At 58.0% G+C, this 121,674-nt stretch overlaps 4 protein-coding genes across 8 annotated transcripts; 3 read left to right on the top strand and 1 right to left on the bottom strand.

Annotated features, from left to right (window-relative positions):
- Positions 1–1,364: 1,364 nt before the first annotated feature.
- On the top strand, positions 1,365–7,403 carry MROH6 (maestro heat like repeat family member 6; the record flags this gene model as incomplete). The annotated part of the gene is made up of 14 exons (XM_081116428.1): positions 1,365–1,613; positions 1,810–1,962; positions 2,141–2,295; positions 3,146–3,263; positions 3,468–3,652; positions 3,730–3,867; positions 3,977–4,091; positions 4,199–4,342; positions 4,407–4,580; positions 4,805–4,972; positions 5,215–5,334; positions 5,590–5,692; positions 5,804–5,869; positions 6,008–7,403. 14 exons carry the CDS (start codon positions 1,365–1,367, stop codon positions 6,238–6,240), a joined length of 2,121 nt encoding a protein of 706 aa, XP_080972554.1. The 3' UTR covers positions 6,241–7,403.
- Positions 7,404–9,689: 2,286 nt separating this feature from the next.
- Positions 9,690–18,205, bottom strand: GSDMD (gasdermin D). The gene is made up of 12 exons (XM_081116533.1): positions 17,940–18,205; positions 14,207–16,474; positions 12,986–13,206; positions 12,613–12,805; positions 11,844–12,012; positions 11,615–11,717; positions 11,298–11,351; positions 10,908–10,979; positions 10,610–10,785; positions 10,382–10,523; positions 10,215–10,288; positions 9,690–10,084 (listed from the first exon to the last, which is right to left on the bottom strand). The coding sequence occupies exons 3-12, from the start codon at positions 13,200–13,202 to the stop codon at positions 9,845–9,847; spliced, it is 1,440 nt and encodes a 479-aa protein (XP_080972659.1). The 5' UTR covers positions 13,203–13,206; positions 14,207–16,474; positions 17,940–18,205; the 3' UTR covers positions 9,690–9,844.
- A 134-nt stretch (positions 18,206–18,339) lies between these two features.
- Positions 18,340–85,821, top strand: ZC3H3 (zinc finger CCCH-type containing 3). Of its 5 annotated transcripts, XM_081116530.1 has the most exons (13): positions 18,340–18,442; positions 19,781–21,086; positions 22,033–22,223; positions 44,243–44,396; positions 62,436–62,620; positions 68,512–68,554; positions 68,632–68,793; positions 68,884–68,953; positions 71,029–71,160; positions 82,417–82,601; positions 83,271–83,366; positions 83,584–83,650; positions 85,332–85,821. In XM_081116530.1, the coding sequence occupies exons 1-13, from the start codon at positions 18,397–18,399 to the stop codon at positions 85,521–85,523; spliced, it is 2,829 nt and encodes a 942-aa protein (XP_080972656.1). In that variant the 5' UTR covers positions 18,340–18,396; the 3' UTR covers positions 85,524–85,821. The 5 variants fall into 5 exon arrangements, with proteins under 5 accessions (XP_080972656.1, XP_080972657.1, XP_080972655.1 ...); XM_081116531.1 differs by lacking the exon at positions 83,271–83,366; XM_081116529.1 differs by having other exon boundaries at positions 83,271–83,650.
- A 7,662-nt stretch (positions 85,822–93,483) lies between these two features.
- Positions 93,484–94,566, top strand: MAFA (MAF bZIP transcription factor A; the record flags this gene model as incomplete). The annotated part of the gene is made up of 1 exon (XM_081116759.1): positions 93,484–94,566. The coding sequence occupies one exon, from the start codon at positions 93,484–93,486 to the stop codon at positions 94,564–94,566; it is 1,083 nt and encodes a 360-aa protein (XP_080972885.1).
- Between the last annotated feature and the right edge of the window lie 27,108 nt (positions 94,567–121,674).

The following is a 121,674-nucleotide window of genomic DNA, read 5'->3' as shown; positions in this document are numbered from 1 at the left end:
GGTACCCACCCAGGAGTTGGAGTTACTGAGGAAGTCCTCACCCTGCTAGAGGCTCTTGGGAGCAGGAGCCATGGGGTGGGGATCAGGTGCCAGGCAGAGTCTCAGTTTTCCCTGTGTCCAAGCATGGCCCTGGGCTCCCACACCACTGCTGCTGCCAGCCCCGCCTGTCTCTGCTTGGGGTCGCTGTGTCCTTGGGTTCCACCTATTGACTCTGCAGACGCTGGTATCTGTCACAGGTTCATCCAGGCCTGGGCCTTGGAGACCTAGTAGCCCTGGGAAGGCAGAGGAGGAGGTCAAGGGCCTGCACTATAGCCTGTGAAGAGGTTGAGGGGCCAGGTGGTGGCTCCACCCTGGGCACCTGGCCAGTGGCTCTGGGCTGGCTGTGCCTATGCAGGCAGGCTTGTCAGGTCTCCACTGGCTTTGGCAACTTGGACTCCAGAGGAACTGCTCAGGAGGGAGGTTCTAGGCTCTGTGGGGCACAGAGGGTGAAGGCCCTGTCCTCTCGTGTCTAGGCAGGAGGTGGCACAGGTAGGTGGGTGCATGGGGAATGCTGGCTGGCTGGGATGCTTCCCAGAATACTTCCGCCTGCCCAGGTATTTGGCCCAACCAGCTTTTCTGGCTCCCTGGGGTCAGTCTGGGGAATGCCTGCTATGTCACTTGCTTAGGGTAACAATGGTGATTGGGGACAGAGGCCTGGTCAGGCCAAACTGTCCAGGACGCTGAGGGCCCACCCCAATGACAGTGGGCCACCGCGAGTGCTGAGGAAGCGGCAGGTGCATCTCCTCTTGCCTCCTTTGCGTTGCCCCAGGGCCGCCTCAAGCTCAGTGGTGGTGACAGCTCTCCCAGCCATCCCTATCCCCAGAATGTCCAGCTGGGTAGGAATGCAGTGGCTCAGCCTGGACCTGACTCAGCTCAGGGCTAGGCCCAGACCTATTCCCTGCTGGGGCCTCCTTAGGGCTGTCTGCACCTGCCAGGGTCCCCCTGCCTAGCAGGGTTTGAGGTCGGGGTCAAGGGCCCTTCTTCCCCTCCACTTGCAGATGGACTGCCTGGGAATCTTGCCCCTCCCCCTGGGCCCTGGGGGGGGAGCCAGACCCCAGAGGCTCAGGCTTCAGGCTGGCCACTCACCACCAGAAGCCCAGAGGGTCCTTCACAAGCCTCAAGAGGGCACCATGTCTGGGAACACCTTTGTGTGACTCCCCAACCCCCCACATACTAGAGCAACCGTTCACACACCACCACACCTGTCCCTGGCCCCGCCTGCCTACCCAGAGCCTGCTTCTAGGTCAGGCCCCAGCATGACTTCCTGGGAGGACCCTTGGCAGGTTCTGCTGGCTGGGCCCTGCTGAAGGCTGTGTACGGCAGCCATGGCTAGGGGTGTGTGGGGCAGGGCCCGGGGAGGCCCTGTCGGGGCCCTAACCCTGACAGCTCTGGCTGAAGGGATCCGGGCCAACCAGGGGCAGCCCGTAAGACCCCCTTCCAGGGGCCCTCAGCCTGAACCTGAGCTTGAACCTGAGGCAGAGCCTAGAAGTGTAGCCGAAGCCATCCCTACAGCTGCCCAGGAGCCTTGCTCCCCTCCCCATATGCACAAGTCAGCCCCTGAGGGACCCCACGAGGTGAGTGAGAGGGAAGGGAGGCTGAGGGAAGGGCCTGAGGGACAGGGAAACTGAAAAGGGGGGAATCTAGGGGCAGGCATGGGAGCTGATCTGTGTGGGTAACAATAAGGACACAGGACTTGTGGGAGGGGGAGCAGACCTGGGGAGAGCTAGGAGAGGCAAGGGGACTTCATACACGCCACCCACCCCTCCCTAGGTCCCCCAGAGTTCCTGGGAGGCAGGGGCCCTCTCTGACCTGGCATTGTACACAGCTGCCTGCCTGGAAGAGGCTGGCCTTTCAGGGACACAGGCGACAGTGCTCACCCTGTCCTCAGCCCTGGAAGCCCAGGGGCAGCGACTGGAGGACCAGGTCAGCCCCCACCCCCTTCCTACCCCCAGAGACTCCTGCCTAGTCCCCTCCAAGGTTGGGGGGTTAGAGCGAGCAGCTTGACACATGTCCCTTTCAGGCTGCACGGACTAGAGGGGATACAGAATAATGTTGGGGAGTCAAGGAGGCCTGATCACTGACATTTGCCTCTCCACGCCAGGTGCATGCCCTGGTGCTCGGGCTGCTGGCGCAGGTGCCCCGCCTGGCTGAGGGGAGGCCCCGACAGGCAGCCTTGCGGGTGCTGAGTTCACTGGCTCTGGAGCACTCGAGAGACGTGGTGTGTGCACTTCTGCCCTGCTCGCTGCCCCCGAACTGGTAACCTACCCTGTCCCACCCAGCCAGGGCCGCATCCTATGTCCCCACACGGCTTCCTTCCCCCTTCCCGCTTGGCCGTGGAATCTGGCCCCCAGTGGTGTGTGTCGTGGAAGCAGCAAAACTTTCTAATTCCCCACACCCACTCCTGCCCTCTTCTATTCCTCTCCCTTTCCTACCTCAGGAACCTATTGGGTTCCTGGACGACCCTGGAGCCCAGCCTGGAGGTGTGCTGCAAGGTGGGGTCAGTGAGCTAGTGGCTTCTGTGTCCCATGCCCCTGGCTCTTTAGTTTAATCCACTCCAGGAGAAGTTACCTGGTTACATTTTTCTACATGATTGTTGCTGGGGTGGGTTTTTTTTAACCCTCACCCGAGGATATGTTTATTGATTTGAGAAAGAGGGAGAGAGAGAGGGCGAAGAGATTAACATCAAGAGTTGGAGGGAGAGAGACTAACATCAGTGTGAGAGAAACATTGCCACAACCGGGGATAGAACCTGCAGCCTAGGTATGTGCTTTGACTGGGAATCAAACCCACAACTTTTTTGGTGTTCAGGATGATGCTCTAACCAACTGACCACCCGGCTGGGGCTACATGATTGTTTATAGTTCCAGGTTTGTTTCACTGTCACTGGCCTGACAGGGTTCTGAACAGCTGATCCTGCCAACCCTGCTCTGTGTGGTCTGCACAGATGCCACTTACTTTGTTTCTCTGTGACTGGGGATGCATACGAGGGCGAAGGGTGATGGTTTACCAGCCCCTCCCCCCTGTTGGAGTCTTAGTGGCCACCTCCACCTGACCTCCATCCTGATATGCCAACAGGAACCCAGTCTCACAAACCCCCTACCCTCAGGGCGGCGGCCGAGTTGTGGCACAGCCTGAGCAGGAACCAGCGTGTGAACGGGCAGGTGCTGGTGCAGTTGCTGTGGGTGTTAAAGGGTGCAGCTGGACCCAAGCAGCAGGCACTGGCAGTAGGTGACTCCAGCTGGCACTGCCAGGGGACCCACCCCCAACCCCTGCCTCGAGGGGTGGGAGAAGGCAGGCCACAGGGGGACCTGGGCAGGAGGGTGTCACTTGAGTCACAGGCATCTTTAATGCCCCTCAAATGTCTGAGGCTTTGTCCCCTCCTCCTGCCTCCTGTGTGGCCAAGCCTGAGTTGGCTGCTTATTCCACAGGCCACTCATGCCCTTGGGGAGATGCTGTCTGTGTCTGGCTCTGTGGGTGCCACGCGGGGCTTCTACTCGCACCTCCTCCTGGCACTGGTCACGCAGTTGCATGCGCTGGCCCGGGGCCCATGCTCCCCAGACACCCACAAGGTTTGGGCCCCATCCCACTGTGGACCACCACACAACCATGCCAGGTGAGGGCGAACACTGGGGAAAGTGAGGGCTGGACCAGGGTCCCCTCTGCCCTCACTCCTGCTGCCCCCACCTCCAGTTGTGCGGTGGAGGCCTTGAAGGCCCTGCTCACCGGGGACGGCAGCCGCATGGTGGTCACGTGCATGGAGCAGGCTGGAGGTTGGAGGCGGCTGGTGGGAGCCCACACCCACCTAGAGGGTGTCCTGCTGCTGGCCAGGTGAGAGGCAGGGGGATGGGGAAAGAGGTAGGAGCATGAGGGTGGTCGCTGGGGGCTTCTCCCGGGCTGAGGCCATAAGCAGGAGAGTTCCCATTTCACCCCATCCCAGCGCCATGGTGGCCCACGCGGACCACCACCTGCGGGGCCTGTTCGCTGACTTGCTGCCTCGGCTGCGCAGCGCCGATGACACTCAGCGCCTTACGGCTATGGCCTTCTTCACGGGGGTGAGCCCATGTCCAGGATGGGTGGTGAGGGGCGACCGTGGACTTGGCCCCTAAGCGTCGCCATCAACAAGGGGACCGCAAGCGTGCTGATTGCGGGTCCCCCCCAGCTGCTGCAGAGCTGGCCCACCGTGCGGCCCCTGCGGGAGGAGGTCATCCTGGAGCGGCTCCGCGTCTGGCGGAGCGACCCCGAGCCCACCGTGCGCTGGCTGGGCCTGCTTGGTCTCGGCCACCTCGCGCTGAGCCGCGGGAAGGTGAGGACCGGGCCGGGCGGGCCGGGCGGGCCGCGGCAGCCACCCACGACCCCTGACTCCGCAGGTGCGGCACGTGGGCGCGCTGCTACCCGCGCTCCTGGGCGCGCTGGGCGAGGGCGACGCGCGACTCGTGGGCTCTGCGCTGGGCACGCTGCGGAGGGTGCTGCTGCGGCCGCGGGCGCCGGTGAGGGGCCTGAGCACCGAGCTGGCCTCGCGCCTCCCGGCGCTGCTGGACGACGTGAGCGTCCCGGGCCGGGCTTCCTCCCCATCCCCCGCCGGCCCCGCCCCAGGGACGGCCCCTCTCCCCGGCCCCGCCCCAGGGACGGCCCCTCTCCCCGGCCCCGCCCCAGGCCCCGCCCCAGCAAGGCCCGCCCTTCCCGCTCCGGCCCCAGACCGCTCCCCCGAACGCGCGTCCGAGACGGCTCCCTCCTGACTCCGCCCTGACCGCGGCCTCGCACACAGGCCCGGGACCCGGTGCGCGCCTCTGCGGTGGGGCTCCTGGGGACGCTGGTGCGGCGGGGCCGGGGCGGGCTCCGGGTGGGGCTCCGAGGCCCCCTGCGGAAGCTTGTGCTGAAGAGTCTGGTGCCACTGCTGTTGCGCCTGCATGACCCTAGCCTGGATGCTGCTGAGGTCAGCCGCCCCCCAAGACTGTCCCACTGCTGCTGTCCCCATCCAACCCCACCCGTCCCCACCCCACTACCTCTCCGAAGATGGCAGGTCATGGATTTCCCCAAGGACCTCAGGTGCAAGCCTCATGGCTCCCAGTTTCCTGGGCTTACTGCCCTGGACCTCTCCAACCCTCATGCTGGCCACACCCAAGTCACCTCTGCGACTTTTTGGACCCCTAATCCTCCCCCCTTTCCCTGTCCCAGAGCTCAGAGTGGACCCTGGCCCGTTGTGACCATGCCCTGCGCTGGGGCCTGCTGGAGGAGGTGGTGACTGTGGCCCACTACGACAGCCCAGAGGCCTTAAGTCGCATCTGCCACTGCCTGGTCAGTAGGGGGAGGACAATGACAGTGATGGGGTATGGCCAACTTCCCATTTGGTCCAGTATACACTGGAGCCACTGTCCCCAAAACTGAATCTCCCCACCCTCCCAGTCAAGGTGGTGGGAGGTCTAAGACCTCAGGCCCTGACCCCTTGCCCTGGGCACTCCCCAGGGGACTCCAGCCCCTGGGGTCGCCTCTGCCACTTCTCTTCACACAGGATTGGCTCTCCTCTCCTACCATGAGTCCTTATGTCCCCAGGTTCAGTGGTACCCGAGCCATGTGCCCAGTTTCTTGAGCCAGACCCAGAGCTATCTGAGGAACCCACAGGACCCCGTGCGCCGGGCAGCCGTGGTGCTCATAGGTGAAGCAGTCCAGCTGTCAAATTGTCCCTTGCATGCAGAGTTCTGGGAGCTGGGCCATCCCCTGCCTGCTGGGGGGTGAAGCCTGCACTCACAGGTTTGCTTTCACCCAGGCTTCCTTGTCCATCACACCAACCCCAGCCGCTTCGACCAGGATCTGCTGGACTCCCTGTTCCAGGGTGAGGCCCAATTGTGCGATCCTGGAGAGGTGGTGGGTGCTTGGACAGAGTGGGTGGGAATGCATGCACCTGGAGTCCTGGGGCCCTTGGCGTTTCTGAGAGCCCTCCCGACCTGCCTGAGCCACCCTGTCCCTGCAGACCTAGGGCAGCTGCAGAGCGACCCTGAGCCTGCCGTCGTTGCCGCTGCGCAAGTATCCTCCCAGCAGGTGGCACTGCTGGCCCGCGCGCTGGGCTGTCAACAGGGCCTGAGCTTTCCCCGCCTCCGCCTGCGCCTCACCCTCCCCATCCGGCCTCCACCAGTCTACCCAGACAACCCCTTCCAGCGCCGAAGCCTCGCAGGCCGGTGGGGCTGCTGTGGCGCACAGGGCTGAGCCTGACCCTGTGCCTGTCCTGGGGGGCGGGGGGGGGGGGCTTGACCAAGTCTTGTTAGGGCTGGGCATCTGAATCCCTCGGCCCACCGCTCTGTGGACAGCCCTGACATGCTCCAGCCTGGGCCTGGTGCTAGCTGCCCGTGTTCCACCCCCACCCCACTCCCAGCCGCTGCAAGGCCTGCTGCACACAGACTCCTCTGTAGGAGCTCACCTCCGTAATGTCTAAGTTCCTTAGAGGAACATCAGCGCTTCTGTCTGAGCACCATTCACCCTCAGCCCCTTGTCTCTTGCACCTGCGGGCCTACCTGTCCCTCCAAGGGCCTGTTGCTCTCCCAGCCCCTGGAGTTGGCCGGCTGGGGCTTGAACACACCTGGCCTCCCAAGCTGGCTTCTGGTGGAGGACACTGGGAAGCTGGCACAGCCCTGTGAGCTGCTGCTGCGATGGTTTGCAGCTTCCTGGGTCTCACCCCACCTGGCCTCCATTCCCTGCCTGTTGGCCCTGCTAGCGACCCAGCAGCCCTGCATCCCCCATCTTGTGCTCCACTCCTTGCCAGTCCATGCCCTATCCCTTGTCCTAGCCTGAGGTTCTGAGCTTCCTGGTCTGTCGTCCTGTCCACATCTGCTGCCCCTCAGCCTGGCACCGTTTCCTGCACACTTTTCCACTGCTGGTCACCATATCAGACCCTACCTGAGCTTTCTCTAGAAGGCGTCGTTGGCCTCTCCACTGGATACCACAGGCCTGGGATTATACCTGTGGGTTCAGGTGTGGGGTGCTGGCATCTGTACCCCCACCAGACTGAGCCTGCATGCTGGCACCCCAGTGCCCTGCACGGAGTTGAATTGAGGAAGGCGTGACTGTATGTACAGGAAAGAAGCCCCTCTGGAGGCCTCCCAAGCTGTGACTGAGCCCCGCTGGGCTCTGGACTGGACAGGTTCCTCCATCCAGAATGCCCCCTTTGAAATGTCCTCCCACCCTTCAAGTCCCCTTCTCCTCCAAGCTGCTGCCTCAGAGAGGCCTCGACATGCACAGCCTTGTGGAAGGCTGGGGGCAGTCCCTCCAGCTAGGGACCCCTCAGGGGAAGGCCTGGGGTCTGGCCTGCTCCCAGTGGAAACATCTGAAGTAAACACACATGGATCAAAGGGATCCACATCTGTCTAAGGCCTGGATCTGGGCTGAGAATGTGATTTTGATGCTCTGGGCCTTGTCCAAGATCGGCTCAGGCTGGGAATATAGATAAGGCAGTGTGTGGCAGGAGTAAGGGTCGCCAGGGCAAGGTTAGAGTTTATGCTGAGACAAAATGGAGAAGCTGTGTCTCGGTCCAACACCCACCAAAGTGACCAGGTTGGAGCTCAGTCAGGAAGGGGTCAAGGTCTCTTGTAGGTAGCCCTAGAGCACTGTCTGTGTGGTGCCAGGATTATGGTTTGGTGTATTAGTTCAGATTCCACAAAGCAGATGCCAGATGAGATTAAACTACATGAACATCAGACCCCCATGAAGGGGAAGGGAAGGAGGTGGCGGGTACATTCTGGATGTCTGTCCTAGCTGCCAGTCACCTGTCAGGGAGCTACAGCTCCCAGGATGCTTCCCCCCCACCCCACCCCGGCCCAATGCAAGGCTGGGTTTTCATCCTGCAGTAGGTCTGCAAGGAGCCCCCAGATTCAGGCTTGGCTTGGGGCTGGGCTCAGCAGGAGCCTCGTGGACCCCCTCAGTGGAAGCCTGCCTCCTTGCCGCCCAGAAGCCAGACCCAGGGCGAGTGTTCTTGCCCACCAAATACATGCTTGTCCCCACTGCAGAGCACAGCTGGACAGGCCCGCAGCAAACCCCACAGCGATGCCCGTGGGAAAGGAGAGCCCGCCTCAGGTCAGGGCTCAGGCAAGCAGCACCCTGCCTCTTCTCACCCCGCCTCTGTGGGGCCTGGGCTTCCTATGCCAGGAGCCCACACCCCACTCTGTAGCAGGCTGTCCTTGCACAACACAGGTGCCTGCTCACCGTCATGTGTCTGCCCCTCCAATGCTCCAGTCCCCATCCAGTAACTGGCAGCCAGCTGGATGCCCTACCTTCCAGGTTGAGGTTTATGAAGGCCAGACTGTTGCTGGGCCCTGGGAGTGTGACCCCTCTTGGGGACTTCTCTGCTGGGGTTCCTGGGAGACCCCAGGTGAGCATTTCCTGTTTGCGAGTGTCCAGGCTGACCAGGTCCATCTGGTTGCCAGCCACAGCTGTGGCATCTGGTGGGATGCGGATCTGAGCATACTTTTCCACGGACTGCCTTCCTGCTTTGATCCTGATACTGAAATAATCTCAAGTCACTAGGGACCTCAGGCCATTGGTGGGCCTACAACCCAAGGGCCAACAGTTGGACCCTCCAGATGGGGCTTGGGTGGGGCTGACAAGGACCTGCCTTTTCCGCTGACCTTCAGGGCAGTATCTCAGGGCTCCAGAAATATCGCTTCTGTACCTGCTTATTTAATGCTTTCTGAGGCCTGGGCTATTCCTGTCCCACACACCTGGCTTTTGCCTTTCAAGCCACCCTAACAAGGGTTCCCAGAGGAGGACCAGGGGCTCTGGAGAGACAGATAGTCCCGAGGCCTGGAGGCTCTTCACTGTGTGGGGGTCGATTTCTAGCAGGTTTCTGTCACTGGGTCTGGCGTGTTTGGGGAGTGCTGTCTTTTGTTTTAATGTTAATGTCACTGTTGGGCTTGGATCCTGGGTTTCTGTGGGAGTTAATGTCCCAGCTGAAGCTACTGGTCCTCCTCTTTAGCAAGTCCTGAAGCTGTGTGTCTGTGGACTGCCATGACCTCTGAGTGGCTCCTCCTCCACCAAGGGGAGAAAGGTAGACTGTGCCCCCTGCCCTGCGGAACAGCAAACTGCTCCTGGCTGTTCGAGCTCCCAGAGATGAGTAAACTCCCTGCTGATCAGTTACCATTTGTCCCCACACATGGGCCACTTCCCCCCTGGCAGGGTCCCTGCAGGGCTCTGGGTCCAGTGACCTCTGAGCAGATGTACTTGGATGAGGTGCAGACCAAGGTCAGTTGCTTTGCTTTGGGTCACTGCTTCTCTGGGAACCTCTAGTCGGCTCCAGGAGTATAGGGTCTGTGTGCTGGTCAGCCACACATGCTCTAGCCCCCTTTGCTAGATGGATGGGCCCCCTACCTCAAGGTCCCTGAGGCAGATGGAGACCTGTCCTGGTGGAACTGTACCCCCACCCTCGGTCTTTCACAGACTAGCACACTGGGGAGGGTCCAGGGGTCCAGCCATGTGACTGGTCACTCTGGAGGGACCAGGTCCAAGCACAGGGCAGGCTCTCCTTAGCCCCATGGTGTGACAGGAATAAAACCATAGGGGAGACTCCTGCTCTTGGTCCCCATATCCTTCCCTATCCTGTGTGGGCAAGTCCCTACCCCTGCCCCCTATTCCAGATCTAGGGCCCCTCAAAAACTCAATGACCCATCTTCCCTTTGTGCATCATATTTATTGACTTTCCCCAACTCCCCATGGTGAACTGCCCGCTGGGCTATGTTGGGCTCTCCTCTTGCCAGGACTGGCAACTGGGCGGGCCACGAGCTCTCCCTGCCTGGAGAGCTGCCCAGGCATGCAGGCCGGCAGGCTAGCAGAGCTGGCTCAGCTTTAACAGCAGGGCCAGGCTGGCATAGAGTGCACATGTGCGGCCCTGGGCCTCTGGCTTCCAGCACACCTGGGGGGTGCCCACCTGTAGCTCTAGGCCGCATGCCTCTAGCAGGATCCAGGTGGGCACCTCTGAGCTCCAGCTGTTCCCCAGGAGCTCAGGTGGCAGGGACAGGGCCCTGTGCTCCTGCCATGGGGTGCTCTGCTCCAAAAGGCTCTCCACCTGCCAGGACAGGGTGGGAGATTATCATTGGAGGCCCCCAGGCATCCAGCCTTTGCCCCCTTACCACCCCTTCCCAGATGTACCCAGCCCACAGCCACAGCTCCTTCCCCCAGGATCTGGGCCCTCTCACCAACTTGAAGGGCTCTGACAGGGCCAAGGCCTCCAGTGCTTCGGCCAGCAGCATGTGCTGGGTTTCACTCAGTGCTGGGGAAAGACCTGGGATAAGAGGGGCTGGAAGGCCCAGCTGAGAAGCCCACATCCCTGCCCCTACTTGCCTCGCCCCCAGAGGCCCCTCACCAGCCAGTGCTCCCAGCAGGTAGGTGATGGGGCCTGCGAGCTCCTCCACTGGCGCTCTGCAGGGGAGCACCAGGCACTCAAGGACCTCTCCCGCCGGGCTGTGCAGAGGCTCCATCCTCCCGCAGCACAGGCCCTGCTCCAGCTGGGGGCACAGGTGGCCAGGTGAGCCTGGCTGGCCTGTGTAGGCCCCACCCACCCCCAAGCCTCCACCCTGAGGGGCTTGCTCACCGACTCCTCCAGGGTTTCCAGGGCCAGCTCATCCCGCAGCACCTGCCCCAGGCCCCTCAGCAGCTGCTCACGCAGCGACTTGGACAAGTTCTCCAGGACCCTGGCCCAGGCCTTCACCTCTGCTTGCAGGCCCTGGAAGTCTTCAGTGGGTGCCAACCTGTCCTCATCAGACCCATCTGTGGGGACAGGGCTGGCATTGTCTTAGTGTCCATAGAGCCCTGGAAGGTGAGACCCCCTCCCCCAGGAGGAAGAAGGGGAGCCCACCAGGTGTCCCAGGGGTGGTCAAGACGGTACTCACCTGACAGGAACTTGAGGCGTTCAATTGAGGACCTTATGGAGAAGCTGGGGCACTGCCACTGTGACTGGCCACCTGCACCACCGGGCCAGAGCAGAGTTTGTCAGCACAGGGTATGGGTCCCTGAGTCAGAGAGCTGAGTCCTGCCCTGGGCCCTCACAGCCCACAGCCCCTCACCACCACCCCAACACTGGTGGCCCAGGGCAGGGGGTGAGGCCTTGCCAGACCTATGTCACCCTTGTATGTGTGCACGCGCACACACTCTGGATATGCCCTGGATATGCCCAGCCCTCAGGAGTATCCTGGCTGCACCGTGCTGTGCAGGAGATGGCCTCAGTGGCCAGAAGCTTGTCCCGTTGCCCAGGGGGGGCTGGGGGTGTCCGCAGACCTCACCTGTCTGTGGCAGCTCAAAGGTCCTCTGCTTCTTGTTTGGGATGAAGAGGATGTCTGGCAGCCAGGTGGGAGGAGAGATGGGGGAGGCAGGTTGGCGGAGGCTCCCGGCCTTCCCTTCACCTATTGGGGCTCCCCTTACAGTTCCCCAAGTGCACTGCAACCTCCCACATGCCAGAACACAGGACCCTCTGCCTGACCCAGGTAGCTGTGCAGCTGGATGCCTGCAGCACCCCCAGCTAGCCTATGGCTCTTCCCAGGCCTCCCTGCATCTTTGCCACAGAGTCTGGGCCCCAGAAGTCACCCCAATCCCAGCTCACCCCAGTCAGAGCCAATAACCAGCTGGGCCACCTGGAATGCGAGGATGCTGCCTGCAGGGATGGTGACCGTCTTCTTCCGACTCAGGTGGCCCTGGCCTTTGCCCTGAGAGGTAGATCTGGGCTCAGAACTGGGCTCTGGGTTGTGGGGCCAGGAATGGGCTGGTGGAGGGATCTTCCTGGCAACAGGCCCTCCTGCCCCTCCCCACCCTGGCACAGCCCATGCCCGCACCTGAAAGGACACAGCTCCGGGCAGTACAAACTGGCCTGAGCCCTCATGCCTGTGGGTCCTGGTGACCTCCACCTCCTTCTGTGTCTGTAGCACCTCAGTCACCACGAACACATCGTCCCCACGACTGCGCAGCTGCTGCAGGATCTTGTGTTCAGGCTGCCGAAGGCGCCTGTGGCAGATGCGGGGGGGGGGGCACACATGAGGCTCAGGGTGTGCACCCACTTCCCTGCCCCCTACTTTCCTCCTCAAACCTCAGCCTTTGTGCCCATCAGCAGGGATAACAGGGGCTGAGGGGACCAGGAGCTCTGTGGATGCCCAGGTACGGGTGGCTGTCATTCCCTCCCTTGGAACTCCTGACAGTGTTTGTAGATGGGGGTGAGGGTGCAAGGAGGAGGGACGAGGTCTAGCAGGGACAAGTGGACACCTGCTGGCCCTGGAGGTACCCTCCTCCAGCTGCTCACTGGGCTGCCCTCTCCCTCCACTCCACTTTGAGGTGACTCCTCCTCACTGGTGTCCCTCGGGTCTGCTCCACCCCAGCAGCCCAGCCTCCTCTCAGTGGCCTGGGGCTCAGTCTGTCCCAGATTCCCTGGGCACTGCCTGGCTGCCCTGGTCCTCAGGATGCAGGCCCTCATGACCTCTGCAGCCTCTTTCCTCACTGCAGGTCCCAGCCCTGGGACTCCCCTCCCGCTGCACTGACTCTCCACCTAGCACAGACACCCTGTGACACAGGGCTATTTGGGGTCAGCAGAGCCTGCCCCTGGGGGCTCACCTTTCTTGGAGCATGGCCACCCAGGTGTTGGGGTCCACTCGCAGGGTGCACACGTTCATGGAGGCGCTGGAGCTGCCAGACACCGAAGCCCCACCTGAGAGCTTCCCTTGTCCTGGGCCCACCAGCTCCATGCTGCCCTGCAGCTGCCCATCCACAGCATCTTGGAAGTGGAAAGGACCGACACACTCTACCGCTGAAACAAGACCAGAGCTGAGGCCCCCCCCGCCTACCAGGCCTGTCCCACCCAGGCATAAGGACCTTTGAAAAGGCACTGCCCTCTGGGAGCAGAGCGCCCAGAAGCCCAGAGCAGGCAGAAGGCTGGCAGTCCCATTCCTTAACCAGCAGGGCTCCGATTCAGTGCCAGGTGGGATACCTGGCTCTGGGTCATTGGGCTCCAGGATGTCTCTGATGGACAGGTTGACACATGTGTAGCGGGGTCTCCAGAACCATGAGCTCGAGGGCTTTCTGCCCAAAAGGCAGTAGGGCTGGAAGTTGGTGGAACTCCGCAGGCTATCCACGGGGATAAGCTCTCCGCTGTGGTCTAGTTCCCGGACCACGCTCTTCACCACCCGCTCAAAGGCTGACGCCATGTTCCTAGGAAGGGCAGACGGGTAAGACACTGCACCCTCAGGGCTGGAAGGGCAGGAGTAGGGATGGGAAAACAGTTGGCACTTGGATGACTCCAATGATGGGGAACTCTTCTCCCGAAGCAACCCTGCATGGTCAGTCTTGGGATGCTCTGACGGACAGAAAGCACTTGCCCCTGACCATCACCCAACACAGAAAGAAATGCTGTTCTCCCTGACATCCACCAGGCCACCTCTTCAAGAGGCTATAAGCACCTCTGGGGTGGGACGTCACTCATAACCCTCAGTGGGACTCAGGCCATTCACACTATCTGTTCTGGGACCAGAGTGCCCAGACAAAGCCCAATAAAGTCCTAGACCATCAGTGATGGGGGACAGGGCAGCTTTGGGCCACCCATCAAGGCCTCTATCACTTTGTCAGCCCAACACGGCTTAGGGACACCACTGAGGGAGGGCAGGGCAAGGGAGGGGTTTTGAGGTGACCCCTAGGCCGTTGCTCTATTTGCTCTAGTCGCTGTTCCCTAGCTGAGGTGTCCAGAGTGTGGGGGAAGAAACAGAAGTCCCACCTCCCGGGTACCTGGCACATGTGCCAGAACATCGGACTTCTCTGTCCGGAGCTTCATGAGCCACTTTTCTAAGGCTGAGGCTTCAGGGGTTAGAGACCAAAGCTAACTTGACCCAGGATGCAGGAGACCTGGGCCCCAGAGAGAGGAGCTGCCAGCCAGTTCCCCTCCAGTAGGAGCTCTCTGAGCCTCAGGGCTGGCTTGAAATCAGAGAGTGGGCAAAGGGGTGCCTGGAGGGCCCACCCTGCAGTCAAGCCCAAACCCAGTCCAGCTGGTGAAGGGGCTGCCTTCCCGGGGCCCCTGGGCTTCCCCAAGTGGGTCTGGGATTGTGGGGAGTCCTGAGAGGGTGCTGAGACCAGGTTGGCCCAGAAGGACCAGCACCCCCCCACCCAGGGCGAGTGAGTAGGGTCACCGGGGTGCCGGGGGGTGTGGGGCGCAGCTCACCGTGACTGGCACCCAGGCTGCGGCCTGGGCTGGAGTTGTGTGCCTGTGCTCTGGAGCTGCCAAATGAGCGCTCAGCCCGCGGGCTTGCGGACCCAAAAGTGAAACCTGCAGACGCTACGTGGGACCGCCCGGCGCTCCCGGAAATGACCAGAGCCAGGCCTCGCCCCGCCAGCTGAGCCTTCTTCGTGGTTTCTTTCCAAATCTCCGGGGCAGGTGGAGGGGTGAGCAGACATTTCTCCAGAGAAAATGTACAAACGGCCAACAAGCATATGGAAAGGTGCAAATCAAACCACGGGGAGACGCATGTCACACCCACTAGGTGACTGGCCAAGTGCTGGGGAGGGAGCAGGAACGGGCCTCGCTCTGCTGTGCTAGAAACTCAGCAGCAGGACATCCGTCTGGCAGTTCCTCAGTGAGTGAGACAGTTACTGCCTGCCCCATCCAGTCCAATCCTCGCTGTGTGTACTCAAGAGAGATGAAAACACATCACTGCAAAGCCTGAACACAAGCAGGATGCAGCAACAGCCCAGTTCATACGCCAAAGCACTGATGATGAAAGTGGGGCAAACCCACTCTGTGGAGGACAGGACAGAATGGCAGTCAGCCCCCAAAAGGAGCCAGGTTCTGGTACTGGGACAACACCCATGAACCTCAAAACATCATTCTAATTGAAAGAAGCCAACTCAGAAGACCATGTGTCACCAGACTCATGCATATGGGATCTTCACAGCAGGAGAATCCATACAGACAAAGTACACTGCTGGTTGCCAGGGGCTTGAGGGGGGAGTGACAGCTATAGGGACATAGTTTCTTTTGGGGTCATGAAAATGTTCTGATTGTGCTGAAGGTTACACAACCCTGACTGTGCTAAAACCCAAGGAGTTTTACACTTTAAATACGTGAATTATATGGTACTTGAGTTATATCTTACTGAGGCTGTTATTTAGACAATCTGCAGCCAGGCCCATCACAAGCTCCTCTGCACCCTTACTGTCCTGGGTCACTAGCGAATCACACTTGGTGCAAGGCAGAGGGCCCCACACCCCTCCTTCTGCTCCACAGCTTGCCTCTCAGCCCTTAACCCAGGATACTCTGCAGCCTGCATGAGGGCTGCTGGCCTGACACTCACCCTGAAAGCTCTGCACACTTGTTCACTCAATCAACACGTGTGTATCAGCACCTAACTCAGGTGCTATACCCATGGGGGCTGTCACTGTGAATCAGAAGGTGACTTCCCATGCTGGCATGTAGCAACTGCAGTAACTGGAAAAGCCAATTCAAACAGAAAGGAAACATTGTCTTGTACAAGCAGAAGTCCCCAACTGCTGCATACCCTGGGCAAGACTCAGCCAGGTGCAGCTCTCCAGGGAAGTGGGGGGGGGGGGCAGGCAGGTGGCTGGCCTGCTTCAGTGCCTGCCTGTGGTCTCTCCTCATGCTGGGGGCTTAGGGTGGAGGCCTGTGACCTCTGCTGGCTGAGGGCCTGTGGGGCAGCTTGGTGAGGGGCTCCCAGCTCTGGTCCAGACCCTGGAGCCACTTGCTGGTGTGAGAGGACATCTTTGCTGGTGGTGGCAGGAGGTTCCAAGAGCCTGAGTAGGGCTGAGTGTGTATGTGTTTGTGTCCACATATGTGCATATGTGTGTATGCACATGTATGTGTATTCATAGGTATGTTTTATGTAGTGTGCTTGTGCATGCAGCTGTGTATGTGGGGGACTATTTGTACATGTTGTATGTGGATGTGTGTTGGGGCCACCGATGCTGCATGCTGGTCCCACCAGAACATCCCCCTCCTCCAGCTAGGCCTGCTTCTCCCTGTTCCCCAGGCAAAGCTCTGTGTGGCCTCCAGTCCTGCTGCTCCTTATCACTACTTCCCCAGTGGGCTGGCTCCAGGCCAAGGTCAGGAGGTGGCAGCCTCCTCAGTGGGGTGACCTTGCTGTGGGTTTCCAGCAGGGGTGTGACCAGCCTCGTTGATTTTTCTGGGAGGCCTTGGCTGCTGCATGGGAGAATTGGGTGGAAGTGGTGGCACAGCCCTGGGGCTTGGTCTGAGGCAGAGGTGCCAAGCAGGTGCCATCTGTGCCCACCTGCCTTGAGGCTGTGACCCAGGCTGGGTAGGGCAGGACCCGGTCTGGCTGGTGCTATTTCTTTTCACATCTTCAGTTCTTTAGCAATAACCAAAACAAGAAGCACTGTGTTGGCGAGTGGTGGTGTTGCCTCAGCTCCTGACTCACAAAGGAGAACAGAGGTCAGCCTGAGAGGGCAGGAAGTGTGCCTAGTGGGGAGAAAAGAAAGAAGGAAGTGGGTGGGGCTGGCCCTGCACCCCATCTCCATCCTTCCTTGGCACTCATGAAGGGGAGACAGCCAGAAACTCCAGGGTGACATCACCTCCTCCCCACGGCCACCCTATAAGGAGGTGGATGAGGTTGCCCTGGGCAAGGTCTAGGCAGGTCCTGGGGTGGAGGTAGAGCTGGGGAGGGACCATGTCCCCAGTGACCGGGGACTGGGAGGCTGGAAGTGGGCTTCCGTCGGGGGAGGGGCGGGTCAGCAGTGCCCGGTGGGCTCTGAGGAAGAGGAAGTGCAGTGCCTCTGGGTTTCTGTCTCCACCCACCCGAGTGGGGGGCTGGCTTGGTCATTAAGATCCCAGAGATAACCCGGAGAGTGCACTGGAGGGAGCGGCTGCGTAATACTGCGGAGATGGGACAGTGGGCTTAGGGAAGGGAGTCAGGCGGCTGAGCGGAGCCTGGAATGGACAGCGGGGCCAGGATGGCTTGAGACCTGGTGGCGGGCAGCCGGCTCCAGAAACCCACGTACGCGTCATAGGAGCGCTCGGCAGGCCGGGTCCTAGACCTGGACTCGGAGGCCAGCGAGGCCGGGCTGCTGGGGCCGCGGGGGCGGTGCGGGCTCAGCCGAGCGCGGCGCAGCCTGCGGAGCGCCAGCGGGAGCAGCTCGCGGCCTCCCCACCCCGCGCCGGCCTCCCGGCGTCACCCGGGGGTCCGCGGGCCCGAGAGTCCACGCCCGGGGCAGTCCCTCCCCCGTAACCCTTCCGGTGCCCCGCCTTCGCCCTTTCCCGCCCCTCCCGCGCCCACGTCTCCCCCGGGATCCCCGGCCACCTGAAACCCGTGCCCGGCCAACAGCTCCGCCGCGTCCCCGGGGCTGGAGCAGCTCCCGGGGGTCTCCGCCGGCTGGGGCGGGGCGCGGAGCCCAGCCCACCCGCGGGCCTCTGCGGGGGGAGCAGCCCCTGGGTCTCCGCCGGCTGGGGCGGGGCGCGGAGCCCAGCCCACCCGCGGGCCTCTGCGGGGGGGGGGGGGGAGCAGCCCCTGGGTCCGGCGCGGGCGCGGTGCGCCTCGCGGCTCGGCCCGACTGCCCGAAGCCCCGCTGCTGCAGTCCAGGCACGGGGGACACTGCCCAAGATTTGCCCAGAGGCAGGGCATGTGGAGGACTGTCGTGGTGAAATTCACACCACCCGTTGGTCCTGGTCCCTGGGAGCCTCGAGGAAATGCCGCGATGAAGGGAACAGCAGGTTAACAACATTCCTCCTGGAGGACCTGTTCTCTCAGGGTCTGGGGGTTACACTTGGCAGTGAGGGTCGATGCGGGGTGCGATGCTGGGGTGAAGGACCTAAGGGGGCCTCGAGGGCAGTTCTCTCCCAGTCACTTCCCGCTCCCCTCCGTGTGGGATGGATGCGAAGGGGGCAAGCATGAGGAGTGGTCCCAGCGTGCCAACCCGCGTGTTCCCACCTGAGAGCCTGGAGGGAGGAACTCCCGGGGGTGCAGGCTGGGTCACTGAAGGAGGAGGTACAGAGACGGGGGCAGGCGTAGGCGAGGGAAGGAACCGCGCCGCGGCTGGAGTGGGGTCCGGGTCTTGGTCTCTCGCCCAGTCCCGCTGGGAACGAGAGCCCGTGGCGGAGAAACCGGCCGGAGCCCCCGCGGCCGCCTCCTCCCGGCGCGCAGAGAGGCCTCCTCCGCCGCCGCCGGGTGGGGCCTTCTCCGGGCCCCCGCCCGGTGCGCGCGCGCGGCCCCGTGGGCGTCGCCAGGGCGACGGTGCGTCCCACGTGACCCCAGAGCGCTCGGCCGGGCCGCGGCGCGCAGTCTCCGAGCCCGCCGCGCTCCGTCCCGCCCCCCCGCTCGCGGGGAAACGGTCGCGCGCCGATGACGTCGCGGGGCGGGGCCGGCCGGGGCGTCGCGGACTCCGGAGATGGAGGAAAAGGAGCTGTTACGGCAGCAGATCCGCCTCCTGCAGGGTGAGTCGGGCCGGGCTGTGGTCGCGGCCCCTTTCTGTCCCCTCACCTCACGGGGGTCGCTCTCCGCCCGCGGTCTCCCCAGCCAGGTCGGGTGCCACAGTAGGTCGGGCCAGGCAGGAGGTGGGGACCCGGAGGGGCTTCCGGGCCTAACGCGGCCCTTCCGGCGCTGCGGCAGGTGGTGGCGGGCGGTCGCTTAGTAACCGGCCCGGCGGCCCCCGGCCCCGCCCTCCGGCGGCAGGCGGCGGGGCGGAGGGCTCGTGCGGGTGGCGAAGCTCGCTGCGGTTAGGGCGCTGTGTTTCTACCCCGACGCCCGGTTTGGACGCTCCATCCCTCCGTACAGCCACACTCCCCTTCATTTTCCAGACCCAGACTCCCCAGGCCTCAGTTTCCAAACTTTTCCATTTTTAGACCCGTCCCTATACTTAAAAAAAAAAAATCCCCTTTAAAGCTATTCCCACAAAGCGAAGACTTAAGGACTTGGGAAGTGTGTATGGGAGAGTGTCTCCGTATGCGGGCCCCTCCTTTGAGCCACTTCTTGGGCTTCCATCATACCTGCCCTGAGGTGTCACTAGGTCTGGACACGGCTGGGCTTGCTTTGGGTCTGGGGGCAGGACCTGTGTTGGGAGAGTGTCGTAAAGGGAGGGAGGGGCTGGCCTCTAATCGTTAGTTGAGCTGTCGTGTCCTGGAGCCCTGGGTTGTTTCAGCCAAGGCCTGTGCCCTTCCTGCACCAGGACAGCTATCCAGGGGCTTCCTTGGAAAGGCCCTGTGGTGGTTGTGTCAGTCCAGTGCCCTGGGGCTCAGGCTGATCAGGCCTCTCATCTGAGGGGAGGACTGTGAGATATTCTTGTCAAGTGTTGAGTGCCCAGGGCTGTCAGTCATCTTACACTCATTGTCCTGTGTAACAGGCAGGGAGGAAGATCTTGCCTCCTTTGCATTGGTGACCAAGCCAGAGGTGCCTCTGTGGCTGGCTGGCTGGCCCCCTCTTACCGAGACATTTGCAATGTGGGGCCTTGCTGGTTTCTTCATATCGAGTGACACTGCTCCTCAAAGGATTGTAGACCCAGAATAATATTCCTAGCAAATAGGGAATATTATGCCACAAGGGTACATTTTCAGGATAGGCAACCAGAAATAGGACTAAAGTAGAACTGATGGGAAAAAGCTCATGGAAAAGACAGGCCTAAGAGATCTAGGCGAAATTGTCAGTGATGCTCAGACGCAGAGGGGCTCAGGAGAGAGATGGAGTCTGGGAGGTGTCTTGTCAACTGATGCTTCTCCAGGGAACTATTGCCGATTTTACTCTGATCCTCTGGTTAAGCCTATGATTCTGTCTTCTAGGTTTGATTGATGACTACAAAAACCTCCATGGCAATGCCCCTGCCCCAGGCACCTCAGCCACTGCCCGGTGGCAGCCACCAGCCTACAACAGCAGCAGGGCTTTCGGTGCTCGCTACCCTCGTCCAAGCCGGAGGGGCTTCTCCTCTAGCCATGGGCCTGCATGGCGCAAGAAGTACTCCCTTGTGAATCGGCCCCTGGGATCCTTGGACCTGCCCGGTGACTGTGCTGCGCAGCTGACCCTTGGGGCTGGAGGCAGCCCTGATCCCAACCCCCAGCAGTATGTCCTGGAGAGGCAGGTCCAGCTCAGTTCAGATCAGAGCATGGTCATCAAGATCAAACCACCATCAAAACCCAGCTTGGCTAGTACTGCAGGGGGGTCTCGGGGCTCCTTGAAAGAATATGAAGACCTGCCTTGGAGCAACCACAGGCCTCAGGAAGGTGAGGGCGAGCCCCCTGGTGGGCAGTGGCAGCCCTCTAAGCCTGGAAGAGCCAAGGGGATATGCAGCACAGAGGACCCCCAACTGGTTTGCCAGAAGGAGGCTGGCAAGCCCCGGGTGGTGAAGTCTGTGAGCAGCTTGAGTGACAGTCCCTCAGAGTCCCGGCGGACGGTCAGTGAGAGTGCAATTTCTGTCAAGACACGCTTCCTGTCTTCCACCCTGCCCCAGCGCAGTTGCACGGCTCTGGCTGGGAAGGTGGGCTCTTACCCTGTGACCAGCTGTGCTGCACAGCCCCTCGGGGATGGAAGAGCAGATGCTGTCCGCCCAGATCAGCCAGCTCCCTCTGGCTCCGTGGCAGGCCCAGCTAGATCAGTTTCCAGACCTAGAATGGCCCAGGAGACCTCACTGCTTATGTCCTGTCGAACCAACAAGTTCCAGAAAAACAACTACAAATGGGTGGCTGCTTCGACGAAGAGTCCTCGGGCCTCTCGGAGGGCTCTCAGTCCCAGAGCAGCTGCCGAGAATGTGTGTACAGCAGAGCGAGTGGAGAAGCAGCAGCCCAGAGCCAACCCAGACGCCAAGCTCAAGAAGTCGGCCATGTCCTCCACACTTGGGGCCACCTCCAGCAAGTACAAATGGAAGGCCTCCAGCCCCTCGGCCTCCTCCTCTTCCTCCTTCCGTTGGCAATCAGAGGCTTGCAGCAAGGACCGTGTCTCCCAGCTTTCTCCAGTCCCATCTAGGTCCCCCCCTGGGGACAAACCAGCAGTAGGACCCAGTGGCTTGAAGCCCCTCTTCAGTGAGACCCCAGGGCTCTCGGCTTATAAAGTGAAAAGCCGCACCAAGATCATTAAGAGGCGGGGGAATGCTAAGTATGTGTCTCAGCTACCACCCCAGGGTCCTGTGTGGGCAGGCAGAGTGTGGCTGGGCCTGGCACCCTCCCTCCTTGGTATGCAGAGCCAGTGGGAGGGCCCTCTTGCAGGGGTGTGGGAGGAGGAAGTGAAGCACCACCTGGTTGAGGAACTTTGTTAGTAAGGATGAGACGTGCAGGAGGAGCTGCCTCTCCACCAGGGAGGAAGGCTGCTCCATGGTGGCTTTGTGACTACAAGTTCCCCCCCACCCCAGCTTCCACCCTTGTGGATTGTGAGGTGGCTCAAAGATGGCACCTTGGCCTGGTGCATGGTCTGGGGTCAGGGACTTATTTGAGGTAGCTACTGCTGGCAAGGTCAGAGGGCCTATCTCTGCCATCAGACATGGCAGCATGCCCCATCCTCACTGTGAGTGCTCCTCTGTAGGTCCTTCCTGCTGCCTGACCTTGGTCTTTGACCCTGCTGTCCATGTCTGGATGACCCCATCTTTTTCTGGATGGTGGCTTCCATTTCAGGATGGACAGACAGGGAGCTGTGTGAGTAGCCCCTTCTGCGGAGAAGGCTGGGGATGCTTATGGCAGCTTTTCCTCTGGACATCCCGTCTCCTTTTTTCCCACCCCAGCTCCACTGGGGGCTTATTGGGCCTGGGGAGATAGAGGAGACAGACCAGGTAGGGGTTAAGGGCTGGGCCACTCTCTCCTCTCCATCTGCCCTGGCTCAGGGATCCTTGGATTGTCCCCAACATGGCTAGGAGCCGGCAGACCTGCTGCTGCTGATTAGGTGGGAATGCCAAGCAATCAGGACCGGAACCCATGGGGCTCAGTCGGCAGCCTCCTGGGGCTGATTTCATGGTGATTCCATGGTGCTGGGATCTGAGTGGGCCAGGGAGGATGGGGGAGCCGTCCACGGGGGGAGGGCCTGTTGAGCTGCCAGCTCTTTGTCTCCACAGCCTTCCTGGGGACAAGAAGAGCAGCCCCCCACCAGCTGCCGCTAAGAGCCAGTTCAGCTTGCGAAGGAGGCAGGCCCTCCGGGGGAGGAGCGGCCCTGTTCAGAAGAAGACCCCCACCAGGGGCCTGCAGGTCACCAGACACCGGCTGTGCTGCCTGCCCCCTGGTCAGGCTCACCTCCCCACCAAGGAAGGTATGAGGATAGGAGGGGGCTTTCGGGTGGATGGACTCTGGGAAGCCCTGAGTTGGCTCAGCGTTGGTCCAGCTGCATTCCTGTTGGTGAAAGGAGTGAGAAAATAGATGAGAGGGTGGCCACCATGCAGTCCTGAAGGAGGAGGCCCAGGGCTCCCCTAGGCCTCCTATCTGTCTTCTGGCCTGAGGGTCAGCTTTGCCCTCTTTGTGAGTCATTGGTGTTTAGTAAACAGTGTGGGGGTGCGTCTGTGGGGTGATGGCAGCACATTGAGGGAACTGCTGCCAGGCTGGCATACGCTGGGGATAGTGGTGGGGGTCTGGGACTGTGGGGAGTGGGCAGGGGAGGCAGGCGATCACTGTGATGGTGTCCTGGAAAGCCAGGACACACCTGGGTGCACCTAGTCCTGTGGTATCCCCTTTTCCTCCCCTTTGAGCAGCTGTGGGATTGTGATGGTGGCTTCCCAGGCTAACGCCTGTGAAATATGGAGGTAACAGGGTTTGGGTCTGAGCAGACTTGGCCCAAGGCAGTTGATTTGCGACTTACATCCTCAAGACTGTGCTGTGCCCCGCGGCTCTTCTCCAGCTGAGGGCTTGGAGAAGGCTGGGGGAGGAACTGACTCTGGCAGAGTTGAGCACCTGTGTGGGAGCTGACCACTAGAGGGTGGGTGTGAGGCCACAGGAGGACGTGAGGAGGTTAGGCTGCAGGGCACTGGCTGCCCACCTGCCCTTCTTTGACTGCCACGCCTGTGTACCCTGGTAAGTGTGGACTTCATCCCAGGGTGACAGCAAAGGGAACCCCATGGTGGTCACTAGTGGTGGAAGTCCAGTCCTGTCTCCGCTTCAGCCCTGCCATGCGGCCTGATGGCCAATAGAGGGCGCACTTGCCTCTCTTATCCTTCAGCCCCCCTTTTTCTGGTAACTGATTGCCCAATTTCCTCCTTATGTGAAAGAGCAGATATCAAGTAATTTGCAGCAATAACCTGCTGATGCTGGGCCAGTATCAAAACTCCCCTGTTCGTTTCAAGTGGCAGATAAAACACTAATACATAATTATCCTTGCAAATTGGATTGTTTTAAATAACCAAAAGGCTGCAGCCAGGAGAAGGCGATCCCATCTCCCTTGAGTTACTATTGCAGTGTAATTGCCACGTTCAATCAATTTCCCTGGCATTAGAAATTCCATCACAATCAACATTAAGCTTTATTCATTGTGATGGCTAAGAGCTGGGCCATTTCTCCTCTTTTTCTTAACTGGCAAAATTAATCAGGAAAAAGATTTTAAACATTTACCCGTGCGAAAGAGGTCAGCTCTGCCACTATATTGCTCAGCAGATAAGGGGCTAATAAAAAGAAAATTGAATTACTAATGATCACCAGGAACAGAGTATATAAAACCTGGCAATCGCCAGTTCAGAGAAAGGGGGAATCAATTTTCCTGGGACAAGGTGCGCTCATTTTTTATTTTGGCTCATATTATCAGCAATTTAATTTGAGAGCGCATAAACAGGAGGAAACAGTTAGGGAATAATGAGCCCGGAGGTGTAGCATGCTGCGGGATGTGTGCTGTACACAATTTATTTGGCACAACAGATAATCGCTTTAATTGAATTCAAAACTGGCTTGTTCAGCAGGCATGCGGCCTCAGGCACCCTGGGGACTGAGTTGTGAAGGTTCTAGCCTGACTCCTTGGCTTTCCCTCTTCTGTCTGTCCCCTTGCTCCCCTCCCTGCTCCCCTGCCCCCTGCCCTCTGAAAGGCCTAGTTCTTTGGGCTCAGAGTCACTTTGTCAGGGAGGTGGAGTGGAGGCCCTGGGGTCAACATGTGCTACAGGAGCTGAGGGCCTCGGGCTCTCCACTCTGCAGTTAGAGTGCCTCTTGCCTTCCTCTTTTCCCTTTTCTCCTGGGGACAGTCCATTGGCAACTGGGGGATCAAGAGAGGATACCTGAGAAGGGGCCCAGGGGAGAGAATTTGCTGATGGCCAGGCTCCCACATTGTGGCTGCACAGAGACTCCATGTGATCTGTCTCAGGGTGGCCAGCTGATGGAGGAGGCAGGAGAGGAGAAAACCTTTTATAGATCTCAAAAGTGGTTTCCAATTTTACCACCCGTGTAATTGTGGCAATTAGTAATCACAGCGACGGGTGCTCACAGTACTCGTGGCCCAGGCAGACTTTCTCAGCACACGGCCCAGGGGTTCAGGACCAGCTCCATGGCATATCCTTCTCCAGCCACACTGGGCCCCAGTGCTGTGACTTGAGCCACCCTGATGTGACAGGCCACTGAGCCTGGCTCCCTAATGCAGACAGGGTGCTGCCCAGCCCACACACACCCAGGCCTGGAGGGAGAGCCAGTGTTCCTGCCTGCTTTGTGGGGGCTGGTGGCCCACTGACCCCCTGGGCCCCAGGCTAGGGTTGCTTCATGGTGGCAAAAGGCCACGGGATTCCTATAGCCCAGTGGGAAATGTTTGCTGACGTGTGCCAAGGAAAAGCCATGGGTGGATAGTGGTGTCATTGTGGTGAGAGGTCGCTGGAGTGGGAGGTCCCACTGTCTCACCTGCCCAGGACAGTGGAAGTATGGCTGTAGCTCACCCTCCTTTCCTTCCCCTGCCTGTCCTGAGCCAGGGACTCTGCCTGTGAAGTCCCAGACTGCACAGAAATGTAGCTTTCGTGGTGGGTGAGGGTGCGGGCTTGGCAAGTTGCTTGCCACTGTCTGGGCAGGGCTGTGGTTGACAGAAAGGGCTGTTTTGTTTTTTTTTAATCCTCACCAAGGATTTTTTTTTTCATTACTTTTTCAGAGAGAGTGGAATGGAAAGAGAAACATTGATGTGAGAGAGAGACATCGATTGGTTGCCTCTGCACGAGCCCTGACCAGGGCCGGGGATCTAGCCCGCAACCAAGGTATGTGCCCTTGGCTGGAATCAAACCCGGGGCCTTTCACTCCATAGGCCGACGCTCTAACCACTGATCCAAACTGGCCAGGGCAGGAAGGGCTGTTTTCATCCCTCTGACCAGGGCAGCCCCTCTCACCAGCCCCCACTTCCTCTCACCAGGCCCCACCTCCTCTCACCAGGCCCCACCTCCTTTCACCTGGCCCACCTCTCTGATCAGGTGTGCCCAGTGTGCCAGGCAGCAGTACTGCAGCATCATTCTGGGGAGACAGCCCAGGAACCTGCTGCTTGGCATTGGGCAGCTCTGTGTGTGGCCTGTACTGGCCTCAGGGCTTCGAGAAGGTCAGTGGGTAGAGGGAGCCTTGCCCTGGGTTTCCACAGAAAAGAGGCATTTTCTCACCACTAGTGCTTTCCCAGGGTGCATTGGGGTGGTTGGGATCAGAGGAGCCCAGTTTAGATGGCCAGGCTGCTGGGTGTACTGTGAGCTGGGAGGCTGACTATCATGGAGCGTGTGCCTAAACTCTAGGGCTCGGCACTGTGGGAGCAGAGGAGTCTGGCAGTGGGGGCATCATTGCCTGCCCAGGCCAGCCTCTGGAGCACAGCATGGCACTGGCCAGCCCTCCTTTCCTAGGTTACCCCAAGGTCACTGGTCCTAGCCTTGTGGGGAGCAGGAGACCTACAGTGAGCTGAGGGATGTTTCTCCTGCCCGTGTGGTGGGCAGGGACACTCAGCAGTTCTGCCATAGCCCAGGAGGGTCCTGGCTCCCACCCCAAAGCTGAGGAGGAGTAAGGCAGGCAGGAGGACAGGAGAGCATGCTAGGTCCTATTGGGAGGATGCAGGGCCAGGGCCAGGTGACTTTCCCAAGGCGGTATCCTCCTCTTCCATGGTTGCTGGGAAGCAGCCCTGCATCCTGCGCTCATCCTGAGATTTTCCCAAGGTGCTAGCAAGCCCTGGCAGGAGCCTCCAGGTTGGTGCTGGCATTGACTCGCCCCTGTTCCACACATGTGACCCAGCGTGGGCTGCTGTGGACTGAGGGAGCCACCATCAGGTGCTGGGGCTGCTGCCAGCTCTCCCGCCACTGAGGGGTCTGTGATCCTTCACGCTCCCTGCCGTGGGCAGTGGGTTGTTCAGTTTTCCTATGACAACATCGTAAAGGGTGTGAGAGCAGTTAAATCTGGAGTCCTGCTTTCATAAGGGAAAAAAAAAATGCTGAGTTAGGGGCTCCAGAGGCAGGCACCGAGATCCTGAGTCTTGCATAAATTACTGGGCACATTGGAGGCTCCAGTTTTATGTTTGTCGTGGCTGTGCTAATTAATTATTCCACAAGCTGAGTAGGAGTTGTACGGGTGGGAGTGTATGTGTACAGGGAGCTTGAGTGATGCCTGGGTAGGCTCAGCCTCTAGGGCAGCCGTGACCTCTACAGAGCTATGCCTGACCGACATGGAGAATCTGAAGCCTGGGGAAGCAGGGGTGATGTGTGGAGCTTGCACCCAGAGAGTCTGGGGAGCACCCTTGTGGTTGGGTCCCAGGTTGGGGATGGCTTGGGCTGTTCCTTGAGTCTGATGATGGAAACGGTGTCACACCTTATGTTCTGGCTGAGTCAAGCTCAGCCTCCTTGCCCACCCAGCCCTGCCCACCCCCCTCAGTCCACAGTGCTCTTCCTGCAGCCACCCTGTCCTGTGGCCTGTCCCACCAGCTCTCCTGGGCCTAGCCCCTCCCTTTCCCAGGGCAGGACTGAGTGTGGCCAGACCTCCACATGGATGTGGGTCTTGGCCCACTGGTGACTGGGGCAAGTTCCTGGTGAGCAGGAAGTGCCAGTTCTCCTTGGTGTCTCCTGTCCAGTGCAGGGCTGGCAGGCAGAGCTGGGGAAGGGAAGGCCTGTGGGGAGGAGGCAGCCTGGCTGGTGCCTCTTCCCTGAAAGGCACTTTGTCTTCCTGCTACTCACTCCTCTTTGTGCCATCTCTGCCCCGGTAAGCTGACGGTCATGGAGTGTCACCACGTGCCAGGTGCTATGCTGGGTATGTGACCAATGGGCCAGCCTTGTGAGGCCCCCCAGCAGCCTGGGATACAAAAGGATGACGCCAGCACAGATGTGACTCTTGGTGGCAGAGAAAAGACAGAGAGACTGGCCAGCTGGCTGGGAGGCCGGAGGAGGTGCCATGCGTGGCAGGGCCTCCTGAGGGCCAGAGGGTGGAGTAACTTGGGGCTGTGTCAGGGGCAGGGAGGGGACTTACGAGCAGAGTGCACAGTGGGTACCGAGAGGGTCAGACCAGGTGTCAGAGCGGGCGTGGCTTTCCTTCACCTGGGGTTGCCTGTGACATAGGGCTGTGGGGATGCCGAGAATGACTGCACCAGGCAGGAGGGCCCCAAAGTCATCTGATGCTGCTGCTTCTCCAGCCTCTGAGATGTCTTCCTGCTTCACCTCCCTACTGGGCTTCCAGAGCCTCTGAGTCACCCCTATCCCCCTCCTGGGGCTGTCTCTGTTTTGCCTCCCTGGGAAGTACCTGGCGCAGACCAGAGCACTCTCGCTGCCATTAGTGCTGCTTGCTGGGCACTGAGCTCACGGGAGGTGGCCGAGAGAGGACAAGGAGCATGTTATTTGTTGAGTGACTGTTGTTCCAGACCCTGTGCTCAGGAGACGCTCTTCCCAGAGGTGGAAAGTGAGGCTGGGTGGCCTTGGGCCTTCCCCTGTGTGGGCAGCAGTCTGCACCTGAGTGTGGGCCTGTGCACCTTTGTGTGGCCTGCTGAGCCACTCCTCCGGGGCTGTGTCAAGCCACCAGGCTTCCTGCCAGCACAGGGTGAACATAGGGCATCGGTAGTAAAGTGAGACAGGTGGGAATGGCAAGCTAGGGGCTGCTGTGTGTCCAGTGAAGTCCAGATGGTGAGGCAGAGCCCCAGGAGGGGGTGCAAGCCCCAGCCGTCCCTTGGCAGGAATCTGATGCAGGCTGATGGCCAGCCTTGCTGCCCTGTTGGGTCCTGGGTGATGGAATCCCAGCGGGGCGTCCAGGAACTAAGTGGGCGTGTTCCTAATAGATGCAGATGGGGCCAGAGCACAAGACCTGAGTGCCAGGTGGAGCATGCATGTTCTCAGGCTAGGCAGCACCCAATTGATGGGCACCCCTAAGCTGTGCTGAGGGGCTTGGGTGTCCAGCTAGTGGCTGGTGGCCTCAGGAGGTCATTGGCCCCTCAGCCTGTTTCCTTCTCTTGCACATTGGGGCCGATGGCAGGCCTCTGTCTCGGGTCCACACCTGGCTGTGGGAGGGCTTGGGAGTCTGGCCTGAGACTGAGACCAGCAGTATAGCCCTGAGCAGGGAGGGCCTCAGCTGCCCTTTCCTGTCCCTCTGCCTGGAGGGAGGTTTGGGGGGGCCGAGGCAGGCACCTCACAAAGGGACCCTGGAAGCATTTCTCCTTTGGAGTTCTCTAGCTTGGCTTTCCTCACTTCCTATCTTTAGAGGGGGAGATGCCAAGTGGGGGGTCGTTGTCTGGGTCTGGCTCAGGCCACTGTCCCTACACTCTACTGTCCCCTGGGATTGTGAAGGACTGGGGAGTAGGCAGAGGGGCTGCAGAGCCACACTGCCTCTCCTGCTGTCCTGGGCACCAGGGATGGCTGGTTCGTGTGTCTTTGACTGTGTGCCCTAAAGAGGCAGCAAGTGGGGAGAGGGCCCCTGGAGAGCAGAGGTTGAAGGGGGCTGCTGGTCAGGGTCTGAGCTGCCCACACGGGCTAGTGGGCCTGAGCTGGATGAAATGCTAGAACCAAATGGTGGGATAATTGGTCTTCATTCTTTTTAAAAAATATGTAATTGTAAAGTTATGAATTTTCCTCTAAGCAGAGTTATATTCTGCAAGTTAATTATTTTTGTTTTCCTCCCAGTTTTTGTTTCGTTTGACTTTTTCTTTGACCCATGGGTTATTTTGAAGGGTACTCTTTCCTTTCCAAACCTGTGGGATTTGAAGTTATTTGTATTTCTTGCTTTCTAGCTTAACCCGACTGTGTGCACAGCAGTGTGGTGTCAGTCCTGTGAGGTTTGCCAAGGCTGTGTCATGCCCCTGTGGGTGCTGAAGGGGTGGGATTCTAGCCATTAGGTATGGGGCTCTAGAAAGTGATTGTGTCAACCCTGGTCTTCAGATCTTCCCTGTACTTACTGATTGGGGGCAGGGAGAGTCTGTTTCTTCCAGTCCCCGAGAGCTGTGCTCAAATCTTCCACTCTGCTTGTGAATTTGTTCATTTTCCTAGGAGTCATTTTTGCATTAAGTATATTGAGGTCACTCTGCTGTGTGCAAAACAATTTAGAATTGTTATATCTCCCTGGTGGGTTGAATCTCTTTGTGTTACGAAATGTCCTTTTTTATTTCCAGGATGCTTCTTGCCTTAAAGCGTCCTTTCTCTCAGATGAGTGTGGCCGCATCATTTTCTGTCAGTGTTGCACAGTGTGCACATAGTCTATGTGGGTGTACGTAAGAGCATGTTTACTCCTAGCCTTTCTGTTTTTTTGTGTACAGCAAGTATTTTTTCCACATGTAAGTGCAGTCGGGAATTGTATAAGAAAGATTTTCTGTTCACACAGTGTAATTACCAAGGCATCGGGTGTAAAATCCCATCTCACTCTGTGCTGCTTCTTCGTTCCACCTGTTCTGTTTTTCCCCTCCTTTTTTCTTCTTTTGACTGTATACTTCTTATCTCATGTCTGCTCAGTTAGCTCACTGGACATACTTTTATTCTTGTTGTAGTGGTTTCCCAGAGATCAGAGTGCGCATTCCTGACTTACTGATGCTTAGAAATGACCGTCTGATCACTTCCCAGATGGTACAAGGAGCTCAGAGTCTGTGAACCTTCTCCCCGTCCATCTCCCGTGACTAATTCTCTGTATATTTGAGAGTTCACAAAGTGTTTTATACAGTTGGATTTACCTATGTGTTCATTCTTCCTTCTCCCAGCATTCCCCCTCTCTTTCTGCCAGAAGAACACCTCCTAATATTTCCTTTAACATTTCGGTTTTTCAGTAAAGGTTTACCTGAATAATCCTTGTTTTTGCCCTAATATCTGAAGAGTGGGAAGCCTTGGGCTGCAGGCATGAGCCCCAAGCTCAGCTGCACAGCGTGGACCTGCCACCCTTCCCCAGTGGGCAGCGTGCCCTCCGCTGTGGCTTTATCCTGCTAGCATTGGTGATATTTCTTGAAGCTGTGGCTTGATGGTTTTTGTCACTTTTGGAAAATTCTTAGCCATCCTATCTGCCAGTACTGCCTCTGCTCCTTCCCACCTCTGCTTCTGGGAGCTCAGCTGCACTTACAGGAAAAGTTCTCACCACACCTGGACAGTTTCTTCTAACCTGTTTTCTAGTTTACTTATTGACTGCTCAGTTTTGTATAATCTGGTAAGCCCATTCATCAAGGCCTTGGTTTCAGTTATTTTTAAGTTCTGCAATTTCCATTTGTTTTTTTATATTGATTGATTGATTGATTGATTTTAGAGAGAGAGGAAGGGAGAGAGAAACATCAATTTGTTTTTTTGCTTATTTGTGCACTCATTGGTTGATTCTTGTATGTGCCCTGACTGATCAAACCTGCAACCTTGGCATATTGGGAAGATGCTCTAACCAGCTGAGCTACCCCACCAGCGCCTCTGTTTATCTTTTTAAGTAGTTTCTAGGTCTCTGCCAAAATGTTCAGTCTTGTCTTTAAGCACCAATATATCAATCATTTTACAAAGTCCGTGTCTGACCACTCAGTTATTGGAATCCCTGTTTATTCTATTGTCTGGTTGTCTTTGTTCTGGGTCAGGTTTGATTTACTGATATATCTGGTTATTTTGTGTTGAGATGTATTCATTGTGGGTGGAGTCATGGCTGGATGATGTCACCTTCCCCCAGACAGGATGTGTAGGCCCTGGGGAGACAACATGGAGAATGTGTGAGGATGCTCTGGCAGGCCGCTGGGGGCCAGCCTAAGTGCAGCCTTGAAGGGGGTGAGCCGTGCCGGGGGGGGGGGGGGGGGGCGGATGCTCAGGGGCTCTGTGCTGGGCAGCTCTGTGCTGAGCAGGCTGTGGGCCCCAGGAGGGCTGTGGCTCCACTCTCCCTCCATGCACTGCCAGGCTACTCACTGCCAGTAGGCTGGTCCTGCAGAGCAGATCTGTGCAGAAGAGGTGAAGTCTGTGCAACGGGGGGTTGGAGCCCCACAGGAAGGACTGGAGTCCTGTGGGCTTGGCTATCCTAGTAGGGCAGGGCCATGTGTCACTCTGCAGAGGGGCCACTCCTCTTCTGCTGCTGGAGCTTCCAGGGAGATGCTGTGATGCTGGAAATGGTGCCTGTGTTCATGAGGCCCTGTGTTCTTCAAGGCCCTCCTGCTTTCTTGTCTCCTCTCTCTGTGACCATGGGAGGAGTGAGTGGCTTCCCCAAGATTGTTGACTGACTGTCAAGGGCCCTTGCTCCCAGCAGGAGGCTGGCACCTTTTCCTGGGGGAGCCTGGGCTGGGTGGGAGTGGGCTGGGAGAAGCCTGAGAAGGCACCACTGTCCGGCTGAGCCACGCTGGAGCCAGCGGGATGGCACCTGTGTGGCTTGGAGCTCTCATCACTCACACAGGTATCCTTCCTATTTGAAGATTGAGTGTAAATGCATAGAGTTGATGGAGTTTGCAGAGGAAAGCTATAGTCGCAATGCAGCACCCGTAAATCCAGCAGCTCCTAATCATTGAATGTCCAGTGACTGTTGGTTTGCCTAAGTGTCTGTCTCCCAGGCCTGGCATGAAGGAGTGCTGGCCTCAGAGATAAGCCCCAGGGTCCCCAGCCCTTTTGGTATCTCTGGCTCAGGGTTCCATGGGGGTCTGCAGAGGCCAAGGCCCTGCCAGGGCCCTCACCCCAACTCACACTGCTGGCTGGTCCATTCAGCACTTGGACCAGGTGTCCAGCTCAGGGAGGCTGGCGGGTCCCTATGCCGTGGACTTGTGTGTGTGGAAGCAAGGTGCTGCCCTCCCAACTCCCTTTTGTGCCTCCTGGGGGCTGAACCTCAGGGTCATGCAGCCACCAGCACAGGTAGCACAGCTCATCTGAAGGTGTATGCTTGGAGAGGCCCTTGTGGGATCTGGAGCCAATGCTCTCTGGGCAGGGTACAGGCCACTGTCTGCCTTTGTCCCTTGGCCTGTCCCCACCTGTTGCAGCTGTGCCGGGGGAGGGGCTGAGGGAACAGCCCTGGGCCTTCTCTGTGTTGGCTGGCATGTTCTGGGCCATCAGGGATACCCTGTGGGAGCCAGGATCCTGGAGGGCATCTGAAGGGCATGCCATGGGCGGGGGTCTTGTCCCAGCTGGTTAGAGTTTGTGGGTATGATAGGGCCTAGGAGCTGTGTTGTTCCTCATGCCTCTCCTGCCCATGTGGAGAGGAAGACCCTGGGCTGCCCAGCGCTCTCCATGGGTCAGCCTGGAATGGACTGCTCCTAGGATGGCCTTCTGCCTTGAGAGCTGCTAGTCTAGGAAGGTCCTCTGGGCCCCCCCAGCACTTGCCACCCCCGCTGTTGTTGTCCTGTAGTCTCTGTGCTTCCTAGGTTAATTCCTCGGCTGCGAGGCCCCTCTCTGAGTGTGCCCCAAGCTGCAGGACTGTGCTGGGCTCTTGCAGCTTTTCTCCTAATTACCCTTTATGAATCAGTGGCCTAGGGATTAAGTGGCGACTGGGGCTCTGGAAGAGTCCAGCTGGCCTGAGGAGGCTGTGGGTGCATGGTGCCCTCCAACAGCCCCTGTGAGAGCAGCCAGCAGACATAACCACCCTGGACAGAGTGCTGTGTGAGGTAGGAGCCTTTTGGCCCCAAGAGTCTTGTAGAGTGGAGAATGGCCAGTTTTTGGGGTGCCTCCGGAGGAGTGCGCTCCCTGCCCCACACACTGGCACAGCAGGGAAGCTGCCTACGTATGCTGCCTGGCCCTGAAACACCGTGGGCAGAGGAGGCGTGTGGGTAGGCCATGAGGCCAGGCCCAGACTGGGTCCACCACTGGCTCCTGCCAGAGCACTAGGCCCTGTGAGCAGATGTAGGAAGGCTGGAGTGACCATGGTAACTGATTTCTGGTGTCCTGGCCAGCAGTCCCCAGTATCTTCTGCAGTGCCCAGCACTGGAGAGCGGAGGCCCTGGGCCTGGGTGGCCTCTGGGCCAGCTGAGGGAGGGATATCCCTGTTTCCTGCCAGGCCCATGCCCACAGTTCCTGGACTATCAGGACCAGGGCCTGTGCCTTGCATGCCATCTCTTTTCACCTTCGTGGCTGTCACCCCTGGAGGAGACACATGAGTGTGATGAGCCTGAAGGGCTGGCCTGCGTGGCTGCTAAGTGATGTGAGAATAGCTCCTGTGGGAATCAAAGACAATTCGTTTTTAATGAGCCAGAGGAAACAGGACTATAGTCAAAGAGAGTCCCATGGGTCCCCCAGGTGCAGTATGCAGCCATGTTTAAAGGGAAGTGTGTGTTACAAGCATTGAGAACACTGCAGGAATTCCAGCTCTGCCGAGACCAAGGGTCATGGAGTTCATTTCAGGGTAAACTGCGGCCCCGCCCCTGAGGGAAGGCCACACAGCACTGTAGGGGGTGAGGACAGGCCACACAGCACTGTAGGGACCTCAGGGACACACACCTGGGCGGCACGTCCCCTCTAGCCTGAACCCCCCCTTCTGTAGAAGACCCTTCCCTCCCGGGATCCGTGGCCACAGCTCAGACCTGCAGTGCTTGTGGCTGCCACTTGTGAGTGGTGTGGCTGTACTCTGCCGCTCACCTGCCTGCCCACCTGCCACCCCCACCCCCTGGCCTGCCCATGGACACCACTGGACACTGCCAGGCCAGCTGTTTGCAGCTGAGGCTGAGAGGTCTGCTTGTGGGGCTGGTTTTTCTGTTGACTCATAGCCAGGTGTAGGCAACTCTGTGCACATGTAGGGACAGCATGGAGTAAACCTGGTAACTGGGCAGTGCAGGCCCTTGTGTTACAAGAGGGGACCAGGAGGGGACTGTGGGGCAGGGATGCGGCTCCCCGCCCAGTGCCTGAGTCTGAGGTGAAGGATGAGCTGCCCCTCTGTGGGCCCCCACCCCCATGGGACAAAAGACCCATCCCAGGGGGTGCAGTGCTGAGCACTCAAGCTATTGGTGCGAAGCCAGCAAGTGGTCCGGGGCCTGGTGCTTGTCTCCTGGGGGCTCCATGACTCTGGGTACAGGGGGCTGCAGATTAGAAGGAGAAGCCAGTTGGCTGCAGAAGGGCTGAGGGGTCTTGAAGGTCATTGAGATTAGAGCCGGCTTCTGAGTACACCTTGTGCTGTCCTGGACGTAGGCCCCTCATGGCCAATGGGGCTGCCAAGCCAGAAGAGGTTTTGGCCTTTGTCCTGTGTCAGAGGTGGATGTGAAGTGACTGAGGCCTGAGTGAAACAGGTTAAAGGACACCAGTTCCAGGATATCTTGTCTTAGCTGCTTTGGTGGAGGTCAGACAGGACACTGCAGGGAGCAGTGGGCCTCAGGGTCCTGGGCCAATAGTATGGCCCCAAGCTGCCTGGATCTGCTGGGGGAGGGGGGTGCACCGGCTGTGCATCTGGACAAACCTGCACCAATGCGAACCCTGCTCACTGGCATGGTCTGTGGCCTTGTCCCCTCTCTATGAAGGAGGCCCTGGGAGAGTGAGCTGTCTGTATGCATGGAGCCCCTGCCCTTTGGACCACATGGTTTGGGGGTGCTCCGTCTCTTGCTAATGTGTGCTCTGCCTGCGTCCCCCTAGTTCCCACCTGGCTGTCACCTCTGCCTTTGGGGTATGTCTCCTGAGCCTGGGGATGTGCTGGGGCTCCCTGCCCCCTGGGCCCAATAACTGGGGTAGGGTGGGTGGAGCGCTCGTTCTCCCCTCTTCTTCCCATGGAGTGATGGCGGAGCGAGTGGGAACCCGCCCATAATCTACAGCCACTGTCAGGAAGCAAACCACCCCTGTTTCATACAGATGGGTCAGGTGTCAGTGCGATCGATGGTTCCTGCACAATAATTATAGGAACTAGCAGCTCGTGTTGCTTGAGTGAGTTTAAGAAGAGCAGGGTCTCAATCTTTCCTCTAATAGGGCCCTGACAGTCCGCGGTGTTGGCGCTGTGTCTCAGGCTGACAGTGTTGTCATTAAATACCAGGTAGTGTGGGACAGCAGAGAACATGGCCACCACGGGACAGGCGGCTGACAATGGTTGTTTGTCATCACTGAGCTGCCCATGCTCCTCAGTCTGCTGTGCTGGCGGCTGCTCAGGTGACACATGGCCCAGTTGGGCTGCCACTATGATTTGATAATCGGAAAATGTTTGTCAGAGGCCTATGCCCGGATCAGACGACTTGGCTACAGGAAGGCTGGTGACGAGTGCCTTCAGGCTTCTGGGCTGCAGGTGGGAGAACCAACGCATGGAGCCCGTCCTATCCTCGTGACGTGCAGGTGTGAGGTCCAGGGGTTGGGCAGGCGCTGCCCTCATCTTCCCCAGGAGGCATTGAGTGGCCCCTGCAGGACCTGGGGATGGGCCTGGGAAGTCCTCTAGGGCCTGGTCCTCCCATGCCTCTGTAGCGGAGATGTGTGCCTGTGCCTCACCGCGGCCACCAGACACCAGGGCCGAGGCTCTGATTGCAGCAGGGCTTTTCTGTCGTTTGAAATGCTGGGACCATCAAGCAAGCCCAGGAAAAGTGGAATGATTTATTAGACTCATAAAAATTCATACTTTTCTCTTCTAGTCATCCCACATCTGAAGCTTGTTAGAGCACAGTCCCTGTCAGCTCCCGCTGTGTTAGCGTGGGGGTGGGGCACTCACAACCTCCTGCCTTGGCTGCCATCGAGGCTCATTTGGAGAAATGGACGGCTCCCTGCAAGCACATGAATAACTGTTCCCGGGGCAGGGGTTTGCTGTAATATTGTGCATGTGTTCTTGTAGGTGGGAGCAGGAGGGTCAAGTCCTGTCACCTGCATGCTCCACCCATCTGTGGGCCTCGGCTGGGACCAGGTAAACGGCACCGGTATGAGAGTCCAGGTAGAGCATAGCCAGAATCCCTCATTGCAAGGACCGGTGGAGGTCTGTAGTCTGTAGGTGGAGGTCTGCAGGTGTGTGTCTAGCAGTTTTTACAGACAGTGGCCTGGCCTTCTCTGCTGCTCTCCAGGCTGGTGTCAGTGGGAGTGGAGCCCTTCTCCATCCTTCCTGAGACCCCAAAGCAGAGGCGTCTTGGAGCAGCCCCTGCCTGGCCCAGCCTGGGTTCTGTCTTCCTGGGTATGATGGGCAATCATTTTCCTTCTCTGGGCCTCAGTCTCCCATCTGCATGGAGTTGCCTCTCTGTGGTTAGCTATGCTGTGCAGCAGGCACTTTGGTTCTCTGTGGTGGGGATGAGGGGACAGTGGCTGCCTACTTCTTCTAACAAGGATGTTTAGCAGAGTTGGTCAGAACCAACCCTCCCTGGGTCCTCCCCTCCAAATAGTGGAGGGGCTTGGAGGCCTGGGGGTGCGGCTGAGCCTCCTGTGGCACCTGCTTCCACTGTTTCCTCTTAGTCAGTGGCGGGGTCCTCGTGTCCCTCCAGGGTCCGCCTCACAGGGCAGGCAGTCTGCATGTCACATGATGGGGCAGCGAGCTTGGGCAGTACCCAGTGTGAGGGCGAGAGTGAGGCAGGAACTCTCCTTGGTGTCTGTTAGCCAAGGGTGGCTGGGAAGGGCCTGACGTGGGTCCCTGGGAGTAGCAGCAGGAGGTCCAGGCCTGACTCTCAGGCCTCCTAAGCCTCGAAGTCTGGGGCAGCAGCAAGGCCAGGAGGTTCCCTAAGGACCCCAGAATCTAGGCAAGGACTGCATCTGTGGGATGGCACAAACCTCACCTCATGGCCTAGACAGATGGGCAGGGGTTGTGGAGGTTGGGGATGCCATCCAGGGGAACACATGAGGGAAACCCACCTGTCCCTGCCTCACTTGAGGGTAGTTTGCAGACAGGGGCTGGGGGGAGGCCCAGACACCACCTGTTAGGCCTGGGCAGCCCTTGGAGCATGTCACGTGTGGTGAGATGTAGGTGTGGATCCAGATAGCCCATTTGCTGTACAAACTGTACATGAACTGCATACTGTAACTAAAAGGTGAAGGCTGTGAGGCTGGAAAGAAAATAAACCTGTCTGCTTCCAACTATCAGGACCCAGCGAGGTGGAGAGTAACGGGCTGGGAAAGCTCCCCATGCCTGCGCTGTCCACAGCCACATGAGCGACAGAAAACACAGGGATTAAGGCCAGAGGCCACTTGAGAGACAGAGGACACCCTCACAGCTGGGAGAGGTTCAGGCCTCTGGGACGATGTGGCGGAATGAATGCTGGGGCTCTGATGTTGGCCCTGTCCCCGTGTGAGCCTGTGTCCTGTGCACTGGGGGGGTGGTCATGCAGCTCCTCTCTAGGGTGGAGGGAGGACAGAACAAGGCATATTTTAGAGCCACCTACCTCCTGGGGACCCCTCGACAAGGCTCAGACCCCCAGGACCAGGACCCCCGTCTGAGTGCCTGTTGCCTGCCCCACCTAGTCTGGGGAGTGCTCCTCTGGGAGGTGCTCTGTCCATGTTGCTGGCCTCCTTAGCAAGTAGTTCACTCAAGAATTGGCCAGCCCTAGCTGGTTTTGCTCAGTGGTTAGAGCTTTGGCCCACTGACTGAAGGGTCCAGGGCTCGATTCCGGCAAGGGCACATACCTCGGTTGCAGGCTCGATCCCTGGCCCTGGTCAGGGTGTGTGTGGGAGGCAAGCAATAGATGTCCATGTGTCTCCCCTCTCCCCCTTGCCCACTCTCTGAAAAGCAATGGAAAAAAATATCCTTGGGTAAGGATTTAAAAAAAAAGAAAAAAAGAATTGGCTCTGGATTCAGGCAGAGAGCCGTGTGATGGGTACAGGCTGGTTATGTGTTCCTTTTGGAAGGCTGGCTGCCCACTGGGCTAAAGAAGAGGAAGTCCCCAGGTGCTGCCTCCTCTGAGCTGAACAGATGCCTCCCCTCCTCCCTGTTCCCACCAGCCAGAGCCTAGCCTGCCCCACGGGTGTCCACACCAGCCCCGCTTCCACAACAGTGGCTTCCTGCCTCGACAATGGCATTGGGGAGCAGGGCAAGCACCCTGGTCTGCAAGGACAGCCTGGCGGCTTCCTGGGGTTGAGCAGCCACCCCTGTGAACACCTGGGCCCTTTGCTGAAGCTTTCCCATATGATGGGACTGGGGAACAGGAAGGGAGAGGGACATTCCAGCCCCGGGAGGAGAGATAGCCAGATTGTCCCTCAGTCTCCTGGCAGGACCCTGCTGCCCACCCTAAGCTAAGAGGGGCAGGTATAGTGGCTGCATTGCCCCACCTCACCAGTGTCAGTAAAAACGGCCATTGGTGCCCTCCGCCAGGTCCCAGGCTGATCCCATTCCAGCTGCTAATTCCCAGCAGCGTGGATGGAGTGGAATCTGGGGTCTCTAGCCCTGCATCTATACGCCTTCAGCCCAGCTCAGCCCAGAACTGAAGGACCTGAGGTGGAGGTGGTGAGGTGCTGGTGTGAAAGTCCCACCATAGTGGGTCCTGGAGGGGCTGAGAGCCAGGCCGTGTGAGCAAGAAATGACCACACATAGTGTGTGCGCATGTATGCGTGTGTTTGCACATGTGTCTTGGTTGGGCAGCCTGGCACAGCTGCAGAGATGGATGCAGAGTCGTTGGGGCAGCCTGGGGGCCAGCAGTGAAGGCCCCTGGGGCAGTGAGGACTCCAGGCCAGCTTTCCCTCAGTGGTGGTTGCTGCTACAGAGACTGGGGAGGAGCAGGCCTGAGCCCGGGCGGGGAGGGGGGTGGGGACACGGAGAATGCTCCTGGGGACCCCCATCTGCAGCACCGAACACCAGAGCTCACCCCCCACTCCGCCTTCCTCCTGGCTGCTTCCTGCAAATGGCATTCATCCACGCAGCCTGTCCTGGTGCTGCCTGGGGTCTGCCACCCTTCCTTAGAGTCCCTTAGGGTCCTTTTTACCCCCAAATGCAGTCCTGGGTTCACCATCTCCAGGACCATAGGGGTCACCCAGGGGACAGCTCAGTTGGGGCCAACTTTCAGAAATGCCCTGATGGACGGACATTGTCCAGAGAGGGCAGGGTGGAGTTGAGCAGGGTTTGGGGGCCAAACCCCAGCCCTTCACCTGGGTTGGGCCTTCCAGGAGGCCCCGAGGCCCTGACCCTTGGGTGAGATGTTGGGTGCCTGGGCTCCTGGCAGTGTCTCCAGTCCCAGGAGCAGCGCTTTGCCTGGGTAGCCCTCCTCGGGAGACAGCATCCTGCTGATGTGGCTTTTGCTCTTGTGCCACCAGTGGTCACTGCGGGCCCCCCAGGCCCAGGCTCTGCGCACATCTCAGATGTATGTCAGTGTTTCAGGTGCAGGTGCTGCTCAGCTGTTGAAGACCTCTCACAAGTGCCTGCCTGCTGTCTGTTTCTGTTTCTGTGGCCTTTTTCCAAGAGTGCAGTTCAGCCGCCATTGGGGAGAGAATGCCTGACCCATGGACCCTGGTCAGGTGGGGCCCTGTGCCCGGGGCCTCTCCTGTGTGCTTGGGGCACTGACAACTGAGATGGGCCAGCGCTGGGACCTAAGTGACTGGGAAGGGAGAGTGATTTATGGGGCAGAAATCAATGTGGCTTCTGAAAAGGCTGACCCAGGACTCGGCCTTCAGAGCTGTCAGTGGCAGTGAAGGTGTGGGCAGTGGAGAGATACTGAACACAGGCCAGGGCAGCTGTTGTACAGTAATCAGAGCAAGTTGAGTTGTATTGGGAGAGGTGGGAACCTGGGCTGACCAACGCCCTCGGCTCCTCGGCCGTCCCGTTTCCTCCCCTTCAGTCGGGCCACACTGCAGTGTCCCTGAGAGGCCAGGCACCTTTGCTGACCCTGCTGCTCCTCTCGTGGACTGGCCTGGCACCCCTGCAGGAGCATGGCTTGCTCTCTAGGGCGTCTGGCAGGCTCTTTATGGTCCTGCTTCCATTGGCATGTGGGGAGCCCGGCAGACAGTGCTAGGGACACTCACCCCTCTCTCTCCTGGTCAGTGGCCTGAGGCGGTTCTTTGCACAGCATTTCTGGGTTCATTTTTTTACTCATTAAGGAACTGTGAAATTAGTAATTCATTTTCTTCCTAGTTATTTCCCTTTGAAGTTCCATAAAAATCTGAACTCCTTCTCAACTCCCGCTCTACAATAAAACAGAGTGAGAGGCCTGACCTCATCTGATGGGCTCTGCCTTCTGTTGTGGCTCCTTGAAGGGGGCAGGGCCAGGCGGAGCCTGGGGCCGGGCTTATACAGACTGAGGTGGCTTGGCTCAGGACAGTCACTGTCCCCTGCTTCTCTGCCATCTGCCCAGTGTGCTGGGGATCCTGCCACCCGGAGTTGCACAGACTGCAGTGGCTGGCAAGCTCCCTGCATCCGCAGCTGGGATGCGGAAGGCAGTACGTGCCAGGAGTCCAGCCAGGCCCCCTGGGTTCTGCCACCTTACTGCTGGTCCTCTGTGGCTTCACCCATGCTTGGTGCACAGAGGGGCCCCTGGGTGCCCTCCAGGTGCCCCAACGTACCCACAGCCTGAAGCATGGGAACGGGAGAGGCCAGGCGGCCGCTGTGGGCAGGAGCAAGGACCCTGCTGATGGATGGGCTCATATTCCATTCAGATATGATGCTAGCAGTTTTTTGTGGTTTGTCTTCCATTGCAGTAGTAAAGTTTTTAATTAGGAAAGCTAATGAGATCTATTAGTCATTAGAAGTGACCTCTGCACGCAGGGTGGGAGGGCTGTGTGTGCGGGCCTGATAACGCGCCGGCCTCGTCGGCAATAAAGGCGAGAAGGGTTTGATTTGAGTGAAACGTGCCATGGGGAATACATCATGCGGAGAAAAAAATTATAGCCCTGGGAGTCTGTAATGAAGAGAATTAAACCAACATCCTATCTAAATAACATGATTATCTACACAGGCCCTCAGCCAGCCAAGGAATGGGAGAGTGAGCTGCCTGGTGGGCTGCTGTGGGGTGGGAGGGGGAGGTGGTGGGGCCACAGGTCTGCCACACTGCCGTCATGCCTCGGGAGCAGGGCCCAGGGCAGGGACCTCTTTCCATCCTATCCCAGGGCTCTGGTCCCTGTGTGCCACCCATGGTCATAGGAGCCCTCACTCCTGCTGGACATTGGGGACACTCTGCTGAGCTCTCTGTGCCCTGGCATGAGTGCCCTGGATGGTACTCTCCAGGATCATTGTCATAGCGCTTCCGTCACTCGTGGCTGAGCTGCCCGTCGTCAGGGACAGGAGTGGTCTGTGGGGCGTGGGCTGGGTGCCTTTCTCTCTGCCTGTCAGGACTACCAGGGTGGTGGGGGACATAACAGCTGACAGCATCAGGGAAGTGAAAATTGTTTTTTTTTAAAATTATTTCAGAGAGAGGAAGGGAGAGGGAAAGAGATAGAAGCATTTATGATGAGAGAGTCGTCATTGATCAGCTGCCTCCTGCACGCCTCTAACTGGGGATCTAGCCCACAACCCGGGCATGTGCCCTGACTGGGAATCGAACCGCAATCTTCCGGATCCTAGGTTGATGCTCAGCCGCTGAGCCATACCTGGGCGGGTGAGGTTGGCATTTTAAGAGGGGGTCTGCTTTATTGTGATGTTTTATTTTTAATTATTTTTTTATATCCTCACCCGAGGATATTTTCCGTTGTTTTTTAGAGAGTGGAAAGAAGAGAGAGAGAAACATCGACATGAGAGACACATCAATTGGTTGCCTCTCGCACAAGCCCCGACCGGGACTGAGGCTCGAACCCGGGACCCTTCAGTGGTGCTTTAACCACTGAGCCAAACCGGCCAGGGCTATTTATAGAAGTGATGACTGGACACTAGTAAGTGCAGTGCAGTAAATCAGTGAAAAACTGACTTAATAGTAGCCTGCCTCACATAAGAATGTGCTGTAAACACTGATGCTGTTACTAGGGCCAGGCCCAGAGAAGCTTTCTAGAATGCACAGTCCAGTCCTGTGGGTACTGGGGGCTTGGACTTCCTGGAGGAGGTGATGTCTGTCTGACCACGTTGGGGGACGGGAAAAAGCAATGTTGTGCAGTAGAGCTGAGCCCGGTTGGTGGGGGGTTCCTAGTGCTCAGGATGAAGGTGATGAGGTTGCTGAGTAGGGGACTTGGCCCCAGCAAGGACCAGTCCTCCTTCCCACCCAGTGCAGAGGTGGCCCACGCGGGCTGCAGAACCAAGGCCATGTGGCCGTTGGGTGTTCGTCCTGTCCTAGAGGAGCAGGCACAGATGGGTCTGAAAGGGAGGGCCTGTGGGCAGGCAGGCAGGCCCAATGGGGGGCCATGGGCAGGTGGGCTGTCCAGAGGCAGGGCCACAGGAGCAGGGAGCCTAGAGGCCATGAGGTCAGCGTGGGCTTGGCAGTAACTTAAAAGAAACCTCATGCTCTTGAGCTCTTAGCTGGAACAAGCTATTATTTTTGTTGGTCTCTCCTTGTTTGCTTGTAAGACCTTGAAAATTCAACATTTTTTCATTGACACCCACTGTGAGCTAGGCTGTCTCCTATACCCTGATGTGTGTGAGGTGCCCAGAGTTGAAGAGTCACTCACTCTGGCCACTCAGCAAGAGCAGGCACCCCAGGTGATGCCACGGTGCCTTTGGTTTTGCTGAACTTCCGTCTTCTCCTCGACTTCCCCTGAGCTGATGTCCTTGGAGGGAGGGAGAGACAGAGAGAGGAAGAGACATAGAGAGATAGAGACAGAGAAGGAGGAAGAGACAGAGGGGGAGAGAGAGAGAGGGTCTCTGCCCTCAGTTCCCAGCACTCCCTGAGCCACGTGGCCTGTGTGGCCACAGTGGCTCCTATGGGGCAGACTCTTCCTGCCTGCTCCCTGGCACATGTCCCCCAGGGTACCATGGGGCCCATGGGCTGGGGGAGCCTGGGGAGGAGCTATCTGGGCCGAGGTGCTGACTTGGGAAGGCCCAGCTGTATGCTGGAGGTCTGTTTGGTTTCAGGCTCTGAGAAATGATGTTTAGTAAGTTACTGTCACTGTCCACAGACTAGTAGCAGCTCCTTGTGGGCTGGTAATAGAGAGGCTCTGGGTCAGGGTCAGGGGTTTGTGGGTGTTGGAAGGATGTCTCCTCTGTGCGCAGGGGAGCAGGTGCAGGTCATGGATCGTTTGTTTTTGTCTCAGGGGAGCACGGGCGCTGGTCACAACCAGGGCAGGCACCACGCAGCTGGAGTGTGGGGACCTGAGTCTGGTGCCACTGTTGCCTGTCCTGCTTCCTCTCTTGGGCCATCCTGGACACCAGGCAGCCTTCAGCTAAGGATTGGCCAGTCCTTGCCCGGGGTCAGGCTTGCCCTGGTGCTGATGCTCCAGCAGTGAGACCATGTGTGTGCTTTCCTTGAGGCCTTACCTGGCACACATGCCCACTGGTCTCTGCCCGTCCTCCTCACACTGACTGGGTAGAAACCCCGAGGAGCCCCTGGTGCTGGGGTCCTGTTGGTATCCCCTTTCCAAGCAAAGCCGTAAGTGCTATGTAGGTGGGTTAGGGGCCACATGGAAGAGCCCGAGGCAGCCTAGTCCATGAGGGGATCTGGTCCTCAGGATAGTCTGGGCATTGTGTCCTGTGCTGTGTTAGCTTTAATTATACGGGCAGTTAGAGCTGTAGAGTATGAAAGTCAAGCAGTAGACATGTTCCTTAAAGCTTTGGAGAAATTGCATGCTATCAAGGGAAGGGACCTTAGGCAAAGCAGATCCCTGTTAATTGCATGAAACATTCAGCAGGAAGAAAAGCCATAATGTACATCACCCTGCAAAATGTTATGAAAACAGAAGTGACTAAGTATATAAATCTTTGTGGGCACATGATGAAGGTGCCACTTGCACCCCCAGCCTCTTGGACCCGCTTGAGGGACCCTCCTCACTGCCCATGGGAGCTCTGGGGAGTTGGGGCCAGCCCCGAGTTTGGGGACATGGGTGATGTTGCTGAGGGGCACCAGCCTGCTTCCCCACCCGTGTCACTCAGCATCCCAGTGTCCTGTCTCTTGGAACTTGGGCCTGTGCCAAGCTCCTGGAGTCCTAGGTTGCTAGGCTTTCTGGGGACATGCATGGGCCATGTGGGGTGGGGCTGGAATAAAGGATGATGGGTGTCCCTGCCAACTTCCACTGATTGCCTATGTCTTGATTTTCTCTGTAGCATCCAACCTGAACTCCCTGCCAGCCCCTCCCACCAGCAAAGTGATCAAGACCCGATACCGCATCGTCAAGAAGACCCCGGTGTCTCCTTTCAACTCGGCCCCCTTCCCCCTGTCCCTGCCTGCCTGGCGGACTCGGCGGCTCTCTCTGTCCAGGTAGGAGGCCCTTGTCTGGGTTCCCATGGGCCTGGGGCCAGGCTGGTGGGGCTCCAAGGCCGCATGGTGGCCCTGAGGCCGGGAGGACTGATGTCGCCACTTGGAAGTGCTCGTTCTCCAGTTTGCTGGTTGGGGAATGAGCTAATCTTTCTGTTCAGCAATTTATGCTCCATATATTTGGCCAGCCTGTGTGCTGAATGCCCGTGCAGACACGTGCATGCAGACACATGCACATGCCCTTCCCTGTTCCTAGCAAGCTGTCAGCTGGCCTTGGAGGGCTCTCGTGTCCCTCAGGAAGAAACTAGTGAGAGGCTGGGGCCTGAGCAGACCCTTTTGGAACCTGTTGGCCTATCTTGCCATCCATATACTGACAAAGGGGGGAAGGGAGGCCACAGCCCTCCCCACACTGTCCGCACATGGCAGTCTTGCAGCCTCAGTGCATACTGCTTCTGGCTGAGAGTGTGCAGTGTGGGCCGCCACCTGAGACTGCCTGGCTCTGGGGCAGTGGTTAGAGGAGGTGTGGCCTGCCGGCCTCTGGAGATGTGTGGGCACTTACCCTGCCCCTGCGGTCCACGGCGCCCATTGCCCTCCTCCCTTACCACTAGGCCACAGTGAACTTGGCCCTGCCGCCTGCTTCTCTGGAGGCAGTAGCTGGAAGTATATTTTAAATTAATTTTATTGCACTTTTTGTAATATTTTTGTTTTAAATAGATTTATAAGCATCTGGGGGGCTATTCCTACAAATTTATGAAGATAATTTTCACTCTCTCGATAAGGTTAAATTTACACCTGCTATTTCCATGTTAATTCACAGTGCTAAGTGGGTCTAGTTTTCTTCTGTTCTTCTGTCTGGTGAGCACGGCCTTTCCTAATGCAATTTCCCCCTCACTAAATCACTGTGATCGGGAGTCAGGATCGAGCTAAATTAACTTAAATTAATTTACTTAATAAGAGCCCCAGATCATTGTGAATGAGTTTCCGATTTATCCGTTCTTGCTCCTGCCACCCCTCTTGCCATAGATATTCCAGCCCCACCTGCTGGCCAGGCCCTGCCTCTCCTAGGGGGTGGTCAGTGTTGGGGGAAACTTGTGAAGAGTGGCACCAGTGGGCCTTTCCTTCTAGCCTCTGAGCACCAGGAATGGTTAGGGATTAGGGCCTGATGGGGTCGCTGAGTGAAATGGGTGCCAGGCCTGGTGGGGCGAGGGTTCCTGGGGGAGGGTAGTGGCCACGTGCGCCCCCAGGCAGCACTGCCCTATACCTTTAGCAGAGCACTAAGTCCATTAGGTGGAGAGCAGCCTGGTCACATGGAGCAGGTGGGAGCTAAGAGGGTGCCTATGTGCTGTGTGGGCAAGTATGTGGGTTTACACCTCGGGTCAGGTGGATGGGGTGGGCCATTGTGTGAGGCCCAGCTGCCAGCCGGGCATCACCACTGCTTCCCCCAAGCTCCTGCCTCAGCTGCCTTGCTGTCTGGATGCCCTGGCTCCATGTAGCTCCCCAGGGCTGTGCTGGGTGCCAGAAGGCTTGGCTCCTGCAGCCCTGGTGTGGCATTCAAGCCTCAGTACTGTCCCTGTGGAGGAAGCATGGTGGAGCCCACCCCAGGATGGCCATATGTTAACTAAGGGTGTGTGTGGGGGGGTGTTCAGTGGGGCCTCCCTCTGGCCTGACTGCCTCACCCCAGGTCTGTCTGACCCGTCACCAGGTGCCCAGGACACGGCCTGAGCACAGAGCCCTGGACCCTTTTGAGGACCTGGCCCCTGGGCTTGGGCCTGCAGGGTAGGGTGGGTGGGGGGTGCCGAGGGCTGAGTGCCTGCCAATGGGCTGGGCTTACTTTGCCCAAGGTCACCTGTGTCCTGGCCAGGGCTGCCTTCTCAGCACAGTGGTTGCTTGCCAGCTGCCCAGCCCCGCTGTCAGGAGTGCACGCCTTGGCTCAGCTTGTTGAGGCAGCAGAAAGGGCCTGTCTCTGGGGCCAGTGGCCAGTCTGATGCCCACCCACCTGCGGCCTTCAGCTTCACCAGAGTGAGGCTCTGCGACCGACTGGCTTTGGCCGAGTCCTTGACCTCTGCCCTGTGCAGCTGCAGGTTCCTCAGCTCTCCCCAGGCATTAGGAACGGCTGGGCCAGTGGTGAGACTCAGGCCAATGTGAGCCAAGGGCTGCTGCCATGAGAAAGGGCTATCCTACCAGGCAGCCAGCCTGAACCTGGGGACTGAAGGCTCTTCTTGGACCTCCTGATCTGTACTCTCTTGGAGGGAGGACACCCCTGGAGGGGCCAGCAGGCAGACACAGGTGGAGGTGAGGCAGACAACACAGTCTCTGAGAGCAGCAGTGTTGGCATTGGTGGCCCTGGATCCCATTCTCCTGCAGATGCTCACTGAGTGTGCTCACTGCAGAGGAATGCTGTGTGTGCTTGGGGGTTGCCGTCTTGGGGGATCCCAGGATCCCTGGCATGTGTTGCACACTGTGTGACTCTGGGCAAGCGGGGAAGCCTTGGGGGTCGGGTCGGAGTTGCAGAGGCCCCCAGGCTGCTGCCTGGAGGACAGCTTGGAACAGCCAGGTATCCCTGGCAAGCCCTGCACCTAACAGCTGGTGGCTTTGACAAGCTCCTACCCTCCTGATGAGGGATCACGCACCCCCACATTGTGGTGGGGGGTCACCACACTTGATCCTGTACCTGAGGGACCTGGTGTTAGAAGGACTATGGAGGTGATAGAGCCACTGCCACACCCAGGGGCCTCACCCAGTGTCACCTTCCCCAGGGAGCTGGTGGCCTCCCTTTCAGGAAAGGCCTATTTCTTTTGAATGCTGTGAGCTGTCACTTCATCCCTCCCTCTGCTGGTCCCCACTTGGCTGTGGCATGCGGGGGCACCAGTGCATTTCTGCCTTATGAGGTGGCTTTGTTCTTTTTCTCCTGACCGAGACAGAACCCTGTTCTCAGCCCCGTGTCAGTTTTGGCCCAACACGTGGGAAGCTACGTGGCAGCCTACATACTGGCTCCGGGGCCCACAGGTGGCTTGGCTGGGCCCCGAGGACTCCAGACCACTGCTGCCCAGAACTGGTCCTGGTGCTCGGGGATCTGTCAGGCCCGGGCAGGGGCAGCAGAGGGCACCGCAAGGCTGAGGCTCATGATGAGTGAGGGTTTAATTTTTTTGTTTTAAGATTTGTGGATTTGCCTCTATCCTCGCTGGCTTCCAACTGGTTCATTAATCTTCACTGAAGCTGAAGTGTGACTTATATCCCTAAACTGCCTGTCGCTTTTTTTTTCTTTCCAAATTCGTTTGATGTGAAAGTGAGAAATAAACAAGCCCTGTGCTGAAGCAGCTGCATCTGGAGGCTGTTCCTTGGGCTACAAATGGTGCTGTCACGGGACTACCGCTCGCTGGGCTGCCTTACTTTATCTTATTTTATTTTTGTGTCTGTGCGGTAAATCTTAAGTAATCTCTGGGCGGTTTGTTGAGTTTGGGCTGTGATTTTGAAGGTGTTGAAATGCTTCTCCAAAGTGACATCTCATTAAAGAGGAGCTCAGCCCAAGGATGGCGAGTCCCCGCCGGGTGGCCAGGGTTCCCATGTGCTGCTTTCACCCCACTCCAGGCATGCCCATACAGCCTCCTCAGGCCCTGCTCTGACTCCTGTCCACCTCTGGTTCACACGCAGAGTGTGGGGCAACTCAGGCACCATAACAAACCGCAGGCTGGGTGGGTTCAAAAACGTGCTCATTTCTCATAGTTCTGGAGGCTGGAAGCCTGGGATCAGGGCACTCTGGTTGGTTCCTCTTCCAGCTGCATACTGCCCCCTTCTCACTGTATCCCTTCCTCTGAGGACCCTAATCCTTCATGGGCCCACCCTCACCACCTCATCTAACCCTAGTTACCTCCAAAGGCCCCACCTCTAGATACCATCACATGTAAACATAGGAATTTGGGGGACACACCCATCACTTCATAGCAGGGAGTATCCTGCTCATCCCCAGACCTGTCCTGACCAGGCCAGTGGAGTTGGGGCTCCTGCAGCCTGCTACCTGCTGTGGAGTTAGAGGAACTTGGGGTGAATCATTACATGGCCTGGTGGTGTGCACAGAGGCCCAGCAGGCTCTCCTCTGGTCCATGGGAGTAGCCAGGCACAGAGGGCTCCCCTAGCAGAGGAAGCATGCAGGCTCAGAGACCAAAAGCCTGGGCAGGAGGCAAAACAGAGTCAAGGAGAGGCTTGCCCAGGCTCTGGAACCCTCTAAGCAGCCCATGTTTGGCAGTGCTGGTTAACTAATGGTGATCCTGGCTCAGCTCCTGCTCTGGGGGCACCCAGCTGCCCAGGGCCCTGCAGGTAGTCACCGCTGGACAACAGCCTGTCTGAAGCAGACCTTTGTGGCTTGTGGCCTGAGTAGACCGTGGGCTGCCCCCCTCCCCTCTCTGTGTCAACACATTGTGGGGGCAATGCCCCATTGCCGCCGATCACCCCTCAGCTGCAGAAAAAGCTTCCCAGACAGTGAGGGGGCTGCCATGGGGGAGGGTGTGTGAAGGAGAGTCAGGGCAGGCCCCATGTCAGGGAGCAGGGGAGGAAGGAGAACAGTTACCTGGGGCTCCTGGGCACAGTGTCTGTCCCTCTCCTAATAGTTTCTGGCGTTTAACTTTTTTTTGGGTAACTTTGTTTTGATATACTTTTCACTTCCAGAAAAGTTGCAAAAGCAGCACACACCTGCTCTGTATTCTTCACCTGGGTCACCCACTGGATACACCTGGTCCCTGCTGCTTTTCACACCCCATCTCTGTTCATGCATAACCATTTCTGGGTAGATTGGAGACTTGGTGCCCCTTGGAGCCTGACCACCTGGCTGCCCTGGCCACGGGTTTCTCTGCCTTGGGTGTTTGTGGGAGATGCGTCCGGCCTGTGTGTGCTCCTGGTTCTCATGGGCCTCATCCTGTCCCCTCATCCCCTGCTGCTTTGTATGTGTTATTTATTTACAGTTTATTCTGCAGGCTTAATCTGTTATCATTGTGATTCATTTTGAACCCTCAGTTTGTCCCCACCCTGGCCCTGGGTCCTTTCCATGTGGCACTGGCATTCTCTGAGCCCCCCTCACCTGCACAAGGGGTTCCCTGCTTCACCTAGTACTTCCCTCCTGCAGCCCACAACCAGCCATGTCTCCGCAGAACATGGTCCCCACAGGCAGGGGTAGTCCCACAATTGTGTCAATCCTCTCCATGACAATGGAGCTATTTCTGCTTTGAGTTAATAATGATGGACAAAGGCTGCCAGCGATGTGTGCACGGCTGTGCAGGCCCATGTTTGGTTTCTCTGCAGTCATGCCTGGGAGCAGAGTGCAGGGACCTGGGGCAGCAAAGTTTGACTTCATGTGGAGCTGCTGCTTCCCCACAGCCTTGGTGCCCTTTCTGTTCCCACTACAACATTTGGTGTTACCATCTCTTTAATTTTCATGTTCTCCATGTGTGGTGGCAGCTCATGGTTTTAATTTGTGTCTCCTTGATGACCAGTGATGTTGAATGCTCATCATGGCTTATTTAAGGCCATTCTTTGTCTTCTTCTGGGAAAGACTCTCAAGTCCTCTGCCCATCTTTAAATTGACAGTCTGTTTTTGGCAGGAGTGAATTTAACTTGTTGAGGGTGGTGCCCACCACCTCCTGTTCTGAGTCGGTCTCACTTTCTTGGATGGGGCCTAGTTTCCTGCCCAGGAGCCTGCTGGTGGGTGCAGGGTCTCAGTTCTCTGGGGGGGCGTGTGCCCTGTGGCTACCAAGGTCAAGGACCTCTCCCCTGGGGCTCTCACTTGACTCTGGTCTCTGCCAGCTTCTCTGCGCTCCCAAAACGCTGGAGGCCACAGTGTCCCTGGGGGACTGGAGCCCAGAGGGAAGCCTGGCTATTCTGGGGTTCCGTGAGCCTGACCAGGGAGCGGGCTCCTGCTGCATGCTCCATCCCAGGGCACACTTGCTGGGCCCCACCCTCTGCCCTCGCTCACATTTGTCCCTTACTAACCCAGGGCTTGGCCTGGTCAGAGCACAGCCTTTCCTCTGCCCATGGTGAGCTGGCCAAGAGCATCTATCCAGGGTCGCTAGGATGGAATTGGAGGAATTAGGTAAAGAACTCAGAGCAGGACTTTGACCTGAGGGTGACAAGGTGTCTGCGTCAGAGCTCTTGGGCCTGAGGCTTTGGCCAGAGGTGAGGGAGCACACGGTGGGCCCTGGTGGGCAGGCCCTGAGATGACCCCGAGTGGTGCTGAGGCTGGTCTCCTGGCAGGTTTTTGAGAGCCCTGTTTTATGGGAACCGGCAGTTACGGCTCCCCAAGTGCTGTAAAAGTTAATGTGATGGCCTCATGCACCGTGCTCATTTTTATAATTTTTTATTTTATGAAACAGGACAGGGAACTTAGTGACTTATTACTATTCATTTCGTTTCAATGCAGTAAATATTGATTCAGTTGGGGGTTTTCAATTTAAACTACTCGGCGATTATATAAAATATTACTGCCTGTGAGATTATGCTTACCGATCCCTTCGGCTGCTCATTAAGGAAGGAGTGCCGTGGCAGCCCCTCTGCCTCCATCATTGTAATAGATGGACTGAGCCACCATTCTGCATGGGAGGTGCGTGGATTCTGCCCATGGGGGCCTGACAGCGAGGATGCAACTCTTAATTTGGAAGTTAGTTCAAAGCACGCCCAGGTTATTTATTTATTTCTGTGTCTATGTGAAGCAAGCAGGGCTTTCCCTGCTGGCAGCAGGAACATCTGCCCTGCTCCTTGACAGGGTTTGCGGAGGGGCGGGGCTTGGTGGAGACATGGGGCCTTGATCCTACACCCCCTCAATGGTCTTCGAGATGAGGAAGGGGAACGAGGCTTGCCAGGGCACTGAGGCTGTCACTGTAAGGGACCCAATCTCCCTCTGGAGCCTCGTCCAGAGGTTAGAGCTCAGGCCCTGGCTGGCAGAGAGCACCCTGCGTGTCGGGGTTCACCTGGTGCACAGACTGAGATGGGCCCTCTGCCTCCTTCCTCCTCTTGCAGTTCCTGAGGACCATCTGTGCTCACTGTGAGACCAAACACCCACGGCTGAGGAAAGCAAGCGGAAGCTGCACCCCTCCCCACCCCCACCTCTGGCATCTGGTCCTTGGGAACCAAGTACCCTGGATCTGTTCTCTCATTTGGCCCCTGTCCCCACTGTGTGTGCAGCTCTAGGGTGGCCCTGTGTGATGACAGAGTGTTACTGGAAAGGGGATCTGGACCTGCCTAGGGCCGGCCAGTAGTGTGTGGGTTCTTGACTTCATGCAGGGAATATTTCACAACACGAGTCCAGATGACTATGAGCTTTATTAAAGCTAAGACAGTAAGACAAGAAAGGGCTTAGCGTAGGAGAAGCAACAGGAGAGCCTAGGCTGGGCTGCCCGAGCTCTCTGGGAAGTCCCCAGAGGAAAGGAGGCCGGGGAACAGGTTCAGGGGACTAGCCTTCAGCGAGCTGCCTCTGCCCATTGCTGCCCTGGTAGCAAGTCTCGTGGGGTCCCTTAGAGTTTAGGAGATGTGGGGCCTGTGCAGGAAGAAGAGGGGAGAGGGAATGGGGAAGGTGCTTCCCAGAGGGAGAGCCACCGGGTCCTTTGTCTTGAGGCTTTTATTTCTCTTGCAGGTGGGAATTCTAGGGGACGTCTCAGGAGAGGGTCTCAATAGAATATTCATCAGCTTTCCAGGTGTGTCCTTTCTGGGTCCTGGTCTCCACGGATTGGTCGGTGCCAGGGCAGGGCCATTAGTCAATGTATCTTGTCCTGAGGCAGCCACGTTCACTTGTCTGGTTTTACTGCTTTTCTGGGCCTGGAGTTGAAATACAAGTGAGGCCTAGATGTTCTCTTTAGGGAGGAACACTCAGGGGGTCTAAACCACATGACCAGCAATAAGCTAGGGGAGGACAGGCTACTTTGGGGGCAAGGTTCTTGTTTTCCCAGTTTCTCCCCTTGCTAGGCATCCGGGGCTTCCTGCCCTGGTGAGTTTCTGTACCTGGGCCACCAAACACAAACCATTTACTCTCAAGTGCCCTTGGTTTAGGGAAGATAGGTTTTCCTAGGTGGCTGCAAACTGCTGTCTAACAATCTGTCTCAGTTTCCCTGTTCCACTTGTCCTGGCTCACTGGCCTGTCTCACTGGTAGGTAGGAGGTGCCTGGAAGAACTAGGCCTAAGGCCGCTCTGCCTGCCTGGCCTTGACTCTATCACAGGTCCCTGCTGGGACAGTCCCCGCTGTCTGGCCCACCCCCCAGCCCTGCTGGTCTCTGGAGTCTGTGAGTGTCTCTCAGGCCCTTGAGCCTTTGTCCCTCCTTCAGGCTCTGCCCTGCCTTTTCTGCCACTGCCTCCTGTCCCCTGGGCAGAGGCAGGTGGTGAGGGTCCTGCCGCTGTTCTCTTCAGCCTGCGCAGCCCTACTGCACAGGGACCCTGAGCCTGGGCCAGGCCTGTCTCACCTGTGGTGCATTGTATCTTTTTTTTAAAAAATGTGGCTTTTAAAATTTACTTAAATTATGGTGTTTCTATTGACGTCAGAGAGAGGATGGGAGAGAGAGAGCTAGAAACATCAGTGATGACAGAGAATCATCGATCAGTCGCCTCTTGCACACCCCCTACTGGGGATCGAGCCCACAACCTGGGCATGTACCCTGACCAGGAATCGAACCATGACCTCCAGGTTGATAGGTCAACACTCAACCACTGAGCAACACTGGCCGGGCCACACTGAGTCTTGATCTGCCTGACATGCAGATGGCTTCTTTGCCCTTAATGAGTTGGCTTGAGTGGCTGAGGTCTGCTCAGCAGCCTTCAGGCCAGCCCTTGGTAGGAGGGGGTCAGGCAGGCATGCACCTCACATAGGCCTGGCTCCTTTTGGGCAAAAGCTGAGGGGATAGGACCATGCAGGGCCCTATAAGACACAGCCACCACCACGGCAAAACCTTAGGGCACGGCGTGGCCTCCCTGTGGGCCAGCAGATAGGCCGGGTGGGATGTTTCCTAACAAGACTAGAACAGAGGTGAGGAACCTTTTTTCTGCCATGGGCCATTTGGATATTTATAATCTCCAAGGGCCATACAAAATTATCAACTTAAAAATTAGCCTGCTGTATTTGGTCAAACATTTAATTAACTCACCTCTAATGTGATGGCTGGAACTGCGGTTGCCTTGGCAGGGCCAGACCAAATGATTTCTCGGGCTGTATGTGGCCCATGGGCTGGACGTTCCCCACCCCTGGACTAGAAGTTCATCCCTTTGGTTTGCCCGGGAGAAGCTTTGACCTGAAAACAGCAAGACTGTTGAGAAGGGAGCCTCAAAAGGTTCCCTTCAGGTTTTCCTTTGGAACTTGTGGAAGATTGCCTTCAGGTTGACCCCGTGTCCCTGGCCACACTTTGCTAGCACCATGGGCTCTTGTGTGACCATGTTGGTACCCCTGGATGTCCCTGGAAATTATGGGCAGGTGAAGCTGAAAATACTGCCTCTGACAAGAAGAAATAAAATGTTCTTGTCACCCAGTGGTACCTGGGTGTCTTACACAGTCCAACACCATTTAAAATACACTTTTATCCTGGTTTTAGAGGTGGTAGCAAAGCAGCATTCAGATAATATCCTATTTAACTCTTTGCATATATCAGCCCACCAGCCTGATCTCACCCCAAAACTTTATTCCCCCTTAGGGTTGGGCCAGAGCTCTGCAGTTGGTGGGGGAGGCGTTGTCCCAGAAGCCTGGGGGCATAGGAAAATGGGCTCCCTCTGTCAGCTATGGGGTCTGGGAGGACTCAGCCACAGAGGACCAAAGCCCAAGGCTCCTGAAAGCAAGTCCTCTCTCAGGCCCTGGCCAGCCTCAGGTAGCCTGGCCACTGCCCCGTCCCAGGATGCATTTCCTGGTGCCATTCCTGGATTCTCTGGCCAGGAGGCCCCCGTGAGGTATGGAGGCACCCAAGGAGGCGCTAGGCCGTGGGGGTTGTCCATCCCCTGCCATGGCTATGGCTCTTTACCCTTACTCCTCTCTCCCGACTCTCCACCTTCCCTATGTACTTGCCTCACCTCACCTGGCCACCGTGTTATTGTGATCTCCTCCACCCCCACCCTTCAGGGGGTTCCTCCCTTTCCATTGTGGGCTCCAACCAGGGTCAGGGTTGCTGAAAGGCTGCCAGAGGGTCTCTCCAGCCACTTTATGTACAGCCCTGGGATATGGTTCAGGAATTGTAGGGATGTCTGAGGGGTGTTTTGTTTAAATGTTTGTCCCCAGGTGGGTGGCAACTGCAGTTGCAGATACCTCTATGTGGGGACAGGCCAACTGACCCCTGCCTGCCCTTCCTCCAGCTACCCTCAGCTGGCAGGGCAATTACCTCAGCCAGTTGGAACCCCGACCCCAGCTCCTGCTAAGCGCGGCTCTGGACCAAACAGAGAGCTAGCAGGCAGGTGCAGAGCGGTTTTATTTTCCTCTGACTTTCCTCGAAGTCAGCAAGGTTTCTGTGGCTGTCCCACCCACTCCCCAGAGTAAGGAGTACCGGTTTAATTTGCGGTTAGATGTCTGTTAAGATTGCGTCCACTTCCCAAGTCAGCACTTAATTGTCAAGGCGCTTGATTTAACAGCGTGGGAGCCTCCACCGGAAAAATGGCTTGAATAAATCACCGCCTGACGCCAGAAAATAGATATAATCTCAGCATTAACTACATTAATAGTAGCAGGAGCCGAATTAAAAAGGCCATAAAGCATAGGCAGGGGAGCATAAATTATGGCCGGGGCACTGTCCCCTCTGTGATCCAGGCTTGCTTGGGGGTGGGGCAAGGGCAGACCGCATCTCCCGATTCCTGTACCCCTTGCGTACCCCTTGCCGGCCAGAGCCCCGCCCACCTCGTCCCAACCCTGCCCCCACCTGAGGGTGTGCTGCGTGGGGCTGGGCAGGGTGTGCATGTGGGTGGCCCTGGCCTGCGCCTCCCTGCCCAGCCCTGCTTGGTCCAGGCCCAGGATGCTGGGGTTGCCTGTGCCCCTCTGCCTCCTGGGCTTCCTGAAGAATTCAACACCTTGCAGCGCTAGCTTCCACCCACCCCGCGCTAGTGTCTACTTGGGGCTGGGCTTTGGCAGAGTGCTTTCCACCCAGACCATCCTTTGCCCAGTAGGTGCCAGCTGCGTGTCATCCACGGCAGTATGTTTCTACCAGTTCTGCCTCCATCTCCTCCCTCCCACAAATGGCCTTTGCCCTCTGTTGTCTGCAGCCTGGAAGACTTCTTGGAGGAGGAGAAGACTTTTGGCCTGTCAGTTAGGTAGACATAACTTGATCACCATTTGGGTCCCACATCGGGCCTGCTGTTGAAATCGCTCCTCTTCATCTTTTTTTTTTTTTTTTTTGTCTACCCCAGTGAGATCCATTCATCCAGGACAGGCCTGTTCTGGTCTGGTGTTCAGGGAGCCCAAGGGCTTCAGAGCCAGGTGAGCGCCTCCTGCAGGGCTGGTTTCCATCTTCTCATATCCCCCTCAGTGTTAACCACCACTGCCAGGAACTTCTCAGCAACTTAGAGAGCAAAGCTCTCCAGTTTAATTTCTTTTTTTTTCTTTTGTGTTTTTTAAAAAAATATATCTTTATTGATTTCAGAGAGAGGAAGGGAGAGGGAGAGAGAGAGAGATAGAAACATCAGTGATTAGAGAGTCATTGGTGGAGGCGACAACCTGGGCATGTGCCCTGACCGGGAATCAAACCTCGATCTCCTGGATCCTAGGTCAGTGCTCATCCGCTGAGCCACGCCCGGTCGGGCCAGTTTAATTTCAGTGTTATTCATATTCTTTTCAAGTTCAACATTTTTTATGCTTACTGTTCACTTGCCTCTGGTATGTTTCTTACATGTTTGCAAGACTCTAGATATTCCGTGTGTCACCCTTTCGTCGTAGACTATTCTTTTTCTTCACCTTCAGTTTTGCCTTTCAGTTTTGTAAGAATTTTTAACAGAATTTTTATTTTTCTGTGTACTTAAATCTGTCACTCTTTTAATGCAGTGTATTGATTTGCTTAGAACAGAGCCCCCCCAGGATTATGTAAGTTCAATTATATTTCCTTTTAGTGCTCTGGCTTCAAGTTTTACATTTAAAATTTTAATCTACTGGGAATTTATTTGGGGACATAGTGTAAGATTAAAGTTCAAATTAAATTTTGTAAAATGGTTACCTGGTTGTCTTAGGACCATTTATTAAATATGGACCATTGTTTAAAAATGCTACTTTTATCATGTGCAAATGCTTGTTCTTGAATTCAGCTTCCTCTTTGATTTCCCTTTGCAAAACTCTCGTGGTTTGTATCTTCAGGGGTCAGTTCTGTGGATTTTTATCTTGTATACACACCACTCTGTCACATACCCCTGGCTTGGACTGCCCTCAGCTGGGCCGCATCCAGGGGCTGGAGCCCCTCATGACACACACATAGGCATGACTATCCTAGGGGGTCACCAGGGAGGTTGAGGTTGGAGAGGTCATACTGCTCCAGGTGGAGGGAGGCACGAGCAGAGCAGATGGTGGCCGTGGCTGTGGGGCTGGAACCTGGCCAGTGCAGCTGAGGGTGGCGGGCATGGGACAGAGCTGGAGAAATGGGGTACAGGCAGCCAAGCCCCTCCACCTGGAGCAGTGGGAAGACACCAGGGCCCAGCAAGGGAGGGGTTGGTCCAGGTGGAGTCAGGTTGGGTGGGCACCTTAGCTAACAGCACAGAGTGTGAGGGCAGAGGCCCAGAGATGGGTCACCAAGCAGATAAAAGGAGGACTCTCAAAGGAGCTCAAGGCACTTGCTGCCAGAGGTCACAGTCACAGGGTTTTTCCAGGAGCCTTGGGCCACCAGGGCTCAGCAGGGTGCTCTCTGGGTTGGGTCCCCGAATCCCTGGTGATAAGAGTCAGAACAGGACACAAGTCATCTGGATGGAGGGCACAGAAGGGGTTGCTATGTGGACAGGTATGCAGGCTGAAGGGGTGGCAGGAAGTCCAGCTTTGACGGTCCAGCCTGAGGGCGTATCCCTAGGTTTCAGGCTGGAATGTGGAGGGAGGGTGGAGGCTCAGCCTGTAGCTGAAGCTGGGTATTGGGGACGATGCCCTGTGGGATCCTCAGGCTGTGCTGTTTTTGGTAGGGCAGGTACAGGACAGGACCAACTTCTGGCACACATCTCCCACAGGGACTGTCACCCAGGATCCAGGTAGCCAGGTATAGCCTGGACCTCCTGAGGTCTTCCCAGAGAACTCTGGGCAGGAGCTGCCTGACTTGTCCATCCAATGGCTTGTCCCCAGTGCGGAGCACCTGCCAGAGAGGGTCCTGGGGGCCAGGGTTCAGATGGGTGGGCTGCCTCAGGAGCTTACATTTCAGGGTCAGGGGGATGGTCAGTTGCAGGGCTGGATGGGGGTGGGGGACAGAGAGACAGAGGATAGAGAGGGAGAGGAGGGGGTGATGGAGAGAGATGGGGCAAGGGAGCAGAGGAGGGGCCAGCCCTGCTCATCAGCTGTCACAGGCTGAGGGGGTCCTGGGCTGACAACCCAACCTGGAGGGTGACACCTGGACACAGTGGATTGAGGGTCCCACCCCAGTCCTGGGCCCCCAGCCCTCTGCCCCTCAAGCTGAACTCTGCACTCCCTAGCAGGGCCATTAAGGCCCAATAATACCTGTTTTTTGCAGCTAACATACAAAACACCAATAGCTTCAGCTGAAATGGATTTTTTTAAAGTGTCATTTTATGGAGAATTTTACTTTCCATCTTGTTGTTTATTAGGCTCTTAAAGGGAAAGCTTGTAATGCATCCATTGATCGAAATACCAATTGAATAGATGTGAGCACATAAAATAGTCCAACCCCTCATGACGGAGCCACAGTGTGTGTGATGGACGCAGCACAATTAGTGTCACCCACCAGCTTGTAGCTGGTCAGGGCATCCAGAGTCATTTTGTTCATTACCTAGGAGAGATGGGGTGTGGGGGAACTCCCTCGGGAAGGAGCGGCACCTGAGAGAGCCTTCAGGTGACCTGCGGGGCCAGCCCCTTCACCCTCCTATTTCACTCTCTGTGCTCAGCCTCCCAAGTCAGTCCCACATTCCCCCAGGCCTCAGCTCCCAGCAGTCAGCCTGCCTCTGCCCCAAGGTGGCAGGAAAGAGCAGGAGGCAGGAGGTGGGCACAGGGTGGGTGGCCCCACCCCCCAGAGCTGGCTATGAGCCACATTCAGGAGTGAGACCAGGTAGCCACAACCACCATGAGGCCTACACTGTCGCCTCGGTCCCCGATCACTGAGCCTCATTTCTCAGGCCCCTGTGGAGTCTGCTCTAGCCACCCCCATGTCACTTCCGCATTCTGGCGGCCCCTCTCACCTCCCATGCTGCTGGCCCTGCGCACCTGAGGAGCTTTGTCTCTCTCCCTCCAGAACCCAGAACCTTCTGTGAGCATCTGCCCTACAGACCACCCTCCATGCCTGGGGGCCCTCCTGAGGTGAAGGGTCCTGTACTGGGCTGGCCTTAAGCTGGAGTGTCTAAGAGGAGTGCAGGGCTGGCTCTGGGCTTGAGCACTTACTTCTCTGACAGGCAGAGTGGGCACAGACTGCACTGGCCCTGGGGCTGGGCTCAGGAGCAGGGGAGGGATGGGGGCAGGGGGCCGTCAGCGTTTCTGTGGAAAGCGCACTTAAGCTGTGTGCAGCCTGTCACGGTGGCGGCTGGGCCTGACCTACTTGGAATTTGCTGTGCAGAGCCGCCTCCCGGCTGCTTCTGCTGACAGTGCACTCCCTGCTCGCCTCAAAGCTTCGCAGAATCGTGCTCCATTTCCTGAAAAATGCTTCCCCGGTTGTTTTCTCTGCTCCCCAGCCAGCCTGCCTGCCTCCTGCCCCGTATCCACTGCCTGGGCATCCTGGTCTGGAGGCTGATGGGTCCTTAGTGACTCATTGACCCTGCCCCAGCCGAGGGGGGTCAGAGGTTGAATTCTATCCAGGAGCACCTGTAGCACTGGGTCTCCCCACATGCAGCCGAGGCCTCAGTCCACCCACCACCACACTTGTGCAAAGGGGTTCACTGCAGGAAAGCAGCACCTCTTGTGTGGGTACAAGGTCTCTGGCCCTGGACGCAGGTCTGTGCTCAGCCTTTGAGCAGCCCCTGGGCCTGATCTTGCCCCCAGGAGGAGGGTCCATGCCCTCTCTGGTCCACAAGAAGTGTACCAGGCTGCGGTTGGGGCTGGGCGCACTGTGCCATGAAATGCCTTGGGAACCTCAGGATTGAATAAGCAGAGCTTGAGTGTCCGGGGTTGGCCTTCAAAGCCCTTGGAGGGTGGGGCAGGCCTGGCACAGTGGGCACTCTTGGCATCTGCCAGAGGTGTGCCCTGCATACCCTACCCTGGTCCCTGGCTTGTCAGGGAAAGCCTTCCTCTGTCTTGCCCAGTTCCTGACCCCTTCCTCTGGGTCTCTTTTCCCTGGTATCTTCCAATTCCACTTCCTGGCATGGCCCCGCCTGGCCCCACCGATGTCCTCACACCTGGGCACGGCAGGTCAGAGGGGCTGCAGTGGGCAGAGCCCTTGGTCAGCAGGATGGCCTCGGGCCAGGAACTTTCCAGCTGCTCCCCATGGAGCAGACACATGGACAGCTTTTTCTTTTAAACCTACTTTTGTGGTATGTGTGTCTTTCTCCCCATTACTACCACTTTCCATTTAAAATGTTATCTCCCCCCACCCATCCTTTGTGCCTCCCCCCAGGGGAGGGGAGCCTAGCCCTCACCCTGGTGTAGTCAAGGTTATGGTGATAAATCCTGGGGCATTGTCACTTCTATTCGGAGTAAATTGGCTGGCCGCTTTTGGGCTGAAGGAAAGATAATTTGCTGTAGTATTTCAAATGGATTAGAAATGGATTTGAAGGGAAAGTTCATGCCTCCCATTACAAAGGCGAGAAAGAGGACCGTCTTAAGGCACGGCTCCCTCCCTGCCCTTCATTATCCACGCTTAATACCTTTCCTATTTTCCAGCGTTAATGAAATTTCCTGGCGGTGTGGGCCCACTGGACGGATGGGAGAAGCCTTTAGATCTGAGGCTCCTGTTGTAGAAAAGGAATTACCAGGCCCGTGGGCGAGGGCAGAAGTGTTCTCCAGGTCCTTGGCCCTGCTATTATCTCATTAATTTTATCCCCTCTTCTCAGTATAGTTCGTTTCCAAAGGCTGTCCTCTCCATTAGGGTAACAATTTACTGGAGTGCTGTGACACCCATGGCAATGTGACGCTACCAGGCGTTTGGGCCGGATGGCTCCAGCCTACCATTCCGGCTCCTGCCTGCTCAGCGCCTGCCCTACCACAGGTCTAAAGTCAGGGACCAGCCAGGGTGAGGGAAGAACACAGGTGGTTCTGTGCACCTGCAGACTAGTCTTGTTTTCCATGGGCAGGTGGGCTCTTCCCTGAGGCCCTGGCCAACCCTCCCCAAGTTCTGTGGGTACGTCCACCTCTCCTCCAAGCAGCCCCATGACACCATGCAGGAATGCAATCTCCCCCAAAGACCCTGGAGGATTGGGATCCTGAGGCTCTCGGGGGCTTGTCAGGCTCGAGTTGGGCCAGCTGTGGTGGCTGCTGGCCTGGGCTCAGCTCTGGGCTGTGGGTATTAGGACTCAGGCCAAGCTATGCCCTGAGAACAGTGGCCACAGCTCCTGCAGAGGGTCCAGAGCCACCTCTGTGCCCCTAGTGTTGATAGGGTTCTGCGGTGAGGGGCTGTGCAGGAGAAGACCCCTACCAGCCCTGCCCTTCTCTCCTCACACCTTGGCCTGGCCTAACGTCTGAGAACAGCCTGGAGGTCTGTCTGCCTCCCCCAGAGGGTGCCCACCCACCCTCGCCCTGCTGCTCAGATGTGCCCTGTGTGGAGCAGCTGGCGTGCATCGGGCAGGGACAGCCTGGGCCATCCCAGGCCCCTGGGTGGGACTTGTTTCCTCCAAGATTGGTGCTTGTGAACTTGAATTTTAATTAAGGGAAACTGGGTTAAGTGCTTTCAGGCGGGTGGCCTCCTGTGCTGCCTGCCTGGTGTTTGTACTTACACTGCAGCTTCGGGTCCCCTGGTGCCAGCTCCCTTGCACACGTTATTTTTCCAGTGGGCCTTTGGAGGCTGTAGGCTGGGGAGAATTACCCCCAGCTTGTAGAGGGAGAGACCGAGGCCCAGTGGGGCCACAGGGCTGCATGGTGGGGGTGGCGGCTGTGCCCAAGAGCAGGGCTACTGAACCCAGCACCTCATTTCTGGGTGAGTGCACCTGGGTGCCTGGGTGCTAGGACACCCTGAGGCCTGCCTGTCCCCACTGTACTTATCAGAGCTTTGTCTAGGGGTACCCCTTCCTGGCCTTGGATGGCCAGGAAAGGGCCTCCTACTGCCTAACGTAGAGTTGAGGGTCCATGTGCAGAAATGTGGGGGCCTCAGCATGAGCGCCCAGGACAGGCTCAGCAAGGCCTGGTCCCCATCCTCACCTCGCCACCTCAGCCTGTTTCCCTGCAGGGCCCGAATGGAGGCTGTCTAGAGGAGGATGTGCACAAAGAGACAGCTTTACTCCTTTGCCCAGACTTTCCAGTGGGGAGCAGGGGGCTCAGTGGTAATAGTATTATGAACAGAGTCTGAGCTGATAAGGAATTAAGCTCAATTTGCATAAACAAATTACTGCTGACATTTGTCCTGAGGGGTGTGCCCCACACCCTTCTGGAGTCATGAGGCTGACTGGTCTTTACACTGGACACCCCCATCCCCTCATCTGTCCATGTGACAGCTGGGGGAGCTGGTCAGGCAGGCAGGACAGTTCCAGGGCCAATGTCAGTGCCACTGAGGGGCCTGGGGCTGATCCCACTGAGGGGACCATGGTGTCTGCAGGGGCGTCTGTAAGTGAGGGTGTCAGGGGCCTCCTCCCAGGGCTCAGGCTGTCATGTCTCAGGAGTGTGCATGTTGGAGGAGGAGGCTTGTTCCCTCCCCGTGATCCTTCAGAAGCTCTTACGGTCCCAGACTGCTTGGTGGGGTTGGGGGCACCACCGCCTGTGCCATGGGGGCAGGGGAACAGAGGTCTCCTGCCTGGGGCTCTGGAGCCTGGCTGACTGGCATCTCCCTGTGTCTGTAGGTCCCCAGTGCTGAATCGCCTGCGCCCTGCCCGAGGGGGTGGAAGAGTCCAGCCCTGCTCTCCTCGGTGGCGGGACAGAGGCCTCCGCTGCATTGGAGGGGTGTTCTACAGGGTGTCGGCCAATAAGCTCTCCAAGACCTACTGCCGGCCCAGTGGCGATGGGGCCAGCAGGCCCCTCCGCGCAGGTGAGGCTCCCTGGTAGTGGGATCAGGAGGTCCCAGCCCTAACTCCCTAGATGCTCCCAGGAGCCCATCTGAATGAGCACTCCCCAAATAGGTCGTGTCCCAGCCAGTGCTCATTCACTCTTCAGTGCCTCAGTCGCTGCCCTGATTTTCAGCTAGGGTGGTAGAGCAGGTTGGGCACCGATAGGGAGGCCCTGTGGGCTCTGTGCCCCCAGGGAAGGCCCCCTCCGGCAGGTGACAGCTCTTACTTGGCTGAGTGGCCCCTGATTTTTACGTGTTTCACACTTGGACAAAGGAGATGAGCCAGGTATGGTAAACAGGGCCAGGTGAGTGAACACCTGGGGCCACGACACCCAGAATCGCATTGGCAACACCTCCCAACTGTGTCAGGAGGCGGCTGCCACCACCACACGGGCCCCTGTGGCCAGGGGAAACAGGCTGAGCAGGAGGAAATGCTTTGGACTTGCTTATTGTACAAATTATCTAGAAAAATATTTTGGTTTCAGTCCAATTTTGCCCTCTTTTTATCTGTCAAAAAAAGGGGCAAGATTGCAGGTGGTGTGGAATTGCAGAGGCCCAGCAACCCCCAGCCCCAGCTCCACCACCCAAAGGAACAAGATGGGGAAGATGCCTGAGTGCCCCCCAAACCCCTCCCCTGCCTTCCACGCTCCCAGGGCATCTGTGGGACTCAGGAGCCTGCTACCCTCTTCTAGGCAGGGAGCATTATGCTCCCCAGGAGAGGCAGTAGGTGCTTGGGAGCCCATGGCTCAGCTCTACCCATATGCCTCAGTTTCCCCATCCTTTTACTCAGGGGAAGAGCAGGTGCAGGGTGCTGGCCAGGCCTCCTCATAGGGCCCTCTCGAGGCTCAGCCCCGCAGATACTGTGCTGGGTCAGAACGGGCCCCTCTACCACTAGCAGGTACCACTCTGGTTGCCTCTGACCCCAGAGCTCAAAGTCCTGTGGCATCCATACTCATAGTACATGGGTCCCCACACACAGCCAGTGGCATCTCAGAAGGCAGGGGTCTCAGACCCTTCTCCGTCCACTGCCTCCTCCTGAATGAAGCAGAGCCCTCCCTGCCTGCTGCTCCCCCTGAGGTGGGCTCCTCCTAGGGTGATGGAGCCACAGAGGGCTGGCTCAGGGGCCGCTCTGCAGGGTGATGTCTGGTTAGCCCCTGTGGTGGCCTCTCTGTGGGTTGACCCGGCTGGCCCCAGTCTCCCCTGGGGCCTCCTTGGCAAAGAGCACACCTGGCACTGGCTGGCCTCACCCTCCTGTTTGTTGTCCTCCCCTGACCCCCACGTTGACCTGGCTGGCTGACAGGACCCAGGCTCTGCTCCCCACCATCCTCACTGGGGCCTGGATGGAGCTCACTGTCCAGCAGACAGGATGCCCTATCTGCTGACATTTCCTTCGCTGGGCACATCATGGGGTCACCATGCCCACCCACGCCAGCCTCAGTGATCTGGGTGCTGCTTACTCAAACCAGGTCTTAGGGACTCCTCCCTGGCCAGACATGACAATGACCACCCTGGGCTCAGGTGTGGTTGTGGTTTAGGGCCATCATGGCCCTGGGTGGGGACCTGCTGCCCACATACCTTGGCTGCATGGGGACCACTTCCACATGGACCCCAATCCCAGGTGGGCTGTGTGGGCCCATGGGGGTGGAGCTGCACCTGCCCCCCGGCTTCTCACATCCCCTCATGTCCCTTCTCATCTGCTGGCATCCATGGCAGAAGAGGTGCTTGGAGGTTGGAAAGGAAGAGGTGGGTTTGCACTCAGGCCTCCTTACAGACAGCTGTGTGGGGCTAGAGCTGCCTGCTGGGCCCTGAGTCCAACCCTAGGGAGAGCCCCAGTTGTTGCCTGGGGGGTGGCAGTAAGAGCAGACGGGAGAGGCCAGAATCAGGGGCCACTGTAGGGGTTCTCCCTTCCTCCCCAGCACAGCTGTCTGTGAGGAGGCGTGAGTGCCAACCCACCTCTTCTCCAGCCTCCAGGCACCTCTCCTGCCATGGAAACCAGAGGATGAGAAGGAACATGTGGGGACATGAGAAGCTGGGGGGCGAGTACAGCTCCACCACTATGGGGCAGATGCCATGCTGAGTTTGCTCTTCTGCAAGTGCTGAGCTCCAGAACCTCCCCTCCCTCCCCTCTTCTCCCACCCCTAGCCTTCGGGCAATAAAGTGAGGACAGGGGTCTGGGGCAGCTGGGTCCCAGGAGGCCTTCTTCCAACAGACCTGCCCCAGCAGGCTATAGCTGCCACCGTGCTGACCAGCCTTGGTAGCTTCTGAGGGGCAGTCCTGGGGGTCAGCTCTCCCAACCTCAGGGCTAGGGCAGAGGGGATGGGGACAGGACAGGACAGAGCCAGAGTCCACTGGGGCTCTACCTTCTACACCAGCACCGATGCCTGGACTCACCGTGAGGAGGGTGAATTGCTGCCCCTGTCGCTGGGTCTGCTGGCCAGTGGCCCACTTAGATGAATAGTGATTAAATAAGTTTTCTCCTCTGGTGTCAGAGGAACTTTGACTTCAGCAAGAAAGTGCAGCCCTCCTTGGACCTCTCTTCTCCTGGCCCCTCCTGGCCTCCAGGGCTTCTCGAGGACTCAGCTCCTGGTGAGGTGTTGGAGCTGTCCCAGGCTTTTGGGAGAAGAGAGTGCAGACCCTCAGGGCCATGGCTTCCTGGGGGCAGTCCTCAGCTTCCCTGAACCCTGGGACCAGGCCCTTCCCTCCCAGGTCCAAGGCCTACTCACCAAAGGGCACAACCCTGAGACCTCGCCCCACATGCTTTGCCCGGAGACCTGGGTGCGTTAGGTGTGGGCTCTGACAGGAGCTCCACTGGGCCTTGCGCATGTCACAGCCCAAGAATCTGTTGGTCGCTGTGATGTAGCAGAAGCCCCAGTCCACCTGCCAGAGCCACCTTGCTCGGCCTGGGCTGCAGGGCTGGCCCCAACACCCCAGAACAAGGCAGACGTGGCATCACTTCCCTGCTGCTATGGCCACCACGTGCCCCTGGGCAGATCTAGGGTCTGTGTGCCTCTTCTCACCTGTGACCTGTAACATGCTGATCCCACTATGGCTGCTGCAAGGTCGCCTCTCTGCAGCCTGCACCCCACTCACTGCCTCTCTCCCTTCCAGATGCCACTTCCTGGGACTCCCTCTGTCACTGGGGCCAGACCAGGGTGTCAGTCTTCTTCCCAAAGGGTTGCACAGTCAGGACAGCAGTCCTCAGACCCAGAGCCCTGTCAGAGCAGAGACACTGCCTGGGCAGGGGACTGACAGTGGGGGTGGAGCTGTGGCTGCCATGTCTATTTTGGGAAGATCCCTGGGAAGTGCAAGTTCTCTCGAAGGTTCAGCACCTCCTGCTCCCAGGTTGGGGGTTTCAGCTGAACTTTTCAGCACCTCTCAGCGCCTTCTCAGCCTCTGTTCAAGCCAGCTACTTTACATGAATTTTTTAACACTGCAAAACATTTGAAAAGGTGCCTCCTGTTCCTGGCAAAACTCCCAAGTGAGCCCCACACTGGCATTTTTTTAAGAGCAAAAAGTGGAAAGGGTAATAAATCTGCCCCTCCCCCCCCGAAGCCAGACCTGGGCACCACAGTCTGACATGTGAACACGTGATGATAGCAGTCCCTGGCAGGAGCAGATGGTGCCACAGCATCTTTGGCAGCATCTTTGACAGCCCAGGAACCACGATCACTGACAGCTATCAAATTGCACTCTGTCACCCACAGGCTGGCAGGTGCATGGTACCACGTGCCACCTGGACCGGCCCCACTGCTGCCCCCAGGACTGATGTCCCCACCCTGGGAACCGTGACTCCACTGTGGCCTGGGGCTGCCCTAAGACAACCCCCTCCCTGCTCGCCCCTCACACCAAGAGCCCCTCTGCCCACCCCCCAGCCTCTTGCACCATAACCAGCCTGGCTGCCATGCAGAGCACTTCCCTCCCATTGGGGGTCCTGCTCTTCAGCCTTGGAGACACACTTTTTTTTTTTTTAGTTATAATTTAATCTTTTTTTTTTTTTTTTTAAATTATTCTTATTGAAAGAATTACAGATGTCTCCCTTTTTCCCCCATTGACCCCCTCTACCCCACACCTACCCTGGCGACACCTTTTGATTTGATTTGATTTGATTGATTGATCGATTTTTAAATATCTTTATTGATTTCAGAGAGAGGGAAGGAGAGGGAGCGAAAGAGATAGAAACATCAATGATGAGACAGTCATTGATTGAGTCCACAACCCGGGCATGTGCCCTGACCGAGAATTGAACCCTGATCGCCTGGATCCTAGGTTGACGCTCAACCGCTGAGCCATGCCCAGCCAGGCTGATTTGATTTATTTTTAAATATTTTTTATTAATTTTCGAGAGAGTAGAAGGGAGAAGGAGGGAGAGAGGGAGAGAAACGTTGATGTGAGAGAAACATGGATTGACTGCCTCCTACATGCCCCCTACCAGGGATCAAGCCCACAGCCCTGAGCATGTGCCCTGACCAGGAAACCAACCAGCAACATTTTGGTGCACGGGACAATGCCGAACCAACTGAGCCACGCTAGCCGGGCTTGGGGACACCCTTTTTTTAAACTTGAAGAGACTGAGGCTCAGAGGGGGCAGACACTGACAGGTGTAGCTTCAGCGGGCAGTGAAGGCCAGGCCTGGAAAGGGCACACAGAGTGCCCAAGGTGAGGTCAGGGCTTAGTGGCCAATAGGATGTTTGAGATCCAGCCTGTGGGAGACAAGGGAGTTTGGGTTTGGACAGGCCTTGTGGCATGTCAAAGCTTGTGTGACCGGATCTGGAGCTCAGGAGCTGGGCAGAGGCAATGGGCCCTGGGAAAGGTCACCCTGGGGAGAGCAAAAGGCAGGAGCAGTCGCCATGTGGTTCTGATGGGGCAGCTCAGGGCCAGGAAGCTTGGGGACGGCCCTTTAAAGCTTGGATGCTTTGTTATTGCCTTAGGTCCCTAGAATTTCTGAGTGATGTCACTTCTGCCTCCTACCACAGGATCCATTTCAGCAGTTGCCTATGGGAAATTGGATCTGGTCTGGGAAGGGCTGTGTGTGTGTGTGTGTGTGTGTGTGTGTGTGTGAGAGAGAGAGAGAGAGAGAGCGCGCGCGCGAGCGAGCTGGGAACTTGGTGGCCATCTGGAGGCTTTTGCCCTGTCCTGCCTTCCTTAGCAAGTGTTCTTGTGTCTAAAAGGCAGGCAGGGGCTTTATATTAGTCTGGACCCGCCTCCTGCAAGGTGAGTTTACACCCACACAGGACAGTACTGCCTTCATCCCTGGTCCCATTCGAACCCCAGCTGCCCTGGCTGTGAGCTTCCCCTGCTGCTTCCTTCCTGTCACTATTGTCCTTTGAGAGCAGCTTCCCTTTGGGCCACCAGGTCCTGGGAGCCAGACATGCTTTCAGGGCCTCTCCAGCATGGTGGACACGGCTCCCTGCCGAGCCTGGGCTCGGGGATGTCAGGCTGTGGCCACATACTTCTCTCTTCCTTTTTATTTCACACCCTTTAAACACATAAGACCGGTCTTGGCTCCTGTGAAGCCAGGGGGCATCTCCAGGACCCACTCAGGTCACGTATCCCTGGGCTCTGCTCCAGGCAGAGTGGGTGGCAGGGAGGCCTGCCCTGAGGTGAGCCCTGGGGCCAGCAACCAGTGTGGCCTTGGGGGAGCGCTTGTCCCTGTGGGACACCTTGGCAGTTTACCTGTAGGGGGCGGGAGGTGGCCCAGCAACTCCCCTCCCTCAGCATCGTGTCCCTGAGGGGCCTGGAAGGGACCCAGCCTGGGGAGGGTGGGGGGGTCTCTTGGAGGGGCAGCAATGCCTGAGCTGCGGGTGGAGCCCCCAAGCTTGTGAGCGGGCAGACCCCAGGGCGATGGCCTGGCCCGACCTGGTCTCTCCCCACAGGCCGGCTGGACCCCGCTAGCAGTTGCAGCCGCTCCCTGGCCAGGTAGGTCCCGGGGCTGTGTGGGGGCGGGCGTGGGCCTGCGCCCCGGGTCTCACCCTCGCTCCCCCCGCTGTCTGCAGCCGGGCCGTGCAGCGCAGCCTGGCCATCGTGAGGCAGGCCCGGCAGAGGCGGCGCCGGACGGAGCAGGAGTACTGCATGTACTACAACCGCTTCGGCCGGTGCAACCGTGGCGAGCGCTGCCCCTACATCCACGACCCAGAGAAGGTGGCCGTGTGCACCAGGTGACCTGCCCGGGGGCCTCTAGGGGGGGCTGGCGTGGGATCTGCCCTGGTCTCACCAGCCCCTTCGAACTCTCTTCACCATTTGCACAGGTTTGTTCGGGGCACGTGCAAGAAGACAGATGGGACCTGCCCCTTCTCCCACCAAGTCTCCAAAGAGAAGGTGAGTGCCAGCTCAGTGGGTGCCTGGGCGTGTTCCTAGCGGATGGTACCCCTGAAGTTTTTCTTGGGCTCGGGACACACAGTCTCTGGTCCCCTGGCATCCGTGAGGAGCTGGGTGTATGACCTGAAGGCTCTGCTCCTCCATCCCCACCTGGCGCTGTTCAGTTCAGCTGTCTCTCACCCTAGCCGACCTGGAGGGTATCCACATGCCACACAGGAGGCCTCCACCCCTGCCTCTTACTGCCAGTAGCCCACAAGTGCCCTTGCTGTGTAGGGTGCAGGCCCAGGATTGGCAAGGGACAGCCATGTGACATGGGTGTGCTGAAAGGCCCATGGACAGGGAGGAGCCCAGCTGGGCCCTCTGGAACCAGGCCCCCACCCCGTGGGTCGAGGTGAATCGACCCCATCATACAGGTTCCCCTGTGGGGGCAGAGCCAGGGCAGGGCTTTTGATCCCAGCATGTGCTGGGAGCTCTGAGGTCGGGAGTTGGTGCTGGCCGGGGAGCCCCTGGGAATGAGGGGTGGGGGCTGTGGCGATGTCAGGGAGGTGGGATCGGGTGGAGGCGGTGCTGCTGCAGCAGCTTTTCTCCTCGAGAAGCTCGGGAAGATCAGCGCTTTTCTTCCTATAGAGCTTTCAAACCCTGTTGTGAGCAGTTTGCAAATTCACGTCGAGTTTCGGGTTCATTAGCTCCAAAGCCGGTGCGCCTTCCGGGCTGTCTAGTGTTGACGCCCGCACCAGCACCCTGAATTAATGTTATTGTTATTTGTGTGGACGTGGTGGGTGCAAACAAGGTTAATTGAAATGAGAACGTAGTTTCCTCGGGATGTGGCTGTGCTGACGGTGAGGAGGAGTCCGTGTGGTGTGGAGTTGGCTTTATTACCCTTTTTATTAGAGCTAATTTGGGCACTAGATCAAAAGCCACATTAAGGGGATTGTCTGCAGCCCCACCACTGCCAGGCCCGCATGCCAGCCCCTCTTCCCTCTGTGCTGCAGTTAAAAGACAATTAGAAATAAACTCACACACGTAAATTGCCTTTTGTTTCTCTGCTCTCTCCCTCCCTCCTCAGCCTCCCCTCCCCTGCCTCCCCCAAGAGAAGTGCCAGTGAGTAGTTATTGGGGACTGACTGGGGGTGCTTACCAACAGGAGGGAGGAGGAGGGCAAACTCCCCTCACCCCCACCCCTGCAGAGTACCCTGGGATGTGTGAGACCGCAGGGTGACCCTGTGTGGGCTTGTGGCCGTTACCATTCCCTGCAGGACAGCAGGGCTACTGAGGGTCCCTCAGAGGAGTGGCCTAGAAAAGTGGCAACTGCAAAGGTCAGGGTGGGTTAGGTCAGAGACCCTCCTGCTGGCTCTCAGGCCTCAGTTTGCCACAGTGGAAAGAAGGTGGACTGTACATCTCTGTGTCCCAGCCTGGGCCAGGGAATGCTAAGGCCACACAGCCCTGCCCAGGCTGCCTGCTCCACAGCCCCCACCAGGTCTCCCCTGGGCCACCTGCCCATGGGCCAGGGTACTGGGGCCAGGCACCCTGCCAGGCCTGCACAGACCTGGGCTGGTCCCAGGCAACTCCCCATCGGCTGAGTTCACTGCCCACACTTGCTAGGGCGGGGTCAGGTCTCCAGCCCAGGACACTGCTAGGTGTCATCACGTCACAGGAAAATCCGCCCATCCTCTGTGGCCCTACAGCCTGGAAACTGGGCAGGCTCAGAGCAGGGAATGGACTCAGGTGGCTGCACATCTGTCCTGAGCCACTCTGCAGGGCCAGCCCCTGCCCTGACTCCATGTCCTCATCTGACCGTGCAGACAGCCCTCACCTGCCCGGGCCCCAGGTGCCCTTGGCTCATGCTGGCCACCCTCCTGCGGGCCGGCACCATGTGTCTATTCCTCCTTCGGGGCAGGTCTTTGGTGAGGGTCTCCAACCACAATCTGTGTGACTCATTCCTGGCCATGGAACACAAAGCAGGATTTGGAGGCCTGGTGTTTTTACCTAAGAAGTGAGGTGCAGATGCCTGGCAGAGGGTCTGGGAGCTGCAGGACTCTGCTTGCCCTCACCACCCACCTCTTCCCTTCCCCACAGATGCCTGTGTGTTCCTACTTTCTGAAGGGGATTTGTAGCAACAGCAACTGTCCTTACAGCCACGTTTATGTGTCCCGGAAGGCAGAGGTCTGCACCGACTTCCTCAAAGGCTACTGCCCACTGGGTGCGAAGGTGAGGGGCGTGGGCAGGTGGCACCCAGCCATGGGCCAGCGGTCTCCTCCACGCCTTCCCTGGAGCCTGCAACCCCGAGGTGGTGCTGGGAGCGAGGGAACCGGGTGGTGAAGGCACTCAAGGTGCTGCAGTTGCCGCCTTTCGTCTCGCCTGTCAGTGTGAGGGCTGACGTGTAGGGTTCTTCACAGCTGAGCAGGCTGGCTCCTTCTCTGTGATGATGTCCTATTGCCTCTTCCTGTTCCCACATGGGCCTGTGGGTGGAGGGCTACGTGAACAAATGGCCCTGGTCTCGGGACCTCGACATGTCTCTTCAGTTCCTGGCACCCTGAGAGTCAGTCTACTCACCTGCCCAGGGGCCTGCTGGCACCCTGTCCTCAACACTTGTGACTGACCACCCTGCCTCAGGAACCTACTGTCTGAGTTGGGGGCTCCCAGGGAAGTGGAGGCCACAGGTACTCAACTGCAGGTGCTGGGCACAGGGCTGGGCACTGGCCAAGGGATCACATGTCAGTGCAGAGTTGGCCCCTTCCTGCCACTAGGCTGAGACCTAGGGACCTGACCAGAGTGGACAAGACACCTGGAAGGACTCCCGGGCCCAGGTCAGGGGGTTGGGCAGGACCCCCACGGAGGATGTGGATGATTATTGTAAAACATTACAATTTAAATGAAATATCAAAGCTATATTTAAGTTGTGCTTCTATTAGTGGAAGTGCTTACTGAGCCCCTTTTGGTGTGTGGGCACTGCGTGGCCGCCACATGATGGATAGCGGCTCATAACTATATATGGGAAAGCGCTGAGCAGGCCGCAGCGGCGGGCGGTGGTAGCCCGGGCCTGGGAGGGTTAACTTGATTCTCTAAATAATATAAAAAGTGCTGCGTGGGCACCTCGCGCCTGGAGTACAAGTCCTCGAATGGGCCCCAGAGAGTTTATAATATCCCCCTGAATCAAGTGGGATTGTTAACCTTGCTTCCTGAGGCAGCAGCTTGTTAAGAGGTGCATCTCCCTTTTCTTGTGAAAAATTTAGGCTGGGAGGAAATCTCCGCTCCTTCCCCAGCCCTCCAGCTCTCTGGACTGTTGGGACTCTGACCACTAGGGTCTGATAACTGGCGTCACAATGAGGGTGCTTTCTCCCTGCCGACGCCGTGGGCTCCCCTTGATCACTTGATGTGGTGTTAGCCGAGCTGCCCCATGTGTCTCCTTTCTGCTTAATGCGTGTGTCGTGTGTTAGGGGAGAGACTCCGAAAAGCCCACCTCTCCCACCGCTCTTGCAGCTGCTCACCTGTCCTCCGTGCATGCCCTGCCATCATCTCTCCTTTGCTTCCTGGTGGCACTAAGGGAAGAAGCTCAGCCTGCCTGCCCTCTGCCTCCTGGGTTATGGGTTTGCATCAGTGTGGACTCCATGGGTTACAGTCCATTACTGTCCCTGTCTACTCTAAGGCGCATGCGGCCCCGCCTTGCTTTTGGGGAACTGCAGGGCGCTGCAAGTTCACCTGGCTCTCCCGCTCCAGCCCTGCACCCTCCAGCCCTGCATTAGCCGCTCCCCCTTGGGCCTGGCTCCTTTCCTTGTGTTTAAAACCCTCAGTCTGGGGGTCCGGTGCTCACTGCCCTCCCAGTGCACAGAGCTGGCACATATCCAGCTCTATATGTGAATGAATCCCATGGCCACCTCAGCACAGAAACCCTGAGGTGACACTGGCACTCCCACTGCAACTGCAGCCCAGCCTTGTCCTCCCTCCGTCCTCCCTGGACTTCCTTATTTCCCCATGCTGCCTACAGGAGGCTCCCAGCAGTGAGCTAAGCTGCTAGGGATGTCCTCCTCTCTGCGGCTGGCCTGTCCCCTTGCAGAAGCTCTTGTGTCCTCTGGATGTCATTCTCTGCTTTTGGGATCACAGACAGCATTTCCCTTCTGTCACCACCTGGTAATTTTACCCTTAGGTCAAAATCCTTACTAATTTTGGGGGCAGAGTTCTTCCATTTTCACCCTGTGAGTCTTTGTTCCAGGATCTACCCCCACCCAAGGCCACAGGGACCCTCCTCATCTTTTCTCATGTGGCTTTGCAGGCCGAGTGGAGGCAGGCGTGATGTGGGCTCTGAGGTGGGCCCAGGCCCCAGTCCCACCTGCCCCTGCTATGTGGAGCCATGTGGAGCCATGAGTCCCTCTGGGCCTCAGTTTCCTTTTACTTAGACTGGGGCATGGCAGAACCTGCCATGTGGGGGTCGGCAGCCTTTGCGCAGGTGCTGGGGTGAGGAGAAGGCATGGCATCTGCTGCTGTTAGCTGTCATCCAGTCTAGGGCTGCATGTAGCTTTCTCACATAGTGAGCCCTTCGCCCAAACTGTATATGAACTGTTTATTCTTTTCTCTCTGATTCATGATGCCAATTTTTTAAAAGCTCCTTTTTTGAGGTGCACTTTACATACCGTCTGATTTATCCAGTGCATGACGCAGTGGTCTTGGTAGACTTAGAAAGTTGTGCAACTGTCACCATGATCGCTTTAGAACATTTCTACCACTCCATCTCTGCCCCAGCCTGGCCTGCAACACCGGTCTGCCTGCTGTGTCTGTGAATTGTCTTTTCAGGGCAGTTCGTGTGTTCGATTCTACGACACACAAACTTTTGTGTCTAGCTTCTCTGATTTAGCAGGTTTTTGGGGGGGTCACTGTGTTGTGGTCTCAGGACTGCATTCCTTTTTATGGCTGAACAGTGCTCCTTGGCAGAGAGACCACAGTCTGTCTGTCCTTTCATCAGTGGATGGGCATCAGGTTTCCAGTTTGTCGCTGTTTTGAATTGTCCTGCTGTGAACATTTGTGTACAAGTCTCTGTATGGACGTAGGTTTTGGCTCTCGGACAGATACCTCACCGTGGAATTGCTGGAGTGTGTGGTGATTCTACGCTTAGCTTTTTAGGACCTGCCACCTGCTCTCTGTAGTGATTGTACCATTGACATCTCCGCAGCAGCGTACAGGCCGCGGCTCTGCACATCCTCGCTGGGGCTTTGTTACCTTACCTTTTTTAAACAGCATCCTAGTGGAGGCTCTGTTGAGGCTTCGATTTGCATTTCCCTGAGGACTAGCCATGCTGAGCATCTTTGCATGTGCTTATTGGTCATTAGTGTGTCCTCTTTGGAGAAATGTCTATTCAAGTCCTTTGCCCATTTTTGAATTGGAAATTAGCATATTCTAGAAATTAACATCTTATCAGAGACATGATGTCAGAATATTTTCTCCTGTTCAGTGAGCTGTCTTGTCACTCTCTCGATGTCATCCTGAGATGCACAGTTTGTCTATTGTTGCTTTTGCCTCCTGTGCTTTTGGCGTCATATCCAATACATTTTTGTCAAATTCAATGTCATGAAACTTTCCCCTTGTTTTTCCTTGTGAGAGTTTTGTAGTTTTAGCCCTAAAGTTTACGTCTTTGATCCATTTTGAGTTAATTTGTGTCTGTGGTGTTAGCTGTGGGCCCAGCCTCATTCTCTTGCACATGGATGTCCAGTTGTCCAGCACTGTTTGCTGAAAAGGCTGTTCTTCCCCCACTGACTGGTCATGGCACCCTTGCCGAGAGTCTATTGACCATGTATGTGGGGGCTTATTTCTGGGTTCTCTGTTCTATTCCATTGGCCTTTGTGTCTGTCCTTATGCCAGTGTTTATTACTACAGCTTTATAATAAGTTCAGAAGTCACAAAATGTCAGTCCTTCAAACTTGGTTCTTTTTCTCAAGATTGTTTGGACTATTCAGGGATCCTTGAGATTCCCTATGAATTTTTTTGGATGGGTTTTTCATTTCTCTGAAAAAGGTAAAAATAAAAGAAGACGTTTGGGATTTTGCTGGGGTTGCACTGAATCTGTAGGTCACTACGGGTGGCATCTTACAGCAGCAGGTCTTCCGATCCACAAGCAAGGCGTGTCCCATTTATGTAGATCTTCTTTAATTTCTCTCAGCAATGTTTTGTAGTTTTCAGTGTACAAGTCTTTTGCCTCCTTGGTTAAGTTTATTCCTAAGTATTATAAGTGAAAGTTTTAAAATTTCCTTTTTAGGTTGTTCATTGCAAGTGTATAATAATGTAATTGTCTTTGTGTGTTGATTTTATATCCTGGAATTTTGCTGAGTTAATTTTTAAAAATTCAGATTGCACTTTATTTTTTTAAATTTAGAAGTCCATATTAAGCCCAGCCAGTATGGCTCAGCGGTTGAGTATCGATCTATGATCCAGAAGATCGAGGTTTGATTCCCGGGAGGTCAGGGCACATGCCTGGGTTTCTAGCTTGATCCCCAGTAGGGGGCATGCAGGAGGCAGCCTATCAATGACTCTTATCATTGATGTTTCTGTCACACTCTCTCCCTCTCCCTTCCTCTCTTCGAAATCAATAAAGACGTATTTTAAAAAATTAAAATAAAACAAAAGTCCAGATTAAGCAGTGGCAAAGGGGCCACCTTCATGAGGATCCCTTAGCTGAATGAGGGCAGGGGCATCAGTACCAGTTCCCCCATTCTGGGGTGCAGAAATTCGAGGGCCACAGGCAGAAGGCCCTCGCCTAAGCATGAGAGCATGTACTGCAGCATATCTGCTTGTTTGGGACACTTGTGGTCAGCACCTTCGAGGAGTCCCTCCCAATGTGTCAAGTGTTGGTTTTCACTGCCCTGTGTCCTGGGGCAGATCCTGGAAAGCCACTGTAGCCTTTGGCACCCTCCCTACCACCAGTATTGAGAGCTGCTCTTGGTCCCCTTGTGTCCTGGGTTATGCTGTCCATGGGTGGTGTTCCCACATCCCTGTAGTATGACATGCCCTGTGAGGCCATAGGGTTCTATGTGTGTTGTGCATGGCAGGTGACTTTTCTGGATTTGGGGTGCTGGGGAGGTTGAAAGCTAGGGCATGGTGTAGAATAATTTTAGGGGGCTGGAGCTCCCAAGGTGCAGATTCAGGCCTGGCCCCAAAGGGTGGACCCCCATCCCTCCTCCACGGGATAGGGGCCACGACCAGAGCTTGGTCTTCTCTGGATCCCCACAGGGCTAACACCTTCATAGGTGCTCACAGGTGACCTGGGCCAGGATCTCCTTGAGGATGAGCTTCTCATGTTGGGTGGGGTTGCACTCAATGGCTCTGTGCAGTCTGGAGTTGTTGCTGCAGCGCCAGTGTCTGCCACTCCTGCGGTGCCACCTCCTGCTCCGGGTGCTCATGCTCTCTTCACTGCTGGTGTGCCCACAGCTCCTTCATGTACTACTGCTGCATCTCCCGTATGGCCTTGTCCAGATACCATTGCTTCTCTGTGGGCTGCAGTTTGCTCCACTCCACACCCAACATCTTAGTGATTTCAGGAAAGGGCAGGTCCAGGTGACACATGCGAATGTGCTCACACCACTCATTCAGGAAGCACACGTAGCCAGTGACAGGTGCTTTGGAACCATTTGGTAGGCTCTCCTTTTGTGTCTTTCCCAGCTCCTCATGGGACCCTTCTCGCTGGCTCACAGGCCCTCACCCACTCTTGCTTGACAGCAACCACAAAGCCCCCATACTGTCCAGGAGCCTTGATACCCGCAGGCCTGGAGTCACTGGAACACCAGTCACCCCCCAACCCCCACCCCTACATCGGGGCTGGCAGAGATGGGGCCTGAGTCCTGGGAGCAGGGGTCTCTAGGGGGCAGGGTCTGGGGGTCAGATCAGGAGCACTAAAGGAGCCCGTAGGGACCTCTGGGAGAGACTGAAGCCACCGGATTCCAGGGTCACCCCCACCCATCATCCCCGGCTACAGATAAGGCAGCAGCAAAGGAATCCAATCCCTGTAAGGGAGGCCTAGTAGGGACCCCTGGGAGGAACTGGAGCCTGGGTGTGGGGAGAAGCCCATGAGGGCCCCAGGGGACTGCCTGCCCTGGTGGTGGGGAGTCAAGACCCTGGGGAATGGAGTCAAGGAGCTCCAACAAGGTGGGCAGAGGCTGAGCTGCAGCCCCGACAGGGTTGTGGGAGGGGACGCCAGGCTGCTAGGGACTGTGGGACTTGGCGGCTCCTGGCTACACCTAGAACGCAGACCCGTGGCTGAGTAAGGGGCTTCCAAGCCAACCACAGCAGGGCCATCTGGAGAGCCCCAGAATGCCGGGTGCAGAGCACTTGGGGGGCTAGATCCAGGGCCTTGGAGGGCTTCCAGGACAGGCACCCCAGGGATCCTTTGTTGGGCAATCAGCCCCCAGGAGGCCCCTGGTCCTCCCAACCTGGCCTGTCAGCAGCCAGTCCCAATCCCTATACCCACGCACTGCTGGCTCCTTGCAGGGAGGGCCCGGAGTTCTTCGGCTATTTTCTGAATTTATTTATTGGCACTAACATTTTTTATTTTAAATATATCTTTATTGATTTCGGAGAGAGGAAGGGAGAAAGAGAGATAGAAACATCAACGATAAGAGAGTCATTGATCGGCTACCTCCTGCACTGCCCCAACTGGGGATTGAACCTGCAACCAGGGCATGTGCCCTGACCGGGAATTAAACCGCAATCTCCTGGATCATAGGTCAATGCTGAACTGCTGGGCCATGCCCGGCTGGGTGGCACTAACAATTTTTTTGTGGATTCTTCATCTGCTAACAGGTAATTTTTTTCCCTTTTTATTTGGAAGCCTGTTACTTTATTTTTTTAACCTATTTTTGCCTAGTTGCTCTGCGAGAATGTCCAGTACTGTGTTAAATAAAAGTGGCAAAAGGGGGCACCATTGTCTGGTTCATCACCTTAGAGAAAAAGCTTCCAGTCTTCTACCACTGAGCATGAAGCTTATCCTAGATGGTCTTTATCATGTTGAAGATGTTCCCTTTCTACAGGTGTCTAGTTTATTTGGTGTTTTTATCAAAAAAGGTGTTGAATCTTGTCAAATCATTTTGCCTCAATTGAGATGATTATGTGTTCTTTCCCCCTTCACTTTATTAAGGTGGTCAATCTATCTTATTGACCACATTGAATCACAGTTATATTGATTGGTTTTTTGGATGTTGAACCATCCTTGCATTCTGAGAGTAATTCTGAATTGGTCATGATATATAATCCTTCTAAAATGCTGCTCAGTTCAGTTTTCTAGTATTTTGTTGAGGATTTTTGCATCTGTTGGCACAAGGAATGTTAATCTGTAATTTCCTTTTCTTATAGTATCTTTATCTGGTTTTGGTATCAAGGTAAGTCTAGCTTCACAGATTGCTTTGGCTGTTCAGAGTTAGGAAGAAGCACCTCCTCTTCAGAGTTTTGGAGAATTTGAGCAGAATGGGTGTTTAACTCTTTACATGTGCAGTGGAATTCACCATCTGGTGGCAGGCCTTTCTTTGTTCAGAGGTTTTTGATACTGATTCAGCCTCCTTACTGTACATAGGTCTAATCAGGTTCTCTGTTTCTTCTTGAGTCAGTTTTGGTGGACTGTGTATTAGAGGAGCTGGCCCATTTAATCTAAGTTGTTAAATGTATGTGAGTAGAGTTGTTGAAGTATGCCCTAATGTCTGCAAGTATGTCCCCGACGTCTGCAAAGTCTGTCATGACCCCTGTGTCACTTGCTATTGGAAATTTATGACTTTTCTCTTTTTTCTTTGTCTGTTTTGCCAGAGGTTTATTAATACATGGTGGGGCAAAAGTAGGTTTACAGTTGTTCATATGGAAAATACAATAATTAATAAATTGTAATATAAGAATAAACTCTGTGTTTTGCAGACTCACAACTGTAAATCTACTTTTGCCCCACCCTGTGTTAATCTTTTCAGAGAGCCAGCTCTTTGTTTCATTGATTTTTCTCCAATTGTTTTTCTCTTATTTTACTGATTTCTGCTCTTATCATTATTGTTCCCCGGAGGCACCATTCATTTTTTGTTTCTTTTAATGTATTTTTATTGATTGCAGAGAGAGGGAGAAACATCAATGATGAGAGAGAACCATTGATTGGTTGTCTCCTGCACGCCCCTGCCTGGGGATCTAGCCCACAACCTGGGGACGAACTCTGACCAGGAATTGAACCATGATCTCCTGGATCCTAGGTCGATCGATGCTCAACCACTGAGCCACGCCCAGCTGGGCCACCATTCATTTTTTAAAGTCTGTTTCCCTCTGTTGCTTAGATTGGTTAATTTTGCTAATCCTGACTTCCATTTCACCAATTCTTTCTTCTCTCCCCTCCATTCTGTTATTGCGCCCATAAACTGAGATTTTATTTCAGTTACTGTATTTTTCAGTTCTAAAATTTCCATTATATTCTCTTTGTTGAGACTCTGTGCTTTTGTTAGGTCAAGACTACTTGTAATCGCGCGTTGAAGAGTATTTATGATTCTGCTTTAACGTCTTTGTCAGGCTGTATTTGCACCTCCTGGGCACTGACCAATTGTCCGTCCAGTTTGAAGTCTTCCTTATTCTTGTTATGATGAGTCATTTTCTGTTGAAACCTGGAAGTTTTGGCTGTTATGTAATGAGAGTCTGGATCTTATTAAACCTTCTGTTTCAGCTGGTTTCCTCTGACACGACGCCAACAAGGGGGTGGGGAGAGTGGAGGCACAAAGCTGCCGCCCCACTAAGCCTCTGTTGACACCTGAGGAGGGGTGTCCCTGTTACTCCTGGGTGAGGTGGCCATATATACTTCCCACTGAGTCTCCCCTGGAGCCACTCTAGCCTGGGGGCTAGTGGTAGGGGGCATACCAGTGGCCAAGGCTCCCACTTGCCTTTGCTATCCTGGGTGGGTGGCACCACAGCGTCTGAGGTGTCTGGCTGGGCCAGGTCATTTCTTGTCTTGACTGACCCTTATCTGTACCTGTTCACGCTCCAGGTTGTAGCTTTTTCAGCTCCAGGTCAGGGTGACGAGGCAAAAGGAAGTCCTGAGACCCACCCCAGTGTCCCTCCTCAGACCCCAGGTTCCTTGCGGTCTGCCTTCTCTCCACCTTTCAGAATCCCCGTATAGGTGTTATATGTGCATTGCCCAGTGGAAGAACAGAGCAGAGCACATCTGCTCTGTCTTCCAGGAGACACAGTCCCTTCTCTTTCTCATTGTGTCAGTTTTGGCTTATTTTTCTTGGAATTGATCTCTCTCTCTCTCTCTCTCTTTTTTTTTTTTGATATGTCTTTATTGATTTCAGAGAGAGGAAGGGAGAGGGAGAGAGAAACATCAGTGATGAGCTGCCTCCTGCACGCCCCCTACTGGGGATCGGGCCCACAACCCGAGCATGTGCCCTGACTGGGAATCGAACCGCGATCTCCTGGATCCTAGGTCCATGCTCAACTGCTGCGCCACACCGACTGGGCAGAATTGATCTCTTTTTTGTAGGGTTTCAATGTGCTCGTGTACAGCTGTGGGTGTCACGTTCTCTGTTGCATTTTGACCTTTTCCGTCTGTATTTAACTTGCATCTCCTTGCCTTCTTTCTGGGCCATCTTGCCAGAGTCTTGCCCTCTGTCCTTTTCAGACTCTTGGGACCCCACTCTTGCAATCAGTTCCTGTCACTCCTTTGATGCCCTAAAGCATGAACCCAGCCCGGCACCTGGACTGGGGTCCTCAGCCTCTACCCTGCTGCCTCCTTTGTCAGCTTGTACACTACTGGGGGTGGGGCACAGAGTGCTTATCAGTTACTGTGTTCAATAGACTTACTACTTTGTAGTAATTGTAGATTTGCCGGAAAAATGCAAAGATAGTGCAGAGTCCCTGTGCACCCTTCCCCCAGCCTCCATGCTGTTAGTATCTCACATAAACGCGCCTACCGAACCTGAGACGCTAACATTGGTGCATTACTGCCAGCTTAAGTGCAGGCTTTGTTTGGGTTTTACCTGGTCTTTTCTAATCTACGAGCTGCTCTGGCGGCATCCACAGATTTCACAGTGTTGTTCTGTTCTCTTCAGTGGGTTCTAAATGTTGTAGAACTTTCATGAATTATTTACCAGTGACCTTAATTTCCAGATCTTTGGGGTTTTCTGTTAGGTTTCTGCTCTTTCATCAGTGTGCTTGGTCTAGAGGAAGCTCTCAGGCCTTAGAAATCTGGGACTTGTTTTGTGTCTGTGTGTTCTAAGATTTGCTGTCACTGTTTTACTTTACTGGTAGCGCCTAGATGATGTGAGAAAATTCTTTACATTCGATCCTACATTTTTGGTTGTTCTCGAGCAGAGGGTTAGTTCAGACCAGCACAGTCCAGTAGGAAGGGCAGCCAGATGTGAACCACACGTGGGATTTAAAATGTTCTACTAGCCACCTTTAAAAGGGGGGAAAAACAGCGACATGGATTTTATGGCATGCCACAGCGGGGCTGGCTGTTGGAGGGTGTGCTAGTAGTGGATCTGCCCTTATCTGGTGCTGGGCCCTTCCCACCCAGAGGTCTTTCCTGTCCCCTCCACCTGCCCAAACCACCCTCCTTCCCCAGAATGCCTCACCCCCTGTTGCAGGTACCACAGCCACCCCGCCCTGATGTTTGGGTTTTAGGATCCTGTGTTACAGGCCAGGCCCTGTGCAGGCAGGCTTCGGCTCCAAGGAGAAGGAGTGACAGAGACAGCCTTAGCCTGAGCCTGCCTTCTGCTTGGGGCAGTGATGGGTCTGGCCACACAGGGACGAACTCGTGTGGGGTACAGTGGTCCAGGGCCCTATTAGCTCTAGCCTGCTTCCAAGCACCAATGTGACAGGCTTCTAGTCCCTTGGTGGCAGCCAGGGGGCCAGGTATGGGGACAATAATGGGCCAGTGTGCAGATCTTGCTCAGAGCATGAGGACTGAGTCCAGGAGGGAGGTTCCGGGCTGGAGGACGGGCTCCCCTGGCCATGGCCACTTTTATCCTGTACTGTGTTGGCATGTACCTTGGAGCACTGCGGCTGCTCTGGCACCACTGGTTTTAAGTTTGATTCTGGATGGGCTCAGCAGGATCTCTGCAGTGGTTCTCATCCAGGTCTGTTTCTCCATTGGGCCCCTGGCCGCCTGTCGCCTAGTCTACCATGAGGGGCAGTCAGGGTGTCCAGGCTCACAACATTCTGGGCCTGCCCACTTAGCCAGCTGCAGGGAATGGGGGAGAACAGAACCCCAGCCCCACCCATCCCATCCCCCACCCCATCCCATCTTCCTACAGGACTGACAGCTGTGGTCAGGAGGATGGGTTAACACCCAGGGAACCCCCACCCAGCCTGGCAGGACCCCCAGGCCAGGCCAGCCTGCCCCTGCCCTCAGTCCCAGCAGGGTGGTACCCTCGCCCCTCGGGTTCCTCGGGGCACATGTTACAGAAGGTGGGGCTGGCAGGCAGCTGTCCCAGTGCGGAGGCCACACCCAGCTGCGCCCTCTTCCCCCAGTGCAAGAAGAAGCACACACTGCTGTGCCCCGACTTCTCCCGCAGGGGCTCCTGCCCCCGGGGAGCCCAGTGCCAGCTGCTCCACCGCAACCAGAAGCGCCTCGGCCGCCGGGCAGCTGCGCCCCCAGCCCCAGAGCCCAGCAACGCGCCCCCTAGGAGCAGGGCCTCCGCCAGCCATGGGCCCAGGTGAGGGGGGAGTGGGTGCTGTGTGTGAGCTCTGGGTGGTCAGGAAGCAGCCCTCCCCACTCTGGGGACATTCAGGACTCTCTGGAGAGCCCCTGCACCCCACCCAGTTCTTTCGGCTTCAGACCCAACAGGAAGCCTCAGTCCAAAGTTGAGGATCAAGTGGCCTACAGAGGTGCCCCATCCCAGGTTCCAGGCTAGACAGAGCCAAGGGCATCCCTGGCCCAGACCAGCCTGTATGGTGCTGCCCAGCCCCTGCCCCATTAAGGAAGGTGGGGGATTTTCAGCCACTCTCTCCTACTCCCCAGGGGTGGGCAGGACCCATCCTGGGCCATGCTTACGGTTAGGGGCCCATTTTGTGCTTACCTGCCCTGTGAGTGTGGGAACCTGTGTGGACAAGGAGGGCACGTTCCGGAAGGCAAGGACAGGGTCAGGGTGTTGCCAGGGCTCACCAGTCCACGATGTCACCAGCTTGTCCTTGGGCCCTGAGGGCTGACCCTGAACCTGGATAGTGATGCCTCGTGGCTGCTGGGGCAGGAAGGGGTGGATGGGAGATGCTGGGAGCCTTGCCACTGGGACAGGCACCTTGCAGGTGGTTGGCCAGTGCCTCCAGACCCCCACCCTGCGGAGCAGCTGCCTACTCACACTTCTGCTCTCCCTTCTTTCCCGCAGGAAGTCCTCGGCTGCCCAGCGCCCCACCAGGCAGATACCCAGCTCCCCCACCTCTGTGGCTGCTGGCCAGGCCTCCCCTATCTCCTCCTCACGGGTGTTAGCTGCAGCTTCAGCCTGTCCCTTGTCATCGAAGGCCCCGTCCCCCTCCCCCCCCTCCTCCTCTCCCTCCCCCCCCTCTTCCCCCTCCCCCTCCTCCCCCTCCTCCCCCTATCTCTCCTTAGATGGGGAGGAGCTGTCTCTTCAGGAGGAGGCTGCCTCTCCGGTGATGGGCTCCAGCAGCCTCTCCAAGCTGCCTTCCTTCATCTCCCTGCAGTCCTCGCCGAGCCCAGGAGGCCAGCCCAGGGCCCAGACCCCCAGGAGCCCCTCCACCAAGGACTCAGGTAGGCAGCCGGTCCCCAGAGCCCAGTTCAGCATGCCAGAGGGTCTTTCAGCGGTCACCTCAGACCCACCAAGTCAGAATCTCCAGGTGGCCGGATGGCTCCGGAGAGCCCAAGGTGTGCACCTGCCACCACAGGGGCGGGGCACTGAGGTGCGAGCGCAGCAGAGGCACCCCAGCCGAGGGCTGATTTAATTAGAAAGCACCCATTTCTGTTAATTTGTTCTGGAAGATCGGCACACACTCCTGGAGAGAACAGATGCTCCCTTTCCCCGATGAGCATTTGGGGCTTGGTAAATGGCTCCACTCAGCCTTGTTTAGGAGAGAAAAGAGGATTTTATGGCTGCAAACGACCCTTTCTGTAAACATTTTACAGCTCTCCGCGCGTTTGAGTGACGATAAACCCCACGCAGCTCGGCGGGCTGCAAATTTGTGACCATACGGCCATCATTTTATTGTCATATTTCACGGTCGTAACGTTAATGGAAGATGCTTGCCGCAGCCTCCTCTAACAGCTCCGCTGAGCACGCTTAAACGCTGGCCACGGAGGGGCTGGGCCCACACCGACTCATCACAGCCCCCACTTCAGAGGCGAGAAGCTGGGCCTGGCCCTCCATCGGCCCCCCTAGGAGCAGGGCACCAGCGCTCTCGGTGTGGCTCACTGGGGTGGGGGCTCTGAGGTAGTCACCTTTCTTAATTTGTAAAGTCAGGAACCTGGCAGCCAACCCCAGAATCAGAGGAGACAGGTAGGGGCAAGGCCCAGGGAGGCTGCAGAGACCTCCCCTGGCCTGGGGGCCCCTATCAGCCTTCCTTCCCTGCTCAGGCCTTGCACTGCCTGGACAGGGCTGGGAACTTGGGGGGGCAGCAGAGGTGGACCTAGGAGCGCCCCAGGGCAAGAGGCCGGACTGCATCTGCCCCAGCTGCCACGTAGTAGGGTTCAAGTCTAGTGAGGCCACAGGCCTGGGGCCCCAGCTAACTGGGCCTGACTTTTGGGCTTTAGCTTAGCTGAGTAGGTTGCTGGGTCCTCAGCCCTGAAGGGAGCACCCAGGAGGAGAGGAGGGCTTGCAGGAGGCATGTAGATAGTGCCCTGCCTATGGGCAGCTGCACGGAGGCGCCTGTGATCCATGGGAACATGGTCTGTGAGATGGCTTCATGGGAAGAGACGCGTTGGTGCCCCATGAGTGTGGACACACAGGATGAGAGCCCCCTTGGACGTGACTCTCGGTCCTCTGGCTCCTTGCTCCTGACCACCAGCTGCCTCCCTGTGTCCCTGCACAGGGACCTTAGTGTCTCCTGCCCCACCCAGCCAACTGCTTGCACACACCCTAGCTTTTCCCTCGAATGCACTGGGTGGCCACCAGGTGTGCATCTGGCAGCCTTGTTCTGGGCGTGTACCTGGTGTTCTAGCTCAGCCTACAGACTGCTATGGCTCCCACCTGGGCCCATCCACTGCCAAGGGCCTACCCAGCCCACTGCTCCCCATCTCTCCTTGACCCCACGGGCTAGGCATGTGCCCGGCTAGACATCTGGACCCAAGGTGGCCTGTCTTAAGCTGCCGTCCCCCATTCCTAGTGCCCCCACTGTGCAGGCCTGGGCCACCAACTTGCCATCAGGAAGCTGTGGGGTGGGGGCATTCCTTCTGCCAGGGGGCTCCTGGCGCCTGACCTCTGCCCTTCTCGGAACAGGGAAACTTCTGCATATCAAACCCCGTCTGTGAGGGCCCAGGATGCCAGGCCACACCTACCTCAGCCCCTCATCCCTGGACAGGAAGGAGACTGCACCTGCCACCGCCCCAGAGGAGGGGCCGTCTGCCACCAAGCCACCTCTGGGGGCCTCAAAGCCATCACTCTGCCCACCTGTCTCTCAGCCTTCCTTGACCAGTGGGAGCCTAGGGCCTCACCCTCTCCCTTGGGCTGGGCCCCTGCCCGGCTGGCCCTTCTGCACCCCTCATCTCCCACCCTTGGGTCTTCAATCTCCCACCCAGAACATGCCCCCAACTTCCTGCTCTTAGGGATACCAGGCAGAGCTCATCCCCAGGCCCATCCCCGCTGTGGATGGGGCAGTGGTGGTCAATGCACCCCCAGCCCTCACCTAGGACTCCTGCCCAGGGAAGGGGCTGCCAGCCAGGCCTCCCTGCCAGCCATTTAAGTTCAGCAATAAAGGTTCTGTCCTACATCTGCTTAGCTGTCTGATTGTCACCACGCCACCAGCTCACAGGCATACGATGCCCACAGGTCCTCTGGATGCCCCTGCTGGGACCTGAAGGCCTGAGATTGAGAGATGCCCTGGAGAAGGTGAGAGGCTGGCCACAGACCACAGGGAGCTACACAGTCCCCTCCCCAGTAGTGTTTGCTCTGTCCTGCCTGCCCACCAGGCTCTAGACCTGAACAGTGCCAGGCAGGGCAAAGGTGCACCCTCTCACCCCAACTGCCTCTAGGCAGGATTGTTGACTTGTTCCTGCCTCCCTGAGATGGCTTAGAGGGTTGGGGGCAGCCTGTCCCCCATGGCCAAGCCAATGTGATTTGTGGGGAGAGGCCCAGAGTGAGCCCTGGGGCCATGGATGCAACAGGTTGGGGCCAGGGTCCCCCAAGCTAAGATCTTCTGGAGTCCCCTAGGCATCTCGAGAGTGGCTGGGCCAAGGCAGGGACCAGGGCAGGTTGGGGCAGCCTGAGAGCAAGCGGAGGCAGAGTGTTCAGGCTCATGCACCTCCCATGCTGGAGGTGTCTGCATTTCTAGAGGGACCCAGTGAGGCTTGGCTAAGGGTTGTGGCCTTACCTTGGGGGCCAGGGGCAGAGTCTGGTGTGACAGGGACTCTGGGAGGCCAAGGCCAAGCCTCAGAGGGCACAGGGCCTTTCAAGGTGTTGCCTCGTTCCCTGCAGAGGAGGGTAGGTGGTTCTACCTGGTGATCAGGAGCCGGCAGCCTCCCTCTGTATCAACTACGCCCTGTATCTCTGCCTAACCAAGCACCCTCAGGCTGTGGGTCCCTGGCCTAAAACCCCTCCCTCTGCCTGAAGTTGGGGTTGCTGTGCAGCCACTCATCCCACCTGCCCCTCTGGGCCCAGGTATAAGGGGCAGCCCTGTCCAAAGTTCAAGAACACAGGTTCGCCCTGGCTGGTTTGCTCAGTGGTTAGAGCGTTGGCCCTTGGACCAAAGTGTCCGGGTTCAATTCTAGCCAAGGGCATGCACCTCCGTTGTAGGCTCGATGCTCTGGCCCCAGGTCAGGGTGAGTGTGGGAGGCAACCAATCAATGTGTCTCACATCAATGTCTCTCTCTCCCCTTCCATACTCTGAAAAGCAATGGAAAAAGTATCCTTGGGTGAGTACTTAAGAAACAACTCAGGTCCCTCAGCCCAGCCCATGCTCAGGTGGGGCAGACACCCCACCCCCATGAGACCACAGAGGACCCAGGAGCTCTCTCCACCAGGCCCTGTGTGAGATGGGGTGTCTTCACACCAGCCCCAAAGGCGATGAGAACCAAGGCTGACCGCATGTCTCGATCAAGTAGAGGAGCTGTCTTAGGTCATTTGGTGGTTGTCACTGGTATACGGCCCAGGATCCCATGCTGATGTCCCTGGGGCCTGGTGAGTGACCATGGCCGCCACTACAGCTAATTTAGCAGGGTGATGGGTTCTGGAGTTACACCCGGCTGGGAAGACAGGGTCCCCACCCCATCAGGAAACAAAGCTCCCTGTGAACAGCTCACTTACCCTGGCCTGGCCCAAAGGCCACATGTTTGCAAGGCCGGTGTCCTCACCCAGCCACCCCTTCAGGCTGCCCCCCCTCCAGGCCCTCAGAAGTGTAGGGCGGCTTGGCCCATTAGGAGCCATGGGTCCTGACTCAGTGCCAACAAAGGGGGCTGTAGAACCTTTGGGATACCTCAGCCTCTTGCCTTTTCCTCCAGGGGCCCCCTTGATGCCCTTTTTAAAAATACTTTTATTGATTTCAGAGAGAGGACAGGAGAGGGAGAGAGGGAGAGAAACATCAACGATAAGCGAGTCATTGATCGGCTTCCTCCTGCACACCCCTGACTGAGGATCGAACCTGCAACCTGGGCATGTGGCCTGATCGGAAATTGAACTGTGATCTGGTTCATGGGTCGATGCTCAACCACTGAGCAACACCAGCCGGGCATCCCTTGATGCCCTTCTTGAGCTCTCTACAAAGAGTGAAGCTTTGACAATGGGAGGGGCTGGGGATAAATTCTACTTACTGCCTGGACAGACAAATGACAGGGACACAGTTGTTGGTTTGGCCTGATGGGAGCTGTGGACCCTCTCTGCACTCCCCTCCTCAGTAAGTGAGGGTACACATGCTTGCCCCTCAGGCTGCCAGGTGGGCACTAGCAGGTCAGGTGGGCAGGTGTGTCCACTGTGGGCAGCTGGACCATGCCTGCAGGACTCCCACTCTCCCCCCAGGACGACCGCTGCTCTCCAGAGTTAGCCCTAACAGCCCCACTCTTACTAGGGAGCCGCTCTACCCTCTCCTCCAGCAAGGCCAACGCTTTGGGGTTGCAAATAGTGAGGCCTGGTGGTAAAGGGAGTGGGACCAAGACCCACTGCCCATGCTGTAGGCCATCACCCAGAAGTAGCCAGTCAGCGGAGGCCAGCATGGAAGGCTTCGGAAGGGCTGGCACTCTGGGAGTGGGAGATGCCAGGCTGATGGCTGCCCTGTGCTCCTGGGCCCAGTGCCCACTGCCCCTCACTTCCTGTGACCCATTAGGAGACCTGCTTATCCTCAGACTCTGCCGGGTCAACATCCTTGCTCCTGGGTGGAAGCCAAACGTGCCTACTGGTCACTCTGGGCTCTTCTCGCCAAGAGGAAGCCAATGAAAACCCTTGGGGATGAAGGTGCAGGTCACCCCCCAACCCAGGCTAAAGGGGGGTACCGCAGACACTTCTCGCCCGGGAAGGGCCACCCCCTCCTCTGGATCCCACCATCCTCGCTGGGCTGTTCCCTCCTGTGGACTGCCCATGCAGCAGGTCGCGTGGCTCTCAAGGATGGAGCCTCATGTGAGGGCAGTGGCCAGGAGCAGTGAGGTACCCACACTCTGGCTCTCTTGCTATCCACAGACCAGCTGTCTAGGTAAGACCTGAATGTAACCAGCAGAGTGGACCACATGGGCTGGGAGCCTGCAGCAGGCAGAGGGGCCCTCGACGACTCTAGGCTAGAGGTGAGGGGCTTCAGTTAGGGGAGACCTGGAGCCCTGGTTCATGTCTCAGCTCCAAGCTGGTAGGTCTTTGGACAACTCTTTGGAGCCTTTAGTCTTGGAGAGGCAACATGCTTGAGTTGGGGCAATGGGCAGGGTGGAGGCCAATAGGCCTAGAAGACACAGAGATGACTTCCGGATGTAGATCTGGAGGAGGCGTGGACTGGGAAGGGGGTACTGGTGGCAGTGGATCCCCTTCCCAAGGAGTCACCTGCCCCCTGCTTCCCCCACTGTGGCTGCTGAATATGCACCCCCACAATGGCAGCTGGCATACAGCAAGCTCCTAGGTAGGGAGGGCGCCGGCCCTGTGGCCACTGAGCCCAGGAAGAAATGCCTGGAGGAAGAAGTGCGGCCAAGAAGAGACCAGCTAGGCCCTGCTGGCCAAAGGAGATGCGCAGCTTTATATCACAACTTCCATGCAGGTGGCCCCAGCTCAGGAGCTGCCTCCCAGGGACAAACATGACCCATCTAGACTCCCTGCACTGGTTCTCAGGCAGCACACTTTCCAATGGAGCCTTGTGCAGCGAGGATCAGAAAACTCACATGCCCTGCAAACAGGACAGATGTGGAATAACTAAGAGCCAAGTGCATGGAGCTGTGTCCCCTCCATGAGGTAGCCTTGGGGCCTGCAGCGGGGGCACCCCATCTGGAGCTCCTGATCCCTCCTCACATCAGATCAGGTCCCTCCTGCTCCTGCTGACCTTTCACTGCACATGCTGCTGGAGGGGACAGGCCCATGGTGTCCCCCAGTGCTGCTGCTCCTGCCCTCGTATGGCCCCCTCATAGTAAGAGCCAGAGGGACCTGGGACCTGCTTCCAGAGGAAGCTCCAGAAGAGACCCTGGCACCCTGATCCCCTGAGCAGAGACCCCACCAGCCTTTGGGACTCCTGACACAGCAGCTGAGACATAACTGTGTTAAGTGGTCAGACAGTGGTAATTCCTTATGTAGCAACAGGAAACTGATACATTGAATAATTTACTTATTTACGGTTACTTTCTGCCCTCTGACCTCTACTCTGGAAGACTGTTTTCAAAAAAATACTACAATAGGAGGTGACATCTGTACCCTCCCCTGGGACCTGGACAGGCCGCTGCCACACCTCGGCCAACAGTGCCCCTCAGGACTCACAGAAATGCCAGGCATGCCACCTGGCTCTCTCGGACACTTGCTCACTCAGGAAACCAGTCGCCATGCTGAGAGGAAGCCCAGCCAGCCCTTGTGAGCCAGGTGTGGAGACACTGCACGGAGTTGGTCCAGCCAACAGCTGCCATCATCTGCCAGGCATGGACCTGAAGACTGCCCATGGCTCCAGCCATCAGCTGGCCTTCAAGTTCTCCCAGCTGTTGGTGTCAGAGACCAGCCATCCCCTGCACCCAGGATGAACTGTCCGCCACAGATCCCGGAACCTCCTGAAATGCTGCATTCCACCATCACGCTTTGAGGGCTTGTTTTCAACCAGGGATCCCTGGGCAACCTCCCTGATGGAAGGTGCCCCTGGGGCAGGCAGACTGGCACATAGTAGCTGCTCAATAAAGACTCATGGGGTATGTTTACTAGCCACGCGACTGGTCCCTGTGGCATTCTGTGGGTTCTAGGCTTGCTGACTGATGGGTGTGAGGCCTTGGAGGGCGTGCTGGTGCTGGACCAAAAGAAAAAGTGCTTTTTCTAGGGCAGAACGGACTGTTGAGGGAGCAGACAGGACAGCATTGCCCTGGCACACCGCTGTGGCCCAGGGCACACAACACACCTGTCTGCTTTTCCTGTGGCTCTTCTACTGGCCACTCCTGGCAGACAGGGAGGGGGACCTGGGCTCTCCCAGCCTCTGCTCCCCGACCAGCTGAGGGCCCCCTCATAGTCCCATCCCTCTGACCGAGGTTGGCACTTTCCCTAGGCTGGGAGAGCCCATCATGCTTACCCACAGGGGCTTACTGGGCAGCTGGATGGGCAGGCCCTCTGAAGCCTGTGTACAGGGGCTCACTGAGTCTTTTCCACCCAGGCTGGCTGGGACTAACAGACGACACTGAGACCACATGGAGGCCAGGGAGTGAATGGAGAGGCTGGCAAGAGCCCAGGAGGGTCATGGACCTCCCCAGACTCAGGGGAGGACAAGAGCTGAGGGCAGGCCTGCTGACCCAGAGAACTTTTAGAAAGCCAGTCCGACCTGAGGGCAAGTCCAGGGCTGGGGAGCTTACCTGGTGCCTAAGCCAGTTGGGGACATGAGTGCCCTGCTCAGCCCCAGGCAGCACTCTCCTTCCGGGTTACTCTGGGTTGGGGGAAACTTGACCCCTGAATGTCCCCGTGCCTCTCCTCCACGTACGAATGCTGCCGCCTTGCTCTGGCTGTGGAGGAATGAATGACTGGACAAGGCGAACGCATGCGTGTGTGAGAGTGAACGAGGGTGGCTGGCTCCGGGCCGGCGCAGGGCCCAGCATCCCTGCACATCATGTTTTGGGGCAGATTGTGGGGGCAACTGTCTTGGTGGTAGCTGAGCACTGGACTTGAGGTGATTCAAGGTGGGCTTTCGTGGGTGAGTCAGGCTGCTCTGCAAGGCCGCCTTGGCCTCAGCTGCCTGCTTGCACCTCCCAGGACAAGGGGAGGCGCTTAGGCAGACTGGGGGGAAGGGTGCCACAGAGCCCAGGCATGGCTGTGGGTCCGTGCCCCTCAGTCTGAGACCAGGAGCTGTGAGGAGAGCCACGTTGGTCTCTGGGGTTGGATTACTCCACCCCAGCGTCCTCCTCAGCTTGGGAGGAAACCCCTGCCTGGTCCAGCAGCCTGGCTGGAGCCAGTGAGAGAGGCAGAGGGAGGGCACAGCAGCCCAATGCAGGCACTCTCCCCCTGCAGACACACAAATGCCTTACTCCTCTGAGTCAGGAGGGCCTCCCTCTGGACACTGAGGGCCTTAAAAGGTGCCCCAAACCCTGCAACACTTCTGGCAACCTGTGTGTCCTGGAGTCCAAACACCTGGCTTGGGGTCTCCGTTCTGCCACTTGCTGGGCATCCCTGTGGGGTGCCCCGGTGTTCTGCTGGCCCTGACAAAAAGTCCCTGCGCCTGCAGGATGTGGAGGCAAGGGGGAAGGCGGAGAGGTGCCCACTGGCACACTGGGGCTGGGCCACCCCCACAATATCTTAGGAAGTGGATTTCAATTCCAATTGTATGACATTTTTATTATAAATTATAGATATTTGAACCAGGAACAAGGTACAGGCCCTGGCAGCTAAGTGCCCCCAGCACGTGGCTGGGCTGCCACTGGTGACTTCCTGTCCACATCCTTCCAGACTTTTCTTTCTACGCATAGATACTTATATTTAACATTGACTTTTAAATTGTAAAAGTCATATAACAGAAGTATAGAGAATTGGGGGTGTCAGGCCCCTCCCATCCCCGTTGACTCTGGAGCGGCAGTGTCAGGGACCTCGCCTGCTGTGGGGCACCCGCGGCTTCACCGCTCTTATCGCTGTCGCCAAGCCCCGGCTCGTGGGCAGCTGGGCCGGGATTCCTAATTCCCCCGTGGGCAGCTGGGGCCGGGATTCCTAATTCCCCGGCGGAGCCCCGCCCCTGCAGCACCTCCTCCGCGCGCCCTCCGCGCGTGTCCCCGCCCACCCGCGCCCGGCCCGGCTCCCGCCGCGCCGAGGTGCCAGCAACTTTGTGACTGAGTTCTTGAACCCGCCTGAACCGCGCGCTAAGAACAGCCGGGCGCCCCGCGCAGCGCCCGCAGGGTCTCAGCGCCACAGTGTCGAGCGGCCGGCAGGTCCCCGCACGGCCACACTAGCGGGCAGGACGCGGCCTCCCCGCCAGCTGGGAAGGGCCAGAGAAGGGGTGCGGGGTCACGGCCAGCAGGGCGCCGGGGCACCCAGGCACCGTGGGGCGTCCTCTGCTCCCCAGGACTCCCCTGACTTCCCGTCGCGGACGCGAGGCCCCAGAGGCCGCAAGCCGGCCCCCAGCCCGGCGCCCCTCTGCCTCGGGCCCCAGCGCCCCGAGCGTCCTTCGCCCTGCAGTCCCCCGCGCTGGCCACCAGAGGGCCCTGCCCCCTCCTCTAGCCCGCGGCCCTTCACCACCCCTTCCCACAGCTGCTCCTCGCAGATTGACAGCTGGGCTCCGGGTTGCCATAGGGATAGGCAAAGGAGGGCAGCGGGCTTGGGGCTCCGATTGGTCCGGGGGCGCGCGCCCCACCCGGGGAGGCGGGCCCAGGGCCCGGCTCCATAAAAGGGGAGCGCGCCGCGCCGCGTTCGGCTGTGTAGGCGGGGCTGGCCAAGCGCGCGCGGAGGGCTGGGGAGTCCCCGCAGCCCCAGGCGGCGGCCGCACCGCCACCGGCCCGGCCACCTGCCTGGCCGCCGGCACGGGGACAGGGGAGCGCGTCTGGCCTGCGCCCGCTCGGAAGCGGTCCGGGGCCGCCCGAGAGACCCGGCCAGCGGTGCCGCCAGGGCCGTCCCTGAGTTGACTGTGCGAAACTTTTTCACGCGCGCCTGGGCTCGGCGGCCGGGAGCTGACCGCCCCCTCCCGCCCGCGGCCGGCGCGCCCGGACCCGACGCCCGCGGGGATCGGAGCAGGAGAGAGGCACGCGCCTCCCCCCGCCCCCCGCCCCCCTTCGGGGCGCGACCAGGAGCGACAGCAGGGCCGGGGCCCCGGGCGATGGCCGCGGAGCTGGCGATGGGCGCCGAGCTGCCCAGTAGCCCGCTGGCCATCGAGTACGTCAACGACTTCGACCTGATGGAGTTCGAGGTGAAGAAGGAGCCGCCCGAGGCCGAGCGCTTCTGCCGCCGCCTGCCGCCCGGCTCCCTGTCTTCGACGCCGCTCAGCACGCCCTGCTCCTCCGTGCCCTCCTCGCCCAGCTTCTGCGCGCCCAGCCCGGGCACCGGGGGCGCCGGGGGCGCCGGGGGCGGCGGCAGCGTAGCTCAGGCCGGGGGCGCCCCGGGGCCGGCGAGCGGGGGCCCCGGCGCCGTAGGAGGCGGCGCGGGGAAGCCGGCGCTGGAGGATCTGTACTGGATGAGCGGCTACCAGCACCACCTGAACCCCGAGGCGCTCAACCTGACGCCCGAGGACGCGGTGGAGGCGCTCATCGGCAGCGGCCACCACGCCGGGCACCACAGCGCGCACCACCCGGCCGCAGCCGCGGCCTACGAGGTCTTCCGGGGCCCGGGCCTCGCGGGCAGCGCCGGCGGCGCGGACGACGCGGGCGCCGGCCACCACCACGGCGCGCACCACGCCGCCCAGCACCAGCACCAGCACCAGCACCAGCACCAGCACCAGCACGGCGCGCACCACGCCGCCCACCACCAGCACCAGCACCACCACGGCGGCGCGGGCCACCACGTGCGCCTGGAGGAGCGCTTCTCCGACGACCAGCTGGTGTCCATGTCGGTGCGCGAGCTGAACCGGCAGCTCCGCGGCTTCAGTAAGGAGGAGGTCATCCGGCTGAAGCAGAAGCGGCGCACGCTCAAGAACCGCGGCTACGCGCAGTCCTGCCGCTTCAAGCGGGTGCAGCAGCGGCACATTCTGGAGAGCGAGAAGTGCCAGCTCCAGAGCCAGGTGGAGCAGCTGAAGCTGGAGGTGGGGCGCCTGGCCAAGGAGCGGGACCTGTACAAGGAGAAATACGAGAAGCTGGCGGGCCGCGGTGGCTCCGGGGGCGCGGGCGGGCCCGGCTTCCCGCGGGAGTCCTCGCCGCCCCGGGCCGGCCCCTGCGGGGCCAAGGGCGCGCCCGACTTCTTCCTGTGAGCTCCGGACCCGAGCCCGCGCCGCGGCCGGGAAGAGGCCCGGACTCCGCGGCCCAAAGCTGCCCGGAGTCAAGGCCGCCGCCTCAGGCCGCGCGGGCCCCGGGCACCCCACCCCACGTCCGCAGGCGCCGGGGGGCGCCCCCTTCCCCGGCGCGGCCCACTCGCTCGCGGCCGGCGCCCGCCCGGCGGGGCCCGCGGCCTCTGCGCAGAGCGCGCCCAGCTGTCCGGTGGTCGCGCGGGGGAGCCTGCCGGGGGCGCACGGCCCGCGCTCGGTGTCCGCCCCGACGCCGCCGAGGGGCCGCCCGCCCGCCTCCGTCTTCCCTTCGCCTCCCGTCCTCGCCCTTTTTGACCCCTTTTAAAAGCGCTCTTATTTTCGAAGTATTTATATTTACTTTGCTTGGTGATTAGAAAAGAAGGCCCCGAAAGAAGCTCCCGCCGTCGCACCGGGGGCGCCCTCGGACGCCCGCGCGTCCCAGCGCGTCGCCCGCTCCCAGGCGCCCGGCCGGCCCGCCGCGCCCGCAGCGCCCGGTCGCGGGAGGCGGGAGCCCCGGAGCGCGGGGCGCGGCTCGGCCCCGGGCCCTGCTGCCCGCTCTCTATGCACCGGATCCAGTTTATGACCCCGGGGAAATGTATCTTATTTTAACCTTCATGAGACGTGAAAGGAAAAAAAAGTATGCACAGTACTTCTAGCAGAAAAACAATTTAAGAGGAGGCTTCGGCCTGAACCTCCTGGCATGGGGTGGGTGAAGACAGTGTTTTTATTTTTATTTAAATTGTGTTTCGTTTTATTTGTGGGATCTTTTTTAAAAAGTCCGATCGCTTTTTGGACGAGCCAGAGAGGGCTGGAGGCCAGTGCCCAGGCCCCCGCTGGCCAGTTGGGGGACTCCTGCCGCCCTGGCTCCTGCCTGGCCTGGGGAGCAGGACCCACCGCGACTCCTTCAAAGTTTTGTTGTGCTCTGTTTCCATTTGCTACGAAACTGAAGAAAGGGGGAAAAACAAACAATAAATCCGCATAGATCCAAAAAGTCACTGGAGCCTGGCTGGTTTTTCTGTGGGTTTCGTTTTATCGTATCTCCCTGGCAGGAGAGAAGGAAGGAAGGCCCTGACCTGGGCAGCAGAAGAAACCGGGCTGCAGCGTACAGAGGGGACCTGCCCCCGCCCTCCCCTCCAGGGCTGCCCTGAGGGGGGAGCCCCTGGCCCCCAGAATGAAGCCCCCCTTGGTGGTGACCCCAGGTGCAGGGCCGTGGTGTCCTGGTGGAGAGCACTGTTCCCAGCTCTTCTGAGCCGGGGCCTCCCAGCTGAAGGGGTGGCCTGGCCTCCTCCCCTGAAGGGCCAAGGCGTGGACGGCCGGGCCCCCGCCACGGAGGGGCAGCAGCACCTTGGAGTCTGGCCGCCCTGAAGGGGCCAGGCGGCTGCAGGGCTTAGCTGCCGGTCACCTCCCTGCACAAGAGGATGGACGGAGCTGTGGCAGCTCCGTCACTGGTGCTTTGGAGAAGCACCCCCGATGTTCTCGGGAGAGGCTGCTGCTTTCCTGCAGACAGCGGTTCTGCCCTGACGGGTTCTCTGTGAGTGTAGCCAGTTTGTTTTATTGTCTCAACCCGAGACCCAGAGAAAAGGTGAGGCTGCTGCTGCACGTTCGCTTCAGAATAAAACTTAGAGCGAGATGCTTTGCTTAAAACCCCCAAACCCAGAGGCTGAGACCCCCAGCCCCCAGGAGGGGAGCAGGCTGCTGCAGGTCTGGGAAGTGTGTGTGGGTGGGGGGGGATGTTAAAGGGACTAAATAGAGGGGCTGCAGGGTGACGGGAGGGGGGGAGCCAGACCCAGCAGGTCCTAGCCAACCTCAGGACAGCAGCCCGGCCGGCTCAGACCCGAGGATGCCACCAGCCTAAGCGTCCTGGCACAGAGGTGGTCTCTCACCAAGGAGGGGTGGGAGCCTAGACACGCACAGCGGGGCCCACTGGCTTGTGTTTGACAAAGACACTTTAGTTTTCACTGTTGCCTCCTGAGGGGTCTTTTGGGAGCCTTCCTCCTGGCAGAGAGAGTAGGATGAGGCTGGAGGGTGGGCAGGAGGGGAGCTTCATGTTCTCAGTGCTCCAGCCTGGGCCGGTTGGCTGCTGGGCTTGACTCCACCTTCCTCTTCTAGTTTCTCTCCCTGCTTCCCTCCCTCTTCCCTTTTCCTCTCTCCTTCCTCCTGCCCCCTCTCCCTCCTTCCCTGGTTTCCCTCAGGATAGAACTCAGAGAAGGAAAAGGGACACGGAGAACTTGGACTTGCGGGAGGCAGGAGGAGTGCTTTTTCTGTGTGCTTAGAGACACATCCTTCCCGAAAGCATTTGGGGGAATCCACAAACTTGTAGAACAGCCAGCTGTGGAAAGCACCTCTGGCTCCCGCATCGTCCAGTGCCCGTCTGGCCAGGAGTACAGAGCAAGGCCCCACCTCGCTCCTCCACTGCCAGGTGCCTGCTGGTGCCAGCTGAGCCTCCACTGGACTCCCACCACAGCCCCACCAGGCCTCCCTTGGAAGGAACTGCTGCAGCTGGGCTGAGGCTGGGGATGGGGAGGGAGGACGGAGGAGGGTGGGGTGGGGGAGGGACAGGGGTTCCAGGAGTGAGACAGATGACTGCTCAGGTGCCTCTGTCTGCACCTGCCTCTGCATGTGTGACTGTGTAGATGTGCACTTGTGTCTGTGCAGGTGTGTGCAGATCGAGATACCAGCTAGGAGCCACCTGGACCTACAGGTGTGAGAGGGAGTGGGCAGGGCAGCCTGGGCTCTGAGGCTGGGTGACAGCAATATCTAGGCTGCAGGAGGAGCCTCCGCTCAGCACTGAGGCCCTTGAGCCCCTGCTTGGATGTGTAAGGGGGGCTATGGTGGCATCCTTGCCTGTCACCCCTGGCAGGGGCTGCCCCTGGCACCTTGGGCCCTGTCAGCTCAAAGGTCCACCTTGTGCCCTCCCTGAGGAATTCCAGGAACCATCTTGCTCTCAGAATTCATTTCCTGTCCTCCAGGCCTCACCACTCTGGGTCTCCTCAGCACCACCCCCACCCCACCCCACCCCCAACTTCCACCCTACCTCTGAGGGGAATTATTCATTCTTTCCCTTACCACTTTATTCAGTCTGAGTCCCTTCTCTTTGCCAGGCCCAGTGGAGGACCACAGCAGGAACCAAAATGAGCTCCCGAGGGAGGTAGCCAGTAATCCATCCAGGAAACCAGTGGGTCAGACTGGAGTTGGTCAGACTGCTGAGACTCCGGGAGTGAAGGCGGGGGTTGGGGTTTTCATATTCGGGGGTGACTGGGACATTAGAACACATTGGGGCAGCCTGGAGAGTGGCATGAGGACCTTTTGTCCCTCCCTGCAGCTGCCTGGCCTAGACTGGTGGGAGAGGCCTAAGGGGCTGTGTGGGCCTGGGGGAGGACAGGGCCACATGAGCACACTTCACACACTCACACTAGATGTGTGGCTGCCCTGCCACAACCATCAGCCCAGGGTGGAGGTTACCCCCATGCCTTCACATACCCCAGCTATACTCAGTGTCCCTAGAATCCCCAGAATCAGGCCAGGGCCACCCCTGTACCAGCTGCCTGCTCCCAGTCCAGGAAGGCTGCCTGGGCTAGACCACTCCTAGCACCCCACAGCTCAGCTCCAGTGGCTCGGACCCCACACAGAGTACCAGCTGGGCCTCATCTCCCACTCCTGCAGGGTCCCCCCAACCCTACAAGGGCACACACAGCACAGCTCCTCCCCTCATCCTCTGAACCCAGGTCCTCAGTGCCACCAGTGACGATCTAGATGTCCTTCAGGATGGAGGTGTTCCCCTCTCATTGCCCAGACCCTGCCTCAGTTGGGAACATCACCAATTGCACTGAGCTGGGGGACTCAGTGTCCAGGGCTCCTTGATTCAGTGGGTACAGGTCTGGCCTTGAGCTGGGCCTTTGCAGTGCAGGGCTGGTCTGAAAGGGCCTGTGGGGAATGGACAGAGTGACCTCCACTGGGCAGGGTCAGGAGCCTGGTGCTGACACCTTCTCCTGGGCCCCAAGGAAGGGTCAAGCCACTGACTAGCCAAGGCCTGGGGACTTGAAACAAGGTGGGCTTCGGGAAGAACCTGACCTCCACCCAGACCCCGGTGGAAACTGACAAGTGGGAGCTTCCAGAGCCTGAGGAGATAGTTGGGGGACAGGGAAGGGCCCCAGACCTTCCTGCTGCTCTGGTGCAGGACCAGCCCTATCACCTCCCTGGGCCCAGCCCTATCACCTCCCTGGGCTCAGCAGTTCCTGAGGCCACTGCCAGGGAGGCCCTGCTGGAGTGCAGGGATGGGGGGTCCTGCCCGCCCTGATTCAAGCCCAGCCCAGCCCTCAAAGGCGCACCTTCACCCCAAACCCCCACCTTCACCCCAGGATCCAGGAAGGGTCAGCGTGGAGCAAAGCCTAACAGCCCTGACACCCAAGGGGACTCATTCATTCACTGGAAACCTACTGTGTGCCAAGAGTCATTAAGAGGTGGGGACAGAACTGGCAATGTGAGGGACAGAGCTCACTGCTGGGTGTCCCTGTGGTGAAGGAGCCAACTGGTGCCTGGGAGAGGGGAGACCTGGGGTAGGAAGCAGCAGGAGGAGTGCGGGTGGAGGCAGGTGGAGCTGGGCTGGGCCCTGACCTTGTGCATTCAGGTTGGGGGCGGCCAGCAGCACCCCCTAGGTCCACTTTGAGAGAGTGTTTAGAGCCAGAGCTCTCCCAGGACAGGGTGCAGGTCTGTGCTCCAGGGTCACAAGGACACTTGTGGGGAGGAGGGACCAGCGGGAGAAGGTTGAGGAGCCAGGGCCTAAATGAAATGAGTGCACCCACACCTGAGAGGAGAGGGCTGGGGAGCAGAAGTGGGTTAGGTCACTTTAGGAGAAGAGCAGGGAGATGGGGCTGGGGGGCTGGGAGGGCACAGCTAGAAGAAGGGGCCAGAGCAGACATGGGAGGCTTGACCTGGGGATGAGGGAGAGAAGGGGGAAGGGGGGATCCCCTCAGCTGGGGTGGGGGGTGAGGGTCTGCAGTAAGATGGAAAAGGCAGGGGTGGGGGCAGGAGGGGAGGGGTAGGGAGAGTGGAGATGCCAGCGGAATGTGAGAAAGGAGGGGTGAGGCTGGGGGTACACAGGGCCAGATTCCGGGACAGAGAAAGGAAGCCAGGTTGCCGGTCACTGCATCCACACTCCGACCTCTCCCTCAGACTCCCACTGGCTCACATGCCCACAACTCAGGAGCCCGTTCACACACACGTTCACAAGCTCACAAGTCCACAGCCACCACCACGAGCAACGTGTGCTCGCGGGCACCAGTGGAGTGGCAACAAGCAATTCGCTGTTGGCAGGCTCAGCGCCTCCTAACTCACAGTGACACCACTCAGCTGCTGAGGCTCCCGCTGTCACCCAGAGGCTATAGGCTGGGAGCACTGGAGGAGTGGGGGGACTGAGGGGACTGAGGGGCCCGAGGCCGGGCGGAATTGGACGTGACAGCTGTGAGGTGGGGGAAGGGACAGGGGCCAGCCAGGTGCCCCAGACCTTGACCAGTCCCCACTCCGCTGGGGGCGCCTACCCTCCTCCTTTCGTTCCTTCTCCATCTCCTCCTTGTCCGCTCCCTCCTTCACCCCCTTCTCCAGGAAGCCTCCAGGCACACGGGTCTGGCGCCGCCCTGGGAGGAGCAGTGGTGCGAGGAAGAAACCCTGCCCTAAAGGAGATTCCTGGTGTGGCTCAGCTGGTTGGCAGGTCCTCTGGTACCTGTGCTGGGGGCAACCAAGCGATGTTCTCTTTCTCACCCACTCTTTCTCTAAAATCCGTTTAAAAAAAGAAGGTTCCCTGAGCTCCGACAAGAACCGGCATTTGGAAGGTGCTCTGGTCTGAAGCCACAGGCAGGGGTAGAGGCCACAACCTGATGGCTTTCCTTTAGGGGGATCGCAGGAGCCCCTCACCTCACCCCCACCTTGGTTCAACCTTAGCTCCATCCCCACTGCCTGGGGCCACAGTACAGCTGACACCTCCCTATGCTCAGGGGACCCCATGGTTTGGGAGATGACTGGGGTGTGGACGGTGGGTGGGTGGGTTGGGGGCTCCTGCTGGTGGGTACAGAAGGAGGTATCTAATGTGGGCTGGGCTGCTGTGGGGAGCAGTAACCAGGAACCACAGGCCTGAGATTCCTCCTTCCTGCGGGTGAGGACGGAGGCTGCGCCTTGCAGGGCAGGGCACGGGACTGCAGTGCGCGTGGCAGAGGGTGTCAAGAGGATGCACTTCCAGATGTGTCTGGGTGTGCGGGACGCTCTGGCTGTGTTGCCGCAGGACGCTGAACCTGTTACTCCTGGGTGGTGGGTGTGAGCGCTGTTACCAAGAGGATGCACGCAGCACGTGGGAGCCCTCCCAGGCGGAGGCAGCAGCAAGTGCCCAGGTGCCGCCCGCATGGCCTGGCCTGAGCTGGGTGCAGGGGGAGGTGGGATCATGTGGTGGGAGGTGCTGGGAAGATGGGGGCAGGGGAGGGCAGGGAGGAACAGGGCAGGTCACAGGGGCCCAGTGGGGGTGGGAACAGTGCATGAGCTTTTGCTTCAGTGCAGAAGCTCAGAGCTGGAGCTGGAGGCCACTGCCTTGGTTTAGGGAGAAGGCTGGCTAGGCCGGGGCCAGGATTTTTTCCACTGTCACCTGCCCTGTAGCTCAGACTAGCCCAGGCGCAAAGCCTTCCCAGGGGAGCTATAATAGAACCTGCTTGCTTAGGGATAAACAGTGAGGGATGGCCTGGCAGGGCAGGTTGGGTGCACATGGCCTGGACCCTCACCCACTTGTTCCTACTGAGGGCAGGCACTCAGGGGATCCCCTGACCTGCCATCACCTCAGCCTTTGGGCTTCTGGGGCTGTGGCACCCAGGGCAGGGCCACCATATTAGCCTCATTTCCTGCCCAGGCTACCTGCACTGACACCTGGGCTAAAGGCTGCCCCTAGTCTAACCCCAGTCTCCTCATCTATAGCCTGGGGTGACACAGAACCTGTCCCCTTGGGGTGTCCTGAGGTTAAATTTGGTCCCAGAGCTGCCACCCCCTTGGTGACCAGTGCCCATCTCCTCCACCCTGTTAGCCCCCCGGGCTGGAGGAGAGCAAGGCAGGAGGCTGGTCTGGAAACTCCTGAAGGGCAGCCCCTCCAGCACTTCTCTGGGTGCTTAGGGACACCCTCCCAGCACCATGACACCCTGAGAGCTCAGGAAACGCAGGGGTGGTGAGTCAGGATAGGACTCAGGCAAACTCCCCTTCTCTGCAGTGGATTGGGGGCTGCCCAGGCTTTGGAGGTGGTCATGGTGGTGTGGGGTAAGCAGAGGCCAGGCCCAGGGGCCTGGTAGGGTTTGGGGGACACTTCCCCAGCTCCCCAGGCTCCTCCAGCTCAGTCACCACCCGACCCACACCAAGGTGGTGGACGGACAGGGCTCACTGGGCTGGAATCCGGTCCAATGCCCCTCCCAGCTTTGCCCCTCCCAGCTCTTCCCCTCACCATCTGGAGGTGGGGGGAGTTAACTGCTCTGGGCTCAGTCACCTCACCTGTAAAAAGATCACTAAGCTCCCCCCATCCACCCCCACATCCATCCTTGTGAGAGACAAATGAGAAAAGGCAAGTCCTTTGTCAGTCTGGGAAGGCTTCCTGTACAGGGGCAGGACATGCCTCTTCAGGAGCACTGGGGCTTGCAGGGGAGGGGTTGTCCCCAATCCACAGCCAGAGACATCTTGGCCACGTGGAAGCCGTCGCCCGCAGGCGCTTCACCTCAGGCTCTAGTCCTGGCGGGAGGGGGCAGGGAAGGAGGATGCTTGGAGGGGTTGCAGAGCTCCCAGCCCTCTGCTCCTCAGATCGCCTCCACCTCCAGTCTGGGTCTGTCCCTGCACTGCCCCTACCCAGACCTATGCATCAGGGGCTATGCTCAGGGGACAGACACTTCCTGCTAAGTTTGGGCATCTGAATTAAGCTGAATCCAGAGACTCCTGGGTGTGAACAGGGCACATGGACTATGTTGAGATTATGATTCAGGAAAGCATAACTTATAGCCCTGGGCAACTGGCCCACAATTTATGCCTTGGGGCCACTCCAGACCCTAAAACTCCTACCATCACAGCCCAGACCACCATTGGGGTGGCAGCTGGAACCTGGAGTCAGGACTGGCTCCCTGGGGTGCACAGAAGAGGTGGATGGATGGAAAGACAGACAGAAAGCTAGATGGGGAAATAGGAAAGATGGGTGGGGAGATGGGAGGATGGTGGCTGAATAGCAGGGTATAGAAGCTGTTGATGACGGGTAGACTAATGGGTTGGTGGACAAATGTGTGGGTGCGTGAACAGACGGATGTGTGAATGGATGGTTGGATGGATGGGGGATAGGTGTGTGGATAGGGAGGTGGCTGGGCGGATGGATGGACAGGTGATGGAAGGTAGGTGGGTGCTGTAGAAAGCTGTGGCCAAACTCCAAAAGTAGGGTTCACATACAGGAACCTTCTCACATATCTCCCCTTCCTTCCTCTCTTCTGAGCCCTCCTCAAATCTTGCACCTCAATTTTCAAGAAACCTGTATCACCCTATGGGACCCCTATTGCTCTCTCTCCTCTCCCATGCTTGCTTCTCCTGTGTATTTACCACAGAATGTCACCTCCAGGGGGCAGGGTCTGCCTGCCTTCAGTGCCCATTCCCTGGAGCCCAAAGCAGAGCCTGGCAGAGGAGGTGCTGAGTAAGTAGTTGGAGGGGAAGCAAGGGAAGAAAGGTGCAGTGGTGGGCTGACCCTGTAACAGCCCCATCCCTTCCCTGACAGGGTCATCTTTCCACATGGCTGTCCCCACTGCCCCACAGCCGGTCTGTGGCTCCCATGTCCCTCTGAACAGGCCCCGCCGCTCAAGCTCTCCTGAGACCCTCCCTCTCTGCCCCTGCCCTCGCCTGCCCCCTTGAGGGCTCCCGGAGTCACTGTCCCTCAGAGGTGCACCCACTGCTGCCTGGCTCCACCCAAGCCCGCTTCCACCCCTGCGACCAGAGTTGGCCAGGTCCAGGGCTTCGCACACAGGTGGGGGCACTTGGCAGGGCCGGACAACCCCCACATTGGCCTGTTTTTTGCTCCATGCCCACAGGGGGTTCCTTCACCCAGTAAATACCACCTGGGTCCAGGTGGCCCTTGTGCTGTCTTCTACTCATTAACACAGGCTTACTTGGGCACGAGGCTCTGGCAGAACCTCCAGCCCTCTTCTGAGCCAGGCCCAGGTCTAGTCTCCCCGACAGCAGATCTCTGCTTCCCTGTGACTGGGCGGGACCAGTGGCTCTGACCAAGACAACCGACTATCCAATAGGCCGCTGCTGAACCTCTAGGGGCCTCCTCCTCTCGCCGGGACGGGAGCACAATTGTCCCTTTCCCACCTCTCTGCTCCTCTCTGTCATTTCGGTTGCTTCTAGGGAGGAGCGACGCCCATACCCCACATCTAAGGAAAGCCTGGGCTCCGGGGTCTAAAGGGGCTGTGGCCACTGGACCTCCCTCGTGGCTGCAGGCAGAAGGGAGGATGTCAGGTCAGTAAACAGGGGTGCTGCTGCCTCCCCATGTCTTGTCCCCATTAAGGGGACAATGGGAGAGTAAGCACTTTTCTTTCTTCATTTCCCCGCTGTCTGCTAATATCATATTGATGATAATTTCTCTTTAATGGGCTATTTGCAGTAATTATGATGCACTGAGTGAGTAATTGTGTCTGACTCCAGTGCCCACCATGGAGGGGTAGGCAGCACAGGGCCTAGTGTGGCCCTCTCAGCCCAAGTAGCTCTGCCCTCTGCCTGGGACCGGCCTCTAGCCCATGGCCCTGGTGCAGGGGTCCTCCTTGGCTTGCCATCTAGAGAACACAGGCCTCCAAGGACAAGATTCTGGGCTCTCAGCTTCCCAAAGCTTATAGGACCTCTTCCCAAGACAGCGCTTCATAGCACCCCTATCAGAGCCCAGATGGGGCTGCACACCGCAGGACAGGGCACCCTATCCCTCCTTCCCTTCCAGGGTGGCTCCCATCTGGGTTTGGTTTGGCCTCTGTGATTCCTCAAAGGGCCTTGTCATGGGGGACCCCTGGCTTCACAGGCTGTCCCTCATTGGCCTCCATCTCTGCTAAGACATGAGCTTCACCAGCAGGGACTTCCAAACCCTGATCTGTTGCATTCAGGCCCAGTCACACAATGGGCAGCCTCAGTCACTACAGGGTCCTGCAAGGCAGACACCTGGGCACTGCTGCCCCAGCCTCCCTTGTTAGGAGCTGCCACCAGCCCCTCCGACCTGTGTCGGAGGCCCCCACCAGGGCTCCTGCCTCCTCCCTCACCCTGCCCAGTATTTCCACTTTTCCTTCTCCCCTTCTTGTCTCTCCTGGTCCTTGTCACATACCACGCCCAGACCCAGCTGGGCAGAGGGCACTGAGGTCTCCAGCAGTAATTGGGCTGTACTGTGTGCCTGGGATGTGTCAGAGGTCAGGCAGAGCTCTGCCTTGTGATTTCTCACGCAGAAGGTGATGTCAGGCCCAGTTCTCTGGAGACATAGGAACCCATAGTCCATTGAATCTCTGTTGAGGATCCCCAGCCCACCAAACATCCTCCCAGTTCCCTGGGGCCGACACCCTGCCCTGCTATCCCCAGACAAGAGGCTATATTCAGGACACACACCACTTAAACCTGTGAGGAGCATCCACAGGCATAGACCCTTGCGTCTATCACCACTGTCGCCTCTGCCATCACCACCATCACCACCATCGCCACCATCGCCACCATCGTCATCACCCCATCATCACCATGGCTATCACCACCATCACCATCACCATCACCACCATCAGCACCATCACCAACATCATAAAATACAACTTCTTTAATTTCTGAGAAACACTAAATAGCAAATTGGTTATTTTTGCCCATGAAGCAGTAAACAGAGAGGTGTCACTGGGGATGGGGTTTTCTGAGAGGGTCTTGCACATGGCCACTGTGGTTGGTGGTCAGGAAGAATATTTAATGAGTTGAACTGCATGACCAGACAGGTCGGGGGAGTGTGCAGGAGGAGGGCACTCTAGGCATCCTGAGTGGCCTGAGACAGGCTTCAGGGAGAAGGCACACAGGCCTCAAAAGAAGAGGGCTGGGCAGGGGTGTGGCCTCCATTCTGGGGGTCCAGACCATGCACCCACCATGCCTGGGATGACTTCAGATAACTGCAGTTTGCAGGAAGGTGGGTATAGGTGAAAACTTGGAAGCCAGAGGTGGACTGAGGAGGACTCGCCTCCAGGGACCTGGGGGGACTGGTGGAGGATGCCAGAATGCCCCACACAGAACTGAAGGTCTCCTGCCTGCCTCTCATATCTCTCCATTTATCCCCCACTGCATGGCCAGGGTTTCTTCATGTCTTTTCTGGTCAATAAACCTTGCCTGCTGGGAGACCTGGGACCTGATAGCACTGTCCCACCCCCACAGACACAGTCTGTCACAATTAGGCATGTGCAGCCTAATTAATTGAGTGGTCAGGATGCTAATTAGCCACTTGATTGAGACCGGAGGAGGGTGAAGGGCAACCTTGGCAGTGAGCATGCCTCTCCTGCTGGGTCTGCTCTCTGCAGCCCCAGCCCTGTCCTGCCCAGTTGGGCCGTCTTGCTCACCCTGTCATCTTCTGGCCTTTTCTGTGTCTCCTGGCTGGGCCCCAGCCTTGGTCCTTGCCCCTCTGACTTTATGGCTCCTCTCCCTGCACCCCCTGGCCACAGTCCCATGACCTTGCTTGTCCCTCTCTGACTGTCTCAGACAGGATGGGCCTGGCACCAGGCCACTCTGACTCTCCCTTAGCGTCCCTGCCCAAAGGACAGCTGGTGGGACTTGTGCTCCTCAGTGACAGAGCCCACTCCCTTTCTGATCACTGTGTCCTGGCACCTCTGGCCACCGGCCCTGATGGCATCCTGGACATGAGGGCCGTGTGCTCCCCACTCATGGCAGGCCTCTTGCCCCCTCTAGGGTCCTGGCTCACCTGTGATCACTTGGACTCCTCCGAACCCTGGCTTTCCCTCCTCCACTCCAAGCAGCCCCAGACCCATGGGGGGCCTGGACACAGTGGCCTGACAGGCAGGTGACTGTGGCCAGACCCCCACCTCGCCGGAGCCCCTCCCCCGCCGGCTCAGGGAGTGAGTAGAGCAGGTAGGGGTGGGAAGGCTGCTGAGGAAGGGGCAAGGAGCAGCTGGGGGCAGGCGCGGCGGGAGGGGCGGGGTCTGTCCGGAGACCTCCTGCCCCCTTGTCCAGCCCGGGATCCCTGGGCTGCGTCGGCCAGCCCGGGGCACCCCTCCAGGCGCTGGCCCGGCCGGGCCCAGCCCATTCCCCTCGTCTGTCAAGTGGGCCGCGAGGACGGGCCTCCGCGGGCGGGGGGGCCTGAGCCCCTTGGGCACAGGCGCCCGGCTGCCCGGGCTCGAGCGTGGCCCGAGGAGGCCCGGAGCCAAACTGCTTCGGTCCCGCGGCGGTCAGAGCGCCCCTCCTCCCGTCCCCGCGTCCCGGCCCCCGCAGGGTGTCCCCGGGAGGGGCAGGGGTTCCGCCTCTAGCCCGGGGCGGGGGCTTGGGGCTGGGGGCGGCGGGGTGTAGGGACAGGCGGAGGGGTGTCGGCTGGGTGGCCCGGGAGGCCTGCTGGGCCCGCTGCGCAGCGCGGGTGGCGGGGCAGGTGACACCCCGAGCTGCCACCGCGGGTGCCTGAGGCCGGCCGTGGGAGGCGGGGCCGCGGCCCGCGGGCCGCGCGCGGGAGCCAGTGCGCATGCTCGGTCAGTGGGGTGCCGGCGCCCCGCCCTCCCGGGACGTGGGCGGGGCCTCGAGTCCGCAGTGGGTCCAGGCGGGCTATGCCCAGGATGGGCGTGGGGTGCACGCAGCTGAGAGGCACAGCGGGCGCAGGTGGCCAGCGTATGACTGCAGGGGACCTCCATGGGGACGGTGGGAGTCCCGGGAGTGACCCTGCCCCTGTGGGATGGCTCTAGGGCCGCAGGGGAGGCAGCCCCCTCAGCTCCCCGAGGTTGCTGCGCACTTGTCTATGAGCACCTGTGAGGCCCCCAGTGTGGGGAGTGGAGCTGAACACCAAGGAGAAGGGTGAGGCCAGGTGGGGGGCAGGCAGAACCCAGGGCCCACCTCCTGGAAGCTTCCCTCCTGCCTCCTACCCTCCTAGGCAGTGAGTGGGCCCTGTGCTGGGTGCCCTGGGCAAGGTGAAGGGGTGGGGGCCTGGGAGGTGCGGGATCCCCAGAGGGGTGGCGTGCCACCTGGCCCTGGAGGAGCTGGTGGCAGTGTCACTGGGGGGCAGCACTTGGACAGGGCGGGAGGTGAGGAGGGCAGGCACTGGGGGAGCTGCAGCCAGGTGACCACTGAGGGCAGTGGGGTGAGGTCATTCGAGTCAGGCTGCAGAAGGGTCTAAAGGGACATGGGGCCTCATCCTGAGCTTGCTCCTGAGTGGAGTGTCTTATGACCCTTGGCTGTGATAGGGGGAAACCTCAGACAAGGCTTATGGACAGACAGCCTAGCCAGGAATTATCTGGCCACCCATTTGAGTGGGGGCACTGTTGTACATCCTGGAGGCTGCAGATGAAGGGAGGAGTGCTGGGAAGGTCTCTGGGGTGCGGCCTTCTTTTAAAAACCACTCAGGCCAATACTCTTTCATTGAAACAAATAAATTAAATTTTAGCCCACATTTCCTATGTTTTCTCAAAACAGTGAAACAGCTCTGTATTTTCCCAGTCAAATCCATTTGAACAAAGTGGAGTAAGGTGACCACAGATGACACAATCTGGCTGGGGTGGGGGTGCTCCAGGGCTGAGAAGGGTGGCTGGAGGAAGGGAGGGGACTTCAGCCACAGCCAGGGCTTCTCACAGGTTCCTGGCCTCCGGGAGGCTCTGGCTCTGTAGGGGTCCTTGGCCGAGTATAGTTACTGGGGAGCGCTATGACAGGCTTCCTCGGAGGCACCCACCCAGTGCCCACCCCACACCAGGAGGAATGGGAGGTGCACACTCCTGCCCCCTCATCCCAGGCCCAGGGGCAGGCCCGAGAATGTGAATGTTTACAGACACTCAGAGATCTTGCCACCTACTCTAATGAGGACACTTGTCCTTAGACCAGGCCTACGGGAGGCCAAACCTTGGGTGAGTGGGAGGGGCAGTCTGGAATGGAAAGGAACTTTGGTCTTGCTGGGGGAGGTGTCCATGGACAAACAGATGGACAAAGGAACATTTGGAGATTCCGGACCAGGGGGGCCAGGCAGGTGCTGGGACAGCCCAGAGGCCAAGGACCTGCTCAGAATGTGCCCTTGGGGGTTTGGGGAGGGATGCACAGGGGCCAGGCTGACCATGTGGCTGGATCACAAGGGCCTTGAGGAGGTGGAGGGACAGTGGCCAAGAAAGAGGCTTCCAGGCATTTGAAATGACTTCCCAGGTGGCCTACTGCCAGGGCCAAAAAACCAGAGGCCAGCCCGTGGATGGAGATGTCAGGGCCCTGGCTAAGTGACTGTGGGCAGTGCCCCATGATGTCTGACCTCACCCTTGCCTGCCTCACCTGCTCTGGCCCCAGATGGCACACCACTCCCCCACCCCCTTCCCGCAGCTGTTTTTGGAAGCCATTGGGAACTGGAGCTGTGGGGTTGGGTTTCAGGCCACTCTGCTGGCATGAATAATGCAGCTGGCTGAGATTGGAGGTGACCTCAGCCTAGGGGTGGGGGCACCCCCAAACCTCCTGCCTGTCCACCAGGACACAGGGTTCCCAGTCCTGGTCCTTGTCTGAGCATGCAGCTGGCTGTCGGTCCACCTGTGCCCTGGCCTCCGCTGGGGCAGGAGAGGGGGGGAAGCCCCCTTCTCCATAGAGAGGTGGGGCCTCCCTGGTGGGTCTCAAAGTCTCTATGGCTTGTTCCCCAGACCACTCAGGAGGGGACGGTGCCAAGCTCTGCTGATCCTGAGATGTGCCCCACCTTTGGCCCGCTGGGTGAAAGAGGGCGCACGCCAGCCCAGACTCTCCCAGACTGAGGACAGAGAGAAGACCCTCAAAGCTGGGCGCAGGTCACACCCAAAGGAATCAGACAGCAGGGCACCCCTTCCCTCACCCACCCTCCAGGGCTGTGGGATACGGGCATTCTAAGGCAGGCAAAGTCCCCAAAAGTTTGCCTCCCTGTGTCCCCTCTGAGGAAAGGAGCCCACAGCAGGGAAGAGGGAAGACATGGATTCCAGGAGAGAGGCCCAGGGAAGCAGCCACAGGACAGTGGCAGGTCGTCCCAAGATGAGAGACAGACTGCAGATAGAAGGTCCAGAAGTAAGGCCTAGGAAAGCTCACTGGAGCTTCACGCTACTGACATCAAGTGTGGGAGGAGGGCCACACAGAAGAGTGAGTAAGTGGCAGGGAGAGGGAGGGAGGGAGGGACAGAGGGAGACAGAGAGAGACAGAGAGATAGGGTGAGAAGGAGAGACAGAGATAGACAAAGAGACAGAGGGGGGAGAGGGGAAGAGAAAGACAGGGAGAGACAGAGAGAAACAGAGGGAGAGACAGAGACAGTAGGGGGGAGGAGAGGGACTGACTCCCAGAATTGTGAGTCCTGGGACACCACGGTGTTCAGCTGTGGATAGATCACACTGTCACAGCAATGAACAAGAAATGGGGCTCTTACACCACTGCCAATGATGAGGAAGCGCGCAAACCAGGGGTTGGGCAGAGACTCCTGCTGTGTGGGAGGAAGGCAACAGGAACCTACTAAAGCTGGAAAATCAACAAAGCCACATTCACAGGTTCTTAAAAATATGGAGAAAACACTGACAACAACCAGTGCTGGCAAGGACGGGGAGCAACGGGAACCCCCCTCCATTGCTGGTGGGAACACAGTCACTTTGGAAGACCATTTAGCTGTTTCTTACAAAACTAAACCTACTCTCACAATCCAATCTAGCAATTGTGCTCCTTGGTATTTACCCAAAGGAAGTGGAAACTTATGTCCACACAAAACGTACATGAATGTTTATATCAGCCTTATTCATAATCACCAAAACTTGGAAACAACGGAGATGTCCTTCAGCAGGTGACGCATAAACAAACTGGTCTACCCAGACAGTGGGATACGATCAGCACGAAAAAGGAATGAGCTGTGGAGCCATGAAAAGGCATGGAGGAACCTTCAGTGCATATGATTAAATGAAAGAAGCCAATGTGAAAAGGCTACATACTGAGTCCAACCAAATTACATTCTGGGAAAGGCAAAACCATGAAGACAGTAACGGGATCAGTGGAGGCCAGGGCTCAGGGAGGGGAGGGTGAGCAGGTGGGGCACCGGGTTTTTAGGGCAGTGAAACTCTTCTGTGGACACTGTCACATGTGGATACATGTTTCATACTTTGGCCAAAACCCACAGAATGGACAACACCAAGAGCGACCCTAATGTAAACTATGGACTTTAGTTAGTATAATGTGTCAATTCTGGCTCATCAATGGTAACAAAAGAATCACACTAATGCAAGATGTTGAGAAGGGATTGAGAGGGTACATGGAAACGACTTTCTGCTTGTTTTCCTATAAATATAACTGCTTTTAAAAGCCCATTTATTTTATATATTTATCTATACCTATAAAAGGAAATAGCAAAAGGATGGCCCTGTCCCAACTGGAAGGGATGGAGGGGAGGGGATCTCTGAGGAGCTGGGATCCACCTTCCCCAAGGGGACTCAACCCTTCTCCCAATCCCGGAGTTACAGCTGGAGACACAGGCAGCAGGTGGGACCTTTAGGAGGGGTGGGCTGGATATGGCCCTCCCTCTTCTCTCTCCCTCTGTCCTGTTTCTGAATTTCTATTTGTCTGTCTCTCTTTTCTTCTCTCTCCCATCTCTCTGTCTCTGTTTCTCTCACCATGTCCCTCAGTGTCTGTCTCCCTATCTCTGTCCCTGGCCCCTCTTTACTCTCTTCATCTCTTCCCGCCTCTGGGCCCTGATCCCTGACAAGCTGATCAATTGTTCATCACTGCTCACAGGAGGTTCTAAGTCAAGTGTGGCATCTTAATCAGCACTTCGGCTGTCCCAGGCCCATCGGTTGTCCCAGGCCCATCGACTGCCTGCCCACTGGCAAATAAACCCATTGAACAGTCCCCAGGGAGGACCTGCAAGGGGCTTGGTGAGGGTGTGGGCCCGAGGTTCAGCTTGCTTATGCCTCCAGCAGAAGCAGAGTCCATCAACAACCCTGCCCCATCTCAGGCCAGCCCCACCACCAGCCACAGGGCCTGCCACCCTCACACCCACATGCTCTCCCTTCAAAATACTTCAGAACTCACCTCCAACACTGCACTGCCCCCTCACCCTGTTGTGCCCAGCACTTCGGCCTGCTGTCCACTCTCAGACCCAGCAGATCTGACGAAGCTTATGAGATGCCTCCCTCGCACTCTGCTCTACTGTGCTGCAGACAAGCTCCTACCTCCACTTGCAAGTGCCCTGCAGAACGCTCTCCACACCACCTTCATAAGCCCCACAGGATTTCCACAGACAGGGAGGAGATAGCCCCCCTGCCCCCCTGTCAGCGGCCCGGAGGCACAGGTGTCCCTGAGGCCTGCACCCTCCCAATCTGTCTCCGCAGACCCTCAGTGCTCCTCTTTGCTCAGGCTGACATGGGTGTCTACACTGGCCATCCACACAGTCATGTGAGAGGTGGGCAGCCAGGTCTCAGGGCTTCTTGTTTTTTGTTTGTTTTATTAATGTTTTTATTGATTTTGCAGAGAGAGAAAGGGAGAAAGAGAGAGAGAGAAACATCAATGATGAGAGAGTTCTCCTACTGGGGATGGAGCCCGCAATCTGGGCATGTGCCCTGACAGGGAATCGGTTTGATCTCCTATATAATAATAGGTCGATGCTCAACCACTGAGCCACTCCTGCCAGGCAGTCTTAGGCCTTCTGCACTCCCTGGTTCCTCTGCCCCCTCCTGCCCAGTGGTGGATGCCATCTCCATAGGGGCCCTCCCCACAGTTCCTTCCCCAAAGTTGCACTAACCAACTTTGTAATTACACATTGATTCCTGGGGCCACTGCCGCTGCTCCCCACCACTGGGCAGAGGCCCAGTGAGCCTGTGGTCTAAGATCTCCCAGAGTTCCATCTTTTGGAGCCTCTGACCTGGCCCTGGAGTCAGACCCCTCGTCTGTGGGCAGTGCCACCCCCTGCTGTGAGAGAGGGCGCAGCCCTCAGAGGGCCACAGCAATGTCAGGGTGCAGGGTGAGGTCCAGCAGCCTGCTCTCCTCCCCTGTTCCAAAGCCTGTCCCTGGAGACCCCCGCCCCCCCAGAGCTGGCAGGCCCAAGGTCAGCGGCTGCATATTGACAGCATCCGTCCACCCAGTCTGGTGGAGGAAGGAGCAGGGCACTCAGCTCAATAAGGCCCATCTTGTGAGACAATAAATTTGGCCATTGACCAAGCAAGCAGACGTCGATAAATGAATGGTTAATATAAACATTGTCCTTCCCAAATTAATCCGGGCAGCAGGGGAGGGGCACAGGGCAAGTGGGAGGTTGAAATATGGGAAGAAGTAGGCAGGACAGGCAGGAACCAACCCTGGGCTTTACCCAGGTGGCGATGGGGGGTGCTGGCCCTTCTCTCCTCAGCAGGGTCCTGGGCAGGTTCAAAGGGCCAGATTCAGGGAAGAAAAACCCAAGGCCCAGTTACATTCAGATTTTGGATCAGCAACAGGATTTTAGTGGGTGTCTTGGGCTCGATTGAGGAGTACTCACACTAAAAATGAGCCTCACTACACAGCCAAGGAGTGTCTGTGTCTGATCTGGAGACTCGAGCAGGAGGGAGTCTTAAGACGGAGAAGCCAGGCGGGGCCCAGGCCCCCACTCATTCCACCACCCTCTCAGAGTGATGACCAGCAGGCCACCAAGAGCACAGGGAACAGGCCCAGAGAGTAGATGAGCTGGACATGGTCCTGGAGGATTGTTGTCATAATTGTGGCAGTTCAGCACCTCTGTGGCCTGACACCCTCGGTGGCCCTCACCTATGTGGCCCCTGCTTCTCCACAGTGGGGCACATGGGAATGCTTCCCGGGGTGGTGGGCATTGGCTACCTTTGCAGAGGGCCCCTCTACAGTAGGGCATTGAGTATCTCCCTCTGGTGGCCAGGAGTTCCCACTCTGGGGCTGGCACCGCCCAAGGAGAATTCTATAAATAAACCACAGCCTGCCGGGCAGTCCTGACTGGGGCAGCTGCTGTGCCCGTCAGGCCATCTCCTGCCCCCAAGGCCTGCCCTTGGCCTCTGGCCTCCGGGAAGAGTGAAGGAACTGCCAGACTTCCACCAGCCCCTCTTCCCTGGCCAGCACCCCACTGCTCAGGCCAGTAAGGCAAGTGCTGCACCCAGTCCCAGCCCCCTGGGGTTTGGCTGGCTTCCCATGCACCCTCTAGCCCAGGTAATGAGCAGACAGGCCTAGAGCCCCAGCAGGGTCCACCTCAGGCCCCTCTAGTGGGTGGGTCATAGGGGGGCATTGCTGACCAGCCAGACCCTGGCTCCCTAGGGCCCAGGCACTTGCTCCGGCTGCTACCAGGACTGAGCTGTGGTGTGGGGGTTAAGGGGTGAAGAGGGTGAGGAGGGGGTGGCCGTGCTGCTACCTCCGTTTGGCATGCTCCCCAGTCTGCCACACGTCCTTCCTGGACAAATAGTTCTCTCAGGGGCCCACAGTGGGGGCTGCCCTCAGAGGCCCCAGACCAGACAAGGTGGAGGGGACTGCAGGTTCATGATTGATAGGGACCTGGGGGTTGCTGCCCAGCCCAAGCTGGGCAGACAGGGAAGCAGCTGTCACCACCTAATGGGCCCTGTGACAAATAGGACAGGGGTGTTGGGGGAATTTCCAATCTGTCCCTGCCCACCAGCAGGGCCTGAGGGCAGGGCAGTTTCAGCAGCAGGAAGGGGTGAACATAGGGGTCTGGGGACCCACAGGACAGGGCTCTGCCCCCTCCAGTTCTTTGGAGGTTCTGGTGGCCCTGAGCAAGGAGGGGGTAGATGGGAGATGAGCGCTGAGGTGGGCCTCTTCCGGCCTCACAGGGAGATGCTGAGCTCAGCACCTCTGACCAAGGGCTTTAGGGACCATTAAAAACCCTCTCGGCTACTGGGCCTGGAGACATAAATTTGCTGCTGGACTGTAGTTACTGCTGCCGCCTCTCCTCCCCCCGCCTACTCCAGCAACCCTCCACTCTTGGGGTCTCCTTGTCTTCCTGCCCTCCCTGGGTGAGACCCGCTCTCTGACCTGCCTGTCCCTCCTTCCAAATGGCATGGACACATGCCACATGTGGACCAGCCTGGAGGACAAGCCACTGATCCAGGAGGCCAGCTGCACAAGAACAAACCCTATAGTACCCCACTGGGTGGGCTCCCCGAGCAGTCAAGCTCAGAGACAAGAAGGAAGGGTGCCTGGGGCAGACATGAGCTGGGAGTTGTTTAATGGGGGCAGTTTTCCTTCGGGAAGATGATAAAGTCCTGGAGCTGACTGCTCCGTGCCACTGTACTGCCCACGGAAAAGTGGCTAAGGCAATAGATTTTACCACAAACTCTAACTGTCCCATGTCCACACACTTAGGCCCACCGCCCACCTCCATCTATGGAGACTGGACTGAGGGTGCGCCATACACTCTTACCCCTGTCCTAGCCAAGCCCTCCTTGGAGGACTGTCATGGTGAGGTGGCAGACATAGAGGAGCCCTGGGGGTGCAGAAGGGTGGGGGCTCTAGGCCAGGCTGAGACTGTAGCTCCTGAAGAGAGTAGATTGTCAGCCTTCCCTGGACCAGGCACTGGGGAGCCAGCGCTGGGACACAGAAGGGAGCAGTGTGGGGGCGGGTAGAGGAAGAGTCCTTGGGAACGGGCACCTTCCTGAGAGTGTTTAGAACTGGTGCAGTGCTGATCAAAAGCAGGCTGACCTTTAGCTGGGTTATTGGAGTTTTCAATTCTGCAGTTAAGGTCCTCCCCATGGTGCCTTCACCAGGCGTGTCACCCCCAAGCTGGTGGCCATAGGGGGTCTTCAGGCTGGGGGCAGGGACCTTGGCAGAGGTATTTGAGACTGACTGTCAGGGCCACTCTCCCAGTCTAGCCACCCCTGTTGGGGGGGGGTAGCCCCTTCAGAACAGGGCGCAAGGCAGGAGGGGATGCTGACCTGCAGTGCAAGTGGTGCCTGGGCAGGTGGAAGGCGGCCCTCAGAGGCCGGGCGGCAGCTGCCAGCTGCAGGCCTGGAGGGCAGCTCACTGGCCCTTGGTCCGCTCTGCGGCTCTTCCAAGGTGAATAAAACGGCTTGTCCTTCCAGTTAGAAAGATGGCCACAGTCCGGGACAATCGATTGATCTTCCTCTTTAAGAATATTCATGAACACTGGTCCTAATAATGGGTGAATCTTAGCCCTTCCACAGCCTCCCTCCAGGGCAGAGAGCACAGGGTCATGCTGCACACATGGAGGGGTGTCACCCATGCAGGGGACGTGGTGGTGGAGGCTGGGTCTGCCTTTGGGCGCTCCCAGTCAAACCCCAACAAAGTGCCCTGAAGGGGCCCAGGTGAGTGTCTAGTCCACCAAGCCCTGCCCAAGTGCTGTGTTACCCTGGACAGGTTTCTGAACATCTCTGGGCACTAAAACAGAAGCCCAAGACCAGCCCCACAGACCTGAGTGCCTGTGTCAGGGTTCTAGGACACCCCCAGCTGCCCCTCCAACCCACTACCCCTACAGTGGCCAAGCCACATTCTGCTGCCCTGGCCCTGATGGACCCTCTTCTTTGGGTCCCCATGAACGGACCCTTCGTTCTCCACCCTCCCCCTTCCTGCACCAGGTTGTTTCAAGCCTCTCCAGTTAGCCTTGAGAACTCCTAGTCTTTCTTCAAAACTTTTGCTGGTGTCTCTTCCCAGGCAAAACTGTGTCTCCCCTTGGGGTGAGTCCATCTGGTGCCTGTGTGCCACACACCGGAGGCCATACTTGTCACTGCATAGCCCCCCTATCTGCCCCCACACACCCAGCCCACTGGAGTGGGGGGCTTTTTGAATAGGCACCTGGGGGTCCAGGCTCCCCCTTGAGCAGAGACCAAGGGTCCCCAGTGGAGTCAGTAAACCAGTCCCAAGAGTGTTGACTTGTTATCTTATTTGTGAAGTGTTACCTGGTCTGCTGAACTAGCTATCACGTGGGTTATGAGCCACACAAACCCAGACACTACACGAGGGAGCACAGGAGCCCCGGCTCACCCCCCCCACCCCACGTCTCTGCTTTTGAGTGGCCGGGGCTGTGCCTGGGCAGAACTTAAAGGTCAGCTGTGAGCAGGCCTTGGGGCTTCTCCAACAGACCACTCCCCCCAGACTCTTGTGCTGGAGACGCCTCCTGGGTAGTAAGTCAGGCAGGAGGAGGGGCAAGGCAGGGGGCAGGAGTGGGGTTGCTAGGTCCTGGCCCCCACCCACAGGAGCCCAGCACAGGAGAACCAGAGCATGAGAAACTTCAGGGAGGGAGAGCACTGAGGACCAGAGGGGATGGTGGCAGGGGCCCTGAGGCTGGTACTAACTGAGGTTGCCCACCCCCCACGGTCCATGCCTTACTGCCCCACTGCCCTGGCTATGACCCACTTATCACTGGCCCTTGGAGGGAGGCCTCCAGGCTCAATCAAGAGTGCTGGCCGCAGCCCCACTGTCGCCAGGGCAGCACCAGCCAGCTCCTGCCTTGAGCCAGCCTTGACCACAGGCTGGCTAACCTCAGGGACATGAGCAGGAAGCCCCACTCGTGGCAGTGGGGGAAGTGAGGGCAGCTGGGTGGGGAGCTCCATTCCCTTTTCTTGGGGACAGTGGGTGGCGGCCTTCTGACCAGGCAGGGCCCTGGCCTCTTAGTGGACATGCCTGTGGTGGGAGCTCACTCTCCCTGGTCCCACTAACTGGGGTGGCCCCACCTATGGGAAAGTTCTCCAGACAGGAGCTCCTCCCAGGGCCCAGGTCTGACTCTGAGGCCTTTGCATTGACAGGCAATGCCTTAGAGGTTGGAGGTCACTGTTCCAAAAGCCATGCAGGAGTCCTGGGAGTGAGACCTGGGGGAGGCCCACCCTGCTGGGCCTTGGAGGCCACTGGGGAGCTGGGTTGGGTGGAGAGGCTGTGAGCCGCCAGCTGGGAGCAGGCACCTGGCTCTCGGGGATGCCCCCCAGTGTGGCTGCAGGACTGCTTCACCATCCTGCCAGGCTCCCCAGGGGGCTGCGGACCACACGGTCCCTGATAATCTACTATTGACAAGGAAGGAGGCTATGGGGCAGGCAGCCTGGGTCAGCAGATCTGCTGGGGCTCAGGATGTGCCTGGCATTAATCTGACAGACACTGGCCTGGCCTGCACGGGGGAGTCCAAGTTCCTCTGGCTGCAGGGGGCCAGCCCCCCAGCCTGGCAGCGGCCCCAGGACACCCTTAGCACACTGTTCCTGCTAGGCAGGGGGACCCTCACCTCAGGCAAGGTAGTACGGGGTTGTGACCTCTGCACCCTAGTGGGCAGGCTGCAAAACCATTCTGAGGGTGTGGGAAGGTACAGACACTGAGAAGAGACAGGTGCCCCCAAAGGAGACCATGACAGGAGAGTACCCAATAACAGAGGGAGGAAGACCTTATACCATGAGACAGGGCTGCAGGGAGGAGAGGTTCTCCTAGAACATAGGCCAGGAGGGGAGAAGCAGGGAGCAGGGAACCCGAGGCACACCAGTGAGTTTGGGGAGCAGCAGAGGTCCCAGGAAAGGGCTGTGCTGTGACTTGGGTCCCCACCCTCCCTGGGCATCCCTCAGAGGCAGGACCAGACAGGTTACCCTGCCCTGCCCGTTACCACCCACGGCCTCTGCCTGCCTGATGATTGACGGTTGGCACATGCCGCCCAGCAGGTTGATTACTGGAAGCAGGTTGGCTTAGTAGGATCTGGGAGCCTCTGGAGCCAGGCAGCCAGGCCACCGGGAAACCGCAGACGGGCCTCAGTCCCCTGCCGACATCCACTCTCCTGCCCCAACCTGTACCACTAATGAATTGGGATTTGATCCACAAGACCACAGCCCGCCGCAGCTGCCACTGTCTGGCTCCAACAGGGCTGGGTGAGGGGTGGGTAGCTGGAGCCATGCCCTGAGCCTCCTGAGTGGACTGTCCTGCCGGCTGGGAAGCTAATGTTGTATATATCCCCTGTGCTCATGGCCTACGGCAAAGTCACCCCTCTGGGCTGTGGCTCCCCATGGGCTGCCTCCTGCAGCAAGCCCCAGTGGGTGGGTGAGGTGGGGGTCCAGGGCCTGCAGGCTCCACCACTTCCCTAGCCCCCCCTGGGCTCTGCCCTGCCCGCCCTCCCCCAGCCAAGACCTGGGACTCCAAGCACCATCCTCTACCCACATCTCCGGTGTCCCTATGGCACCTGCCCCAAACCCACCCCTGGGCTTTGCCCCCAGCCCAGCCTCCTGCCCCAGTCCTGGGCTCCCCCCCCCCCCCCCCGCTGTGGGACCTGCCTCTTTCCTGCTAACCCCCGGCAGCCCATCCATTCCTAGGGGGCAGGGTTGGGGATTGAGCTTCATCTGTCTGGGCAGCCAGCACCCCACAGGGCAGGACCCCAGGAGAGGCTCTGGAAAAGTGCAATGAATGAATGAATGGACGAATGAATGAGGTGAGAAGACACCCAAGAGAACTCAGGAAGGTGGCAACTTTGGGAATGACAGCTTCAGGAAAGAACCCACTTGTAAAGGACTGTACGGTGGGGTGGGGGCACAGGGGTGCAGTGGGGCCAGGGGGAGGAATGGACCCAGGAGAGGGGCTGCCAGAGCTGCTGTCCAGCTAGAGTCCAGGCCAGAAGATGCCTCTCTGGGAGCTGGATGTGGGGGTGACAGGAGGGGTGCTAGCCTCATCTCCCCAAGAGGGGTCAGAGGGAGAGGGGCTGCTGACAGTGCAGCTGCCAGGGCAGCAGAGTTTTAAGGCAGGATTCCAGGAGAGGGGGGAGGAAAAGAGAGACTTGCCAATTTGATAAAAATCCAACCACCTTCCTTCCCCAAGATGCAGGCCCCTCCTCGGCACAGATCATCGCAGCCAGCCACTCCCCCAGGCCTGGCCTCTGCCTCTTAGGGGTAGGGAGCGCCCTGGGCCAGTGCCTGACAGAACCCCAGGCCTCCTGCCTGCTGTGTGATGTGGGACAGTGGGACAGGGAAGGGCCTCCACTCAGACCTCCCCAGGGCCCTGCAGCCCAAGTGCCACCCGTTTGGTGGGAGGGAGGGATAGGTATGCCACAGGCTGTCACCACAGCTACTGTATCAGCCTCCCTTGTCACCCACACAGACCCACCCTCTCCCCACAGCCAGCAATGTCATCAACACCGACCCCCAGCCACCAACATCACTGTAGCCAACACCACAGTCAGCCTCTCTGCCCTTGTGGCCACAGACACCACTACCTGCACACCACCATCAGCATGTCCCTATCTGTCAACACCAGCTTCACCACACCACCACCTCACCCAGCCTACAGGGGCCCCTGGTCTGTGTGTTGGGGGAGCCAATGGCGGACTCAGCCAGACAGTGGTGCAGGGCTGGGGTCTCAGAGGGTCTGGGCTCAGGAGGCTGGATGCTGGGGGCGGGGTAGCAGGTGTCAGTCTCAAAAGTAAACACGGAGGGGTAATGAATGGCAGAGGGAGGGGTGGGTATTTAACAGCAGCTATGGATCCGCTGCTCCGCCTGTAACCAGCACATTATGAAGGCTAATGGATTTTTGAAGCCAGATTGATTTTTCATTAATTTGGTAAAAATCTTTTTCCTCTCCCCTATAATTCTGTCTTAAAACGCTCCCCCTGACAGCTCGATAAGTCACTCTGGCCTTAATGCACGTCTGGCTCACCCATCCATCGGGGGGGGGGGGGAGGAGGCAGGAGCCTGGGGGACTGGCAGTCCTCCCCAGGTAAACACTGCATTGTGCATGGCCCTCTCCTAGGGTGGGCCTCACCGCCAGGACCCCTGAGGACACAACACTGGGCAGAGACAGCTGGAGACAGAAGAAACTGAGGCAGGGAGACCCCACTCCCAGCAGAGTGGCCTGCCTGGCTTTCCCCCTGACCCCAGAGGGGCTGATCTCCACTGCCAGCTGCCCAGGCCTCTGGCCCAGCCTCCTTCCACCAGGTGAGGGGCCCCTCGGGCCTGGGAAGGCCTACCTGCACCCTGGCCCCCAGCTACCTGAGCAGCAGGGCCCTGACCCTCTTGGGCCCCACGCCCACCTCCATCCTCCAGAGACCTCAGGCCCCTTCATTCACCTGGCCTGCAGCTCTAGCCCCCAACTCTCAGAAGGGCTAGCTCCGGGGGCCTGGAGGTGGGAACACAGAGCTGACCACTTTCTCTGCCCCCTCCTCCCAGCTTCTCTCCTGCCCCAGCAGCTCCAGCCTTTGCTCTTTGGGACATTGCCCTACTGTCCTATTCTGGGCATTTCTCCTTGAGATTCTTCTCCCAGCCTTTTCTTGGGGTCTCTAGACTGTCCCCCCTCCAGCCCCAGACACACAAGCAGTTCCCTGGATGATGCCGCTGGAGGCTCTGGGATAGGGGGTGGGGCAGGTGGGGCATTGGGGCAGGTGGGGACAGTCAGCCTCCAGCTAGACAGCCCTGAAATACAGGTGTTCAGGCCACTGTGACTCAGGGTGGCCCAGCCATGCTCCTCAGAATTAGGGGGAGGGGCAGCCTTCCCAATGTGGGGTTCTTTTTCTCCGGCAGCCTGGGCTGAGCCCATCACTCTAATCCAACCCCGATTATGCCCATCCTACAGAAGGACAAACTGAGGTGCAGACACACAGGATTTGTGTGAGGTTGGTGTATTGGTTTCCTGCGGCTGTTCTAACAAGTTACCATAAACTTGGAGTCTTTTAAAATATATTTTATTTTTTAGAAGTTAACTAAATAAAGTCCATCATTTATTCAGATTGCCTTAGTTTTTACCTAATGTTCTTTCGTTTCAGAATCCCATTTAGGATAAAACATTACATTTAAGTCATCATGTTTCCTTAGGCTTTCTGATGTTACGGTTTCTTAGACTTTCCTTGTTCTGGATGACCTTGACATTTCTGAGAAGTACGGGTCCGCCTTGTCCAGCTCTCCAGCCTTGTCCTGGCTGACTGGCCCCTGGGGCAGGGCCTCCTACCGCCCTCCTCGG

The sequence above is a fragment of the Miniopterus schreibersii genome (assembly GCF_964146895.1).
Source record: "Miniopterus schreibersii genome assembly, chromosome: 17".
Taxonomy (NCBI): domain Eukaryota; kingdom Metazoa; phylum Chordata; class Mammalia; order Chiroptera; family Miniopteridae; genus Miniopterus; species Miniopterus schreibersii.
Note: the sequence above shows the minus strand (reverse complement) of the source record. Positions and strands in the feature narration are given on the sequence as shown.

Bases quoted from the DNA above. Each gene is read 5' to 3' on its own strand.
- GSDMD (XM_081116533.1), bottom strand. From the start codon at position 13,202: ATGGCGTCAGCCTTTGAGCGGGTGGTGAAGAGCGTGGTCCGGGAACTA. The intron at 12,013-12,612 runs GTGAGCCCCCAG...CATCTGCCACAG, and splicing joins GTGGCCATGCTCCAAGAAAG to GCGCCTTCGGCAGCCTGAAC. The intron at 10,786-10,907 runs GTGAGTACCGTC...CTGTCCCCACAG, and splicing joins ACGCCTCAAGTTCCTGTCAG to ATGGGTCTGATGAGGACAGG.
- ZC3H3 (XM_081116528.1), top strand. From the start codon at position 18,397: ATGGAGGAAAAGGAGCTGTTACGGCAGCAGATCCGCCTCCTGCAGG. The intron at 44,397-62,435 runs GTAGGAGGCCCT...CTGTGTCTGTAG, and splicing joins CGGCGGCTCTCTCTGTCCAG to GTCCCCAGTGCTGAATCGCC. The intron at 83,651-85,331 runs GTAGGCAGCCGG...TTCTCGGAACAG, and splicing joins CCCCTCCACCAAGGACTCAG to GGAAACTTCTGCATATCAAA.